The sequence below is a fragment of the Callionymus lyra genome, chromosome 2, assembly GCF_982586985.1.
Source record: "Callionymus lyra chromosome 2, fCalLyr1.hap1.1, whole genome shotgun sequence".
Taxonomy (NCBI): domain Eukaryota; kingdom Metazoa; phylum Chordata; class Actinopteri; order Syngnathiformes; family Callionymidae; genus Callionymus; species Callionymus lyra.
In genome coordinates this window covers 41,731,796-41,855,130 of record NC_141819.1, presented here as the reverse complement: position 1 = coordinate 41,855,130, position 123,335 = coordinate 41,731,796, and the positions used below count along the sequence as shown (strand labels likewise).

Sequence of the window (123,335 nt, the reverse complement as noted above, 5' to 3'; positions counted from 1 at the left end):
CATACACAAAGACACATACATGCACACAAACATGTGTACAAATAAACTAGCACACTAATACAAGCAAACACATACTTACACAAACACACAAGCTCACACACACACAGGAACACACAGACAAAAAACCTTCCCATACACAAGGACAAATACATGCACAAAAACATGTGTGCAAATAAACTAGCATATGCTCACAAGCAAACACAAACTTACACAAACATACAAGCTCACACACACACAGGAACACACTAGCACATGCAGACATAAACAAGCACACAAACACGTACACACAGACATGAACAAGCACACAAACACATACACACAGTCACACACACTAGCACACACAAAGGAACACAAACACACACACATACAAAGGAATACAAACACATAAGGACATCAGACATAAACACGCACACGGACACACACTAATAAGGAACACAAGCACACACTAACACACACAGACAAAAACAAGCACACTGACACACACACTAGCAAACACACACAAACTGGCACACACACAAAGGAACACAGTCTGTGCCTCCTGATAACGGACCACTGGTGTAAAGGACAATATGAGATTAAAACAATGATAAAATAACAAGACAAAAACATATTTTACAAATTGGGCCTAAAAATAATGATATCATGGTGTGGACGTGGCCCACAAGCCTGGAGTTGTACAGAGCTGTACCTTCGACTCCCTCCATGACTAGTGTTTCTGCACGAATCATGTGACTTGTTGTTTTATTTGTTTTCCTTCTGTCTTGTTTAAGTTCTTTTTTTAAACAGAATATATGAAATAAGTGAATAGAGTTACTAGACAACTATTAATATCACGTACTTCCTCCTCTCTTGTATCCTTCCTCCCAGATTCTAATCCAGCGTCTGCTAGAGTCGTTTATTTTGTGAAATCGGCTCCAGGTTAATGTGTTCAGCCATGTGAGGAAATCTAGCTGATGGATTTTCAGTTTAGCTAATCTTCACCCTCCACAGCTCAGCTGCTCCTAACACAACATCCTCTTTTTATCCATTTGCTTTTCCCTCTGCACCGGTTCACTGGATACACACAGAGATTCCTCAGCCAGAGGGCTGGTTTCACTCTGTGGACACACATTACACACATCGTTTTTGTTGTTGTTTGGGTAGATTTAAACTTGGACTTTAACTACTAACTGCGATCTGGCATTTAAGAAACACCATACTTGGGCTGAAAGATTAAAGGGCAACTAATGTGAAAACCTAACTCTCCTGACTTATTCACATGTTGTAAATGTTGTAAAATCTTGCCAAACGAGATCACGTTTTAAATTATACATTCTGACATCACTCAGTGGATATGTCCTCCCCTAGAAGCCCTAAATCAGTGAAGTACCTACATTTTAATCGTGAAACAAAATAAATATTTATGTAAACATGGTGAGAGTAACTTCTGCCTTTAAGTGTTTTTGTAATTTGTACACTAAGCTGCAAACCTTATTTTTATCATTGTTTTTAATGTACAAAACGGGAGTTTCAGGGCTGGGTTTTCAAATTAACGTGAGTCCTTGAATGCAACTCAAGTTTTTTTGTGACTAATCAGAGCAGAGTGGGCGTGGGTGCTTGGACTAGACTTCTTCTCCAGCCAAAACTGCTCATTTTAAGTGGGCGGGGCTTAGGCGTATTTTCTAATGTAAATATCTTTATTAAATGAGAGTTTTGTGCAAAAAGAAACATACTGATGAGTATAATAGAGGTCCTGGATCAATTTAAGAGACACTTAAATCAGCACATTAGATGCCCTTTAATGAAAATAATATAATTGCGATTATTTTCCTAAATATTGCCAATAAATATGCGATTCTTTTTTCTGTAATACAATTAATAATTCACTTTACAATAAAATGTTTTTCTTTGTGATTGTTAAGGTAAAGTTATAAAGCCATTTTTAAGATAAAGGCAAATTAAGCATACATTGAAATAAAGGGAGAAAGTTAATTTAGTTACTTTCACTATAGCTGTAAACAAACATATTCACTGCTAAAAAGTGTGATGTAAACAATAATATTTATTAGTCAATAATAAATCACACAAACCCATTCTGCCTTTTTCTTACTGCACATTTTTGCACAGTTTCTTTTGTTACTCCGTCATATTTTAGTGCATCTTATGTCATACACATGAATATATTGTAATTAACACAATGTGAATTGTGTAATTGAACAAGGATATACACTTTGGATAAGCGCACACACAAAAATAGGGCAGCAGCGCGCACACACATGGAACTCTGCGCTGTCAGCCTTTTATTCAACCATTATTAAACACACACTCTCTATTTGTTGGATTGAGGCAGATTCCAATGATGAAGTCAACATTAACACTGACAAGAACTTTTATTATTGTCGTTATAGTACGTTTCTCTCGTCTCTACAGAACAGCAAAGTTAACTGCTTCGCTTTCTTTTTTCTCCAATCTGTTCATATTTTTTGTCGTGATGCTTCTCTAGATGCTTAATAAAGTGAGTGCTGTTAAATCTCGTTCTCCAAACCTCCGCTCACGTCTCTGCAGCAGAGCCGCTGCTAACAGCTGCGTCACCAGCGCTGGTGTGTGACGTCAACGCGAATATAGTTATTAAACTGTTTGGATTGGATGCGTGGATTGCAATCGATGCCCCACTTTTAGTGTTTTTCTTTCATTCTGTAAAATTGCAGGTTGTTTAACTCTTCATTCGCAATCTTGGAAATCGCTCTGCATATTGCACACAGGTATTTCAAACACTGCGGAGGTAATTGATCAACCAGTTAATGGAGTGTTTAGTCTTTAGTCTTTCACGCTTGTTCTCTTGGCTGCACTTGGTGCACAAGTCCCGTGACTAGATGACGGCTCCAATATGAAATGAACATTAAATAAAATCGCAACCTTTGCAATATAATAATCGCATTCAATGTAATGACTGTTCAAAATGTACCCAATAACAACATCATGTGTTTAAAAACATATTTTCTTTTTTTTATTCATCTCAGTTTTGGGACATAGTTTTGTGGTTTTTTTTTCTATTTCAAGCAACAATTTTGTTGATAAATCCCTTTTTTCAACCAACGATGAGATGTGATGGAAAATCCCATTTACAAGTTTCTGCATGTTTTTTTACAGACAAACAAACGCGGGTGAAAACACAACCTCCTTGGCAGCGGTAGCTACTTGCTGTCCTCCTCAGCACCCTCTTGTGGGTCGACCCAGATTTCATCTTGACGGTTAGCGAAGCACTTTGTAATCATCATAATGACTCACTAGCATAGCAGCGCTGACAAAAGCCCGTGATCTTAATGTGTCATGGTGAGAGTGAGTTCTTTTTATTTACCAGTCTCTTTCTTGCGCGGCCTTGAATATTCTACATGATCAGGATAATAGAGTGAAACAATCTAATTACGTGTCGGCGTGTTTCGCCCACCAGAGCTTGAACTCCTCTATGAACTCAGCCGTCTTCACATGGTAAACAGGGTCGGAGGCGTCTCATGTGTCAACAGTCTCCAGAGGCGACACCGGCCACTTCCACAACACAACGTGAAATAAAAGGGATACAGTCGATGTGCCACTATTGAGGTATCAATATTAACTATCAACTGGTCAATAGTTAATGAAGCCTATTCTCCAACAAGGTCTGTTTTGGAATACTTTAGCTTTCAGGATCAAATCAATATTTAAGAAAAAAAAGGTTAATTTTTCATAAGTCTGGTGTTGAAAGCACAAGTGCATTATTAATATTAGTGACAAGACAGTGTCTAAAGTGACCATATGAGCGTCCTATAGCGACATTGAAAAAAAAAAAAGACTTTTAACATACGATCCGGACCACGACAACAATCCTTCCCCCACCGACTGTCTCTCTCTGGCCGCTATGGAAGTATATCAGTACCCTCAAAATATTGAATGAATCAATTTAAAAACTTTTTTTGGGGGGAATAATATAATTCAATTATTCCTGTTTCAAAAGTTTTAACTTGGACTTCTTTTTTAAACAATCAAATAAAAAAATCAAATAACAATTTCTTGTGCACACATAGAGTTTGATATTCTTATGCCAATAATTTAGAAATAAATATTATAAATAAAGTTTTTTTAATTGTTAGCCTGTTAAATTAAATATAAAAATGTTGGTAGAAAAGTGCCACCAGACAAACCAAACGAGTATTGAGCTACTTGATCAAACTTTCAGCCAATATAGTGACACACAGACGATCACATGACGACGTAAAAGCACTGCTGCCTCAATTCATGATGACACATCAACGAGTTCAGATAAATGCTACTAATTTTGCAGCTTGGAGGTTATTTAAAAAAGTTAAAACAACTGCCTCAGTACTCGATTGGATTATTCTGCTTATTCTGCTTTACCAACATTTTATCTTGCATTTAAAAGGCTACTAATTAAACAGTATTGAATTCAGAAAATGTATTTTTGAGTTGTTGAGAATATCAAATGTGTAAAAATGTATTCACTTTTAAAATATTTAAAAACAAACTTATTGAATTAGAACATTAAAAAAATCAATACTAAAAACAACATTTATTACATAAAAAAAAAAGTTTCATTATTGAATTAAATGGCCAATTCATTGACTATTCTGATGCCTCTGATATACTTCCATTTTTAACGTACAATCCCGAGCCCCGAGATCAACCTCCCCCCGACTGCGTCTCCCTCTGCTGTCCCCTCAGCGTCAACTAAAACACCCATCTGTGCAGTTCACTCTCTTCCACTCGGCTCCCTGTCTCCGTCTCCTCCGGTGAAGCCTCTTCAGTGTCGAGGGGTGGATCGGCCTCCTGCTGCTTCTCCGACTCCCGCTCCCTGATGATCTCCACCAGCCTCTGAAACTTCTGGTTCAACTCCTCCATGCCCCCCACCGCCTTCGCCGCCTCCTCCTCCTTCTCTCCGTCGCTCTCCAGCGAGCTCAGGGACTCGGCCCGGGAGTCTCGACCCTCGAACTCGTAGGTCTGCAGGGAGTCGTAGGGGGGCTGGGACTGGTCGAAGGTCACCCGGTCCAGGCGGAAGTTCAGTATGTCCTCCATTCTGAGAGGTTGAGGGTTGGCGGTTTGAGTTCTGCCGGGCTCCGGCACGTAACTAAAGCCTCTGTTGGCGCCGGACATGGTCCCGGGTAAAACCTGCGGAGTTAGATCCTTCAGAAGTTCTGAGCCCATAGAGGCCCCGCGGGTGCCGGCGCCGTTCATCCCGCTGCTCTTTGGGTTGAGGGAGCCCACGATGCTGTAGTTGTCTGCTTTGGCGTAAAGTTCCGGGTTGATGGAGTTGGTGTGGACCCCGTTAGAGTAGACCTGCTCCGACGTGGAGATGATGGAAGAATCCGTGTCGTCCACATCGTCCTCGGTGCTGCTGGTGGCTCCTGTGCTGGCCCGGGTCTGGGACGACTCCTGGAGGGACTCCTTCTGGTTGGACGAGCTGCTGGCGCGACTCGGGCAGGACAGGTCACGCGGGTCGATGTAAGTCAGGACGGTGGGCTGACGGGTGGTCTCTGGTGCCGTCATCTACGAAGTGATAGAAGTCACTGAATAACACCACAGCAAACATCGACTCAGAGACTTGAACCTGCAACTCAAGGAAACTGTCTTGGACCATAGTGTTGAAAAATAGATGAAATAATGGAAATCATCTTTTTTTAATACGTTCAAATTTCTTCAATATTGGACAATCTTCAATAATTTAAATGGGATTCTCTGCCTCCCTTGCTTCCCCTTTCCCTTGACAATATGGAGTTGACCTTTGACCTTCACCCTTAATCTTCAGGATCATTTTCGATGACATTGTCTATAACAAACACAAACAAACACACTAAACCAAACACTAAAACAAACATACAAACACCTACACACACAAACCAAAATGCACAAACACACCAACACACGCAAACAAAAACATACATTAAAACACTACAACAAACATACAAACACACACAGACATATACACTAATGAACACGCACTAGCAGAAACACAAACACATACACTTAGAAGCCAACACAAAAAGACACACGCAAACAAACCCACACACTTAAATTTGAACTTTAAAGTATTGAACATATTTAAAATAGCAGAGGTGGATATTGTCAACATACAGGGGCAACTACACAATCTATTGTGATACTTTAGTAACAAGGATATATGTGTAGTATTGTCGGTACTTGACTCTGGTGTTGCAAAATTTACAGACCACATGACTCTTGAAGTCGTCCAGTATTGAAACCAAACTATTTCCAAACATAAGCTTTAAAAGCTGCTGGAGACGACTGTATCCTCTCGTCCTCAGTCATCGCCAAAATCTGACGAAATTCTACTGTACATTTAGCTGTAGAGGACATGATGACTGCAAGTATAATTCCCACACAAAAATGCAGTAACAGCAGTAAATATTTAAACATTAAGAGTAAAATCAAATACACATTTTATTGAAATATAGACCTTAAATGAACTATGATAAATGTTATACATTTTTCATTTAAAAGCCCTACAAAAATTGAATGATCAATACAGTGATGTTGAATATCATTATGGCATTGTGAAAAAGTTTTTCGCGATAGTCAAGTGTATCAATGTTTTCTTGCACCTGAATAAAAATACAGATACAGTATCGTATTGATATCTTCTCACAGCCCTACAAACCACTGACTTGTGATGAAACTATCAGTGCGAGAGAAAGAAAGCAGGGAACGTTGACAAGTGTTTGTATGTAGACACTGACCTTTGTCTGAGCCAGCTCTCTCTCCACCTCCTCCTCCTTCCTCACAGCTCTGCCCTTCATCTGCATGTCCTGAGCCTCGTAGACGCCGGCGACCGTGTGACTCGCCTGCATCAGAGGCTCGAAGGTGCTCTGGTTCTGGAAGCCGGCAGCATAACCTCCGCCGAGAGTCAGCGGCGTCAGCTGCACGCCGGCCTCCAGGGGCCCCGCTCCGGGATAATCTCTGAGAACAGGCAAGGTTTGGAAGCTGTAGCCGAGGCGACCGTAGTGCGGCGCGGAACCTGGACGCCGCTGAGGCTCCAGGCTGGGACGAGGGTTACGACTCCAGCTGTAGGTTCTGGCCCTCGGCATGCTCTGCTGCGTGTACCATCTGTGCCCGGAGACAAATGTCAGGTCGGCGAGTGCGAGGTAACAAGACTCACAAGTATCAGTGCCATCCCATTATTGCAAGGATGCAACATTTAGATCAACTGTTTTTATTGAAATGTCGCTGTTTTTAAGCAATTAGTTTCTATGCCTGTGTTCACAATTGAATTAAAATGTGAGTTTGATATGCTTATTCCAAATATTTAAAAATAAATGTTCTAAATTTATATCTTTGTGTAAACGTTTATGTATTTTTTTTTTCAAATATTAGAACTTTTAAACTGAATTTTATAAAACCAAAAAAACAAATTCAACCTTTCTATTAAGAAATGATTGAATTCAGTTATTTATTTAGTTATTTGATTCTATGCTTTGAAAAAAAAAAAAGTTTTAACATTATAAAGATTCAATTTAATCATTCAATATTCTGACAACACTTGTATAATTCTATAGTCTCTCTCTGTGTCTTACATGTTCCGGTTCTGCATGTGTTGGATCCTGTGCATGTTCTTCAGCGCCGTGATGTCGAACGCCGCAGTGTCGGCCTCCCCTCCCCCCTCGTCGTCATAGGTGATGATGTTCTCTCGGACGTCGTCGTCCTCGAACGGCGAGTGGGAATCTCGCTTCTGACGCCGCAGAGACAGCGAGAGAGCGCAGACCACTGCAGGGAACAGGGAGAGACGGTGTCAGAGCCGACACCAGCATCACACTTCACACTGTTGAACACACTTTACACTTATCTAAACTGGACAGATCTGAATTTTCATGACCTTTTGGAGTTGACCTTTGACCTCCCCCTGAAACCTTCACTGAGAGGCTAGAAGTTTACACACACAAATACAAAATTGACACAGACTAAAACAAACACACACATGAACACACAACTGTACAAACACAAAATAACACAAACACTCACACCCACAGGAACATTCAAAAACGTACACATAAATGAACACAAAAGAACACACACATACACACAAGTTACCTTATTATGGAGATGTTTATATTGAGTTACTAAGTTTAAAATTCATATTCAAAAGTTGCTTCGATGGAATGTTAAGTTATGAAGTTGTTATTATGAAGTTGCTATTTAAGGGTAATTCATGTGTTTATTTAAGTGATTGCTGACCTCTACTGTATCATCAGTATGTGTCTGTTTTTACAAAAATCTCTTTTCTTTAAAATATTTACATTATAATATTTGCTTAAGCCCCGCCCACTGAGAATACTTTTTTAGTTTTTCTGGAGATTAGCTCTTAATTACCATAGCCACACCCACTCTGCTGTGATTGGTCAACCATCAAGGTTTGAAACCGCAAGTCATTCATCCTGGAAGTCTCCATCTCTTAGGTACTCATTATATAAACACAGCGTGCCGTTATTAAAGCTGGCTGGAGGAGGAGTAAAGACCATTATTACGTCATATACTCTCGTAACCTCTTGTTCGCCGATATTTCAGACGGGTGAGAACTTTATAAAGTAATTAGTTGAAATCATGGTGATGATGAGAGACTTACTGCATCTTGGAGAGGAAGACTTTAACATTTGAAACATGTGAGTGAGTCACGAGAGATGGGTTTTCACATAAGTCGCCCTTTATGAAGTTGTTATTATACAGTTGTTATTTTTTAAATTGTTTTTAAGCAGTAACTCACCCAGTAATGTGGTCACACAGGCCAGCATGGCCAGCAGAGTGACCATGCTAAAGACGAGGGACGGAGAGGTGGACTGTACGGGGAGACACACCATGTGTCTCTCCCACCGCTGGTCCTTCTGCCGCGTCCGGACCTCGGTCTTCATGCCCCCCCGCAGACACGGGCAAATGGTCACGGTGACGGTGCCGGTGTTGGTCAGACCCGAGGCGCCGTCACGCAGCACCACTGGCGTGTAGAGGGTCAGCAGGGCTGACGAGTAGCCTGGGCGGGGCTCCAAGGTGGACTGGAGCACCAGGCTGGCGGTCACACCTGAAGGCAGGCCAAGAACTGGACGTCAACAGGGGTCAGTGCACAGAGGCATCAAGCCCGTTGAGACACTTACCGCCGCCTTCCCTGATGGTGAGGTTGAGAGCTGAGCTGGAGTCGGGAGGGATGCTGAAGTGGACTGGAGTGTCCTGACCGATGTGGTCTTTGTCGATGGCTCGTAGAACCTGGATGACCTGAATCAGATGATGACATTGCTGATAAAACAGCGTGAAGAAAACGAGCTTCAGCCTTAAATAAATATTATATAATATTCTAATTATATAAAACATTCTTCTTAAGATGTTTCTCTCTTCATACTGAACATGTCCATGATTCCGTTTCTACATCACGCCTTAAAAATATCACAAAACACAGATTTTATACAGTATCAAGGTCAGATTTTGAATAAAGAAAAAACATCCAATTTCCCTCACTGATTCGCTGTCATTTTTTAACTTCACTTTATCATTGTTGTCTATTGTATTGAACTCATTCTATGAAAACAAAAGTGTGTGTTTGTAATGTGTGTCTTCATTTTTTTTATGTGTAATCATGTTTTCTTGTATATGTTCTTGTGTGTTTGTGTATTAAATGTATTTGTGTCTACACGATCATGTCCTGTTTTATTGTGAGTGACATTTTTATTTTATACACATTTGTGTTGAAAAAAAACACTGACTCACACATAAACACATACATCCAGACACACAAAAAAATGCTTATAAAACACACAAGCAGGCACCCACACAAGTCCACAAACATGCAGGTGCACACATCAATTTACACACATGAACATACACACATACAGATAAGGCACTTACTCAAAGACAGACATGAACACAAAGATACAAACTAGAAAGACAGAAAAATATACACAAAACACAGACACACATATTCAGACAGATCACACACTCACATACACAGACTCTCACTCACAAACAGACACACACAGATATTATTTTCTATTTATTTTGATTGTTGGACTTAAGTTGGTGTGCGATGTGATGAAGTAGTGAATGATAATTTTTTTTTTATTGAATCTCATCGAGATGTTTATTACGTTGAACACATGAATCTTAAAATAAAAAGTATTTTTTGAGTCAGACTTTGAATGTGGAGTGAGAGAGGCTGCATCATGTGACGTGTGTTTTGAAAAGTAGTTCATCTGAGCAGATCCAAACAGGAAGTGAGTCCATCTATCATGCAAGGCTGTGCAGGGACTGACCTGACCAGGGGCAGTGGAGTCACACACGGACGTCGTGTACTGCCGGTCCAACTCCGGTGCATTGTCATTCTGGTCCAGCGTCTCTATGGCAACCACAACCCTCGACACCAGATTAGGATTGTCTGAAGAGAAAATCGATTGTTAATGTCTGAAATTGTCACTTATTAGTTTTTACTGCTCGTTTTGTCTTTCAAACTCTGGAACGCCGGCTGATTTATGGGCCGGCGCCGTGGCTCGGGCCGGAGGCGCCGCCGTACCTCTTTGTGTGGCGATGACGGTGATATTGTGCCACTGCTCCTGCTCACGGTCCAGCTCCATCACCGTGCTGATGGAGCCGGTGTCGGAAGCGATGCGGAACAACGCCTCAGGGTCCGACTGAGGATCGATGGAGTACCTGCGGAGCGAGCGGGAAGATAGGCAGAGCGACTGAATAAGTGACCGATGGTGTCAACGGATGTTAGGGGTGTAAGAACATTGATCGATTAATATTAATTTCTTCTTCCCATGCTGAGGAAAATTGTTTGTTCAGGAGTTCACAAGATAAAGATTCAACTAACAACGATTATTAGAAAAAGCAACAAAAGTGCTGAAAAAATAAATAAATAAAAATAACATGTGTAATGAAATAAAAAAATACAAATATTAATAACCAACACAAATAAATAAATACAATTAAAATAAATATATCACCCAAAAAAAAAACACAACAAGAAAACATTTTTAATTATTTTTATAAACATAATTTATTTTATAAAATATAAATACACCAATATATTGCAATATTTGTTTTTTCACTACACCATATCCCTTTTGACAAATGTTATTACATTAAATTAAAATAAACAATATTGGCTTTCAAATCATATTTTACATTTATCAGAGTTAATCATTATATCATTATCATATCATAGTTTATATTTCAATAAACTGTGTATAGAATTAGAAAAATGTTGTATTTACAATGTACATGCTATTATTTAGAGTATTAAAAAATATAAAATAATTAATTAAAAACTTTCAGCCACTAGATGACAGCATTAATTACGTCCTGCAGAGCTATATAAACAATGAAATCTTGCAAGATGACTAAGGACGAGAGGATACAGTAGACTCCAGCAGCTTTTAAAGCTGATGTTTGGACATATTTTGGTTTTAAAACCATCAGAAGCAGTGAGTGGTCATGTGGTCTTTATACTGTGCAACACCAGAGTGAAGTACTCGTACAATACTAAAAATATATACTTGTTCCTAATGTATTGCAATATTTTGTATTGTTGCCACTGTATCGTCTTATCTTATCAACAGATACTGGACAATTCCCACACCTACCTGATGTTGCTGCTCTGGCCGGTGTCAGGGTCCACAGCTGAGACCAGGCCCACAGAGCAGACCGGCGGACAGTTTTCCGACACGTCCAGGTGATATCTGGCGTGAGAGAAGCGCGGCGGCTCGTCGGCGTTCAGAACCATCACCCGGACCGTCGCCTGGTCCTTGAACGGCCCATTCTTGATGAAGCGGGCGTCCACCACGGGGTTGGCTACTTCCACGGAAAAAGTGTAAGAACTGCGAGTCTCATAATCCAGCAGCTGTTGAGAGAAGAAGAAAAACCACCTCAGGCCGTCTTTTTGAACGCCATACATACGTGAACGAATTCTTCCATGGACTTCATTATTCATGAGACATTTTAACTGGAATATTCTCTTTCATCACAGCAGCATAAGTAGGTACGTTTTCCACGTCCTCGTCGCATCACTGACCTCTTCATTTAAGAGCACAATGCATTAATTAGCCTTGATTCCTCGCGACAAAGACGGATTCCAGCTGATTGTATTGAGCCAGAGCTGGAACAACACACACGCTAATCCTTCACCACTGCTCATTAATTTAAATGTTTCCAGCTCTGGGAAGCTCAAAGTGATGACCAAGAAAAAAAACCTCAAAAGCAGGTTTAACCTCAAAATGACTGTTATTACTAATATTCATTCATTTATATTTTAATAAAATGTATGTTGTTACATCTTACAGATAGAGACACACACACGTTAAACTGTAAACACTGCGTATTACATTGTGTGTCATGTAATCATTGTGTGTGTCATGTTATCATCATGTGCGTCATTTGATGATTGTGTGTTACTTGTAAACATTGTGTGTGTCACATGATCATTGTGTGCGTCATGTGATCATTGTATGTGTCATGTGAACATTGTTTGTGTCATGTTATCATTGTGTGTGTCCTGTGAACATTGTGTGTGTGCCATGTGATCATTGTGTGTGTCATGTGATCATTGTGTGTGTCATGTGAACATTATGTGTGTCCTGTGCTCATTGTGTGTGTCATGTAAACATTGTTTGTGTCATGTTATCATTGTGTGTGTCCTGTGAACATTGTGTGTGCCATGTGATCAGTATGTGCCATGTGATCATTGTGTGTGTCATGTGATCATTGTGTGTGTCATGTGATCATTGTGTGTGTCATGTGAACATTATGTGTATCCTGTGCTCATTGTGTGTGTCATGTAAACATTGTTTGTGTCATGTTATCATTGTGTGTGTCCTGCGAACATTGTGTGTGCCATGTGATCATTGTGTGTCATGTTATCATCATGTGCGTCATTTGATGATTGTGTGTTACTTGTAAACATTGTGTGTGTGTCACATGATCATTGTGTGCGTCATGTGATCATTGTATGTGTCATGTGAACATTGTTTGTGTCATGTTATCATTGTGTGTGTCCTGTGAACATTGTGTGTGTGCCATGTGATCATTGTGTGTGTCATGTGATCATTGTGTGTGTCATGTGAACATTATGTGTGTCCTGTGCTCATTGTGTGTGTCATGTAAACATTGTTTGTGTCATGTTATCATTGTGTTTGTCCCGCGAACATTGTGTGTGTCATGTGATCAATGTGTGTGTCATGTGAACATTATCTGCGTCCTGTGCTCATTGTGTGTGTCATGTGAACTCTTTGTGTCAATGTGAACATTGTTTATTATGTGATCATTTGGATACTTTTGATGTCATGTGATCTATATGGTGTTATTTAATTATTACTTTATCATTTGAAATGCTTCAGCTGCTCTTATCAGCAGTTCAATTAAACCAAGTTAATGTCTGGTTTATTTTCTAGAAAATAGTTTATCATTTTGTTTTGACCAGAACTGTTAACGACTCCTTCACTAATAAAGGTAATTTGTGTTTGACATCAAAACCTGCTCTCCTTGACTGCTCATTTGTTTTTATACAACATGTTCCACATTAAACCATCTCATAGTTTCACACTTGAAGTATCTTGTTCACATCATAAACTGACACTGACTTTGTTCAGCACAATCACGGCTTCTTGGTCTCTTCCACTGATGTTGAACGTGTCTGCCTCCTCCAGGTCCAGGATGGTGAACTCCAGCAGGGCATTCTCGCCCAGGTCTGGATCTGAGGCGGTGAGTCTGCCGACTTCCACTCCCGGAGCTGCCAGCTCGGATACGGAGAAGGACCAGGCACCTGCAGACGGCAACATGCGTCACATCAGTGGAGAGTAAAATGTTTGTTATCAAGACTTGAACCAAGTCTGACATAATAGTTTTTATTTAAACACAGTAGGAATCATATTTTTGTTAATAATCGATTCTGAAAGGTGAAAAAACCATCTGGCATAATACCAGCATCATCCATGACACAGTTGATCACAGACACTCACAGCTAGTTATTGACATTGTGTTTTAATGTCGCTAAACCTAGAATTACAAACAGAGAAACACGAGAAATCATTGTTTGTGCAACATCTTTCTAGAGAAAATAATGACAGATGCTCTCCACAACTTTAATGATTCTGTTAATGTGAATGTGACCAATAACATATGATATGCCGATGACATTGACATAATTAGAGGATCCAAGAAGAACTGATTTTACTGAACGCTTAGATAGCACTGCAAGAAGTTATGGCATGGAAATAAGTCATGGAAAGAGCAAAGTATTGGGCCCTAAATTGGTAATGACAGGACAACACAGCAAGTAGTTAAAATAGATGAAGTTTGGAGGAGGCGACCAACTTCCAGTACCTTGGATCTAATATCTGTGATGATGTCTCATCAGATAACGAAATGAAGAGACAAAAAGCAATGGCAACTGGACCGCTTGCAAAGCTTAATAATATTTGAAAAATAAAGAATATAGCTTTTCAGATTAAAATCAAATCGCTAAGATCCTTCATTACCTCAATTGCAGTAGATGGATGCGAAACATGGACACTCAGCGCCAAAATGACTAGACGTATAGCTGCGTGCCAGATGAGGTTCTACAGACGGCTACTTGGAATAACATGGAAAGATAAAATGACCAATGATGAATTTAAACGTCAAATTCAAGAGCTAGATGGATTATATGAACCGCTTGTAGAGATTGCACGCAGGAGGAAACTGCAGTGGTTTGGTCATGTAAGAAGATAGCCCGGGACTCACAACCATGCATGGTCAAGTGCGAGGAAAAAGACCTTGAGGAAGACCCAGTAAATCTTGGCTGGCGGATGTCACAGAATGGACAGGGAAAAGTATCACAACTTGTAGTGAGAAAAGCCCATGATCGAAAGACTTGGGGAATAACAGTAGAATCATCAAAGTGGGAGTGACGCGAAGTCATGTGAATATATTGTATTTCATGTGATCATTTTGTGTGTCATGTAAACATTTCATGAGATTATAGTCTTTAATGTGAAAATCGTGCCAGCCCTAGTGTATTTAATTGTTGTGTACATCATGTGATATTTTTGTATGTCATGTGATCTTTTGTGTGCCATGTGATCATTGTCTGTTGTCATGTGACCATTATTTCATGTGAATATTGCGTGTCATGGAAACATTGTGTCATATGACCATTGTGTACGTCATATTATCATTGCGTGTGTCATTTAAAAATAGTCTGTTTGTGTTATGTGATGATTGTGTGTGTCATGCAAATATTTTCTGTGTCATGACACTGGTCAGTTTTGTGCAGTGTTGAACTAGAGACATGTCTTTGTCCAATACAACACCCAGGTTTTTTCAGGCTCAGTTTGACAGACTGGCCTAAGTCACCCAAGGACTGACTCGACCCTGGAACCTTATCATCAGGAGCAATCACCAGAGTTTCAGTTTTGTCCACATTTAGCTGCAAATTGTTTTCACTCAGCCATTGTTTGATTTCTAGCAAACAATTGACTAAGCTGTTCAGCCTCTTGGGCTCAGTTGAATCAATGCATATTTAAATGCATTGGGAAAAAGCCCCGTGGAAAGGGAGAGGTTAACCATTTTGGTAACCCAGGGGCCAATTACATCAAACACTTTAATAAAGAGCCTACGAGGAAGGAAGTCGGACGAGCAACAAGAGGAGGGTTTCATCTTGTTCACCAGAGCCGAAATATCACACAGAGATACAGCACTGACGGAAGACCACAAGGAGGAGAGGAGCTCAGAGACAGCAGGGGTTCCACACAAAGGGGGAAAGATTTTCTCTTTGATCAATTTGATTTTGTCAATGAAAATCTCAACAAGGCATTGCTGTCAGCTTCACAGAAGACAGGTGTGATTTGAGGAGCAGGAGACACAAGAGAATTGATTGTGTCAAACAAAACTTTCGGTTTTTTATTATTTACTGCTACAAGTTTCCTGATGTAATCAGATCTGGCAGTTTCCACCATCTCATTGTATGAAGACATTGTATGAAGACATCAGATCCCTGAAGTCTGTGCACCTCAAGTCTAGTGGACTTCCAGAGACGCTCAGTCTTCGACAAAGTCTCTTCAGACTCAAGAGATTCAGTCATTTTTCCAAGGGCCCAGTTTTTTCTGAATTGTCAGGTTCAATTTAACTGGTGCCACTTGATCCAGTATTTCAACCCAATGAGTAGTGAAAAAGTGAATCAAATTGTCTACTTCAGTGGTCCCCAACCTTTTCCAACTCAGGGCCTACTTTTAAGTTATCAAAAAACTTTGCGGCCCACCTTCGACCCCATAAATACGAAGGCATTATAATGCGTTCTCAGAGCACTTCCTTTATTGAACATTTAATATATAGGACTGAAATCGGAAAAACATATTGGAAGCTCCAAAGTCAATACACCTTCAGTATTAGACGCACGCACACACAACAAAAGTTCCTATCTTTCAATTCCTTGTCACATGTAATATACTAGAAGGAAAAACAATATAATAAAAGTTTATATATTTAAATATTTAAAAATGTTTAATATCCTTTTAAACTTAACAGTTTTAACATTTAAAACATTATTATGTGTATTTTTATTTTTATATAATTAAATCCACCCTCCCACAAAAAATGGCCGCGGCCCACAGGTTGGGAATCACTGGTCTACGTTAAGGCAATCATTGAAGGAAAGATGGTCAAACATAGCAGAAAAACTGTCTGCAGTATCGTCTGAGATGACACGCCTCTGAGACATAACTTTCAAAGGCTTAGGTTCAGGGATAAAGTCCAGGTTAAACAAGACAAGAGAATGATCACTCAGATGGACATCATGTACAGATACATTAGAAATGTCCAGGCCAAGAGTAAAAACTAAGTCTAAAGTGTGGCCTTTTTGATGAGTGGGCTCAGAAACATATTGCTCAAAATTAAAGGCTTCAGTCAAAGTTAAAAGTTATTTAGCAGAGCGGAAGCGAGAGGAAATGAAAAGAGAGAGATCATTCACAGAGATATTCCAGAGTCTGTGTCGATCAGAAGTGGAGGAGGAAACAGACTCGCAGGACGTTGGTAACTGACGCGAGTGTCAAACTCTTCCATTGACTCTCTGATGTTGAAAAGAGCATCACAATCTTAGATTCGGGATGTTTGAGACATATCCTTAGAGATATGAGCATAATATCAGAATAAGTAGTTGTTAAAAACAACTGTTTTGGCAATAATAGCAGGAGCCCACTTTCAAAGCAGCCGCTCAAAGGCTCACCTCCGCTTGTAAGTGTATGAAATGTGTATGTTTTGTGAACATTGTGTAATGTAAACATTTTGATAGATAATGGTGTTGTAATTATTTAGTTACAGTTTGGTTTGTAAATTATGCAATTTCATCTAAACATTGTTCACAATTTAGAACATTGTGTGTGTCATGTGAATATTGTCTGTGTCATGTGATCATTGTGTGTGTCATGGAAACATTGTGTCATATGACCATTGTGTACGTGGTATTATCATTGTGTGAGTCATTTGGACATAGTCTGTGTTATGTGATGATTGTGTGAGTCATTTAAATATTATGTCATGAGATCATTGTGTATATCATGTGATCATTGTATGTGTGTGTCATGTGAACATCGTGTATGTTTTGTGAAGATTGTACGGTATCACATGATCATTGTGTGCGTCATGTGAACACTGTCTGTGTCATGTGAACATTATGAATGTTTTGTGAACATTTTGTATGTTTCGTGAACATTATGTGTGTCATGTGAACATTTTGATATATAATTATTTAGTTACAGTGTGGTTTGTAAAATATGCAATTTCATGTAAAACATTGTTCATTACAATTTAGCATGTTACAGAGTTAATTTATTTTAGAATCTTATGCAAGTCTTTTTGTCATATAAGTAGTTAATGCTGGTTATGTTTATGCTGAGATCAATCTTTAATAATTAAAAATAATTGTATTAAGACTATTATTTTATTTTGAAATGTCAATGTAAAGATTCTCTCTATTTTCCCTTCATGCTGCGACCTGGAGTCAAACGTTCATTATGGCAGAGTTTGGTGGAGATTCAAAGCACGAGTGATGTGGGTCATAAAGATGTCAGTCAGCCAATAAGAGTGAGGAACAGTGTTACCTCGCATGCTAATCATTTGACACACAGCCACCAGGCAAATAAAAACATCTTATTCATCACGAGCACATTTCTCTGATAATCATTTTGTACCAGTTCATGAGCCGTGAAATAACTTTTTCAATGTATTTACGAATGAACGGACGCCGCCAGATCCATGACCGCTCATCTGCCTGGCTTACACATCGTGATGCTGAACGCCATTTAATGCTGCTTTCAGTCGGCGAGAGAGACGCTACCTCTCTGATTGTTAATCATTCAAATCATCCAACATTCAGAACCTCCCCCACATTCAAAGAGCATACTAAATGAGCCGTTTGCTTAAACTGAAGCATTATTGTCAAACAGAAAATAATGAGCTACGGTGACTCAGATTAGTGGTAAATAAATAACACGGCGCTGGCATTTGGAAATATTAAACAGCTCCATGCAGCAGCACGATATATCCAGACCTACAGAGGTGCCTTCAAACATGGAGATGAATTGCAGAAAAGTGTCAGGAGGAAAGTAGAAAAGACTTAGAGACAGCAGGAGGGGAGTTGGTATATAAAGAAATGCCGTATACGTCTCCGAGTGTTAGATACACTCAGCAGTGATTTTACTGTCTATTGAAGCAGAAACCACTGAACTTAGGGATGAAATATTTATCGTGAGGAACAGGGAAAGCTGGGATAAGAGGAAACGGACATGATCTTTCACTCTTCGTCGACAAGACAGTCCATTTGAATCTCGGGGACAAAATGGGAGTTTGTATGAATGTTAATGACATTCTTTTTATAAAAGGTTATAGAAGTGTCGTTCATGTACAAATCAATGATGAAGTGGAGCATCAAAAAAGTACCCTGAACTGTTTAAGTTATTTCAATCGCAATTTATGCAAAACATAAATGTACTTTTAAGGAATAAAATATTATTCATTAAATATTTAAAGAAGCTTTTCTTATTGAAGACATAATCATAATCATTTATTTGTTTTCAATTAAAAAGTAGTTTTTTTTAAACAAACAAAACGATAAAATAACAGAACATTTCTGTAAAACAAATCAACATATTTTTTTAATGATTACAAACAAAACATTATGTATTTTAAGTTTAATAAATAATGAAAATATGCTATGTTGTTAAAACAAAACTTATAGAATCTAATTTTCTGTAAAAAATAGTATAATAATATATATATATTTTTTTATTTGCTTTTTATAAATGATGATTTATAATAAATTATAAAATGAGGTCAAACTTATCAGACAAATTCTGTAAGGTGCATATATACTGTATATATATATACATTACATATATATATTTTTATATTTTTTGAAGATGTATGGTGCATTGACATCAAGCTTGTATCTTATCTTTGAATACGACTTGCAGGCAAGAACGAAGAAAAAAAGTCATGTCATTACAGGAGGTTTCATCATGTGATCTTCACGGTGCACACGGTGAGGTCGGCAGTCAACCGTTTTGTGTGATAAGACTTACTTCTCCTGAAGTGAGGCGGGTTGTCGTTGACGTCGCTCAGCTTCACGGTGACGGTGGTCGTGCCTGATAGTCCGCCTAGATGACCCCCCATATCTTTGGCTTGAAGCACCACCTGGTATTCACCCTGAGTTTCTCTGTCCATGTTGGGGACGGCTGTCCTCAGAACACCTGCGGGACAGAACATCTGGACAGTGATCTGAAGAATCTTGTCCTCAAACATGGCCACAAGTTGAACACCTTTATCCATATTTAAAGTAACTTTCTGTTTCTTTCTTACTTATAACAAACTAAAAATAGAATAATAATTTCTGAATATTATACACAATATTTTCTTTTTCTTTTTAATGAATTAACAAGGTATTTAAAGGAGTTTACTGGGGATTTTTCCTTTTAACTACAAAAGTATTGAATCAAAGGACAATTATTCAACACATACAATATAGTACTATATCTTTTTTTTAATACTAATCAGAAAAAAGAGTTTTGTGTTACATAAATTGTTAAATATTATTATATTATATTATATATCATTATATTTATATGATATTATTTAATATCTTTCAATAATTTCAAACAAAGAAGAACAACATAAATCCTCTATAAATTCATAATTTATAACAATAAAAATAAGTATTTTGTTAACACAGAGATTGACTGCGATTCGTTCGAGCTACAGTTTAAAGAAAACATAAAACTACAACAAAGAATAGTAATGGTTTATAACTAAAAAAGTTGCTGTTTTTTAAAGAAAACTTTTCTTTATAATACTGTCTGTAATATAAAACAGCTACTATACATTTATTGATTTTTTTAAAGTCAGTAAGTTTTTTGGTTATAAAAAACAAACAGAACAATAGTATAACTTCTTTTTTATATTTTAACCCTTTTGTTGTCTTTGGGTCAAGGTGACCCGAGAACAAATGTGTATGTGTTATCCCTTGTCTTGTCTCTGGGTCAAGGTGAACGACCTCCACCACTGTATATGTATTTTTGGAAGCCAGGGAGGTTGTTCACCTTGACTCAGAGACAAGACAAGGGATACCACAAACACATTTGTTTCAGTTTGACCCAGAGATCAACAAGGATTAAAAAACTGGGAAAATATGTTTTATTATAACAATATTTAACCGTTTTCTTAAGTAATGTATTTAAATATTATCTGTGATTTAACATGCTGAACATTAAATAAAGATTATGTACTTCATACATTTTTTGACAAAGAGTTTATTATGACCCTTTGTTTACAGACAAATCAATAAAATCTATCAAAAACAACAAAAAACTATAAATAATCAATATTCATATTTTTTTAAACAAAAAATAGACTGACAAATTCCAACAAAGTAAGAAAATATTAATCACATTTTTCAAGTGACAAATGACTGTTTTATACTTGTCAAAATAACATATAAAGTTATTATCTGTGATTTAACATAAAAAAAGGTTTACGTACACAGTAATTATGAAGTTAATATTTTTAATGTTCTTTACAAAGTTATTGAAATAACACTTGTATTGAAATTACGAACTCAATTATTGAAATCTCGAACAGGTTTGATCCAGATGGAAGCTACAGAAGTCCATTTAACATCTTGCGTTTATATATTTGAGCTTGTGTAATCAACACTTGATGTGAACAGGCAGCACAGGGATTTGCACCACAGACTTATGGGAGGTTGGAGTGGCACATTATGGTAAACAGCTTGCGGGTGTAAAACATGCAGGATTACGATCTAACCTGTCTGAGGATCCACGGAGAAGTGACTCTGACCCTCCGTAATGGCGTAGACCAGCCGCGCGCTGTTGCCATATGTGGGATCATCTGCATCTCTGGCCGTGACCTGCACGATGGACGTGCCTGTGGAGCAGAGTGACCGAGGGTCAGGAGGCCTCATCAGAGTGCAGTAGTTAAAGCCGCGGGCTGCTTAGGAAATGATATCAAAACACAGCAGCGGCATATCAAATACTTCCATCTGACGGATTAAAAGGATAATCCCACTCAATTCCATCTCCGCAGCAATATGTCAAGAACATTCACATTTCAGGAGAAAATAGGAGTAAATACAGGGATTGACTGTTGCACGATAACCCAGGCAGGACCGGGAGCATCTTTACGCTCCTTCTGCGGCTTCGCTGTCTCCAGGAGACGGGAAGAATGAAGGAACAGCAGGAGATTTGATTTCAACATCTGCTTTAGTTTTTTTTCCCCTCCCAGATCACACTTTTGTCACACCAACACAGGTTGCCAATTCCTTTCTTTCTCGGTTTTGTCTAGAGTAAATTGATGTGTAATTGGAGGAACACCTGAAGTGTCTGTTCCAAACAAAGACCTTCATTTTTTAGTTCCACTCAAAAATGGGATTTCAAACCCATTCTCTCACCTTCTTCACTGTCACCATCACTATTTTCTTATCAGAAGTATATTGTGAGAAATCTATAATCTCTCTTTACACTTTTTCCAAAACATTTTTTTTAAACTGCAGTCAAAATTACATAAAACAACTAGTAAAATCCTGATCAGACTGGTTTAATTTACATTTAAAAATGTTCAAAGTTTTTTAAGCATTTAGTTATTATTTTTATTCCTTTTTATTTATTTATATATTGAAGGGTTGAATTCATTTTTTATGGAATAATATTATTCAAAAATGTAAATACTATATTTATTTAACACAGAGTTTGATTATCCAATAACATAATTAAAATAAACATTTTAAAAACAATGTTTCTTAATTCGTAGCTAAATTTGATACAACTTAAACATTTTAAATACTAAATTCAACCATTTAATATTCCAATGCCACTGATATACTTCCATACATCCAAACAGAAAAAACAATCCAGTTTAGCCGCGGGCCGAAAAAGGAAGAATATTTACCAAAAATGTTGACATCTTGGCTTGATCTAGAAAAATCATCCTAGAGTTCTTTCTCTAATCAAATGTATTTTCTTTGATGTCAGGTTCACTCTTAGTGTAGTTCTCCGTATAATTGTTGACCCAGAAAATATCTGTTCCTAAATACTTAAACATCCTCATTGGTCTCCATATTAACATGAACATTAATGTACTTTGACTTTGACACAACCAGCCACATAAAATGACTAGACTTGGCCCCCAGGACACAACTATGTCACATCTGGTGTATATCATTCAGTGTTAAAATTCATCTGTGATGTCACCTAAAAAAAACGTGTCTTTGTTATAGCCAGACAATGTCAGAGTTACAGGTTTATATGAAAAACTGTTAATTCAAAAAGTGAATAGTATAAGCATATAGATGGTGTAATTATAGTAATCAAACATTATACAAACAATCAAACAATTTCCCGAAGGAGACCTCCTGAGGGATCAATAAAGTTTTACCTTACCTTACCTTACATGTTTAGAAAATGAGAATATTGAATACTTCTCATCCGTCAAACTCAAGGCCCAGGGGAAAATTATGGCCCACCAGTAGGGGTGTGTATTGGCAAGAACTTGGCCATATGACAGAAACTACAACTAGATATATTGTGATACTGTATTAACAAGGATATATTTGCAGTATGTCAAGTACTTGACTCTGGTGTTGCAGAACTTACAGACCACATGACTCTTGACAAAGTCGTAACTGCTTTCATTTGTTTTCAAACCAAAATATGTCCAAACATCAGCTTTAAAAGCTGCTGGAGCTGACTGTATCCTCTCGTCTTCAGTCATCGCCGAGATCTTGCAGGATTTCACATTTTGAATAAAAAACATAACATTTTAAATATATTAATAGACCCTCCACATAATTGTTTGCAGTCAGGACGCCGTACAATGATCTATATTTCTATGGACGTCATTACCTATGTTTGCCATCTCTGGTACCGTGGCGATATAAGGCTCGTCGGGGAAGATGGGCGGGTTGTCGTTGATGTCCTGAACTCGTATGATGAACTCGGACGAAGGCTCGAGGGGCCGGCCCGTGGCTCTGTCGGTCGCCGTGGCGGTGAGACGATACTGATCCTTCTCCTCGCGATCCAGAGACTTGGTCACGTGGATGTTTCCGGTCTTGCCGTCGATGACGAACACCGAGCCGACCCCCTCGCCTTCCAGCTTGTATCTGGTCTGTCCATCTCCTCGGTCCATGTCTGTGTGCAACTAGGAAAGAACAGCAGAGCGGTCAGAGCTCCAGGCAACATCACAGAGCCATGACTCAGTTTAAGTTCATTAACAATGTTTTCAGAGATGCTAACACAAACGTGTGAAGTGAGCGATTTATGTTCCAGCAGGAGCTGCTCACTGAGTCTGAAATGAACGGCACCAGGTGTGCAAAATACATATGGGACCGGGATGAGTAATGATGCATACAGCTAATCAACGCGTTGGACCAAACATGCCATCAGGGCTTTGTTGAACGGGCCACAAACACATCATTGTGGACAGTGGCCATGTAAACTTTCTGCACGTATATCAGCGGATTCACTCTCCGTCTGTACATCCTTCTATTCATCCATCTGTCTCTTCCTTACACCCTCACAATGCATCTGTTTGACTTTCATGGACGTCCTTAACCATCGAAGTATATCAGTGCTAGCAGAATATTTAATATTTTACACTTCAAATGTTCAAACTTGAAATTGTTTAATTTAAAATATTTTGAATTTGATTTTAAAAAATGTACGTTGAATTACATTTGTTTGTCTTCTTAATTAAAAAAACCCTTAATATTTAAAAAATGAAAGACATTTTTTGACACATTGGGTTTGATATTTTAATGCCAATAATTCAAAAATATAATACAACTATGATATATAAATTGATTTTTTTAATTGTACCCTTTTCAATTCAATATAAAAATGATGGTATAACAGTGCCACCTGACAATACTAAAAAAAGGCAACACAAAGAGGATCATGTGAGGACGTAGAAGTACAAGTGTGTTAATTCCTCATTGATTGATTCCAAAGTCACAAGCTGAAGGCTAAAAAAACCCATTTATAATGTATTATTTATTGGTATCAAAGCATCAAACTAATTGTAAACTAAATAATATTTTTTAATCAACTATTAACCCTTGTGTTCCCTCTGGGTCAAGGTAAATTACTCTCCTTGCTTCCAGAAATACATCTGCAGTGGTGGAGGTCATTCACCTCGAAACAAAGATAACACAAGGGATAGCCAATAAATTAAATGCTTAGAAAATCATTTTAATAAAAACTAATTCAAAGTTTCAAGATTTTAAACGTTAAAGTCACCAATCTACTTCCGTACTAAACCACCATTTTCCTCCCGTCCATGTGACTTCTCTTTCACAGAACACCCATCTGCTCACGTCTGCTGCTGTCTTGCTCTGTGGGGCAGAGTGTTTGATGCTAGAGAGGATATCACAGGCAGCTAAGATAGGTACAAGGCAGAACGCACGGAAATAGAAAGCTGAAGAGATTACTCAGCTTTCATCGCAGTGAGGTTTCTGACCAGGAAACCTTCACATCTTCCAACCCCTAGGGTGCATTTGCACATGTTCATAATCCACGAGGCTTAGTCACAACTGCCGCTGTGGTCGACACATGTGTCGCCATGAAGGCGACGTATACGTCCAGGAAACTTCCACACAATTAGGGACGATGTTCTGTATGTGAAACAAAATATCCTCTCATTTTGCTTTGAACACACACACATAAGCACACACAAACACATATGTAAACATTAAACATTGAAACATATGGCAGTGCTAGTGTAACCTAAGCACACATTAGCATCACAGAGACCAGTAGAAAATATAAGATTAGCAAATGCTGTGTGTGTGTATTGGAGGATAAAGTTGCGGATTATAGAAACTCATGATAGCATTCCCGACAAATCACTGGAAAAAAGGACTGTTTTTCCCTTCATCCCTACACCCACATCCCTCCACTTCTTTTCTTCCTCATAGCGGAGTTTGATTTTGATCCCAAACCCAGCGTGAGGCATGTCTTTGTGGGAGTCGCAGCTATCTTTCTTCACTGCTGCTCTGCTGCTGACCCCCACACGACATCCGTCTTGCAATCCAGTCATCGTTTCCTCATTGACTAATTGCTGGTTCAATCCAGCTGTGATGAAGCCAACATGGAAAACCCACTCACACCGAGAGATAAATAAACCCCTTCCAAGGCAAACAGCTCTCTATAAACTTGCAACTCCCCCCCTCGACTGGAGCGCCTGCACGCTTCTCAGGGAAACCCGGATTCGTGTGTGACAAATGACTAAAGCCACTTAGTTTATTTCAATTTACTCACATCTTTTTCTAATGTTGCAGTTGAGTAGAAGTCATTATCATGTATTATTCAATAAATAAACACAAAAATAAATCACATGATATTATTAGGATCACATGACATATTTACATTTTCATGGGGGTCTTCTGTCCCAATCGTGGCCCTTTTATTATTGACCTGATTAAGTTAACCTTTGACCTCTCCCTTACAACCTTCAATGAGAGGTCAATAGACTACATCATCACTTTCAAGACATTTTTTCAAGCAGTTTGAGTGTATAAGACATTAAGATCAGGCAGAAATAAGTGTTTTCTTTGACTATACTACCTACTATGGACAGTTATGCGCCAACATGTAACTCTGGGCAAAAGCCGAACCAACATAAAAGAAAAATAAGCTTACTATAAAATGAAAACAAGTGTATCAATTTCTTCTTAAAATATATTCAATGTAAAGTATAGGACAGCTATATTAAAGGAATCAATATGTGAAAATGGACCCTAAAGTACATTGGTACCAATATTTTTTGTTGCCATCAAAAGCTAGCAATTAAAATCCTACTTTTAAACCGATAGATATCACACCAATGAAGTTTGGGCAGTCATATTTTAGATGGCTATCATGTCAAATCTTACATGAAGAAAACAAATTTGGCTTAAAGTTAGAAGTCCACGTTTGTACTTCAAGAAAAGTATACTTTGCGGCAGAGTAGGGGGTAAAGGACCATCTATTAGCTAAATTTAGCCTCATAGAATTATTAAAAGGCAGACTAATATCGCACTCAAGTTAAGGGAATGATTTTCTTCGGCCTCCGTCTCTGATTAAAGTTTGGTCCACTAGCGGGATTGAATTTGACAATCCCTGATTGAAAGCATAAGCAATCAATGCTCCACACACTTCCTGAGCGGAGGGAAGTGGACTTAGAATATAATTATGTATAAAATGTATTATTTCTGAGAAAGAAGGTCCAGTTTGATTTAAGCTTGAGGAAGATGTTGTGTTTGGGCTGATGACAAAGAAGCAACAAACGATCTCATTTGAGAACAGTAACAGAAGATGCTGAAGACCAAACACTTCAGCATCAATAGAGCATCTCGAGCAGCACAGACTGGAGAGGAGTGGCCTGAACGACAGATGGCAAAGTTGCTTGTTAATAAAAAACAGTTTCATCACTCTGTATGGTGGCGGGAGACTTTGAGGGGAGTAGAAACTCGCTTGAATATGGAATGAAACCGCAGGCACAAGTCTCTGGACTTTAGAATATGATTAACTTATTTTTGAAAGTTTTTGAAATTTTTACCATAGTTCTTTTATGGTTTATACTTGGGTATACAAAACTTTTTTTGTATTATTATTATTATTTACAACATACAATAACATGCAATAGCATTTGCTTATTTTTCTGTTGCAAATTAACTTTCTGTAGTCATTATTCCTGCAGCTAAAGGAAGACTGAAATCCTGCGAGATCCCAGCGATAACTGAGGACGAGAGGATACAGTCGACTCTAGCGGGTTTTAAGGCCAGTCAACAATCATGGGGTCTGTATATTCTACAACCCCAGAGTAGAGTACTCCAACAATACTACAAATATATTGCTGTTTTTACAGTACTCAAATATATTGTATTGTTGCCTCTATATCGTGATCCATAGCTTACATATCGGCAGATTGTTTTCCGCTAGTTTTCAGTTAGCCTAAATTTGCACAATAGGGGCCGTGGTTGGCTCCACTAGCCGCTGTGGCCTCAATCTAAAGGGCTGTGGTTTTAACAACCACATTATAGACCTCCTTACTGCGGCTCTTGACCAGACTCTTGTTAAAACTGGAAGACTGCAGTTCCACCACAGCTGTGGCCGCAAATTGGTTTCAAAACTGTGGTTCAGTATCAGACGTCAAGAGATAATATGTTTATATGATATACATATATATCTGTGGCCACGACACAACATTGAGAAACTAAACATGGAAATAAAATGACCACAGCAACTGATTGTAATGATACGAGGAAATAGTGTGTAGTGACTTCATAAGACATGTACTTTAGTTAACTCTGCACTTGAGATTCTGTGATTTGTTACTGACTGATAAATAAAAACACGTCCCTGTTTACACCACCCTTCTTTCATGTATTTGCAGTGAATGTATAAAGCTTTAACTTTTATATTATCTTTATATACAACTGTAATTAAAGTAAATAAACCTACAATTTCAACGTATGCTTAATTTGGCTTTATCACTTTATCTTAACAATCGCTCAAAAATACATTTTATTGTAATATGAAATGATGATCTGTTAGAATCACTTAGGGCACAAATACAACTTTTTGAAAAACTTTTCTTGGCCACTGTAGAAATAATAATGAACAGGTAAAGTGCTGTTTTACCAACAATATAAACATGTTATCTGCAAAGTTATGAAAAATAATCTACCATATTAATGATTTTACTTTTGAATTTTCACGCTGAAATCTGAACCATCTCTCGTCTATCGTTTAGCTTGTGCATCCATCACCTGGGTAGATGTCTCTATAATGGCTTCTCTGGCAGCCGGATTCCTTTATTTCGCGGCTGTCAATTGTTGATGGGTCACCTTAATCTCTCACCTGCCTCGAAATCGACATTATCTTTTTCCTCTATTTCCTGCAAAACAAACTGAGCAGCCGAAAGAGAGAGACCGTCATGTAGCCACACCGGCAACTGGTGAGACTACTGATTGCTTTAACAGCTTCTGATTGTATCAACTACGACTGGGAATTAAACATTTATGAGGCTGGCGAGAGCCCAATCGAGACTGTCAATGTAATATATACCGCCAGCTCCAGAGTGGATATGATCCTGCAGCGAGCATGTTAATGCTGCCAGCGCCTACATTAGAGTCTGGCTGTGACACCCTGTGAGATGCCTGCTGGGACATGAATGCTTCAGGTGTGCAGGAGATTCGATCACTTTAGAACCTCCGTATCTCAAAACAATCTGAGGTTGACTTTAAGTCTTCAACAACACGGCTGTGTATTAATCTAAAATGTTCAATACTGGTGACAGTACCGATAACTTTACTTTGATTTAATCTTTTTTTATAAGCTCATTTTTATATTTAAGGGTCAGAAAATTGCAAATCAGGGAAAAGTTGGTTAATGAAAGGTTATATAATGTCATTTGAAATGTTTTACTTTAAAATTCAAGGCAATTAAAAAACAAAATAAATGTCAATTAAAATAATCTCTACTAGAGCTAAGCTGCAAAGCGATTCAATTTAAATGTTTGCTCTCGCCACCTATCGTCTAAAACCGGAAAATTACAATCTACATCACTGAGCTTTTACGCCTATTTAGGGGTGTTAGAAAATATGAATACACTTTAAAATCGCATTACATTCTTTTCAGTTTTTTTTAGGTTTTGATTATTATAATTTTCATATACCTGTTTATCAAATTGTATTTTTTTAGTTATTTTATGACTAAATTGCGATAAAGTGTATATAAAATACAAATATTCACTGTGTTCATTCATTTTCTTGTTCCAAATAAACTTTCAGGTGCCAGATGGCAGCAGTCGTTACATCTTCCGCAGCTAAAAGAACAATGACGACTGAGTATGAGAGGATACAGTCGACTCCAGCAGCTTTTAAAGCTGACATCACCGCTACAGCATTCACGAAAGTGATACACATGAATATAGAAGAGTAGTTGCCTTAACACTGGCGTGCAGACAAACATCGCAGCAAACTTGTCAAATGAATAGCTCACAATGCTAACACCTCTGCCAAAGCAATATACATCTACTGTATATACAAGGAGCCCGCCTGTGGGCATGATCACAAAACTGTTCTGGTATTATGACTTAAATAGGCACAAATGTAAACATAACATTCAATCAGCAATATCAAGTCATGAGCATGTGATTACTTCTGGGTAACAAAAATTGGCCACAAAAGATAATATCTTTATACTCTGTACTACCCAAGCATTTTGGTCAGGGACTCAAAAAAACACATTTCAGTACCCTACCTCTATCACAACTAGGGCTATATATAAATATAGCAAATTTTTCATGATACTGTATCAGTATCGTACGAGTCAAGTCCTCAAACTTGTTCCAATAGTATTACGAAATAGGCCCAATATATTGTATTGTTGCCACTGTATCGTGATATCTATCATATTGCCAGATTCTTTCATTTCTGGACAGCCACGACCCAGAGGAACCGAGTTGATGACGCACCAACAGAAGACGACGACTGCTTACCCGTCCGATGAGCACCGGCTCGGGCCCTCTGTACTCCTCGATAACAAAAAACTGGTTCCAGAGCCAACTTCTCCTGTGGCGAGAGTGAGATCCTCCCTTCAGCAGGCGAAGCCCCGAAACCCTCTCGTCAGAATGGATGACCCATTTAGAGGTCTGGTTAGTCAGAATGTTGACACCTGTCTCGACGTGAAGCCCAGGAGCGTACACCTCATCAGATCCCAGCCCTCCACGCTGATTATTAATTGCACCATCAACCTCTCCATTAGTCAAATGGCTCATTTCCTGGCGGTTCACTGCCGGGTCAGGGTTGTGTTTGGACGTTAAGGGTTTGGCAGCAGGTTTTACCACAGCTGTTTGCTCCTCAGCGTTGTTCTTGAAGTAAAAATAACGAGATCCGCCGTCGTGGAGTTTAACGGCGTTTGGCCGAGTTCCAGCACCAGCCCGTGCATCCAGAGCGTGTCTTTGCAAATCTTTGATTCTCGCCGGGGAAATAGAGCTGTCTACGTCCTGCAAGTGTGCTAAAGTGTGTTTTTTGCTTTTCGATATGAAAGGCAAATCTTGATCTTTTTTTGGGAGGCCAGCAGCGACTGAAATGTCATTTCTTTCCCCGCCGCACAAGACAAGACAGAGTATTAAAATATGTTTCGCCATTGGTGCTTCGTGATCCCTTTGATTTATTTACTGAAAAACAGCTGATCAGGAGCTGCTGGGTATTCCGATCTTTGTTCCATCTTCGCTCTTCATTTTGTCTTTCATCGCTGCACCTGAGCAAAGAAAGAGAAGATTGAAAAGACAATATATATATATACTGAAAGTAAATATTAGTTTGAATCTTTGAGGTTAGTGCAGCAGACCAAATGAAAACCTCAAATTACAAAACAAAAGTATAATAATGAAAAGTCAACAGCTGCTCTACACAAAGACCACCACAATTCAATAAATAATTTATTATGAAAGAAATAAAATCCGAAAAATAAGAAGCGCTTCTGTATATATATATATTTCCCACTGTATCACGTGCAACAGAAATGTATGAATTTTTGTCATTTAAAAAAATCACCAAACATTTTGTGAAATTGAAATGAAAATATTTGTTAATTTTTGTATTGCAATTAAGGTTCCGGTCACTAGATGGCAGCAGTAATTTCGTCTTCTGCAGCTGAAGGGACAATGAAATCCAGAGAGTTACAGACGACGACTAAGGGTGAGGGAATACAGTCGACTTCACCAGCTTTTTAAGCTGATGTTTGGACATATTTTTGCTTTCCAGTTCTGTTAGTTCAAACAAAATAGAATGGTACAAACACAAGATTTCACTAAAAAGCAGTGTCCTGCTTCCACTTGGTTCCCGCTCACTGTAAAGATAGTGTCTGTCAACAGCAAATTGGATTGTTAGGGCAGGGAGCTAAACTTTATTTTAAAGTATCATACTTTGGCTCACATTTTACGCTGAAACAAAATATAACACACAGATAACACATTGTATTATTACTGTGAACAAGTATCAGTAAATATATAGAAACCTTTGGGTAACTCTTTATAAACTATTCATTGTCCAAATAGTTTCCACAACATACTATTAATAAGCTTGAAATTGTGCAGCTTTTAAGTCAGAATGCATTTGAGTGAAACGCATTTTACAGATCTTTCCTGCCTTTTTTGATTTTTCAAATTGTTTTATTCTTCATTGCAGGAACGACAAAATGTCAAATGCTAACTTCTAAATAAGTAATTTTATAACATGCCATTAAAAAAAACGACTGAACTTTGGCTTGACTGAGACTGAGAGTAGAGCATGCAAACATGCTGGTAGACTGCTATTTTTGTAAGGTTTGACTTGCAGTAGATAAATAAAAATAATAGATATCCAGTTCCACTGTTGCTACATTAATTTAGCAAACACAAAATGCTTATTATTCTAAGTTGAACACTGTAAAAAGCTGTTAAAACTACAGCTTTTTTTTTAATTGTTAAATTGTTTTTACTTTTTCTGGAAGCTTCAAATTCTCTACCTTGTCATGTAAATAAATTACTAAAACTAATGATAACTCTTAAAATAAAAATGAACGTTATGGTGAAGAAACATGATAAAGCAGGTGGAATGGGTGGAGAAAAGTGTCAGGGGTAATGTGTGATAAAAGAGTATCAGCAAGAATGAAAGGAAAGATATACAAGACAGTGGTGAGACCAGCAATGTTGTATAGTCTAGTGACAGTGGCACTGAGGAAAATGCAGGGAGGAGAGCTGGAGGTAGCAGAGATGAAGATGTTGAGTTTCTCTTTGGGAGTGACGAAGATGGATCAGGAATGAGTCAATCAGAGGAACATGTTAGATGTTTTGGAGAGAAGGTCAGAGAGGCTAGAATGAGATGGTTTGGTCATGTACTGATAGTGAGAATATTGGTAGAAGGATGCTGGGGTTGGAACTTCCAGGCAGGAGGTCTAGAGGAAGACCAAAGAGAAGGTTTATGGATGTAGTGAAAGACGACATGAAGTTGGTTGGTGTGAGAGAGGGGGATACAGAGAACAAGGTTAGATGGAGGAGGTTGATTCGCTGTGGCGGCCCCTGGAGGTAGCAGTCAAAAGGAAAAGAATAAGAAGAAGTTATTGTTGTCACAAATCTAAATTCAAAGTAAACTGAACATCCTAAGATGTATATATTCATCATAGTTAATTGCTTTCTATCGTTATAAATCATTGTAACTACAGTGGTAGTGAATGAGTTTTTTTTTTTTTTCATTTCTCCAAATATGTATTTTTAATGCTGTTTTTATTACTTAAAATGAGTTTTATTTTATGCTAATTGGTCAGCTCTACAAGAAAATGTACAGAAATATATTAGGATCTCAGGTTTAATTTTTGAAAATGATTCTGGTCACAAGTGGGACAAAACTAATGACAAAAGGACAATTTCCCTCCACAATTCCATTACAGCTAATGAATGTTTCATCATCCTCAAATAATTTCTCTTGTCTCCGGGATCTTTTGTAGCCGACTTGGACTTTTGTTCCTCAACTTGACTCCACAATAGCTGATCATTCAAGAGATGGATGTTACCTCAAAGAAATGGTCGGCCTGTGCCCCACGGAAAGAAACATGGCCCCAAACCCCAAAGATTAATTGGACTCATAAATTATTTATCGAATTACACGTCCTCCTTTCCCGAAAGTTAAATGATCTAGATTTTGTTAGCACTTGAGTCAGATCCAGGCCATTGATCAATGTGTTGTGCTCGGAAACATGTCAGCAGATTAACTGTGTAATTGTTGCTGCTTCCATCAAACGTTCACCTGAATCCGACTCTCTTCTCAGAGTGCCTCAGTTTGTCGACATCTGTTTTTTCATCTGCACGAACACAGGCAGGCTTTTACGGCGCACAAACACTCAAAAGGGATGCAGCGTGAAAACACATTTCTGCAAATTTGTCGGTAATGCGTTGGAAGGAGACGACGGTTGTAACACCTGGCAATCAGACCGAAGAGCGAAATGTAGATCCGTAGATTGATAAATAAATGTAGAAAGTCGGCTTTGAAAGTACATCATTGAATGGTTGAATTTGACATTTTAAATGTTAAAACTTGTAATTGTTTATATTAAAATAGTTCTTGGTCTTTTTGTGTTTATATTTTTCTTTATTAAATAATTAAATTCAATCGGCTGTATAGTGATAGGTTTCATTCGTATATTGAATTATTTTGTTTAATAACTTGTGTTTTTAATAGTTAAATTTAAAAATTATAAAGTTTTTTGAAGCAGAGTCACGTGACGAAAATTAAAAATGTTTTTTATTTTATTTAACACATTGATATTTAAATTCCAAAAATGTAAATATACATTTTCTAAATGAAATATAAAAAAATAAAGATAAAAAAATAAGGCATTTAACAGAAACGTAAAATATTAAAAAATAAAATCCGTTTTTATTTACTTTTGAAAACGAGTATTGTATTGATAAAACATTCCAGTATCAATACATTTTTGGATTTTCAATATTTTTGGTAGCCCTACCCCAGAAAACATTGTTGGCAATGATTTGCGTCAGTGCCTTATGATACACATAAAGTTTGATTAAATAGCTTGGTACTTTTTCGGTATTGTCTGGTGGCTCTATTATGCCAACATTTTTATATTAAATTTAAAAGAAAAACATTGAAAAAATACTTAGTTTAGAACATTTTTTTTTTAATTATTTGAATACGAAATTTCTACATATAAAATCATTAATTTAGAATTTTATTAATTATTAAAAAAAAAAAAAAATTACAACTATTGAAATATACACATTATTGAATGCACTTATTCAGTGAAAACCTTTCAATATATAAATTATTCAAAATACTCATTTCAACTTAAAATAATTCAATTCAACCATTAAATATTCTGATGGATAGTCTACCCACAAATCTGGACATACATAAAAAAAAAGTACTTGCATAAAAGCAATGATTCATTTCCTCAAAACACACTGACCTTGTTTCCAAAAACTAGATCCAAGAACTGAGTCACTTTGATCAACAGAACAGATAAATGATTTCTAGCTTCTGTATCTTATAGTTTCCTCTCCATATGGAGTTCTGGATCCCCCCCCCCCCCCACCGGTTCAGATTTCAATTATACACCATGTCTCCATATGTAACGCTTCATGTTGGTTGTTTTGTCATTTAAAAAAAGTATAAAATGTGATCCCAAGTACTTTTGTCTCTGCCTGCCGTCGTGCATTAGCATAGTCTGAGCTCCTCAGCTTACACTTCCTCCTGCCGGCTTTGCACCAGAAGCTTGTTGCAGGCTGTGTGTGTGTCACTCGCCGCGTGGTTTGAAGTCTTTAACGTACGAGTGCTTATATGATACGTGTGAAATGTAAGGCGGGGAGAGACGATGAAAGCGTGCGTCCCGTTCGATGTCCCTGCGATGAGTGGCGACATGGCCACAAATTGCAAATCGCTGTTTCAGTCTCACTTCCGTCTGCACGCACGAGTCGCTTCGCTGCAACAGGGCTGCTTGGTTTTTATTAAAAATAGCCTTGTGCATGTCAGGCTTTTACCATAGCTGTGGTAGATATGGAACCAGGCGGTGGGTGGGGGGGGGGGGGTGCTGGTGGTGATGCTGAAAGCTCTAGAGCTCCGGGTGCAACGTTGATGCCTTAAATGACCGAGGCGTCCACTGATCTCACATTTGAACTTCCCTAGATTCCTCACTGCCTCCACCATTTGGCTCGAGAAATCTTTATCCTCTCCGTGCTGCTCGCCGCACATGTGGAAATCTTTTAAGTCTCTTCCAGTCCGACTGGTGATGAGGAAAGGCGCTGCACTCAGCACATCAGTCCCCTCATTACGGTCACAGTTTGACAAGCTTAAATGAAACCGCCGCATTGTTGTGCTGAGCATGTGTTCTTATTTGTCAGAGGGGAACATCTAAGTGGTTAAAAGGTCTTCCTTTCACCTTCTTGTAAGACTGTAAACAACTGGGTTCACAGTCAGGAAAAGGAAATGCAGAAATAAATAATTCAAGGCTTTCTGAGACCTAATTAACGCTTTTTTATGGAACAAATATATAGCATACTGTATAATTCACAATATTGCATGAAAAATAGATCCAATACTCAATTGTAAAACGTTTTCTTTAAATGACGTATAAATAAGATAGCAGTTCCGTCCCTGGATCCAGGAAGCATTTGTTATGCTCACCACAGAAATGTTACATTTTTATTCATAATTTCTGTATTATTACTCATTAGTGTCTAAAATGTAATATTTATACACTTAGATATTTACTCTTTGTTTTCACCCTATCAATATTCAACAGTTCTGTATTGATTCTTTTGGTTGGAGGCTTACAGATCATCAATTGTATTGTAGTACTTTTATGGTTTACATTTCAAAAAGTATGGATAAAATAAAAGTAATTCTATTTTTTTTCCATTTACAATTAACATGCAAATATTCACTAACAAATATTTGTTCATTTTTGTGTTGCAATTGAACTTCCGGCTGCTAGATGGCAGCAGTCATTACCCCATTCACAGCGAAAGAAACAATAAGATCCCGAGAGATTCTGGCAATGACTGAGGATGAGAGGACGCAGTCGACTCCAGACGCACAACAAATGAAAGCAGTTACGACTTCGTCAAGAGTCATGAGGTCTGTAAATTCTGCAACACCAGAGTCAAGTACTCGGACAATACTACTAATAAGTATATCGTTGTTCCTATGGTATTACGATATATTTTATCGTTGACCGAGATATTTGACAAAACACATCCCTAATGAAAAGTGTTATATGTAGACTAAATGATCAGTTCTCTATAAACTTTATACGAGACCGTCTTGTTGCAGAGAAATCTTGGGGATTCAGCATAACAATTCACTAGCATCTATTTATGACCATAATGTTGTTACTAAACTGGTCCGTGGTGTAAAAATTGTTAGTGACCCCAGATGGAACTACTTTATTGATTTTTACTTCAAGTTTTACTTCCTTCTTCACCAAACAAGTTCCAGTTTTAGTCGTATTGTTCACATTAATAATCTCTATCTTTGATTTTGAGCCAACCGTCCGAGGGGCCCAATAGAACCACTTTCTTGGGGCGTGATTTGGCCCCCAAGCCATGAGTTTGACAAAGAGACAAAGTGGTTTTACCAGCCTCACGATAATCCACATAATTGTCGTGTCAACATAGTAATGAATAACTCTATGTTTTATTTAATTCTGTTTATTTAATCATTTTTAATTTTGTTTTTTAATTGCCAATTAAATCTGGCACTATTCTAGCCCCATGGCAAAGTTCAATAACTCAAGAGGAGAGCGAATCTATTCATTTGATTTTCTTCTCAACAAAAACATTAAATTGTTTCCAAATAAACAAATTATATATTCACTACTACAACCAAAAAAACGTACACTATGCATGTTAATAAATCATGTTATCTGTTTTTTAAAAGTAAAAGTGTTTTAGTTCGCACAAATTCTTGAATGTATCATTAACAAAATTGTGTGAAATACTTACACAAGAATCTCTTTGACACCTTCTACATCAACATACCTTCATATATCAGACACCAGCAGCACTCAGACCTGCTTGAATGTACAGCAAGAGCGCGTTCTAAAATAAGATTCTGACATTTATGCCTTCATTTTGTCAGAGAAAAAGACTTAAGAAGTGTAACGCTACATCATTGAAGCACAACGACGGTGAACAAAACATGACATAAACGATAACACTTGTTTTTTTAAATTTAAAATGAGCCGAGCAAACACTGGTCCCCTGCAGCTTTAATGACTCTGCACAGTTTCCACTGGTGTTCACTGAGAGATTAAGATTATTTCATCCGGCTCATGACAGCTGTGTTGTTTCACAGCTTCAAGAAAGGATTATACTCACTGATCCAAATAACAGAACTATTACAAGGAAATTGAATCAAGGCTGTTGAAGCAAAAATATCAACGTGAGTGTGTGTGTTGTAGAGAGGGGAGGGGGGGGGGTCAATTGTTGTTAAGCATCACTAAGAGGTCACACTGGAGGATGACCCTGGTCAAAGTAGCGTGTCGTCACGTGACTCTGCTTCATCCCTGATTCACGTCTTTGATGATGAAATATCATTTGTTCTCCATCATGAGAGTCGCCTCCGTGTCGACCTGTTTTCATCCCTCATTTCAAACCTCTTCACACACTTGTCTCAGCAGGGATGGAGACTCAACTACCGCCGCGGAGTTTAAACTTGTGTCGCGGACACGTCGCTCAGACGAGGCGGTCAAAGACGACATGACGACCAAAAGTAATGTTTTTCGAGAGAGAGGAAGACACTCACCCTGACGCGCTGACACCCGCCGAGCCGCCGTCCCGTGGAGCCGCGAGCAGAGGATGCACCGGCGGCGGACGCTGAGGTTCAACTGAGCTCAAGCACAGGTCTGTCTCCTCTCTAGCTGTGCGCGTGCTCTGGGGTTGCTCGCTCACGGGGGCGCGCGCACGTGCACACGCAACAGCTCGATCCTGCAATTTAAGGAAACATTAAAAACGATAATAATAATGTTATATTAAAGGTCATAACTATGGGTTTTTCTGGAGTAAACCGTTTAAAACCTCTGTTTGTTTGTGACTATTGTAACTATTGTAAGTGAGTAAGTAAGTAATTTATATTTATAGAGCGCTTTTCCAGACCAGGGTCACAAAGCGCTTAAACAATCAAAACAATACTAAATAAAATATTTACTAAAAAGGTCAAGATAACACCGAGAATAACACAGGAGTTCCAGAAAATCAAGGAAAAGCCTGCACGAATAAAAATGTCTTAAGATGTTTCTTGAAGGAGTCAGTAGATCCATTAAATACAGAGGGAGAGGAAGATCGTTCCAAAGCTTAGGAGCAACAGCCTGGAAGGATTTCTCTCCTCTGGTACTGAACCGTGTGCGTGGAACCATCAGTAGATTCTGATCCACAGACCTCAGAGCCCCAGCTGGGATGTAAGGCTGGATCAGATCACTGATGTAAGGAGGAGCCTGACCATGAATAGATCTGAAAGTAAGAAAAACACAACAGACACAAAACATTTAATACGAAACTCTGCAGCGAGAATTCTGCCCCACTCTAGTAGAAGAACTCACATTTCACCTTAAAACTCTTCACTGGCTGCCAATTTCCTTTAGGATCAATTTTAAAGTTCTGGTTCTTACTTTCAGAGCAATTCATGGTCAGGCTCCTCCTTACATCACTGATCTGATCCAGCCTTACACCCCAGCTCGGGCTCTGAGGTCTGTGGATCAGAATCTACTGATGGTTCCACGCACACGGTTCAGGACCAGAGGAGAGAAATCCTTTCAGGCTGTTGCTCTTAAGCTTTGGAACGATCTTCCTCTCTCTCTGCGCTTGATGGATCTACTGTATGCTTCAAGAAACATCTTAAGACATTTTTATTCGTGCAGGCATTTCCTTGATTTTCTTGAACTCCTGTGTTTTTCTTGGTGTTATCATGACCTTTAAAGTATATATTTTATTAAGTATTGTTTTGAATGTTTAAGCGATTTGTGACCCTGGTCTGGAAAAGCACTCTATAAATATAAATGACTTACTCCAAGAAACATCTCAAGACCTTTTTAGTCATGCAGGCTTTTTCTTAACTTTCTTGGGGCTGTTGTGTTTGTCTTATGTTGTCTTGAACTTTTAAAGCATGTATTTTAACTGTGTATTGTTTTGTTGATTAAGCGCCTTGTGACCCTGGTCTGAGAAAGCCGCTTTACAAATAATATTTACTTACCTTTCAGATCAGATTTTTTAAATTTATTTATTCCATTTATGGTTTATTATTCAATAAATTGTGTAAACATTTATTTACAATTAACATGCAATTATTGTTCATTTTGGAAAAGTATCCAGCAAGATCCTGGCAGTGACTGAGTATGAGAGGATACATTTAACTAAAAGCCATTTATGAAGCTGATGTTTGAAAAATATGTTTGTTTGAAAACAAATGAAAGCAGTAATGACTTCGTAATAGAGTCATGTGGTCTGTAAATTCTGCAACGTCAGATTCAAGTACTCAACAATTCTACAAATATATCCTTTCTTTCTACAGCATTAAATTATATCTTATCTTTGCCCCTTTATTGTGATACATATTGACTGATAATTACAGTTGGCTGGAGGATGAGTGAAGACCAATATTATGTAATAATGGATTCTTGTAACCTCTCCTTCGCCAAGATTTCAGACGGGGGAAAACATTATAAAGTAATAACTTCAAAACATCATCTTACTGCATTTGGTGAGGAAAACTTCAACATTTGAAACATGTCAGTAGGTTAGGAGAGTTGGGTTTTCACATTAGTTGTACTAATACTCAATATTTTGTTTGCACTTTTTTCTTCTGTTCACTGCTGTTTGGTAACTAGACCCCTAATTTACCAAAGGATTTATCCCAAGGGATTAATCAGGTTGTATCTATATATCTACCTAGGAGGGGAAAAACACTTCCCAGCGAATCACAATCAAGACAGTGGCGAGATAATCACTGTCCTTTTAACGGGCAGAAACCTTGAGCAGAGCCAGACTTGTTGTCAACAGCTTCCTGCCATATGTGTCACACTAAAATGTAAATATATGAAGGGCTTGTTGTGTATGTTGTACAAAATACATTCCAAGCATTTTTCTTTTTGTTTTTCATCCAACACTATCTTTGCTCTTATCCTGCCTTTCTCCCGGACTTCTATCATCCAAGGATCTCTCTCCCTCCCGCTCTCAATGCCATCCCTACTTCTCGCCATTTCTTCCCCTCCATTAGTCTTGAACTATCCATCTGCGAAAATAAGGCCACCCTAAAAGCTTGCTATTTTTGAGAATACGTATTGACCCTTAATGGCACACGCAGGCATTTTATTTATTTATTTTGCCCCAAATTCACGTCTCAGTAAAGTGACATCAAACCATTTATTATAGTTTTCAAGAGGATCTTTCAAGCCATGTAGTATTTTGTCATGTTCAGCAAGTCATCCAAAGTAAGAGCACAAAGTGTGTCTCCCGGAAAAAATAGGCCAAAGGAATTACTAACTCAAGGACGCATGAAAAGATCAAATTAGCGTTCAACCACTTGTCTAAAAACCATGATTGTAATTACCATGTGCCTGCATCTCTGACAGGACTCGGTTCCCCTTCAACTGAGTCATGATTTTCATAAAAGCTACTTTGCTGAAAATTATAGTAACATCACCAAAAAAGACGGGGGGGACTTTTCAGGACTGAGAACACGACCTTATCCTGTTAGGTTAATTTGCTTCCATGTTTTAATTATGCTGCCTATTCTTGCAATTTCAGTTTTAAAAGAAATCTCATAAAAAGAAAGACTCTTTACAGTGAGAAGCTAAGTGCACAAAGCACACAATAAAAATGAGTGTCTTGTCATACACATCTGTCTTTTCAAGGTATAGCAGCTAATAATGCACCTGTGATTACATAATGGTGCTGCTTTTATCACTGATACAACTTTGATTAGAAAATTGGATCAGGAGATTCTTGTCTTCTATGAATCCAGCACATGTCCTCAGAGAACCCATGTATTTGTCAGCAGCTGCTGGGATGAAAAGAATTGAAATCTTGAGCAAAATATTCCAGCAAAATAACCCATTAAGAATGAAAATCCACCACTTGACTATATCAAATAGCGACTAAGAAATCTTGACAAAACAGCGTTGGGGTCAACCACTTCCACGTTTGTACGTTATAGCCCAGATCAAGTGAAGAGATTAGAGACTGAACAGCAGGATAAAGGAATGTATTACCGCTCTGGCCCGGGTTCATCCTGGGATGTGTAGCCGTCAGAGCTGTCTGTTGTTGCAACCGTAAGGGATTTTGTTCGACCTTGTGACCTAGTAACAGATAAGAAGGGATTGTTCTCAATCTAGTAAATAAGAAAGTATAAAGTAGCAGACACAAGGAGTCCATGAGGGACTGATCTTGATAACGGAGCAAATTAAAAATGATCACATGCTCTACTGAGAGTCCTGGCAGCACACACTGCTCTTGGACCGTGTATACATATCGTTTCTATCTCAAAATCTGCTGTCAAATATAGTCTAAAATTAGAATTGAATCAGCTCTTTAAGGAAAGAAATGGTCAAGATTGTAATTAAGAAAGTCAATTTTCAATTGTTTGTGGAAGTAAGTGTAAATTACATGTGTCAAACTCAAGGCCCAGGGGCGAAAATACAGCCGTCCATATCATTTTATATGGCCCGCTCAATATCAAAGTTGATGTTCATGTTGATGTATTGACCTATAAAGATGCCGGTGTTAAGATTTATAAGAAACAGATTAAGGATTTCAACTAATATAGTTTTTGTTTGCTCATGACTTGAACAGCTAACAAAATGGCCCCTTGTGTGATTGAGTTTCGCTGATATAAACAATTGAGTTATTGATGAGATGAGGATATAATATTTACTTACATTACATTTTTTAGTGGAAAGAATATAACTTAACACTGTTTTTACATTTTACTTGAAATTCCTTTGACAAGGACACAGTACTTTTTGTAAACCATGGCATCGTTTATTATACGATGTCGATTTGAAGAAGACCAAAACTAATAAACTAATAAAAATTGCAAAAAAACTGCCAAATTAATGAAAATAGAATCAAGTTGGAATTATTCCTTAAAGAAACATGTTCAGCACAAGAGCTTTATTGACCTTTAGAACCGTGCTTTAGACCTTTTGAAAACAGTTACCTCTCCTATTGATTGAGGAATTGCACATGGTCGTGCCTTGTAATCAAAAATTAAGTCAATCGTTTGGACGGCAGTTGGAAGAGAAACTGAGAAATAGAATGACTTTAGGATTCCACAGAACATTTAGTAAAGGAGAAATGCCTCAATCAAATTCATAGTTTTTATTGTCATGTCATTGTCAGATGATACACAACGACACAAAGAACATAAGTGGCCATGACATGATATGAAATACAACTGAACCCCTGTTTTATATCCGCTGCAAAAACAATTTCCTACCCCAACAAAATGACACCTTATGAAATGTGTCTAAAACTATGATACTTTCTTCCGCCAGGCTTTTCTTCACAGATAAACGTCGCATTCTGTTGTCAGAAATAAAAATCAGTCATCCGCACGGCAGTGTCTCACTTTGTCATTCTTGAATTCTGCCTGATCCCATCTATGAAGAAAACAGATGGGCTTTAAAGAGCAGCGATGATACATGATGTTTAGTTTAGTATCCAAATGTGACAAATCTTTCCCTTACTTTAGAGACAAGATTTCTAGATGGAGGCAGTTTAGACCAAAACGGCAATCAAAACTATTTTTTAAGTCAAGAAGTTGACACATTTCAGGGTCAATTGAAAACTTTAAAACACAAAAATGATTAATAAATGGAAAATTTGTTTTTTCCTGAGCTTGTAATATCTCTGGATATTGAAGTTGAACTCTGAGGTTCAAACCAATACCTTTCTAATAAGAAAGCAAACTTTCAATAGACAATTTAGTTCTTTAAAAACAAACAAAAATAATTAAAAAAAAACTCACATTCCTTTTCTGCCAAGCCTGTAAAGAATGGATTTTGGTCAAGCTCCCACAAAAGGCAGTTGCAGTAGTCGAGAAATCATGAAAACAAATCAAATCCGAAGATTGAAACTATGATGGTCCAAATAATTCACAACACAAAATGAGATAAGTCCATATCCTACAAAACCACCTCAAAGTAGGGGTTTCACATGCCATGCCATTATTTTATGGGGCCCTCTATTTGGTGCCCAAGTTTTTAAGTATGGCCTAAGCAAGAGTGATGATTAATTAAGATCTAATGGTTTCAAATTAATTGTTATCATATAGATTATATAATTAAGATGGGACAGAAAAAACAAGATAACACTAAATTAGACAAAATTCACAGTGAAACACCAACATCTATAAAGCAAAACATGACCAAACAAAAGAAAAGTGGTCAAAACATATGTAATTCCCCACAAAAGACAAGTGCACACGTGGAGACAAATAGCAAAAATGTGAATCCGGAACTCAATTTAAGGATTCATCTGACATGGCCTTGAGCAAATAATATATTTGGCCACAGTTTATGACGACATGAACTGCATTCGCCTTTTTCTTCTTCATTTATGACCATTGGCAAATGATGCAAAGCTGAATTACCGCCACCTACTGATATGGAGTGTGGATCAATTTTTTTAATAGGAAAATAAATAAACCAATTTTATATTCTCCTTACTGATTCAGTTCTACCTTCAATCACAACATTTCTTAATGGAAATTATATTATAATTAAGTATATATACTGTATATATATATACATAATTAGTTAATTGTTGTTAAAAAAAACAATATAGTTATATTATTTAGTTAATAATGTTTTTTTCTCTTCTTCGTATTTTGAACATTCAGTTATTATGTGTTATTTGATTTGATATTTGTTTGATTGTTTATATATTTTTTTTACAATTAGAAGAATATCTTGATCTGTGCTTTTTTATTTTAAAAAGTACACTGTTAAGTCCTGTCTTGTTGCATTTGTCCAAATTTTTTTGTATTCTATATAAATAGTTTTTTTTATTTAATATAATTTTTTTTTGTATTCAATATAGCCATCTACCAGTTCTTCTTCCATTTTTCCCTAATATTTATTTCTGTTCTACTGAGTGGAAAGATGATGTCCTTTTCTTTGTTTCTTCTTTTGCAAATCTGTCAGCCGTTTAATTTCCCCTTGACCCTACATGAGCCGGTATCCAGAGAAAAGCTACTCTTAGGCCTGCCATCTGGATCTTAATAATGATTGTTAATTTATATAACAATATCTTTTCTACTATCTCAGTGTCCATTATTTAAAGTTATAAGTGATGAGTGATGAGTGCTGGAGTTTGAGAATATTATAGATTTTCTTGGTTTTACCTTCTACCACCCACTGGACTGCTAATAACAACGCCATCATCAGCTCCACAGGGGTTCCAGTATAATCAGGTGATTGCCCGCAGGATGCAGAAACATATCTGACAAGCGGCGAGTGAACATTAAGTGGTTGTACATAATAAAATACGGTCATCACATACAAGAGACTTCATGCACTAAACCTCTGCAGTCAAAGTAAAAGTGCATGAATGTATAAAGAGGCTTGCTTGAATAAAACAATCAGAATTAACATTTAATTATCAGTTTAATTTCCATTCTATACCTTCAGGGACACCCAAGATGTCAGCAAAACCTGCATGTTCTGTCCTCATCCACTCTCAGACGGATCGCAGTTTCCTCTTTGTTTTTGTTTTTCACTTGCTCAATAATTCTGTCATTAATGGAGATCAGAATTATTGATGAGTTGTGGGAGAAAGACAGGGCCTTCCCCACTTAGTCACAGCCACAGTAAATCATTTTTCTTATGTAAGGAGGCACTCAAATGTTTCTCTGTGGGAAAGTGCTGAACGTGGTCATGCATCTCTGCCTCTAATTCATTTTATACATTGAATGATGCGCTGACAGACATTCTCAGAGATCAGGCATGAAATTAAAAATGGAACTTAAAGCCAGTATAAGAGTATAGTCTTACACGGTAAGGACCTTAGATGAGATGTTTTAACTGCAGACCAATTGTGTCAAACTCAATCACACACAGAAGAAATATGAAACTCAATTATTATCTTTGTATTTTATTATACCAGTTGACATAGATAACATCTGTTCCCTATATGATCTTGAACACAGTCATCTTCATACGTCACAATTCTTGACATTAATATTAATCTGCTTAGAATTTATCTAAGCTTTAGAGCATTAGTCTACAAATAGGACTACTGCGTTGTCCATATACCTTAAAAAGTTGCCTTAAGCTGGCATTTGAGCTCTATATACAGACCAAGAATATGAATAATTAAAAGTCAAAATATATGTGTCCGTGGAATCCGAGAGTCGCCTCAAGCCTGGTACCCTGAAAGCATTAACGTTAAAAAAAAGAAAAAAGCATTGGAGGCAGAACTGAACCATTAGGGTCACCACTTGGCAGAGACACAGAGTCCTAAACAGACAATATCTAAGAGTTATTTTCTCTGCGTTGCACCATTATAAAGAGCTGTTTAGTGACCAAAAACACTACATGTAACAGAAAATGTGCACTTTGAAGTCAGACACAAGCCTGTAAAAAAATCCATAATAGGCTTGAATGGGTATTTCCAAAAAAGAGGATACACTTGCCCTTGAAGTTTAAATACGGAGATTAATATTGCAAGGAAGGATGAAGAGCTTTATACCTTTTGCCCTAATATCCTGAGTGGAGCTACAGTTGCATGGATGATGAAGAGCATTTTTAATTTACTACCATGCTGGTCAAACAGAAAGAACTGGCAAGTTCAGCAATTTTTTACTTCTTCATTAATGTATTGGAGTGTCAAAGGAGCTTCACAAGACTTCTGACAGCGAGCACAAATCAATTTCACTCATTATCATTTATTGCTACAGCTGAATTTGTTCCCTTACTCATGGAAGTACATCGAGATACTCACTTAAGAAACCACTGTGCTAAAATTAGTTCAACTTTCTCACTGTAATTCCCTCTCTCTCGCTTTAGATTCTCTTTGTGTTTATAGGAATCAAAGAAGTATGAAGTCGGTTGTAATTATACGTACTAGGCCATATGTACAACTTTTAAATGTCAGCGAACGGCGTGCTGTAGGAATCTACATTATGCACACAAACAAAATCTCACTTCTTTAGGAGGAAAAGAACATGCACGAATCATTTGAGAGGCAGTCAGAAGAATGGAACCGCCATCTCTGATCATTAATTTAGTATCCACTGCAAGAACTCCCAATAACTCCCTGAAATATGTCTTTCCTGTTGCATGTCATCTTATTTTTCAACATCGCAGAGAGACACTCTATATTTGACTCTGCTTTTCCTTTTCCCTGTAATATTCTGCCTTCAAATCTTCTCTTTCTCTCCGTGTCCATCCAGTGGAGGAGACGTGGAATACGTCAACACAGTTTCCAGAGTAAGCGTCTCTATGTGTTGCTCTGTAAACTGCCTCTCTGGCTAAGGAAATAGCCTCATCAATTTTCAGACCCCATCGAACTCCTTGGTCTAAAATTGAGTAGGCGTAAGGTGAACCAGAGCCCACTGAGAAAAGGTTTCCTTGCAGGCGAGTTCCATCACTGCAAACATAGTAAAGGCCCGGTCCAGAGATACCAGCACTTTTAAAGGGCTTCATTTCCATACTTTCATTGCTTTCTTCTTTGCGACTGGCAAGTTGGTGTCCATCGTCTCTGCCTCCATCCCACCCGCACAAGGTTGCAGCCACACATACCTCAGTACCCTTAAAAGGATGGAGCATATGGGAGAGGAGTTTGGCAGCCCCACCCGTGGATAGCCGTCGACCATTCCGGAGATGGTACAGTCGCAACTCTCGAGCTAGCAGTCGCTTCCAAAAGGCGCAGTCAGCAGAAGTCCCCGATGTGGTACCCACCAGGTGACTGTGTATGGGAAGAATCTTTTGAGAAGCTGGACACGCCACTAGACCTGAGCAACTGGAACGGGTGTCCGCGGCAGCCAAAACGCCCCCTTGAAACACGAATGCCAGGGTGGTGGTGCCGTGTGACATTGGAAAAGGCGGAGGCACAGACTCATCCGTCGAGTCTGAAAACCAAAGGTCTCCTGAAAAAACATCTGCACCATTTTTTGGGAAATTCTTGACTTGCCCAAAGTCAAGCGGACTTTCTTTCAAGTATTCAGCAAATGGTACGTAGAAATTAAACAGATTAGAGTTGTTGAAGAGGTTTGAAGTTACATCTGGACCCTGAGTTTTCCATCTGGAGTTGGTAAAATGATCCGGAAAAGTTCTCTCATTAAAGCTGCAAAAGTCCTGTAAAGCCATCAGACATTGTTGTTATTTGAAAGTTTGGGAGGAATAAAAGTCACAGTAGGTATCAGTAGCATCTTCCTTTCAACAAGAACTGCAGCATTTCTCCTTCATCTCTCTCTCCCTCTATCTATATATACACATCTATACACAAACGAGAGTCACGGTTTACTACTCCGTTGTCCTCCAACCCAACCCGTCAGGATCAGTTTCCAAGCTCTCCTTCTCTTCCCTGAGAAACACTTAGTTCGCTTATGGGTAATTAATTCTGGCTGTAGTATCGTTGCTTCTTCAGATCAGATTTCTTCAAAGTTCCATGTGAGCTCATGCCAAAGAGGACACAGGGTGATGGCACAGCCTTTGGCTTGAGCATATTAAATAAAGCAAGACTTTGATGATTCACTTCAGGAGTAAAACCTCTTAAACACCAAAAATAGAGCAAAAAATCTATTTCATTTTATATGTTCCTGCTGAGCCAAGTTAACCCGGCCTCATAGGTTTGTGGCTCTTTAAAGAAGAATTATGCAGACGACTGAAGTTGCGACACCAGAAGATCAAGTAATTCAAGATCACTGGGTGTGTTGGGCTGTCACTGTGTCTGACAACATATGCGGCTTGCTGGCGATCAGAGAGCGAAGAAATCTGTGAACGAGTCACAAACTATGAATTTATCTTTTTTATGTTCAACATAACTGGCTAAAATGTTGCACTTTGCAATTGAAAGCTTTATCACTACTGCTCTTTTAATGGTAAGTCAGTTATTTTTTAAGTCAAAAGTTATTGGTGGGTGTAGTTGCTATCTTATGTGTAAGACCAGCCTAAAAAGTGTCACGGTGTAGATGTTGGTGTTGGTGTTGAGGTTAGTGGTAGGGTTAGATGTTAGATGTTGTGGGTTATGGGTTAGGAGTTAGGGGTTAGAGGTTATGTGTTATGTGTTATGGGTTATGGGTTATGGGTTATGGGTTATGGGTTATGGGTTATGGGTTATGGGTTATGGGTTATGGGTTATGGGTTATGGGTTATGGGTTATGGGTTATGGGTTATGGGTTATGGGTTAGGAGTTAGGGGTTAGATGGTAGGGGTTATGTAATAGGGGTTAGGATTAGGTTCAAGGGTTAGGGGTTTGGATTTTGAATACATGTTAGCGGCTGGGGACAGCTTTCACGTTCTTATGTGGACCTTGTGTTTCAGGGTTTAAGTGCCAGTACGAACAGCGATTTTATCAAGTTTGACTCATTCCCGGACCAATGGGACTCCACTACAGAGGTCCATGTGTGGTCTCAGTGCTCAAGACCATGTAGTCTTGTGATGGAGATGATGGTACCGACCTGGAAGAAGAAACATTTGGTGGTCTTCAGAAAGAGATGCAGCAGCAGCCATCCACAACCCTTCAACAAGGTTGAGGTTAAACTACCTCAATTCATTTTATACCAGCAGAGTTTCTACAACAAGGACGTTTTGGAGGCTGAAAACCTAAGAGTTTGTGGCCGTTTAGACTATCATGGCGGCCACAATGAGACAGTCAATGTTGTGAGGTCTTGTGAAATGCTTCGGATAAGACCACTGGTTGAACGACCAGTTAAACCTGCCACAGAATGCCCTTCGTGGTCGGCCTTGATTTTGTGGCAGAAGGAGAGAAAGCGACTACGTCAGTGTCCGCAAGAGTCAGGTCAGACTTTTTTTTTCACATTGATTTAGGTAATGAAAATCACTGACTTTATCTCACTAGAACACAACTCTGGTCCACTCTCAAGGACAGCCTGAACATAATTTTAACAAAACTCTCACTGCCAGTCTGGCTGCCAACAGCTTGTGCTTGACTCAGGTTGTAATATTAACATATTTCATGCTGGAATCTCAACAGATATTCTAATACGAACACATAAAAATTGCAACGTTGCTAAAAACCCAAGATTTATTGGGAGAACTTCTGTGGACAAGTGTTGTGATTAATTCCAATAGAAAATGCAGCATATAAATAAAGCCAAACAATGTTTAACAATGACAGAATACATCTAAATAACAACGTTTTTTAACTGGACACAGGCACAAAAACTAAAACACCATCTCCAAACAATCTTGTTTTCTCACTAATACGACAGTATTTACTTGGACGGTGAAGGCCAGCGCTCATTCTGCCGGCACAGCACATTTTTCAAACTGTACGAACAGTGACGGTGATTAAAAGAGGACCAGAATTAACATTTAGGAGCCCCTCTAAGACTACAAATGACCATGCTGTGAACTGACAAGCCCTGTACTGCTGCGCCAAGAGGTTCAGAACTCAAGTTTCTTTTTAAAAATCAGTGTTAAATTATGCCCGGTAGCAAGTAAAAAAAAATCTAAATCTGAAACCAGAGCAACTTCTTCTTTCTTACCCTTTTTCTTTGGGGAGTCTTCAGTGGCGAGGGAAAACAAAATCTTGAAATTTCTGCTTTTGCGTGTGTAACGAATATAGAAACAACTACCATAACCAATCTTCTAAAATGGTGTATAATGATTCCAGATCTGCAAGCAAATTTTGGGATTTAATTGCAGTAGTTTCTTGTAATAAACAAAGCCTTGTTTTATTTGTTTGCCAATTAGTGCATAAGTGAGTGGTGGAACCATTGACTAATTTGACTATTATTACTTGTCATGAAAGGGATCAGTTATGAGTTAAATGAAATTATTCAGGAAACAAGTACAACTTTTTTAGACTTTAAGTGCTCCTAGAACTGGTCTCAAAACCGCCTGAGCTGACTAGAACAAAACAAAGTCAAGACTTTTCAATAACATTCTGTCTTCAACTACACCATGTGTGCCAATCTAAAGTAATACAGAGTCTAGGTCGAGTCATGATGGGTAATAACGAGTCTAGGTTAAGTATTAGCAGGGACTTACCAGTCTAAGTTAAGACCAGTCATTCAAAGAATGCAAAGACAATATCAAAATCAACCCTGATTTCACATTGTTGTTAAAAGTTGGTCTCTGAAATTACAAGTCTAAACATTGATAATACTTTACTGGATTCGAAGACACACATAAACACTTAAGTTATGTAATTTAATTCCCACATATCACTTATTTATTTTTTTAATTCTATATGCTCACTTAAACTATGAGTCACTCATTTATTTTTTGGTATTTTATTTGGTTGTATTTTTCGTTCATATTATTTAACTATTTGACCCTGTGGCCTGTAAACAAATGTGTTTAGGGTATTCCTTGTGTTGCCTCTGGATCAAGATGAACGACAAACACATTTGTTTTCGGGCCTGCGGGTCAGCTTGACCCAGTTATAACACAACTGTTGGGAAAAAATATGTGCTGTTTTGTCAGTGCTCGCAATAAACACTTTCTGATCCTGATGATTTCTGGCTTCACGTAGAAATAATCCATTTGTTGGAATTCCCTCTGGCAAGCACCGGAGAGAACTTTGGATTGGTGAAGAAGTTTCAACCCTTTCATAACAACGCACTGGAGAGAAAACGACGTCAAGCTGTGAAGCAGTCGAGGTTGGCGATAATGACTTTTATCCTGGTTCTCGCTTTGATTTTGGTTTATTTTACCACTTGTATGTCTCGATATTAGCGTGATGGGCTGCAGGTCACTGACTGTTTCCCTCTCAGTGCTTGTAAAACCACTTCCACTTCCCAGCTTTAATAAGCGCCTCTGCTCCGATAATGAGGCTTCTCTTCTCCACACCATCAACACTTTCGCTTTCATGCCGCTTCAGCACAGCATCCGTGTCAGCATTTTGAACGCACCTTCACGCTTCTCTAGCTAAATACATGTTTCCATTGTCTCTCAGAGCCACCCTCTCCGTGTGGATCTACCTCCTGAGATTCTGTGACAAGCATTGCGGGATCATCCATCATATTGACAGGAGGCGCGAGTTCGAGTCTGTTTTGATACAGCTAACAGACACAGGTGGGTCAGAGTCCTGTGCTCGCACAGGTAGCACCGAGGCGTCGGGGGGGCATCGTAAGCGATGATGTGTGTTCTCAGAGAGCCGGGAACAGACTGTGTTGTGTGTTAATAAAGGGCTTCAGATCTCCTGTGGTGAAATATATGACTGTCATATCTCCTGTGTAGGGGACGTCATAATTCAGGCACGCCTGACAACAGAAGAAGATGAAGCTTTACGAGCTGCCGTGGCGTTGCCTCTGCGGAAATGGATTAGGCTGGATGCTTACATACGAAACTCAAAGGTACAGATCGTCATTGTTCGCCTTTTGAGAGGGCGGATAAGGGATAGGAAAAATTATACAGCTCACGGCAACAACATAGAGCCATTCCTTCTCATCTGTTCTTGGAATCGTAGCGTCGGAGAGTTTTATGTCCTCATGGAACAGCAGTAGAATCCAGAGAGAAAAACTGCAGGCGATCGCACAGCGTTTTGTGATATGAAGTCGTTCACATCCCAGCGGGTTTGAAGCTCGTTTTGTTTGACTTTCAGGTCGTGCTGAAATCAACATGGGGAGGTCTGACCCGGAGATGCATTTTTCAGTAAGATGTTTATCCTCCCTATTCCTTCTGAAGATTCCTCCAATGACTTAAGTCAAGCCTTAAAATTTAACCATGTTATCGAAGACAAATAGGTTTTGTAGGTTATATAATATAATGTATTGACACATTTATAAACACTGGGCCTTGAAAATACATTTACCTGTAGAGAGTTTTAATCATTTATCAACTGTTCTGTGTACTTTTGAGAAAGGGATGGAAAGGACCAGAAATATAAAGAGAGTTTATTGGCAAAACAATAGAAAGTATGTGTGTGTGCACACTAAAATATACCATGTAAACCAGGGATCCCCAACCTTCTTTGCACCACAGAGTGTTTTAATGTGGGCATTATATTCACAGATCGACAAATAGATAAAAACATTTTTTCACCAGTTCAGATTTTCTTTTTGAGTAAACTTAACTAAAATGCGTCCTTACATGTCAGGAGTCACAGGCTAATGTTATTTCAGGGAAAACAAGATCTTTTTACCAAAATAAAACACCTTTAACACATAATAATCAATAGAAGGGAAATTATATAAATCTTTCACTCATTCTGTGTGGTGTTGACCGGTTTTTAGGTCAACTCCATCAGGTCAAGGGGAAGGGGGCGCCCAGGGGGCAGAAAACCCAGATGAGATTTAAAATACTTCCAATTGCAATAAAATGCAATTATATATTAAATATTACATGAGAAATATTTCCAGGATTTCAGCCCCTCGTGAAATATCAAATAGGTCCAATTTTAATGTAATTTAAACAATATATTTAAAATATAACATGATACATTTTTCTAGTATTTCACCGCAATTTGGCAATGGTAAGGGTGTACAAAGAGGGAAAAAAGACCCCCATGAAATATTAAATACGTCCAATTTCAATTAAATTTAATGACTATATATTTAAATGTTACAAAAATACTGCCTATTGTATCGGGGGGCAAAGGGTAAGAAGACCCCCATGGAAATTTAAAAATGTTCAATTTCAATGAAATCCAAACAATATATATGTTATGGACTTCCGCACAAGATGAAAATTGTATTAGGAGGCAAGAGGGGGATGAAGACCCCAATGAATAATCAAATACAGTTCTTACAATTTTTTCTATTTAATCTTTTTCGTAATATGTAATAATTTTCCATTAATTCATTTTAGTTTTTTTTTACCTTTGCCTCAAAAACATCTTACAGGTTTAAGGACAACTTGCGTTTTGACGACACAGATGGCTACTTTGTCATAGGTGGCAGCAAGTACATGCCGGGCATCATTGGATATTTCGGGCCTGCTAAATACTATCGACTTGGAACTTCTCAGGTGAAGATAATGTTTTAACATTTGTGATCTTCAATCTAAAGTACATTTCCCGCTCTTTATTACCAGGTTGAAAATCAACTTCCTGCAACTTTCTTAGAACTAGACAAGATCCATCAAGAATGTCAAGAAACAAACGCATTCACGGCTTCGTTTGTGAAGGGAGTCTGTGGGCGACATCTCTTATCACCGTTTAAGAAAGGTGAGATATTACTCCGACAACACCTTCATGAGGGCGTCGCAACTCCACCGGGACTACGAGTCTGATGTGCACACCTGAAGCTTCCACAACCACAGATGACAGATTGCTTTTTATCTTTATTTTCAGGTGTCTGTGCCGCACACACCAGACGACCATGGGGTCATGTTGGTGAAACAATGAGTAAACAAACATGGACTTGGGAGGCACAAGTTAAACACAGAATGCTTTTGAAGTTCCTGCAATCAAAGGAGGAGTCTTCGAGAGAAGGTGCTGTCGCCTCTTTAAACATCTTTCACATTCATTGTTGTGCAGAAATAATAAATATTTATCTTTAATTCTGAATCCAACACAAAATGTTACCATAACGAATGAGAAAAAAAACTGAAAAAGAAGGAAATCTGTCACATCTAGATTGCAAAAAAAAACATGTGACACTCGCTGAGGTATCAAAATAAAGTGTCTTATTTTGAAAAACCACAAGATGTCACTCTAAGTTTTAAGTGATGGGAGGTTTTCTTTAATTATTAAATCAGAGTCGAAGATTACAAAACTGAGAGTGACATCTAGTGGTCTTTGAAAATAAAAGACAATGTATCATGAAACCTCATCAACTGTTTCATGAGGCATCATCAACACATTACTAGTTGGACACATTCATATACTGTATAATTCCATTTTTAATTACGCCATAATTTCAGGCTCAAATATTTCAGTTTAATTGTTTTCAGTTTTGAATGTCAGTGTTTATTTTATTAAGATACTATGATATGCCTTTATTCTTTCCACATAGGGGAAATGTAGGTTGTCATAGCAGCTCACAAAAGAACCATTACTATCCAGACACATTTTAAGACATACAGTACACATATTACAAATAATATCAAAAACAATATAAAATACATTTAATAAAATGAATAATAAAATCGCAACAAAATAATAAGAATAAAAAAATATGCGTAATCAAAATTAAAGCAATGCTGAATAAAAGAACAACAATAAACATCTGTATACACAGTGAGGGGGAGGGAGTTACAACACTTATGGAAACAATTCTGCTTTGGAAGTTCTCTGCATGATCATTTGTTATATTTTATTCATCCATATTATTGACATTTATGAGCCAAGATGCTGATGTAGCCCTTTTGTATTTAGTTCAATTGAAATTGAATTTCTTATCTGTTGATTCATAGCTTTTTTTTTTTCTTAGAAGTAAATTCCAGTATTTATTTGATATAAGCAGGTATGCTTCACTGTATATTTTTTTCGCCCTTTCTTTGACCTCATGGTGAGTATTTTGTTTTCCTCTCTGAACTCTGGAATTGTTCTAGCTGGACATTTCTGTTCATCTGCATCAACAATCAGCAAAGAGAAAATTGGACAAGTTATTTTTAAAGAAGCAGTTGCAGCCATGTTCTCTGGACATCAATTCAACGTAACCTCTGAGGTGAAGTCTCTTCTTCAAGCGTCATCCTGCTTTGGACACCACAAAGCTTCCCTCTTGTTGGCCGTCGTCTATCTCTCCGGCCTCGGACACCCGGTCCAGCTGGAAAAGGTTAAACCAAAAACACTGGTTTATTTCTTGTCAAATATTTCACCCATGTAAATTTTGTTGTCGCCTTAGGGTCATGTCTACAGCTTGGTTGGTGCTGTGGCAGATAACCGCTTTGCCCTGATGCATGCTGGGTACAAGCATACGTTGGGACTAGATGGATTCCCTAAAGACCTGGACATGGCGTACAGCTACTATTCCAACATGGGGGAGCAGAGCTCTCACGACATTTCCAAAATGCATCAGAATGAGGTCTGTATACTCAGGGATCTAAGTCATACTTCTGTTCTTCTCAAATGAACATTCCAATAAGATTTATTTTATTTTTTAACATGATTTTATTTTTTATAATCATTTTATTGAAAGTAATTTTGGACCCCAGTTCCTACTCTCAAAATAAAATGCAAGATTTATCCTAGGAAAACCCGAACAAATATATACTTATAAATATATGCGCGTCTGTTTGTGTGTGTCATGAATTTCTTCCGGACTCCTCAAATATAGCCAAGCTTTCAACCCCTTCAAGGCACTTAAATGCCACTGTGGTTTCTTCCCGCAGTCCAAAAATAAACAAGATTGGTCACTCAAATTCTCTGTAGGTAAGAGAGCGTGTGATTGTATATACAGTTGCGAGCGAAATGTTATGCCTCCCTTTAGAACCATTGTAATTATATGTTTGATTTAACAATAACATTCATCTGTGTAGTCTCTTTGGAAATGGGATACAAAAAGACAATATGATCATAAAAGTTATTGTACAAATTGAACAAAATCTAAATAATAGAAAATGTAGTTTTTGCATGAGGGACTGCATCTTGGTGAGGAAGAATTCAACATTTGAAACATGTGAGTGAGTCAGAAGAGTTGGGTTTTCTCATTAGTTTTACTTTAAGCACCAGTAAATTCTGGGGGCAAATATCACACAATCAAAAAAAATGGTGGCTTCAACAACATGATAATGATCCGCCATGGACTATTTCAAGAAACACAAGTTGAATGTTGAGGAATAGCCCTCACTGTCTCCAGGCTTAAATATCGTTAAAAGTCTGTGGGTAGATCTGAAAAGAGTAGTGCTTTTAAGAAGACCCATGACTATTGCAGAACTGGAAGTATTTTACAAGAAAGAATGGGGAAAAACTTCCAAAAATGGATTTAAAATACTTTTTATTGGCTATAAAAAGCAGGTACAGGCTTAAGGGGGTCCAACTTAGTCCAGAGTGTATAGAGTGCACAGACCTTTGCACATGCCATGAAAACGTTTTTCTTTTTTGTGATTTATAAATGTCAAAATGTATTAATGTTTTTGCATAGTGTGTATATATATGAATACTGAAATAATTGTTTTTTTAATTTGCAAAATACAATGTTTTTTGAAAGGGTAAACACATCTTCTCTCACTACTGTATCTATATGTTTCTGCAATAAGGTGGAATGCTGCTCTGTTAAGGGAAAAATTTGAAAATAATGGATGACTAACACTACACAGCACATACACGCACACACATTCACACCTACTGCATATACATACACACACAATCACTTGGTTATCCTCACAGGGTACTACAGGGCTCTTTTTGGGCTAAAAACGACCACCATGAACTTATCTGTGTCTGGACTAAGCCACATTTTTCCTTTTTATTATTAGTCCGCATAGGCCAGAAAAGCTAAAACGGTTGTGTGCTAGCTATTTTAGCTTTCTTTGGCTCTTAGCGTCTTCCCTCAGAATGGGTTGTGATCGGCCAAAAAGAGGCTGTAGTACCCTTTTTTATGCAACCATGTTAGAAGGGACAATGAACTATTTAAAACGACATGGCCTTTGCATTTTCCATTTTAAATATTTTTTGCCGTTTTATATTTTATAAAAGTCCCCTGGCAATGTAGAGTGCTTCAGCTAGTTTAATATCAACAACAAGAATCCAATATATAAAATAATCAGAGTACAGCATCTCAAAAGTGCAATATCTCAAATAGACACTGAACCTGGGAATAAACAGAAAATAAACTAAAGAGTTTCGGCAGAGGGGCCTTAAAACTATGGACCGTTATTCAAGAGAGAATGAGGAGAATCTCTGTAAAGTCGCAGCGTGAACTCGCTCAGTCCTAATGAAGCAGGCGAGCCTGGTTCAGAAGTGAAACTCGGAAACAAATGAAGCCCACAGCCACCAAAATGTAGCTTTAATTGAGGAACACAAAGTCGTGCATCTTTATAGTTATCTGGAGACGTTTTAAGGCGACTAACAAACAGTGTGCCGCTGCAGTTTTTTAAATTAGACAACAGGAGGGAGGGGAGGCGACACTTAAGTAAATCGGTTTTAATTCATGGAAGAGCATTCTGGGTATTATTAAAGCTGTAGTGGGTGAAAATGAAGTCATGTCGTTCAACACAGTGAGACTTTCTGTCTTAATGAATAGGACCAGATTCATGATTAGTCCTGGGAGGTACGTCAAATATAAAAAAGTGGAACAGCGACACACATTAAAAGACAACGTTTTAACGAGTATTTTATTACACAAGTACACATACTGTACTTAGAGCTTTAGGGCTGACCTACTTGATATTGTTCATCTATTAACTATAATAATGTCCAGCAGTGTTCTTAAATTCTAATTCTCTAAATTAATTGTATTAATTATTCTACAATGCACTTGAAGTGGACTCTCCCAGCTAGACAGGGAAAGAGGGAGGTCATTCCAGACAGGTTGACATTGTATTTCTTTGCATGTATATAGAGAAATTGCTTGAATGCCTGATTTACCTGATGTAGGTTGGCTTTAGTAAGGTTCTGATGAAAATAAAAAATGGAAATAACTAAAATAAATAGGATGATATATTCATCATAACACCCCATAAATCCAAGAGGAGGGAGGAGGGGAGAACAACAACTGAAATTATGGAAATCCTCCTTAATATGTATTAAATATGGTTTGAATTAAAAAATTAAAATTAAAACCTTTATACATTTCTATGCAGGTCCCCTACGTTCAACAAACGTAACTGAAAGTCTGGATATTTCCTACATATGATGTATAATACGGAAGCTGCTAAGGATGGCCCAAAACATTGGAGAACGTTTGACTTTCTAGACTCTTATTTCACCAATATTTGACCTACAAAGCTCTATTTAGTTTAAAACCTCCCTTAGAACGAGACGAAGAAATTGAATATTTACATTAATAAGGGAGTAGTTAGAAGACAAATGAACAATGGTTTTGTCCAGACACAGAGCCGTTGATAGATGTCATTTTGAGCTCTATAGGACTCCTGTAACAGCCGTGAGAGTGTTACCAAGCACCTACATGAACACACACGTACACAAACACATACACACAAATGCATATACTCACATACATCTTTACACACACGCATGCACATACACACTATAGTATGTGACTAGAAAATTGATCATAAACTGCTTGCTGTTAAAATGTCCTCCATGTTTTACCTTCTTCAGCAATACGCAGTGGAGCATGTGTATCTGAGCGATGAAGAAGAGCTGAACAACCAGGAGACCATGACAGACGACGTGTACAACTTCCTCACTTATAAAGCGAATGCAGGAGACGTGGAAGCTCAGGTACATAACAATAACTCTTAACACCGAGAGCCTTTCTTTGTTAATTCCCTCTATGAGTGTAGAAGGAACTCGGGTCGATGCTGTACTGGGGACAGAATGGACTGCCGAAAGACGTCGGCTTGGCGGTGAAATGGTTCGAGCGGTGCGCCCTGCAAATGACGGACTCCTCCGCCCTCTACGAATACGCAATCTTTCTGATCAAGGTGCCGCAATATCATCAAGACGTTCACATGGTTTCGTGCGGCTGTTATCGACTCTCTGATTGATTCCTGTAGGGTCTGGCCGTGAAGAAAAACATCACCCGGGGTTTACAGCTGCTGAAGAAGGCTGCGGCGATGGTAAGTGTGCACTTTAATCAAGCGGAGGATTTACAACGTGTTCGTGGGCGTTGAATATGAGTCGTACCGCTTCAGGGCTCAATTAGCGCCTTGAATGGTCTGGGCTGGTACCATGGGAACATCCTGAAGGACCACGAAACCGCAGAGCGGTTCTTTGAACAGGCCGCGCTTAAAGGAAACCACGACGGAATGTTTAATCTGGGTCTTTATCACCTGAGGTCACCCGGGTTGAATCCAAAAGCCGCCCGCAGGAATGAGGTTTGACTGATCCACGACGCTCCATCTAGTGCGCTCACCAACACTCATGCTTTTGCAGTCGGCGGCGTTCCTGCAATTCCTCAACGCCTCCAGATTGGGCCACGTGGCGGCGGCCGTGGAGGCGGGCTGGTACCTGTCGACGGGAAGCCTGGAAGGGGTGACTCAGGATGTTGGGAAGGCTGTGATGTAAGACGCTTTCATTAGCGTAGAGAGAAACACTTTGTTCTAGGCTGTTGCCTGCAGCTCGCTGACAAATCAATGACAGTGGTTAATTCAAGGTCAGAACCTATTTGCATATCTTAAAATAATAGACGCTGTCACCGAGCATCCACACTTGCATCTAATGAATTTAAAGAAGCTCCTGATTTAGCAGATTTGTTTTTAGAATGAACCCGACAAATCAGGCTATTTTTAGAGGATGTATACAGCACCGGCTTTACCGAACCACCCTTGCACAGGATGCTAAAGAAGGCGAGCGAGCGGAACGGATACCTGGGGTTCATGGTCCGAGAGGCGCTGCACGAGTACCTGCACGGTTCCAAGTGGGTCCTGATCTTCCCTGGTTTGTTATTATCCTGTGATAACACCACGTGTTGTGCTGGCCAACAGACAGGTGGCATTAGTGACGTACGCCTTGGCAGCGGAAACTGGTCTGGGTTTGGCCCAGAGCAACATGGCTCACCTGTGTCAGGTAATAACACGCTTCCTGTGATCGATTGCTTTCGTACCCTAGATGATCAATTTAGTCACTGGACAAGCTAGTTTTTTTGCACATTTCTTTTTTTACACAGTTTGATATTCTATTTCCAGTAATTACATTTTTAAAAAAAATAAATTTAAGATTTTGTTCCATAGACATTTAAACAGTGCCATCTAACCAGACTTATCCAATGGAGCACTAAGTCTCTTGCTCTAAACTACCATAAATTACAGCTGAAATCTTACCGTTGCTTTGGAATCCACACCAATGAATAAACTCACCAGTACTTCTACGTCGTCTCGTCTTATGATTGGCTGAAAGTAGCTCGGTACTCTTTTAGTATTGCCTGGTCGAACTATCATACCAACATTTTTATATTGAATTTAAAAGGCTACAAATAAAATAAACCCTCATTTATTGTAATTTCAGTGTCAAAATATATGTGTAAAAATCATTCATTTTCATTTTTTTTCTTTATTCAATAATTTAAAATAAATAAATTCAACCTTTCAATATTCTAATGTTCCTGATATACTTCTATAGAAGAATCCTACAATACAGTGGCTTAATTTAGAAATACATTAGATGTCACTCTCAGTTTGAAAATGATGTCAGGTTTCATTGAATTAGTAGATCAGAGCCAAAGATTATAAAGCAGAGAGTGACATCTAGTGGTCTTTCAAGATAAGGACACTGTATCATGATACTTTATCCGCTGTTTCATGAAGCCTCATCAACCCGTAAACTATAACAGGCAACTCTATTCCTGAACTCTTGAAAAGTGTTGGGATAATAATTGGACCGTGAGTGTTGGGGAAATTCCAGACAAAGATAGCGTTAAATATTTAAGGTGAGGTCTTTCACACTTCTTTTAACTGTTCAGAAATAGCGTTAAAGTGTGTCACAAGCGCAGCAAAACTCTGACAGGCGACACTTCAGCGTCAGGGTGTAATGGGGCTTAAAATGTAGAGCTCACGATTTTAACGGTTGAGACGAAGGACTAGTAAGAGTATCATATGATTTTAGTTCAATAGTAAAAAAAACAAAACTATAGCTTATTTAATGTTACAAATGCTATATTGAAGATACAAGTAGAGAGAGAAATGAAAAAAAATCCCACGTTTCTTTACCATATCGATCGATATAGCTCCCATTATAGATACAGAATTTAATTTAACCCTTTTGTTGCCTCTCAGTTATTGTGACCGACCCTCATGGCTTCCAGAAATGAACCTTAATCCTCAGATAAAACCAGGGTTAAGTATGTCTTGCATCGCTCTGTTAACAGTGCATACCTCTGCCAAGGAGCTCATTACACACATCTATAAGAGAAATTGTTTGGGGGCTGGGAATAGAAGTTGGGGGTTCAATCCCAGCTCTGGATCGGATTATGTAGTCATGTGAAAATGGATACAAATTATTAAATGCATTAATGTACATGTAAAAAAACGGGAAACAATCAAATCAACACAAACTAATTCCATGAATGAGGATTTGAACTTGGGCCCATTATTTTTATATTTGTTTATTTCAGTCTCATCTTGTCTTTTATATCTGTCTCAGTTTATTAATGTTTTTTTTTAATACAATCAACCAATCAAAACAATGGTTAAAATCATCTGATTATTGAACAATTTTTTTTCTTCAATGATTGAAATGAGAATTCTCAAATGTTTTTTTACACATAGTTTTTTTTTTTTTTTTTTCTAATACCAATAATTCACAATTTAATTCAGTGTTTTATTTCATTATATATATATTTTAATTTAATTTATATTGTATGTAATATTATATAATATAAAACTATTATATAATATTCTATTTTGACACTATTATTCGAGCATTTTTAATTTAACTTTAAAGGCTAAAACTTAAAAAATATTTAATTTGGAACATTAACATATGGATAATTGAAATTTGAATATAATTAATGGTGGCACTATTATACAAACAATTTTATTTTGAACTTCTTTTTTAATTATTGTTTTTATAAGCAAACCTCATGTTGAAATATCCTTCATTTTAAACATATTTTAAATTAAAAGGAAATAGTAAAAAAATACAACATTTCAATAGAAAATAATATTTAATTACATTTATATATATATATACTGTATATATATATATATATATATATATATATAAAAGAAATGCTTCAATCAAACATGATATATTTATTTTGAATTAAAGGTTTGAAATGTAAAATTCCACCATTCAATATTCCTAAGGCACTGATATACTTGCACATAGAAGGACATTTTATTTTGGTTGTTATGACGTTTAATGCTGCAGATTATTTCCTGCTTCTACTTATGTTGTCTCTCACTCAGGAGCTGAATCTTGGTCACGCATGTGAGCAGAGGTATCTCAACTACTCTGTATTAAACACTGATCCTTCTCCTTCTGGTGAGCCCTCTTCAGGCCTGGTCTGCTGGACAAACACAATAATGTTTTTGTGTTCCAGCCCTCCTGAAGATGGGGGACTATTACTACTACTACGACTACTATGTGGACGAGGACGACCGGCGGCCCTCTGTCTCAGAGGAAGAGTCATTATCTTCACGCGCTCAGGCTCATCGGATGTACATCAGAGCTGCTCTCGCGGGCGACCCTCAGGTGACAGATTTATCTGGCCTGTAATATCATCACCAAGTGATAAACTTAATTAAACTTTCATGGACTCTGGCCCACTGCAATAAAAACAACAAACAGAATAAAACATTGTTATTATACACAGACTTGCTTAGTGAACCATCAGCCGCCTGTTTATGATTCCACTTGCACCACACAGGGGATGTTCAACTTGGCAGTGATGCTCGAACAAGGCCACGCTCTTCCAAAGAGAATCTACGATTTCCTAAACACCTCCCTTCATGCTCGGCCGGAGACTGTGGTGGAGAACATCCTTCTGAGGTGACCCCGCCGCCTCACGCTGAAGCCGACACTCTGACTCTATCATCTTCTCTATAGGTGTGTGGAGAGTGAAGATGTGGAAGCAGCTTGTGCTTTAGTGCTCCTGCGAGTCCAGATGGAAAAGGCCTGGAGGAGAATGAGTCAGAACTCTGCACAGCTCGCCCTGGTACAGACAATCCAGCGCCTCCCTTCACTTTAACCTCCTTATAAGATTCTTATCCCGCTTCAATTATTGAATACTTGGTCTGCAATCTGTGATGTCACCATTAATAAGTCATGACGGTTCTGTATGATTTGACGTGTTCACAGACCTACGCATCTCTGATGTCAGTCATCGTCAGTCTGACCATGACGCTGCTTCAGTCCTGCCTCGGTGAGTGCGTCTTATTGTGTCTATTGTTGTACAGCAGATGGTGCTGTTTCCTCAACCGTGAAGCAGGTCTAGCTCAGCGGTAGGCGATTGAACTTCCTCAGGGGCCACATTTTACACAGTGACATTTGCGAAGGGCCCTTAAGCAAAATAAAGACCAAAAAGCATAACTATACAGTTCATATGCTAAAATTTTCTTTATTTTAAACAGCTTTTAATTCGAAATATACATGTTTTCCCAAGTATTTTTAAAATTTTAATTTTAATTTTCCTGATGGCCAATAAGATACGTACAAAACAGCAGAGGAAAAATCCCAAAACAAAAACCCTATAATCATATTTAGATACTAGTAATAAATAATGGAAATACATTAAAAATAAATGGTTATTTTTCCACTTGATCGTTGACCTGATGATGGCCACACAAATGCCGTCAAAGGGCCCTATGGGCTGTAATTTAGGAGCAACATTATATGCAGTGACTGTTGTAAAAAAAAACAGTAACAAACCTAAATTCTATGATATATTATAACGTAGCTAAATAAGCTATACATTGTTATTTTAGGTTATTAATTTTAAAAATTAAATATAAAAATACAGTATTTTCTTTAATTATTTTCCATTTTTTTATTGTTCTATGTTAAAATTAAAAATACAAATAAAACAAAATAAAAATGTAATTTTGATCTCAGATGCATTCATACCTTGACTTCTTAAGGGTAGACCTTCTTAAGGACAAATTATTTGAAATAAAATCTCTTTATTGTGAGTCTATTTCATTATTTTAAACTCATCTTATTCCATACATGAGTCTCTGTTTATTTATTTATGATCTCACAATTTTTTGAGGACACAGAAAAAAACCAACAAACTAAGTTTAAACAAGTTTAAGACTGAAGATGAAAACCTATGTTTGTGAATACGACACATTTCCACCTTTTCAAATCAAGCCGAGGATGATGGGACATCAAACCTAGTGACTGTACATCATTGAAGTCAGGCTGTCAATCAAAAGTGTTGTGAGGAATCAAAATGTCGCCTTTTAAATCTTAAGGTCACACAATTATTTCTGATCCAGCTGTTAACTCGGTGACCTGGCAGCCCACAAGAGGCTAAAGATTTCTGTCCTGGCGAATCAAACTTTGAGTCAAAACATAAAGTCACATACGTTCCATGCTAATGCGTGATGTGGTTACTCACACAGGACTGATGGATTCCCAACATGACGCAGCTACGCGGAGGGCATCAACTGTCAGACGGGATCTCGTCAGAGACGGGATCTCAGGAGGAACAATCAGAGCGAGAGGGAATGTACGGACAGCTGTTGTCGGCGCTCACAGACGGCTTCAGCGAGTCACTGAGCTTGCTGTTACTCTCTCCGGTGTTTGCCTGTGTTCCTGTGGCACCACCGTCCTCTACCACCTTCTGTGATGTCCAGAACCTACTGAGGAACCTGTGGCCTCCAAGAAAACCCTCCTTCACTTGAAGGACCGAAGCTACCAAGTTGTGTCTGAAGTCTATTCACCAGAGAGAAGTAGCTGAGTTTGATTCTTTCAGCAAAATTTAAGGAACTTCTTTTATTACAATTCCTTGATTTTTTTCACAAACTAGCTAAAATACCCGGAGGTATACAATATTATAGTTTAAAACCAAAGCCAGAAACCACTGAAGACACAGAGGGAAGGGGGGGAGAAGGCATGTTCAGGTGGATTACGAATCTTGAGACATGAAAATAGCTGAAATAATTTAAATCTTTTTTATTTAGTATGTATTACACATGGTTTAATTTTAAATGAAATTGAACACATTTTAATTTCCCTGGTGGTCTTTTGACCTCCTTGAACTCCTCGCCCCAATAATATTTTACAATCAATTTAAAACATTTTCAGCTTTTAAATACAGAAATGATTGTGTCTTTGTGTGCCCTGGGACAGACTAGAGTCCCGTCCAGGGTGTCCCCCGCCTTTGCCCGATGAAACTGGGATAGGCGCCAGCCCCACGCAATCTCCCTATAGGGATAAGTGGGGGGAAATGAATCAATGAAAAAAACATCATTTTAATTAAAGAATGTTTTCAGGAGTTTGTTCATTTGTAAATTTGTTTCAAAGAGTGTTAATTTACGTCAATAGTTTGTACATTTGTTTTGCACCTCATTGCCATCGTACTTTCTGTGTTTGGTTTTGGTTACAGAAAACTGGAATTTTTCCACATGTTTCGCTTTAGACAGTTGTCAGATTGTATGTTTACACTGAAATATTTTGATTATAAATCATATCAGGATAATAAATTAAATTATTGTTTTAAGTTTTTGTGTGAGACAGCTTTTAATTATTATTGGTTCGATTGGAGAAAAATTCTGGTAAAAAGTGGAAAAGTGTCATGACAACAATGGTACATTTTAACGGGTCAGCTATTCAATCTCAAACAAACTGAAGTGTCTACCGGGAGACTGGACGTGCCGCTGCAATGTTGGGGACAATTAAACGTCTGATCCAAGGACGCCCAACAGACTCGTCACAAGTCATCGATCTAAACTCCACTTGGGCAGAAGCTCCTGTTCAAAACACCAGATAACAAATCAGTTTGAGTCGTTGCTATGGGACACAAGAGTGAGTCATGTGGATGAGTCACTTAACTCCACTTCTCCTTTGAGTCTGACACCAAAGTGACTTTATTTAGGAAACAACACGTCAATCGGGATTGTATAAGCGTTCCTTCTCATGGCTGCCAACAAGTGTGAAGAAAAGAAGTTATTTGTTGTGTGTCAGGTGTGACGGGTGTTGTCTGCGCTCATGAAGCTGTCATGAGTCAAATAATGTGTTTCACGCCGTCAACACAGCAGCGACTTCACTCTTCAAAAACCTCTGTGTATAATTTAGTCCTCTAATAATAACTTTCCCTCCGTTGCTTCACAGTCTCTGTTCTACGACACATAAAAACAACAGTGAAGTAATCCTGGAGTTAGACAGGTGAGCTCGGAAAATACTTTTTAACTATCTGTCAACTCTCTTTTGCAGGACAATCAAAACATAGAAAAGGAAAGAAATATTCACGCATGAGTTTGTGTTGTACAATAGTAGTAGAGATTCTGGTGTAAAACAATCAATGACTTACTTTAACAGAAACATTATCTAATATAATGAAATAACCAATAAAAGGACAACTACTTCTACTTCTACTACAATTCATCTTTTTGCGTCACAATTGGCTGAAATCTATTCAAGCTGCTTGGGGTGAGAGGTGTGGGGTCCCTGGACAGCGTGCCGATACATTAAAGCAGGAAAAGGTTATCATTCTAAGGTTGGACTGCTACAACTCTAGACAGCAGTGCTACATGAAGAGGCCATCAATGTATAGTTACTTCGATATCCTCAGTCAATGTCTGTGTAGGTTCTCGTTCATAAATAACATAGTTACCCAATGCGTTCCAAAGGCGAGGCAGTTCCAAGGAGTCTGTCTGAGGACCCTGGCTCCATGGAACTAAAGAAGCCTCTTGGATTAGAAGTAAAATGTCTTCAAAAAACTCTTCTCAGTCAAGGTAACCCACCATAAAACCCCATAGATATCCATAGTCAATGCTAACGCTGAAACAGCTAGTTAGCTTAATGTACCGTCTTCCACAAACGACTGCTTTCAATTAAAGATGTACAGTACATGAATGCTACAGGCATGGGGGAGCCAGTGCAATAGGTACCAAGCCTCAGAACTTAACGAAGAACCAAAGGACCTGGGAGATGAGATCATGGCTAACATGAGCTACCGTCAACCTGAACACAGATTTGTAAGGATAAGTGAAACATCACTGACACCAATGAGCTTCAGTACAGCAGCAATCATCCTGGAGATGTTGGACATTAAATGGGCCATCCAAAAAGAGAGATAGAAGTCAGGCGAATGAAGAGGCTGTTCTCCACTGAATCAAGCAAAGTGCACTCTCCGTGGCAGGGTAATAACACAAGAGCTCACTCAACAAGGCTTGGCAATACTAGAATGGCATACAGGGGAAAGAAGCATCACATAACAGCGATTGACACAGCGTATCACACCAAACTCCCTGAACAAGGTGCCAAGACCATCCCAGTAGAATACATCCAAGAAAAGGACGAGTAAAAGCGAGATAGCAGCTAGGCAGTACTCCACTACCAAGCGTAAGTGTCCTCTCAGTGCCAGGGTCACCAAAGCTCGAGAAAGCTCGAGACAGAAAAATACTGGAAAGGCGTATGGGAGATAGAAGCATATCATAACAAAAATGTACAGTGGATAATAGCTTAAAGAGCAGATCATACCAGTCTTGCTGAATAAAGTGATGTTTTTTTTAATTATTTTTTTTTAGAATCCCTTATTAGTCCCACGAGGGGAAATTCAACCATTCACACATACTGATGGGAGTAGGCTGCACACTTGCGCCAAGTTCACCATCAGGAGCAATCAGGGTGAAGTGTCTTGCTCAGGGACACAACGACACAAGCTTGTCTGGAGCTGGGATTGAACCTGCAACCTTTTGGACTGCAGGCAACCACTCTACCATCTGAGCTATGTCGCCCCTAATGTGACCATCACAATTGCAAACTTCTAAGAACAAGTCTCAGGTATGAAGAACTGGACAGTCCAAGGCCTGGACATTATCCACGTCTACTGGTTTAATCGCTCCTTGAGCAAGCAGCTGTACCAATGTACCAACTGCTGAGAGATGGGACCCACCCAGTTTTACCTTACCTTACCTTACCCAAGATGACTTGCTGTACAGCAGACCACACCATTCTCCCTAAACATGATGCTTTGACCATCCCAGTGGCAGATATACAAGAACACTACCTAGGTACAAATTAATCTGTTGAGAGATCGGACCCAACTGTAATGGCTGACCTAGGGCCGTACAGTACTGATGCAGACAAACCAAAGAAGGTAACACCCCCCTCCAACTATCGACCAATCACCTACCTCGCTACAGTATGGAAACTCCTGTCAGGCAACATTTCGGTCAAGATAAAGGAAATGGGTACAGTTTAGGGTCCGATAAATCAACCAACTTAAATAAAAAAAGTAAAAAGCCTAAAATATGTAAATGTATTTCTTGTCATAACAATTGAATCCATAGTTGAAGCTGCTGCCAGTGACCAAACAGAGCTGGATTAAAACTGGTGAAAGTGCACGGTCGGGGCATGTCATATTGAAATTTGATAAACTCCCCTTGACCTCTGCTGTAATGTTTGATTTGCATTCAGAAGTCGAACGCCCAATATTTGTTAAGCACATTATCAACAGGGAATGTGTGAGAATATTTCTCAATTATTTACACGTTAATAAATCATTAATCCGACTCTAAACTGTCTGTTTACTAATTAAACGGTAGCACAGCCGTCGAGTCCCATGACTCCATTGTTTGATCACATTATCCTGTGGAGAGCAAAAACTGTGGACTACAAGTCTGAGTTCGTTGTCACATGTCACCAGTGGTGGGCCGTCAGGGCCAGCAAGGCCTTCCCTGCTGGCCTAAACACTATCAGACAGAATCACTGACGTATGTTTTAATATATTTTTTCCATGAATATTATTATATATAATATTATATAATTATATAATATTATTAGTATTAAATTATTTCCAATAGTCTTTCTCTTCATTTCATAGCTTTTCTCTTGGTTGCGCTGCTTCCACTAGTGTATGTTTATGTTAGAGCTTTTATCCAATCATATTTTAGCCATCATTTGTTGCCAGGGTCAAAAATCTGCCTCGACGCCTTCAGAATTGATAGTGCTGGCGTCTGTAGTTTAAAGTCAGTGGCAATGACGCTGTTGCTTTAACCAATCAGAGTTCTAGTTGGCAACACCGAGGCCATCTAGCAGGCGTCCTGTGACGTCGGCATTTTCACGTCCTTTGATTGGATGTTCAGAGAAATACTCGTCAGAGCCAGCAAAGCATCTATAGCTAGCGACGCGACCTAAAATATTTTGCGAGTGGATTTCATAACTTTTTTAACAACCCACAATGGCTGACGGAGGAGAAGACATTGATTTGGTCGCACTTATGCTCACAAAACCATTTTCAAGACGGACTTTTCCAGAAAAACTGGACATTGTGAAGAACGGTCGGCAGACTCCAAAGCTTGCAAGTCTGTCCCAGAAGAGGGTTTGTCCGCCACTTTCAAGTCAGCAACTACGAGCGATGACCATCCCAGTGTCCACTGCTTCTGTCGAGCGGACATTCTCCGCCCTGAAGCGAATCAAAACTACTTACTCCAGAAACACGACTGGACAGACTAGACCTACAGCATCAGCCTCCATGGCGATAGAAAGGGACTTATTGTTGGAACTGAAACGCACAGATAAACTGTACAACAGAGTAATTGAACTCTTCTTGAGTAAAGAAAGGAGGTTGCTTACAAATAATCAGTAGTTTTCATGAGTAATGCATTTTATTTAAACGTTTTCAATATTTTTTTCATTTAATAAGGTTAATATTGATGTTTCTGCTAGAGATGATGTATGTATGGCAGCTGTGGCTACAGTGAAAAGAGACTTGTTGAATTGTCCTAATTGGGTTTCTTGCTTTAGTAAAGACATTCTTTCTGGCTACATGAGATACCGTTCTGTGATGCAACGCCTGTTATACTGCATTTCTGTGTTATATTGATGGTTTCTATAGCCGTGGAGTCATAATGATGGCATTAAGAGGTGGATTAGTTCATGTTGGACACCAGAGAAGGCCTAGGTGTGAAATGCACGGCCCGCCACTGCATGTCGCGTATGACACTCTGCTTCATACACAAATAAAAGAAAATATTTCCCTTTTTTCAATGTTTTCTTTCTAAATTAAAATACCTTCACCTGTGACAAACAGACAAAAAAAACCTCTTAATCAATCAATCAGTGAATTACGAGCATCTTATCAATCAAAATTGATAAGATGCTCGTAATTCCCTAGTAATGATAGATAGGATCACCTAAAGCAGAAATAGAGTGAAAAAAGACACTGTGCAAAAGGTTAGCTGTAATTAAACGACTGAGCTCTCGGCGCTAACCAACCTAAAAGTAACTAGGCAGAATAATTGCATAACCATGGTGTCTAAAAATAGAGTAAACCTGACCTTTTTTTGGACTTCTTGCTTATACCCTCTGTGAGATTTCTGAGTAAAAGTTTTAGCAGAAAGACAGTCAAAATAAAACGTTGCCTCGGCAAAACAAAAAGACAGGGTATTACGTGGAATAAGTGAGTGACGCCTCTGAAGTCGACCTGGCACTGGTACAAAGTGCCAACGACAGACGGAGCGGTAAGTTCAGGGATGACGGGGATGTAGGTGTCAGAAAATAAAAGATTATTGAGAATCAAACGAATCGAGATGTGCCTTCAGGCTTAAACCTTCCCTACCTGGGAGACGACAGCAGACTGTCTCCCTCGATTGGAAGATCTATGACTTTAAGAAAAGCATTCTGAACATCAGGTGGAAGCTGCATCGATGGAAAGATTAGCAGGAGAGACGAAACGTTTAGTATCAGCCCTGTCTGTCCAGCTTATCCACCCTGAGGCTTTGTGTTCTGTGTGGTATTTTAAAGAACAAATAAAAGAATGAAAGAAAAAAGCATTAAAATGGTGAGAATATAATAATAAATAAAAAATTGGGCCATTTAATTTAACATGCTGGCATGGACTTAAAAGGTTTTATGTTAGTTTTCGGTCGATCAAGACACATTCTGAAAAATGACTCAAAAGCTGCTAAGGGCTAAAAGAAGACCTTAGGACTTTGAACATTTAAACCTCTGTAACTCGCTTAATATTGGAGCTACAGAGCCATTTTAACTTATAATAAAAAGTAGTTATTGCAATGTTATCGACCGGATTAGACTTTGCGTATGAATAATGCCGAAAACGCAGGGTGTAACCAAACTGACTCAAGTGACCTTTGTAGAGATAACGCTATCATTTAAATGTAATAAAAACATTAGGTATATTTTTAAATTATAATAGTTTTTTTTATCAATAAAATAATGCAAACAAAAATAAAACAACAAACATATTTAAAAATGATTAATTAAATCATATTAATTATTATTAGGTTATTTATTATATTTCTAAATATGTAAAATGTATGTTTAATCTTCTTTTTCTTTTTTTTCAATTTTCTTTCTTATGTCAAGCTTCTCAGAATAATATAAAATTCCTTAACGTGGAATGAATAAAGGAATTTCTCATCTCCTCTTTTAACATCCAATGAAGTCTTTCCAGGAAAAATAACATCCTCAAACCAGGAGAGTTAAACAAATGGGGACATTATTTAAAATCTGCTGTGAACGTTTATATTAAGCCTACAAAATACTTAAAATAATAAATAATAAATAAACATGGAGACATGCTTGTAAGACAAGTTTAAACCTTATGACATCCTGATGTTGTCTGATTCGGGTAAATACACTGTTCTGGTTCTCTTGAATCTGTCCTCAGCCTCTGACACAGTTGATCACCAGATCCTGCTGAGAAGACTGAGGGATGAAGTGGGACTGTCTGGGTCTGTGTTACAGTGTATCTCGTCATACCTTTCTGGGCGCACTTTCACTGTATCTGCCAATCAAATGAGGGCTGAGTGGAGTCCGTCAAGGTTCTGTTCTGGGTCCTCTATTGTTTTCGCTGTACTTGATTCCCCTCGGTAAAATCATTCAGAGATTTCCTAATGTTTCTTACCACATTTTTGCAGATGACATCCAGCTCTAATGCTCTTTTGATCCTACTGAGCCCCAGAGGCTGAACAGCTTAATCAATTGTTTGCTAGAAATCAAACAATAGCTGATTAAAAACACTGGACACCCTGGACAGCTAGTCAATCCAGGGCAGCTACAGACAAACACACTTACAGTGAGAAGTGACGATTAAATGTGTTTGTTTTTGGCCTGTGAGAGGAAACCTGGGAGCAAAGGAGGACTCACAAAAGCACAGGACGGACACACAACCAGGTCTTCTTCAAGCTTCAAACAAAGTACAAGTGATTTATGTTGATAAAAGACCCAATTAGGGCGGAAACTCAGTGTTGTGTCGAGTATTTGTTTTCTTGCAGGGAATGACAGCAGGGAGAAGAAACTCTGGATGATAATCAGTGCTCGATAGAGGATTATTCTTTATCCAGGTTTATTGTAATCACCACGTTATTCATTAGCCAATACGCTGGTTGTTATCGCTGCCGTCCAGAAGCGGAGATAAGACTGACAAAGAAGGAGAGTAGAACAAGAATCTGCTTCAGATAAATGTTACAGGTAACAGAAAAAAGTGAGTCTCAAGTTCCAGTGAAATTTGCCTGAAGAAGAGAAGGTATAAGTTACAACTTTGATACATGATACTTTTGAAATGTTCATCCAGATCAATACAAATAAAATATGTTTGATAAAATGATAATAACATTCTCCTAAATTAAGTTGTGTTTGTATAAAAATGTTTAAAAAAATGGAAAGTTTTGATTTAATTTTATTTAATTCTCATTTTTATATTTTTACATGTACAAAACATCACTTTGTTTCAGTGACACAAATATTGCAGCAGTGACTGAGCAAATATTTAGTCTGAAGTGTGTCAGTAGATTCTGGTTTTCATATTTGTGTGTATTTATCAAGCCATAACGAGATGGCTATAAAACCAAACCAACCATTTTTCATTTCATAATGTCATCAGACGATCATCGATTTAGAACAAACAGAACATAAAGTACTTGTTTATCTGTATTTTAATAGTAAGTGTATACTCCTAAACTCACTATATTCTGTACGTATAATTACCATTTTTCTTTTGCATCAATATTTTCACAACAATAATCGACTCCCTTCAAGCGTAACCAGCAGGTGATAATCTCGGCAGAGATAATAACTCCACGTGGCAGATGAGTAGAGATCAAACAAGTTCACTCGTCTATCACAAACTGCTCACAATAAAATGTATTATTCCTACAATACACAACAATAAAACAATATTCCAATCGGTTGCTTCAGATAAACATGGTGATGTTATGCGAGTATAATACATACACGATCAAAACATTTGCCATCTGGACATGCCAGGTAGAGTTGTGTTTTTTTCAAGTGGACCGACTCAACCAAATTAATTTAAGCAACATAAACATCAACATTTGTAGTGTATTTGATTTTCAGATCTAATCTTAACTGTATTTTCGCCATTTTCAATTATTTTATCATCCTCTTCTAAATCTGCATTTAGATTATTAAGCATTAACACATACAACAATTTAATATTATATATAAAATACAAGATAAATTAATAAAAACATTTAAAAGACACATATTACTCTGATCCTACGACCCCACAATTGGCTGCTTTTTTTTAAGTACACGTATTGTCAGAGCACACATTGATATAAACACGTCCCCAAACTTTTTGCACCGTAGACTATTTTAAATGTCTGCATTATTTTCAACAATGTGACATATAGTTTCTTTTTTTTCTTTTATTATTTTTACTAGTTTACTGGTTTATTTTGTGAGTAAAGAAGACTGAAAAAGTGTCTTGACCTCTTGACGAGAAAACCCTGTTTTTCCTCCAAATAAAACACCTTACAGACAGCTATAATCAGTAGAACCTCATTTTACGTATTATTGTTTGTCAGTGCAGCCTGGAATCAAATGCCTTGGCGGACTTGTACCGGTCCCCAGTCTGGTGGTTGTGCACCACTAATTTATGTCACAGGTCAGTTTTTCAAGAGGAAAAAATAACATTTTAGGATACATTTCTTCAGCCAATAAACAAAACAAAATCATATTATATATAGTAGGATAGGATAATTCCATGAATTTAAAACAGGCGTGATTGGGACTACTTACTATCTATAATTCTATAATTCAAACAAAGAACTAGCTGCTCGTGTGTTTCAAAGCCTATCGAACATTCTTGATGTTGATACTGTGTCGGTATGTTTGTTAAACGCAGTGATATTTACACCTCATCAGTAATTGACTCAGGGAAAATACTTGCTCTATTAAGACTTAAACAACCAAAATAAATCATTACAGCAACAGATTGAGAGTCTGCAAAAAAGTGGGGCTTCGTTGGTTTTACGACTCGAGTCAGCATCCCATCAAAGTGTGTCAAATTATTGTGCAATTAATGCAGAAACAGGCAAGTTTAAAGGTCACCTCAGATTGTATGATATCACAGCTCACCCTCAACTGCCTGAGCCCGTTCTGGACTCTGACTTCTAGAATAAAACACACATTGTTGTAGTTTTTCCACTGAAACATATTTTACAGGCAATAATATTTGATTTGGTCAAAGTCTTTCCCACTCAGTGACATAAATGTGGCCCACGTACTATCCTGGTTCACCGAGTTCGGAGACCTCAGATGAGCCTGTTAACTAAGCCCCGCCCACCTTCTACCTGGACAGCTGTCTTATCTGCTATCATAAAACAACATCTAAGGTTTATCATTTATCATATGAATCTCCATATCACGTTTATTACTCATTAATCTACTGTAAGTGTTGGCGTGACCGTTAAGTAAGATATGAAGGTAGCATTAACTCTTGGAAATGATTACCCATGAAGCTGGTAGCGATGGACCACAAACAGTCTCCCACGCTTAAATCACAGTTACAAACGTTATCGCTAAAGCTTAATCTAAGGCTCATTCTAAACCAAAATCTAAAACTAAAGCTAGCTCTGAAGCAAAATCTTAAGCAAACGCCAAAGGCAAAAGCTAAATAACTCAATTATTTTAGTAGACCAATGTGTGAAGGGATACACATTTGGTTTGTATAACTTTTCTGACTGGGTGACAATTATCTCAAAAGATACTATTGAGCACTATTGACGAATTTTCTTAAAGCTGTTCTTACGAAAAAGTTGATAAGAAAACTTTTATTTGGAATTGCTGCAATATTTATTTTATCAGCACTCAAAACTGAACTAACCTAGATAAAGGTTTCTACATTATGTTTTAAAATAAATATAATTTTAGGTAATTAAGGTCTCAGGAAAGAAAATAAAGAACAAACATTCTTGTATCATTTCTCAAAGAACAGTTGAATATCGTGTTTCGCTCTTCTAGCAGAAGAAACCACTTCTTATGTCTTTGTCCGGGCCAGGCTGAGGTCTATCCATTTCTTGAATATGAGAATCTGTTTTCTCTGCACAGTCTTTATTCTCCCTAAAGTAATCTGGTTATGTTACATTTTAAAATTATATTTATCATATTTTTGTGAAGTATACCAAATGCATTTGTATTTTTTAGCTACTAGCATGATTTGTTTTTATGCATTTATTCAATAAAACTGATGCATTTAAACCTTTATGAAACTGAATTCAATAAAAGTGAGTTGATGATTATTGTTGGAGATGTCTTATAAAACTATAAACTGTAGCACACGTGTCTCTTCAACGATCCTCAGGATGACAGCGGGTGGTGTTGCAGAACAAGCTTCATTCTCAGTGGGTTTGTAAAGACAGATTTCCTCTTAAGAACCACTATTTTTTCCTTCTTCGCGACTGACCTGCGTGCTTAACCACAGCAGGGATCTGCAGACATGTTTATTCTTTGGCTCACCTTCGTGTAAAAACCTGCAAAGATTGCTCCACGAGATGAAATCTGAAGGCTTGAGAATAATCCTGCTCTAATTGCAGAGTGAAACTCCACGTCTGGCTCTCAAGTCTCTCCCGCTCACTGCCACAGTTCAAAGCTGCATCAGATATGAAAGGAAGAATCTATTTTCTTGAGGGAACCGACAAACCTTCTGATCTTTCCTGCATCAGTGGCAAATTAGGGTCGAATCAGAGCCGATCTGATCGTATCAATGGCGTGTTCTGTAATAAGCACTCAAAAGCAATGATCTTGGAAAATGTTTTTTTTTTATTATTTAGAAATATTCTCAGACTCTTAAATAATGAAGAAACAATGCTATTGAAACACTACATTACATACATCCTGGAGATTTTATGGTTGCAAAACATATTTACAAAAATATAAACATTATGAATCTCAAAAAGAAATTGCACTGAAAAGAAAAGTCAATCAGCACATGTAAGAATGTTGATATTACTCTCAACAAGCTCATATGTGACAGACATTGCAAAAGAGTGTGTTTTTGAAATAAATTATTGCATGGAGTGTTGCACTTAAGGCATAAAACATCCTATTACAGTACAAACATAATTATAAAACTGGTGTATGTGTATTAATGTCTACAGGGAACTACAGAATATCGCTCAGGTCTTTCAATGTCTTACAAAGTGCTGACATAGTTGAGAGGTTAGTTATTTGAGCAGATAACACAGGTTTTTGTTCAGTCACCTCTGCTTCTAACTGGTTGTTTGAGAGTGTTGCATAAGACATATGACAAAGAGAAGCTGGAAAATAGAGCTTCAGAGAGTAAAAGTCAAGGCTCTTTTGGGGTTTTACTTTTGCACGGGTTAGAAGTCACGGTGCCAAAGTCAATGATCAACGCCTGGTTAATCTATTCCTGAAGCAAAATCCTGGCAGGACTTCTGAATCTTTCCACCTCTGTGAAAAAAAGCTGCCAGCATAGAGTGACCATAGCTACTACAGAGCATTAAATTCAAAACCATCCGAGGCTTTGATCGTCTTACATAATTATTTTCCCTCAATCTTTGACAAATTGGGTTGGACCAGCAACGGTTGACCAATAGAAATATTAACACAAGGATCTGATTGAGTTGAAAATGCTAAAACCCAAACATACGATTTGAATGTATTTTCATATCTGATCACTCTAGCTAGCAGTACAGTTCCACGGAGACTGCTGGACACTAGAACCGTGTCCTGTGGATGACGTTGTCTGGCTCCTTTTCTTTCAACATGGCCGGATTATCGTACATCGCAAAACTTTTGTCGCTGTTGCCTTGAATCATTTCGTCCTCACCTTTGTTGCAGCAGTTGCAGCATTTGCAGCAACAACAGCAGCGACTAGAGCAACAGCCGAAGAGTGAGGATACGACTGAGTCCCAGGGTGCCAGGGAGTGCAGAGGTTTGGGCAAGAACTCCCAGGTGCGCAGGACTTTTGGCAAGTAGCGAGGCAAGCGTGACTGCATGACGTTTACAATGATGACGAAGACAACTATAACCACGATGGGTACGCCTACACCGACCAGAGCTTGCCATCCCGCAACTGAGAGTCCAAACACAGTGAGGGGCAGGATCAGGAAGCACAGAATGAGGTAGAAGGCAGCGAACCATCGGTATTTGGAAGTGGAGTTTCCTAAACCTCTGGCTAAGCGGATGGGCACCCGCATGAATGGGATGGGGTACCATAGGAGAATCCCCATGATGTTGAAGAAGAAGTGGCAGAGTGCAATCTAAGAAAGCAAACCAGCATTAGATTAAAAAGGGTAAAATAACTACTCATTAAAGTATGAAAGAAAATCCATCCAGACTCTGAAACACTGTTTCGTGCGACACTATAAATCTTACCTGCAGCGAATCTGCTAGAGTCTCTCCCGGACTGGCCATGGCGGCAAGTATAGCAGTGGTGGTGGTACCTATATTTGACCCCAGGGTCAATGGATAGGCTCGTTCCAGGCTGATTACACCAATACCTGGGAGGGTTATATCAAATTCACTTATTGAAGCTGGTACTGAGGGTTGCGCCGAATCTGAGTAGGGCTTACTGACCAACGAGCGGAGTGATGGCAGAGGTGAAGACAGAGCTGCTCTGAACAATGAAGGTCATCCCTGCACCCACCACAATGGCGATATAACCGGTGACCCAGCCGAAGGGAAATGGAAAGTCTGCAATAGAACACACAATTGTGAGAGGAAAGAAAACAGCCTTTAGGAAAATAAGAAAAAACTATTTCTGAATCAGATGGATTTGTGCCTGCTTCTTCCCAAAGAACACATCAGGACTATATGACCTGACCTTGACCTGTAGGCAGCAGAGAGACTCTACCTGCATTGCTCATCAAGCACCACCATGGAAATGTGCGATGCTGACTATCAAACAGGCCAGCGCACCGTTGAGTCGATTGTTGCCAGGGTCTTTACCTGTGTTGAGCACCTTTTTGATGATCAGAGCCACCTGACCCTTCAGCATGGAGTTGAGGAGCTTGACGATGAGGATCAGACAGGTGCAGAGGACCACCAAGGACAGTGCCAGCAGGATGAGACCCACTGCGAGGTCGGGTAAATTGGCGTTGACAAATATATGAGAACCTGCAATAGGCAAGAATTAGAAATTTTGATTTGCAAGTAAAGTTGTTGTCAAGCAGGGTTTCTGGAAAGTGTGGAATGCGGAATTCAATCCTGACCGCAACCAAATCACTTTAATATTAACCTTCCTTAAAAGACATTCTCCATCCTTTTTCAGGTAAACTTAGACCCCTACCACAGAAATGTTTAGTCTGACGACACAATGCTGGGGTAGTGTGTCTGGATGCTACTAAAACATAGGTTTACTTATTTTTCAGATAAGTTAAGGTAAGTCTGCTTCAGATTAATGGTAAAAAGTTAAAGCAAACGTTAGCATAGCTTCCATCTTTGCTATCTTTTTCAGATAATTTGAAGATCAGTTTAATTCAAGTCTGTTTCCTGCTTGAGTGGGACTGTGTAAGTAGATCTATTGAAGGGTCAGTAGTAAGTATCCGCTGTCTCACCTGAACAACTCACAGGTATGCTATGTCCAAACATTAAGAGTTTGAGGATAAAGGAAGCACTTGTAACAGAATTGCACTCTCATATTTCACTGTGTCCGTGCTCCATTTATTCCTAATTACTGGACTGAATTGGAATTTTCCCTTCCTGGTGTCTCTTGCAGGGAAAGAAGCTCACATTTCTGCTGGTAATCGATCAAAGTCCTGTTCTTCTCGGTCCAGAGCTGGTCCCCAACCTCCCAACAGACCGCACCCACAGGGCAACTCTCAACTGTCTCGTTCCAGAAAGTCTGAAAAGTTGAACATAACAAACTGATATTCTGGATTCTTGTGCTTCGTCTCTAAGAGTTACTCACGATGTTCTTCTCCGTTTTGCACCAAATTTTGATCAGACTTTTGTTTCTGGCCTCAGGGTCACCGGTAGCAATGTCAGTGATGACAGATTTATCCAGCTACAACAGAAAAAACACAACATGTTAAACAAAATTGCAAAAACACAGCAACCTCAAGTAATACATCAAAAAGAAGATGCTGCTGGTGAATGTTTCTCTCTCCAAACCAACAAGTGTGTTGATTTGAGTATAACTTCAAATCATCTTGGAACTCTACTGTACTAAATCCAAGTAGTCTTCAAAAATGTGGCGCGGACAGAAATCCGGAACTTTATTTAGTATAATTTTATTTATAACAACAAAACTAAAACAGTATTAACACTAAAACCAACTTGATTTTTAAAAGATCAGAAAATGGAGTTGCCTGGAAAGGCACGGGTTTAATAGAATGACCAATGACTAAGAACAAAACTAGCTTTGACGACTATTCATGTCATCATGGATCTCTACCTGGATGATGGACTTGGTCAGCGGGTCCGTGATGACTTTGAGCAGGTCGGGAGCGTTCTCTCCGCCCTCCAGGTTGAACGATTTGATGATGAGGCTGGTGAGTTTGACGAGGACACCGGTGGCCACCTCCAGAGGCAGGAGCACCAGCACGGACAGCCAGTTGAAGAAGTCATGCACCGTCGCACCGGCGAACGCTCTGGAAGCCGAAGCAACATCCATCAAGTCCAGACGAGGTCATAAAAAGTGGCTGCGATTTACCTTCTGAACTCATTCCGGTCTCCCGCCTGCATCATGGCCACGATGGTGTTGGTGACGGACGTTCCGATGTTGGCGCCCATGATGATCGGCACGGCTGACTCGACCTCAAGCACTTGATTGACAGGGAGTGTTAAAGCATGCTTTAGGCTGTGACGCTCAGAGTGCACCTACATCCCGAGGACACCATGCTGACCACGATGGAAGACGAGGTGCTGGAGCTCTGCACCAACACGGTGACTAAGACTCCGATCACAAGGCCGGCCACAGGGTTGGACAACACAACATTGTCTTGGAAGATGTCACCGGCAGCTTTGCCTGAACAAAAACAAGTGATTAGACGAGCGGGAACAACAAGAGCGTGTAGCCATTATGACTCAGAGACAACTCCATTCACCTCCCACCAGCTGGAATGCAGAGCTGAGAACGTCCAGGGAGCAGATAAACAAGTAGAGGAGTCCGAGCAGCAGAGCGAACTTCACAATAGCCGTCACCACTCTCATGATCTTCCCCTTTGTGTCCAGCTCTGAGAAGAGTTGCATCAGAGATTAGCTGAAGGCTCCTGAGTGTCTCAAACCTCCGAGTCTCACCTGACCACTTGACCCCCGTGTCTTTCAGCTCAGGGAGTTCCCAGGGATCATCTTCAGCCACCAGGTCCACGGTGGAGTACGCCGGCAGGACGGACAAATCTTTAACATCGTGCTCTGAAGTACAACAGATTTCATTTTATTAGGAGATAAGAGACCATTATATGTTAAATGTTGAACGGAAATGTTTTTTTTAAAGCATTGAATAAATATATGTTTATTCAGTGGATATAATGATTCTATATTGAAAGGTTTAATTTATTACAAATTGAATTTACTATTCTTATTCAAAATACCATTAAAATAAATCTAAATGCAAGATTTTAAATCATAGCTTTTTAAATTCAATATAAAAATGTTGCTATACTAGTGCCACTAGACTGAACTCAAATAATATAGAGCTACTAGATCAAACTTTCATAAATATTTAAAAACTATAGATGATTAAAAGTATAGCAATATTTAAATCCAAAATCTAAAGTTTCAACATTTGAAATATAAATTCAAACATTCAATAATCTGATAAACCTCCATAGGGTAACAAACCTAGATTGAGTGAGGAATCTGTCCCCACTTTATGCTGCGGCGCCATCACTGTCTGGAATGAAAAGGGATACTTTTAAAATGCTGAAGTCAGGTGATCAGAAGAAGTGCTAATATAACAGGATAAAACAACAGTAGGATTAGCATGAGAATATGAGTGAAAGCAAGATAGCTAAGGGCAAAACCAAATATCAAAAACGATAAAGTCTGTCCTGACAGAAGAGTGGCAGCTAGAGTGAAAGTTTTATTATGATGGAAGATTTAGCAACGCAGATCTGACAACAACTCACAGTGTTAGAAGAGTCAGAGTTGAAGATGATCAGGATTTCATCAGAAAGGTTGGAGAGTTTGGACAAAAAGTCGTGGAAAAAAGAGACAGTGCTGGAATCAGATGAAGAATAAAATAGTAAGAAATAAAACATGCATTCAGTCGGAGGGTACAAGGAGGAAAAAAACAATGACAGCGGAGAGGAAGAAGAAAATAAAGGAAGATACCCATCATTAAAGGAAGAAAGACGTAAACAATAGCTTTTAAAACAATACAAAGTAAAGAGAAAATAGGATAACGAAAAAATGTTGTGAAATTAACAAAAAAAAACGAAACTTTTTAAAGTATTGTCTACGACATTAGTTTAACTTTATGTAAGATTATTGAAAAGAAAAATCATTGAATAAAAACTGTTTAAATTCCAGATGAAAGTGTATCTAAAACCAGCTTTTTCAAACTGTAGTATTTATTACAGTTAGAGGTTAGAAGTTTTCTAAACTTCTTAACTAACTGCATCAATAGAGAAAACTTGAAGGTTACACAGCAAGAGAGGTGACGCACCTGCAGGAGTCGCTTGTTGTCCGGAGAGTTACCTGTGGCTTTCTGGGACTGAGTGCAGCTTTTATACCATCATTGCACACACACACACACACTCTCACACACACACACATATACACAGACTGCTCTCAGTTCAAAGGTTGTGCACACGTGTGTGTAGAGCAAGTGACTCCCGTGTGCACCTGAATGTGGGACACAGCAAATAATACAACATGGTCGCCTTCTTGAAATCCAGTTTTGGATCACAAACGGTTTCTTATTGCAGGAGAAAATAGATGAAAAGAAAAGTTTGTTCACACGTTGTAATTAATGAACATCCTACCCAAAGATGGACTCCATGTGGCTCCGCCCTGGTGGTGGAAGTCAGTAGCTCAGGCAAAACACATTCCTGAGAAATTACTTGATGACTTCACTACTGTACTAAAGTGCAGTGGTCAGTACCCGGTGATACCTGATTGGCTTGAACGGTTCTTTAGTTTATTTACTGGACCGGAATTCACCAATATTCCTTAATAGGTACTTACCCCTGCCAACCAAAGACTCACAAAACCATCTAGGAAATCATTTTCCGCTGGTCATTGTGATGTCATCAACTTCTCAATTTAGAAAAAAAAAGATGAAATGTTTGAATAGAAAAATACACGTTTCAATGTCCTTGTTATTATAGACATCTGCTATTTAGAATATTCAAAAATAAAAACTATTAACCTTTTTCTCAAGTTCAAAAAGTCCCCCAAAAAAAGGCATTCATTTTAACCTTTGAGTCAAGGTGACACAAAGTTCCGAAAACAAATGTGTTTGTATTATCCCCTGTGTTGTCTCTGGGTCAAGGTGAACAACCTCCACCACTGCATAATTTTTTATGGACGCCAGAAAGGTCGTTCACCTTGACCCAGCGATAAGGGTTAATTACCAATAACAATAACAAATAAATTGCTTTATTTTATTTCCAACTAAAACAATCATTAAACATTAAAATAACTAACTGTTGCAGTTTAACATTTTCTTGCAGGAGCCTAGATCTCAAGCTGGCAAGTTCTGATACAATTTAATATGATATATAAAAAGCACCCATTAATAACTGCTCTTTATTTTGAAGATCAGAATTGAAATACTGTAAAAATCCAAATAAATAATAAATTTTGGATTTATAACATACTTTTTTTCTTGAAGGGAAAATATTAAATATAGTGAACTGTATATATATTAAATAATAATAATATATATATTTATTTATTTTTTCTTTCTTCCTTTCATATATATTTTATATAAATGTATATATATTTAAATTTAAATTTTAATGATTATTTTATTACGATTTTTAAATAGGGTGTCATGGAGGGGGGTGGAGCAAGAACCTGAAGTACTGTACCAGGGTTACGCAGTCTCACCCAGAGGTCTGAGCTCCTCAACTAGGTAAAAGGTTATTTTGAAAAAACGGCACTTTCCAGATGAAGGTCAGTGGGCGTAGGTGCTCACCTGAACCTCAAATGAATTTTTAACAACACAGCGCAGTAGAAGAGTCTTATCAGGACTGTAACCTGTAAATCTCTAGATAAACTCACACGCAGGATAAGACTCGTGGACACCCAGCACATCGCCGAGATAAAGACTTGATGGAACTGAATTACATATTAAACTAGAATTATAGGCTTAATCACTCCCACTAAAACTCTAGATTAGATATTGTACTTGTTAAAATAGTTTAGCATCTGTGCTCAAAAACAACAACACTCTAATTATAACTTTAACTTTTACTCCTCATATTCAAAACTGAATTAAAATAAATTACTTAAATAGGAGCTGTTTTTTCTTCCATTCTTCCATTTCTATTACTATAAACTATATGTTTTATTATACTATTTTTTTTACTATACATTTATTAACTAAAGACGACCAGACCACATAAGCTCCTTCCTTCAAAGACTTCCTGGATCCAGATCGCCAAAACACCAAAATCACATGTTTTATCTTATTATATCAACATTTCTCAACGTTTCTTTTAAAATATGTTCATAAATATTCCAGTTATTTTATCAACCCGCAGATTCTGATGCAACCAATCCAATAACCTCCTTGGCAGAGGTGATAACAGTGCTCGGTTCTTGTAGTTCCTCATGAATCCAGGTCTCAAACAATAAAGGAAACAAATGCAACAATCCAGAAACATAGGGATGTTGATTTAATCGATTGTATGTGTTCATGTTTGTGTGTCTCTGTTTGCCCCGCAATGGACTGGCGACCTGTTCAGGGTGTCGCCTGCCTCTCACCCATAGTAGCTGGGATAGGCGACCCAAGCAAAGTTTTCAGAGGCAGTGAATTAATGAACTAATACTTTGTTTGTTGTTACATTGTCTCGCTGATTATTCGTTTACTGGGTCCCCCGTCTCTCCCCTATGTAGCTGGGACAAGCTCTTCCCACACACAACACCTTCCTACATGTTATTATGCAAATAATATTTCCCCAGATTTTCTAGTCAAATTAAAGTTTTCTCATTTTATGCCTTCGACTGCTCCTGTTTAGAATTCATATTGAACTAATAAGGTATAAAGGTATGTTTCTTAAAAAAGATAAAAAAATGAAACATGTACTTTTCTTAAATATTTAAACAGTTGATAAAAGATTTGACAGGTTCTAACCAAAATAGCCATAATATATAATAAAATAAATACCATAAACACATTTGTTTTCGGGCATTTGGGTCACCATGACCCTGAGATAACACAAGGGTTAAAGTTTGACGAAATGTCTTTTAGGCAATATTTAGCATTAGGAGGTATAAAAGCTTTTTTGGTTTTCTTTGTATTTCCATATACCCTGAAGATGTAATGTATATAAAAATCTGTTGCTCATAATCACTTGTAGCTGGACAAATTTACATTTTTAATTTTTTAATTTTTTAAAAGAATTACTGATATAATTGAGTTTGAGTTTGTTGAATAAAATGTGAAGTCAAATCAGTTGAGACTTTAAAATATTAAAATATCGTTTGCATTAATTAGGTAAGAAAACCTGAGGACATTTTCATTTGCATAACAATTTGGAATGTTCAAGGTAAGGTAGAAATTGAAATTTTCCTTGTAGCACGATGTCTTTATGTACGATCAAAAAGATACAAATGCTGACTCAGCATTCAGTTTTTCTTCACTCTGCTTGACTCACAGCCAGAAGATTTCTCTTCAATAGAGAAACATTTTAATAAATGCATGTCTCGACCTTTAAGGAGTCTCAGTGCAACTCAGATTCAGACAGTTACTGATTCACTAAGCTGTCAGGCCTGGTGCGGCGCTTTTATCTCCATGTGACTGTGAAGATTCACTTAAGATATTAAGATGAGATTTACCTTTTAAACTTTACCTTTAAACCTTATCTTTCCAGCCACATTCTCTTCAAACTGTCTGATTACTGCACCTATAATCTTATATATATACACATTTGTATATATTTATCTACTTAAATATAGAGGATCTTGTCCAGGGTCAATGATTTTCTACGGGAGCACCGAGTTGACGCTACATTTCTGCCATGCTGGCACAGTCCACCAGGGGTCAAACAGGTGGGCTGAGCGTGAAAACTGAACCGCAGGAGCGTGAGGTCAGTCAGCTGATGCTGCTGCTTTAAAAAGACACTTTAACTTTATTTACACACTCAAGGTTTACAGTCTAACAAAGGTGTTTATATTACTCAAACACACTTTGGATCATCTCGTGAAAAGATACATTATTTTACCACTGTGAAAATATTTTTTCAAATTATATAATTATTACTTAAAAGCATCATATTTAACATTTGTGTTCGTAGATTGTTCAAGGGAATGTACAACAACAAATACATGAAAACACTAAAATGTCTTTTAAATATAGTAATTTATAGTAATTTAAAAAAAATATATTTTAGCAGTGATGACGGTTTCTTCCGTAGCTTTAAGTATGATGTCAATAATATACAATTAGATTAAACATGAGACACATTTCTGATCGTGAAGCCTCAGAATTTTCAAGTTTTTAGTGTATTATTTCCCAGCAAATATCTAATAAGAAAAAACAAAAAGGAAAAAGACAAAACCATACTTCCGTTTCCGTCCACTGTGTGGCGCTCAAGTGAAGCAGTCAGGTTACAACTGAACTACTGTCTAAGCACCGAGTGAAGATGTTTGTCGAGTTTAGAATTAATTACCCAAGAAATTGCCTTTTATATTATTATTGTATCTTGTGTATTTTTATTGAAATAATGAATTTGAATAAAACAAAAACAATTGTTTACATGGTGAAACTTTTACTGTTGCTATTCAATCACAAGTTTCTGTTTTTGAAAATAAATAAATAAACGTATGCACCATATATTTCCGCACCGACATTAACCAAGTTTTCTATCTTAAATATTTTTGCCCTTTTATCTGTAATCTGGAATATTTTTGGTTTCGTTATCTAAAGATAGAGAACAAATGAGGGATTAGTGAGAGACTCGGAAGAGACGCAACTCAAGTAAAAATAAAATCTAAAATAAAAACATTATGTTGACTTTTGACGTCATCATACTTGGATTAACTGAATTTTTAGTTTATGTTGCTTTTTGGCATTTCATCTGCTTTGTTATTTATTATATTATTTTTTTGTCAGAGCTAGAAAAAAGTAATCAAAGACGAAGAAGAGTCTTTGCTGGAAGATTAAGAAGCTTCAACCTTGTCCACACTAAAGTATTGGTCATGTCTCATTTTTGTTATAGGATGGTCAGAGTGGGGGGTGTCAAGTAACAAAAGAGTTTTAAATATGGCAGAAAAACAACAACTCAAAAGTGTGTCTGTTTTTCACAAACATTAAAATAAAATGTTTAGCTGAAGATAAAATATTGTTCTGTGGGCAACTATATCGGGGAGAGTCGGGGTACCCTAAGAACGAATGCCAGTCCATTGAAAAACACATGAAGCTTGAGAACTGCTTAAATTCTCTCACACAGACCAACAAATTACATTTGTGGAGTCATCAATCAACATCTGACATATCCAGAAGAAAATAATGACACCAGGCGAAGAAGATCCAAATACACGGAGGACTCAGAGTCGCCTCGAGCTGGACTGCACTTCCATCATCTTTCACCTTTGACACAAAAGACTTCTCAAGTTCTCTACGGAACTTTCTAAACAACAAAGAACAATCAAATCAGACTCAGAGATGACACACCCATGATGATGGTTTATTCATTTATTTTGATGATGATAGACATTTTATGAGGCGCGTTTATTGTGTCAAACACTAGTGATGTGTAGATGAGGCTTCATGAAACAGATGATAGGGTTTAATGGCTAGATGCCGCTCTCTCTTTTATAATCTCTCTGCTAATGATTTACATTATGATACTGGAGTTTTTTTTATTATTTGTATAATTGTCAATATAAAGAGTAGAACTTTACTTTTCCATCACAACTCTGCCTGTTAGCACAGTGAAGTTTGGAAGAACAATGACGTGTCAGTCAGTAAATTCAGGCTGTTATCAGCAGCAGCGCTGAGGTCGTGCATCACAGTGAACGATCGCCGTCGCCGCTCAAACCGCCTTCAGCTCCACTCCCACATGGAAATGGTCTGTAACAGTTCAATATGTCCGACCCCTGGCTGACCTTGACCAAGACTGATACAGTACATGCTCGCGTTTCCTCCCCATCAGTTCAATCAATTCTTCATTTGTGTAATCACAGTGGAAATATGTTTCTATACACTTTCATGATTGATGATGAAGAGTAAAGCTTTTTTAAATGTATTATCCCGTCATTTACCATAAAATTGCTTTTTAACAAACATTCAATGAACATTTCCAGACAAACATTTGACAGCTTCATCTGGTCGTGGAAGAGAAATGCTTAGTAGTGAAGCATCACCTAAATAAACAGAATAAAAAGATATAAAAAAAAGATAAAATAAAGTAGAATTATGATTTGTGTAACTATTAAGTACAACGTTTATGATCTAAACCTAGTATAAATGTTTGGATTATATCTATAATGTATGTATTTATATAAATTAACATCATGCAACATATAACTTGCACCAACAACTGACAACAATTATAACCTCAAATAACAATAAAACAACAATAATAACAACAACTAACAAAACCAAATAAAAACAACTAACAACTTCAATTAACAACAACTAAAGACAACAATCAACAAAAGCTAACAACTCAAATTAACAACAGCCAACAACAACAACAATCAACACCAATTAACAACAACAATATACAACAACCAACAACTCCAATTAACAACAACTAAAAACAACAATCAACAACAACTAACAACTCTAATCAACAACAACTAAAAACAACTGAAAACAACAATCAACAACAACTATCAACCCTCACAACAACAACAACGAAAAACTACAATAAACAACAGCTAACAACTCTAATCAACAACAACTAAAAACAACAATCAACAACAACTAACAACTCCAATTAACAACAACTAAAAACAACAATCAACAACAACTAACAACTCTAATCAACAACAACTAAAAACAACAATCAACAACAACTAACAACTCCAATCAACAACAACTAAAAACAACAATCACAACAAGTAAAACAAAAATCAACAACAACTAAAACAAAAATCAACAACAACTAAAAAGAACAACAACAATAAACAACAACTAACAACTCTAATCAACAACACCAATTAACAGCAACTAAAAAAAACAATTAACAACAACTAACAACAACAATCCACAACAACAACTAAAAACAACAAGCAACAACAACTAACAACAACTATCGATCTAAACCTAGTATAAATGTTTGGATGATATCTATACTGTATGTATTTATATAAATTAACATCATGTAACATATAACTTGCACCAACAACTGACAACAATTATAACCTCAAATAACAATAAAACAACAATAATAACAACAACTAAAGACAACAATCAACAACAACTAACAACAACGATCAACAAAAGCTAACAACTCAAATTAACAACAGCCAACAACAACAACACCAATTAACAACAACAATATACAACAACCAACAACTCCAATTAACAACAACTAAAAACAACAATCAACAACAACTAACAACTCTAATCAACAACAACTAAAACAACTGAAAACAACAATCAACAACAAATAACAACTCCAATTAACAACAACTAAAAACAACAATCAACAAAAACTAACAACTCCAATTAACAACAACTAAAAACAACAATCAGCAACAACTATTAACCCTCACAACAACAACAACTTAAAACAACAATCAACAACAGCCAACAACAAAAAACAACAATCAACAAAAAAAACAACAATCAACAACAACTTACAACTCTAATTAACAACAACTAAAAACAACAATCAACAAAAGCTAACAACAGCCAACAACAACAATCAACACCATTTAACAACAACAATAGACACCAACCAACAACTCCAATTAACAACAACTAAAAACAACAATCAACAACAACTAACAACTCCAATTAACAACAACTAAAAACAACAATCAACAACAATTCAGAACTCTAATCAACAACAACTAAAAACAACAATGAACAACAACTCCAATTAACAACAACTAAAAACAACAATCAACAACAACTAACAACTCCAATTAACAACAACTAAAAACAACAATCAACAACAACTAACAACTCCAATTAACAACAACTAAAAACAACAATCAACAACAATTAACAACTCTAATCAACAACAACTAAAAACAACAATCAACAACAACTAACAACTCCAATTAACAACAACTAAAAACAACAATCAACAACAACTAAAAAGAAAAACAACAACTAACAACAACAATAAACAACAACTAACAACTCTAATCAACAACAACTAACAACAACACCAATTAACAGCAACTAAAAACAACAATCAACAACAACAACTAAAAACAACAAGCAAAACCAACTAAAAACAACAATCAACAACAACTAACAACAACACCAATTAAAAACAACTAAAACAACAATCAACAACAATCAACAGCCACTAACAACAATCAATAACAACTAACAACACCAAACAACAACTGTCCCACCACCAACAATATTATTATTATGATTAAAAAGATGATGCTACGTGAATAGCAACATGAACAGTGGGTAAGGGAAAATGAATCTAAGATGAAAATGTAAACATATTGAAATGAACTTCCAAAACTTGTAAAGAACTTACATCACTGAGCCAGTCGGTGAAGGCAGACGTGCGCGTGAACACGGTCGGTTTCTTCACTTCATTGCAGGAACGGTTGGACACAAAACTAGTGACCCCGTGAACGTACCACTTCCCGTCCAGGCCCTGACAGTTGAGGGGACCCCCGGAGTCACCCTGGAGAAACGGCCAAAGTGTCAGATGATCGGTTCCAGGTACTGCTAGAGTACCAAGACTTGACCTACGTTACAGCCGGCCTTCACGTCTCCTCCGGCACAGACCATACTGGGTTTGACGTTGATGCCCCACCAGTCGCTGCGGCTGCAGACGCTGTGTTCAACCACCGGCAGCAGGGCCTGCTGCAGACGGTCCGGCATCGGCCCGTTAGCTAAAGTTACACATCATCAATGAACACCACTTCTTATGGAGTCACAGACATGACATGGTAAAAATAAAAGGAGTCAGTGATTCTTTAATTTAACTTTGACTATTTGGTAACTAGCCTGGAATGCTTAATCAATAGAACCAGGAAGATTCTGGCACAGCATAGTCATTTTAGGTGGTTATATTAGAAATCTTAAAGTGTTGCAGCTGCAGTACCAGACTTGCGCCCTCCAGACTTCCGTTTTTATTAAATATATTTTTTGCGAATAATGTCTCTTTGTGGAATAATCATCCAAATTATTACAATTTTTTTTAAGATATAATTATTTACATTCTTCAACTTATTGACAACAGTTCTGAAACATGTACTACCTTATTATTTCAAAGATGTTTTATTGTATTTTATTAAAAATGCAAATATTTATACAGAATCATTACAGACCACATTGTTGATGAGGAGATAGCATTTTATACAAATTAAAGGATTTAAAGTAGGTCGTGGTCAAGACTAGCAATTTGGTACTAGAAAAAACCAATAACTTACAACAACAATAACAACTACAACTTACAAAGTAACAATGATATTTACTGGTCTGGAAAAGCGCTCTGTAAATATAAATTACGATTGTTGTTATTATTATTATTATTATTATTATTATTACCACATCAGTATTTCTTGATTTGTCCAGATTTGTTGGACTATAAGAAACATAACACATTACATATCATGTTGTTGTTTAGGAGTAAATTAATTAATTCAGTATGTATTGAAAGATTGAGTTTTTAGGATGTTTTTTTTCCACGTCATGTCTTTGTCTCTGTAACTTCATCTTGAAGAGCGAAAACATGTTTAGAAAGTTATCATTCCGAGCTAACATTCGCTGACTCACTGTAAAGGTTTCCCCAGCCTGAGATGAAACACGGAGATCCATGTGGGAGAATGGATCCCGGCTCTGGAAGACACGCCACACTGATGCTGTCACTCAAGATGGGACTTTTGTCCAGCTTCAGCAGGGCCAGGTCGTTTCTGAAACAACAATTATTCAGATGGATGCCAATGATTGACACTGAGAATAACTACCCGTCAGAAACGCGATCTATGTCCCAGTCCGGGTGGACGATGATACGAAGAATATCTCGGGTTTGTTCCGTTCCTTCTTGCTGGCTCATGTCGTGCTCCCCCAGCAGTACACGGTACACATCTCCAGGCCTGTCGAACAAACTTCTTATTTCCACGTTCTTGGTCTCCAGTAATGAAAAGGTGTTCCTGTCACCAGATGCAGTGTCCTGCTGTCAGCACCCAGCGAGGTCCAACAAGAGTTCCTCCACACGTGTGGTGGTAGCGACTGCCGTGTTTCACCTGCAGGGAGATCTGACGAGAACAAGAAGATCCTGTCTCTTGATGATCTCCTTCTGTGCATCAATGAATCCATCTCTATTTCAAATCATATGTATATTGAATTATGTAAAATTATTAAGCTACAGTATAAAATTGTTTACATTTTTTTTTATTATATACAACAGAGGTCTGATGATGTTACTTAAGGACTTTTTTTTTTAAATACGCCAAATGATAAATTAATTTGAGTCACAAAATGAAAACAAACATGGTTGTTGGATAAAATGTTTGTAAAATGATCATTATATCAATTGAATATATATTCATAGTTACTAAGAAGTGAGTGGTTAGGTTGAAGAGGTTTCATGAACCAGCTGATAACTAGATGTCACTCTCTCCTTTAAAATCTTTAATCTACTAATTTTTTATACTGAATTTGCAAAATACAAAAAGTATTATTTTCCAAATGATACTTTTTACAGATGATTATGTCTTGTTTCCATTGTAACTATTAAGACAGTTTGCCACACAAAGGCCTAAGTGCAGGATGAAAAGGTTCATTGATCCATTTAATGGCTTTTCATTGACGAAATATTGATAATAATTAATTTTGTATGATTTTGTTAAAAGTTTTGTGTATTTATTGTTTGAAAACTCTGAGTCCTAGCGTCTTATGTTCGCTTGTGCAAGCAAGTTCTGGAATGCTCCTGCTGTCCCATTAAATTTTCTTTTTTTCAAATGCTAAAGAGGGTATAAAACTACTTGGATAACATAACTTGGGGTGTCCCAGCATGCATTGGATCATGGTGGAAATACATTTTTAGTGTCTGAGGATCACGACCCTCCATTAGCAGGAATTCAAAAGTATTCTGTTAACAAAGTGAGTACAACAGGAGTTCACCTGCCAGGGCCAGCTATGTGGACGAGCATCTTCTCCGTTCACGACTCGGTTGACGTCGGGTTTCACGGCCGGAGCACCACAGCCGGCAGCTGAAAGAACGGATCATTGTGAGTCGAGGTTCCTGATCTTGAACCATGAGCAGCTGCTACACACCGTACACCACCTGCAGCAGCACCAGGGCAAGTCTCAGCATGTTTGCAGTTAAACACAATTTTTGAAAACTCACATGTGGTCTTTTTTATATGTCCGTCATTCAGCTGAACCCAAGGAACTCTATTATCAGAATACACGATTGGAGCTGGGAAGAACTTCCTGATCCACAGATGCATCCTCAGCTGGCGGCACGGCTCCGACCTGGGAAAAAAACAAATTTATCACATGTGTGATAAATTTAGCCCCTGCTAACTCACTGGTCGACACACGTGTGTGCGTACATGTGGATCATTCCGAACATCAGAGCAAGTTCTGCTGCATGTTGTCAATAAAACCCAAATCGGCCTCAGGTTACGAAACGCCAAACTTCATCGTCTCTAAAACACAAACCTGAGTTCAAAGCTGTTTAATGCTGGATGTGTATTAGTCACGACAATTTAACCAAGCGAAAACACAACGTGAACACTTTGATTGTTGAAATCATATCAGGGTTTGGTGCATGCAGGTGAAACTTTGATCACTTTCAGCCGGATTCCAAAGCAACGTTAAGTTTTCAGCTATTTGCAACTGGTGGCTCAATACTCGATTGGATTAATATAGCAACAGTTTTATTTGGAAGTTAAAAAGCTACAAATGGAAAAATATCAAAGTTTGAAAGATTATTTTAGAAAAGCTTTCAGAATATCAAACTCTATGCTTTGAAAAGAAACGTTGATTATTTTAAAATACATTAGAATTTAGAAAATATTTATTTAAAAAAAGAATGAAATGCTCTAAAATAACAACATGTCAATCAAAAATATAAATGTTAAATTGAAAAATTCAATATTCTGATGATACTGAGATACTTCCGTACAGGGATCACTAAATAATATAAATTCCAAAATAAAAAAAAGCATGATTCTGAAAAAAGGACAATAGAAAATCTTACCATTATGCTGAATCAGCAGGAGCTCTAGAGTGACTTTTCTGCAACAGGATGGTCCAAATAGAGTAGTTAGTATTTCACTTATTTTTAGTATTTTACAGGTTTATTTTTTGAGTAAACTTTACTGAAACAAGTGTCTTATTGTCTCAAGAGTTACATGCGAATGTTAATTCAGGGAAAATACAATTTATTTTTTCAAAATAAAACACCTTTCAGACAGTAATAATTAATAGAAGAAAAAATATACAAATATGTTCAATTTCTGTACGGCCGGTTAACAAATAATTCACATAAGGGCCCACTGTTGTACAGTGTATGAAACGCAACTGACAGGTTCAATATACTTGTTGAGGAGTGGAAAGCACATGGACAGACTCTCAGACAGATTGTGTGGGATGTGAAAAGGTGAATCAAACTGCTGAGGTTGCAACATTTGAGAAAGTGAGAGTCTCCGGGATTTTTCTCCGAGACCAGAGAACTTTGGTCAATAATAAAGACTGCAACAACTTTCTCTGCTTTAATAACATGTTGTGGATTTAAGAAGAGGTCCGGTTTCAGTCGGATCTGGACTTCATTTTGTCAACGCCCTCCTCACCGAGAGCTTCACAATCTTACGATCTGCACTTTCAATGTAATCCCGATTCACAAATCATTTAAACATTGGTCACTCTCCGTGGTGCAGAAAGAGCTGCCGTCCAAGCTACTCTTTGTACACATACCCAGTGTGTTGTGAATGTAACTTGGTGATAAACTGATGAACCTGGATTAAATTACTTTGTTGATGAAGTAGGTTGTAAATACACTGTAGTTTAGACTATACTTCACCTATAGGGGGCGTAGAGTCTGTGACGTCTGTCATGAACCTGCTGCCATGAAAAATGTGACTCATCTCATTCTTTAAAATGTTGTCTTTCAAAGGTCTGTATATGGAGAGAGGTTCACCCATAATTTTTGATTCATGTTGGCTAATATATTAGTTAGTATGTTAGTTTTATATTAGTTATTATGAGGTATTAATGCACATGAATTTGTTCTGCAGAAGATTAGCCACTTTAGCTTAGCCGAGCTAACAAAGAGCTTAACTTAGCATGTGTTAAAAGTTCACTGTTACGTGTGCAAGGAGAATATGTTTGTTTTTTTAATTGGAGAAGCTACATTGCTTTTGTTTCGATGTCATTGTGATGCTTTTGAAAAAATGCAACGAAGACCTGCTGCCACAAACAAGTTCTCAAAGTTCCTTTCATTTCACTGTTACTAGTTCATAAATGATTTTTAGTAACAGTTTTTAATCCAGCAAAGCATTTTTTCTTAAGTAATTCAGAACTCAGCAGAGGACGGCCGATATATAACGTGGCTTTAGAGAACCGTTTTTTTGTGACTATTAAGTGGACTTAAAATCCTGTATTGTTTGGTGAGATATGAGGCCCCATTGCCAGTAAAAATCAGGAGTAATACTACCAGGTCGCCCTTTGATAAAAAGTTCCTCATAATCCGAAGTGTTTTACAGTCCAAAAAATACAGTAGATAGTTTCCTTACCCGTGTAAGTGAAAAGAGCTAAGCCATGAACTCAACAAGAGCGCCGCATTCCCGTCACTGGTGGTTTTGAGCTTGAGAACTAGACGGTTGTCAGAAACAGACATGTTGTCTCTGTTCAGATGATACTTATTGTCAAATTTTGGCATTGATAGAAAAATAATTTCTGTTTATTCTGGCAGAAATGTCACGTTGAAACGGCTTCACAGTTCATCCCAGTGGATACAATCAAATCAGATTAACGACATCTGCAGATACAGTAGTTATTAGTGTCAAAAATGATTAATAGTGTTAGTTTAGCCAGTCTGTAAAGTCATTTGTGGCAATCGGGAGGATATTTGATCTGAATTATGTGTGTCAGTTTAAAAATATGTCCCAAGAGTGTCCCATAATTCACCGTCAAATGACTGCAGATATAGTTTAATAGCGTAATATGCTGGACGTTTATGACCGCAGTGATAAAAAATGTGGCTCGTGTAAAACTCAATCACTTCCTTTAAACAACCGACCGCTTTTCCACCAAAAATTTTCCGTCATGACAATGTTCTGCTGAACAATGTAATTCAATATTTCCAGAGAGGACCAGAGTCAGTCGCCGAAGCAGGTCTGCTCTTTATACAACAGTAGACAAGGATGAATTATCTGTGAGCTGCCAGCACAGTTTAAACCCAAGAATACATCTCCCCTGCTCTTCAAGTACGTCAACAGTGGTACGGGTAGAGTCTAGAGACAGGAAATGCTCCCAATTAGAACCTTAGAAGCATAAATCACACTTTACCGCTCGACATCGTGCGGCCAATATTACGTTTCCAGTCACCAAAGCGGAGAATATCATTAATCGCAGCCACGAAATAGGCTGGATAAATAAAAAGCACATGCGGCTTTGAGTCTGTTGATATCACTTTTCACTTGCAGAGACGAAAAACGTGATGAATTAATGATGGAGATGTTGAAAGTGCAGCATGTATATTTGAAATGTATCACAAAGGGACGGCCAGAGGCCCACAGACCTCTTTATATGTTTTGTTTATAAAAGTACGTAACATATTGTTTATCTGTTGACATGTATACTTTCATCCTCTGTTGTACTGGAATGACTGAGAAGCTCAAATGTTTTTAAAAAGTGGTGGTTCTGATATCCGAGGGGGGTTTGTAATGGTCGGCTTCTGTTGCAGCCAAATACCCAACAGTGATGGAGGAGGACGAACAATGTAGTGTGTAAACTGTTTAAAATGGTTGACTACGGATGGAATTAATTTTCACCTACAGAAAATGTTTTAGGCCGAAACACTTTTGTGATCTAAAGACCATGGCCGAAACAGGATGTTGTGGTGGCTCAAAATTGGTTAAGATATTCCTATTAAAGAAGGAGGATGTCCAGTTTAGGAGCTGATTTAGTCCTTCTTGCTTTTACAGACTTTAATAAGTCAACACTGTAAACAGCTCATGGAACGACTCGAATAAATATCTGTTATTTTTTGCTGCACCGCTTGTCCTACATGAATTATTTCATTTTCAATTCAATTTAAAGCGTCTTATCGTAAGAAAGATATCTCAAGACACTTTACTGTCTATGTAAGACTATATTGGAAAAATGAAAACTAGGTCCCAGGGAATCAACAATGACAGGGAATCAACGTGACAGTGGCGAGGAAAAACCTTTAGAAGGCAGAAACCTCAAGCAGAACCTGACGTGAATGGCAGCAGAGTCCAAGGATGTTCATGGAGAGAAATCTGATGTTGATGCATTCAATGACGTCATCAAACTTTTAAATGATTGTTTTTTTTTTTTAATTATTATTCAAAGCATTTGGATCATTTGAAATGCTTTGATTAGTGAGGTAGGCACAAAGTAATAGCCATAAATGGATTGCTACCAAGAATTAGCATGAGTTGGTTTGCTGTCTCGGTTTCAGGTTGTTTTTTTTTAGTTTCAGTTTTCAGTCCAAGACACAAGTTTCCATCTGTGTGCATCCCTAGTGTTAACAACCAATCCTTCCAGGCTTTGAAACCAATCTGAGCAGCACCAGAGGTATACATTATGAATGCAATCGAGGTAACTTGCCCTCCAAGGAATTGAGTGTTGCGCATTAGTTCCAGTTCACTGTGGATTCCAGACCGTTAGTTATTAAGAGCCATAGCTGAGAAAACCTAATTGGCTATCTCGCATCTCTCAGAAGAAGCAACAGGACCAAGACCTACCAAGACGTCCCGTCGACCATGAGTCTTCTCTGCGGTATTTGTGTCTGATCCAAGAAAGGTTGTCAGAGTTGGACGCTGATGAATTCTTCTCCAGCATGAGTTTTAAACAACCTCTCAGAGGATAAAGCTGTTCAATGGTATCGACCACTTCTCATTTATTTTAGTTTTGCACAGGGGCCGTAGGGGGGAGGTTTCCAAAAGGGACCCAAAAAATGCGAAAAAGAAAGTCTTTATGTCTGAATGTATCCGAAATATTTTCGAACAAGAGTAACCCTTCAGAGCTCGACGGCTCAGTACAACATCATCCACTTTCAACTTCCCTCAGGCTGAACTTGTATCACTTGATGTCTTCGCCAACTTCCATCTGCATGTCTGGACCTTAGAACATACAAAACATGTTGAAACCAAAACTTCCAAACCCAGTGAGACAGATTTTCATTTATTTCCAAGAACTTTCTCCAACACAAAGAAAACAAATTCCTATTATTATAAATAACACAAAAGCTCCATTTCCTGATCAATTGTTCCAAAAACATCCACTGTGTCCATGAACCTGCGGTCACGTTTATAGTACTGTTTATCTTGAAGAAGATATTGACCATAAAAAACATTCCTCAGGTCTGCGTTAGAGTGTCTGTTCACCAGTGATATCATGCTTAAAGAATAAGTGATATAATATGAATAACAATATATTGTGAATAAATATAGAAGTATATTAGTGTCACTAGAATATTGCATGGCTGAATTTAAAGAATTAAAACTAATGTGTTGATTTAAGTGTGTCTATAATCGTTGACTTCTATTGAACTCACCATGATGTGTCCGTTTGTACAAAACTATATTTACATTCAAAATTTTGAATTTGTTCACACTGTAGATGAGGCTGCCCCTCAACCAAAGAAGAGAGCTACCCCACTGCCCTCCCCACTCCCTCTCACCATGTTCCCTCCTGTGGTGTGACAATGATCACTTCGTTTACATAATGAAAGGAGCGTCCACAGGGGGTTTCCAGGAGGTTGGCTCTTGTTTGGGCATTCTAGGTATAACACCAAAATGCTTGGACTTCTAGTGTTAAGGACCACTAACTGAAAACACACAGTTTTTACCCAACTCCGATGTGATTTTTAAAGCATCATGATTTGTCAACATGCGTCGATCCTGAAACTGTCGACCTCAAAGGGACTCATTGTATAACAAAGCAGGCGTGATTACAGCTAGCTGGAGGAGTAAAGCCATTATTACACCACAATGGATTTCATTCTTTTAACCTCTTGTTCGCCAATATTTTAGACGGGGGAGATCTTTATAAAGTAATAACTTCAAAACATGGTCATGATGAGAGACTTACTGAATCTTGGAGAGAAAGACTTCAACATTTGAAACATGTGAGTGAGTCACGAAAGTTCTAACATTAGTTGTTCTTTAACATTCTAAATAGATGCTTATTTTCTAGTTTCTATATTAAGGACTGAATTTGTTTTATTGAAGAATTGTAAACAATATTTGTAAATTGATAAGTTGAAATGAAAAATTGTATTTAATTATTTGGATATTGAAATATGTTTCTTTAGCCAATAATTAAAAACAAATTATATATATATATAAAACTTTTTAATTCATAATCATTTAAATTTAATTTAAAAATGTTGGCACTGTAATACTTAACTCAACTGAACTCATCTTTATCTATATTGAACTACAGAAAATGTAATATTGTATTTAAAATATATATATATATTATTGGAATTTAAATCATAAAACTCTATGTTGGGAAAAAGACAGCTACAAAGACATAACATTTCATTAAAAAACAATGATGAATTCAACCATTCAAAGTTCTGATGGCACTGATACTTCCATAAATAAAGATGAAAAAAAAGCATGTTTCTGATGAATGTGTGTTATTAGAGTACCTGAAGAATCACATCCTGTCTCGGAGTGATTCTTTCCTCGAGCATGAGATTTACACACAGCTTGACAAATGAGATTTTGATTTGAGAACTTTAACATCCACCAGTGGTCCCTTCAATCCTATGTGTCTAAATATTGAAAACAGTTTGATTCATTAAAATGAGGTCTTTTATGTTGCCCCCTACGGCCATTCTCTGTCTGCTCACGCTCTGCTGGGGAAGGATCAGACTGAAACTTGCTCACAGGCTCTAGTCAGACACAATTATGTCTGCGAGGACGACAGCACAAATTAAAGCTTATGGCAGAGTCGCTGTTATTGGATCTTTCTACCGACACGATCTTCTCTGTAAATTGTCCTGTGATCCTCTCGGTCAAAAACTTTTGGTTTAATTTAAGTCTTGAAGCTCATGGTCCAGTTTTTAAGACGGTTCCTGAGCCATGAAAGCTTCAGTGTGTGTACGTTTTCCTTTTGTACTTTCTTATTTCACAGTGCACTGCGTCGCCGTACTTTGGGTGACGGTGCCTCACCGCAGGTTAAGTGCTTTGTTGAAACAGACTCTACAAAAGCAGACTTTCCTATTTCAAATGTGTTTCCTCCAGTGAAGTGTGTAACAGAAGAGAGGAGGTGTTCGGCTAAAGTTTTTTTTTCCACTATACATTTCGACAGCCCAGACGGACACATTACAGGACATTATCAATGACGTTTTCTCAAATCTTTCCCATATGCTGACTTCCATGATAAATTGAACAGGTCTCCAGCGATTATATACATTTATGTTTCTACATGAAGACTATTTTGCATCGTCTCAATTGAGCCTGACAAGAGAAGTTGTCATCATGATAACATTTTCCAAAAAAGAAAAGTACATGTTTCTTTTCCAACAAAAAAAAAATCTGAAAAATGAAAACTTCAAAAAACATATGACATATATAACATACTTATTTATGCCACTATAGTTTTTTATTACGTTCTTTTTTAATGTATCTTAATAATTTGATAGCTTATTAAAATATCACCAATAACAACAAATGACCAAATAATACATAATGTTCACATAACTAACATAAAGGACATTGATAAAGAGAGCTTTCTGTATCATCAATTACAAATAAACAAAAATAGCATAAATGCAGGTAAGAAGTAAACATTTTTTTCAGTGAATTAAAAAAGTATGAATAAGAGGCAGACATAATCTCTTTAATCTCTCTAAAGGAAATCAAAGAAACATCTCTGAAAATAGTTTGATTATAGTTGAAAATAGTTTGATTATAGTAGAAAATAGTTTGATTATAGTTGAAAATTGTTTGATTATAAGTTACATTTTTTTTATTAAAGTTGAAAATTGTTTGATTATAGTTAAACATTTATTTGATTATAGTTATTGAAAATTGTTGGATGTCCCCCGCCTTTCTCCCTCAGCAGCTGGGTTAGGCTTTGGCCTCTTAGATAAAGGAAGCAACCTAGCACCATTCTTAACTTAAAAGTTCATTTTTGAAGGTTTCTCGTGTATCTACATGTTTGCACATGGTAAGACTTACCAATTAACCAACAGGGTGTGTTGACCAACACATGGATGACAGGCTAAGACATGTGGCTTTGATAGTCAAGCTCAACAGCCTTGTTTGGCTCTGGACTAAACCCTAGCACAGATATCCTGCTTTTTCACAACACAATTCCAACCCTCGACTCTTCTCCGTTGTTTCCACTGGCCCTGCTACCTACTCACAGTGGAGAGGCTGTCCTAACATACCTATGCTAAACTTTGTGGCAATGGTGTACTTACTTGGGACGAAATGTTCTGGACCTTGTCCATGGACCAAAGATCAACTTTTCGTGCGACATACTGTAGTCCTTTGTCCGGGTTTGTTTCTTGTGTTGGTAGTGGCGCTGCTGACTTAGTGACGTCACTTTCTGACAGATCAGTGTCCGTTGTCATGCTGGCTCAGGTCGCTTGAAACCACAGTACACAAGGCACTAAAATAGAATCTGCTTTAAGGTACTATTCAAGTGGAAAAAACAAGGACACTGGGATTGGAGTCAAGTCTAGTAGAGAAGGGCTGGTGGAAAAGGCCCCCTTTGTCACTACATGTTGGCGCTCGATGGAAGTTTGGCGCCTCCCTTTTCATCTTTCATCTGCCAGTTTGGACTTCGCACAGTGCCTCGTTGTCTTAGAGCATCTAACAAAGCTGAGGACACTCATGACAAAGTGTTCCTAGGATTCTGTGAGGTTTGTTCCATTGCTAAGACGTGGATAATGAACTTTCCTGATGATATACAGGAATAAAAAAATCTCTGTGGGTGTTTGGAGACCCATAGACTGTATATAACAGAGACATAGTATCTGTGACGTCACCCTCTTGGTTTTGAACGGAATTGGTGGTCACAGCCATTTTGGAAATACAGCCCTACTGGTTTGGCAGACTACGGTCAAGAGTTCAGGGAGTCTGATTTATGTTTGGGCAATAGAACCGCTACAATTTAGTTGTGGCTACAGCGGTTAATACGCACTTACTTGTCATATAACTCAACAACGCCCAGCTGATAGTGAAATACGTGTTCAAACCCAAAACATTGTTTGAACAAGAAGTAAATATATTTGTGTTTAATGTGCAGAACTTTTTACACTTTCTCATTGGCTTCAACTTTGGATGTTGCCCCTCGATGCAACACCCCATAATAACACTATCAAAACATCTGTCCATAGAAAAACAAGGATGTCAGTCAAACATCTGAAGCATCCTCCTAAATACAGACAATAGTTATAATCCAGATCATCACGGCTTGATGTCACTGTCAGGTACGAATAGCAACAATTCAAAACAAGACTTCCTCACTCATCTGTGATACGTTACTTGTCGTGTTGCATTCACACACAAGCCATCAGGTGATAGGATAAGACACCTCAGCTGGTTTGAAACGGAGCCTGAATCAAAGGAGAGGGTGTTTTGTCCTTCATGGTGCTTGTTCTGGTTCTTAAGTCTCTGTCAGAATAAAGATCAAGAACAAAAAGACTGATTAACTTTTACGCTGCTGTCAATCTCAGGCAGGAAAAGAGCCTGAAACCAAACTCAGTATAAAATAATGGTTCAAGAGAAGTGTTAATGTGGGAAAGACCACAGAGCAGGACACAAATGGTTCAGATATGAATTGGAAGCATACTTCAGAAGAAGTTTGATGTAAAGCATTACTGTGTTGTTTTAAATTGAAATAGGTATTAACAAAAACATTAAAAAAGAAGAACATTAAAAGAGAAAGAAGAAGTAAAGTGACTCTTCATAGATGGTGACACACAGGCGAAGAGTTCTTATTGCAGTTGATTTGTAACTGATCTTTAAAGATTGCTGCAATTAAAACGTATACAGCGAGAAACTCCCGAACCACAGTTATTTTTTAACTGACATGAAGATAAAGTTAAAAAAAATAAGAGAAAAATAAAGAGAACATGCTAAAATAAAATAAAAATGATTGATAAAAATGTAATATAATTCAAGTTATTGTGGTTTATGTTTAGGATTAGAAATATGCACTTCATATTTGCACTTTGTTATCTCTTTGCACTTTGTTATTTTGTTATCATCCATCCATCCATCCGTCCGTCCGTCCGTCCGTCCATCCATCTATCTAGCCATCTATATACCTCAAGAATATTTGGAATAGCTGAGCCGATGAAATTGTTTCTCACTGGCAAGTAGTGACGAATTAAAGGAGGGTAGGTGTTCTTGCATAGCAGTTTTTGGTTCAAAAATGCTCGACTCTTTCATAGTTGTAGAGGATGTACTTTGAGATCAAAAGAATCAATATAAATAATAATAATAAAAAAGTATAAAAACAACTGAACATTTTAAATGTAAGAAATCAGGCCTTTAACTTTCATAAGTCAAAATAAAGTGTATTTGTTGCCAGTAGGCTCCTGTACATTGCATTGGCCTGAACTATTTAAAACATCATGTACATGAAAACATCTTGTTCACACTTTGTATGTTCAGGTTTCATTGGATTCATTTGAAGATGTAATGTCTTCAGACGTGTTTGGGTGGGTGACAACAGTTAAAAGTTGGGTATTTTATCATCACTGCCTTCACTTTTCATCCCTCCGTGTGCGCCTGGTTAACGTAGAACTAAATGAAAGTCAACAGATCTGCATTCGTGGCTCGGCAACATCAAAAGCATCATCATAATAAGGCTTAAACGCCGACTTGCTGACGGCTAACTGCCCCAAAATTGACTTGTCGGCTAAGATTAGACCGCTCGATGGCTAATGTTTACATTCCAGGGCTGAAATGAAATATGCTATTGAAGAAGGAATTCTCAGATGCCAGGATGGAGACGGAGAAAGACTAGACAGAGGAGTATGAGACGGCTTTCACACTTGCTTCTTACCTCCTCGGAACTAAAGTTGGTCTGTTTATTATTGCATTTCAGCTGAATAAATGATAAGAATGAATATAATTTTGTAGCTAATGATGGCACAAACCTTTGGATTTGCTGTGTGTTACAGATGAAAAATGCAACGGGTCGATGATTTATTCAATGTCTGCAGCTATTTCTTGCTCTTTGCACTCTTGGCTACTTATCTGTTAAGAGAACTTATCAAAAAAGAATGGGACAGAGGAGCCGGTTTAAGTGTTGAAACGTCAGAGGGATGATCCCCTCCAGGTTTTCTCTTCTAATGGTCATCAAGAACACGTCCTGAGAAGAGCTTTTCTTGTCTCCTCCTGAGAGAGTCAGCTGAGGAGGTGTGGGAAGCTTGTAGGAATTCTTCAGGAATCTGAGCTCCTTTTAAATTCTTACATTTGTAGAGTTAAAGCTTTTCTTAACATTCTCTATCCAACTACCAAAATATATCATACAACTGTGTAGGAACTTGTTTGCTCTACAACTTGGCATTTGCAAAGGCTTTAGTGATGTCATCTGTGGTCTGTGATGTCACGTAAATACTTTGTAGGTATTTTTGTGGCATGTCAAAACAGCCAGATATACTGTATAAAATAGTAATTGTAATTATTGACTTTTAATTAAAATCCAAACCATTTGTATTACATAACACGTAAGAAAAATTTGGAGAATTTAAGCTGTATATTTTCATGGTAGGCGAGGCAGAAGACCCCTGTGAAAACCCAAAAGTACAAATTCAAATAAATTTATATAACATCCTTACATATTAAATATGGATGATTTCAATAATTTTATCTCCGCTCCCTCCTCTCTCCAGACTTTTGGCTATTTAATTTTCTATTTTCTTCTATCCTGGCTATTTCTAAAATAAGTAATGAAACATTTAAATAACTCAAGCTAATTACAATTTTAAATTGAAAACATTTTAATAATTTAAAATGAATGTTTAAGTTGCTAATCCTTTGTGGAAGAAGTTTGCAATGTTCTTGACGAAAAATATCCATGTACACATATTTATTTGTTTATTTTAATTATTATTAAATATTACCCTTTTACATTTGGCTTTATATTGGCTAGTTTTGTCTGGACCCAAAAAACAGTCTTTCTATCAATTGATGAGCTCCTGTGTGAGTTCCTACTCAGACTCGTCCTTGAGGCGATTTCTATCACTCCTTTTGAAGACACTTATCTTCATAAAAAACAGCATTTTATTAAAAACCATGCAGCATCACTCTCCATAGTTTGAACCAGGCCGATCAGCTTTTGATTATTACGGCAGACGTCATTCTCTTTAACACCGCTGGGTGGTACTGTAACACCAGAACTCATTTATTCAGGAAAAGGGAATATAATGTTGACTTTTTAATTAATAATAAACACAAAACTTGTTTAAAATATAATTGTATTCAGCCAGAAAACATTTTTAAACATTTCTCTGTCTCATATATTTAGAAAAATATGTCATCAGTTATTTAAACTTCCTTGGTAATCTCATAAATGAATAAGTCAATCATAGGTGAGAAAAAAAACATGGTAACATTTTTTTTTATTGTTCCCTGTTTTAGTATAATAAACAACAAAACTCCGTTTTTTTTCTACGAATGTTGATAGATAGATAGATAGATAGATAGATAGATAGATAGATAGATAGATAGATAGATAGATAGATAGATAGATAGATAGATAGATAGATAGATAGATAGATAGATGGGTAAAGGAAGGATAGGTGATCACAGAAAACAGTTTTTCACGCCAGTTCCCAACTCATTGTAGGTGAGGAAAAAAAAGATTTGTTTGTTTCAGATTATGAGTCATGAGTCATTTTTACTTTTATTCAAATGGCCTTTTTAACATGATTGCGGCTCGTAAAATCTTCATTTCTTACAGTTACTGATGGATTAAAGGAGGGGTAGGTGATCCCAGTTGGGCTTATAAAGTGAGAAAAAAACGTGGTTAAGATTATTATTGTTCCAAATTGTGTATAAATAAGAAGTTGGACTTTTAAAATGTATTTTTGAGAAATATTTATATATATATACTGTATATATTTGCACTGGTTATCAGTTGATTTCTTCTAATTATTGATGGATTAAAGGAGGGGTAGGTGATCTTGGAAAACATATTGGGCTCAAAAGGTCCTTTGATTCAAACAAAGGTGTGAAAAAACCACGGCTGAATATAATTATTGTTCAGTATAATGAACAAGAAGTTGGACGTTTGTACATTTGACAAGATGTCATCAATTATTTTATTAACCACTTTCCTTTCGACTTCCTGTCACTCCAGTTCATAATGGCGCCATTGACCACTGACACCTGCAACACCCTGCAAATTGGCAGGCGGCCGCGGTTTAATATACTGAGCTGCTAAAGGTCCATAAATCCTCAGCGACCTGGATAACAGTGCAGCAGTCGGTCCGTCTGCCGAGGTGAGGCGTCCAGAGACAATTTCATACCGGGGCCGATTTATAGGCACTTACAAGGAGCGGCACACGGATGCAGTAAATAACAAGGCAGATAGCAAATGAGGGGCTGTGAAGATGAATCAACGTGACAAGATTGTGCTTTGTCACGTGTAGAATTAAAGCCTGCTGGTCGCCACGAAGTGAAACTCAATCACTGGCGCTGACCTTGTGGTCACATGGTCAGCAGCGGCGAGGTGCTAATGAAAGTGACACGTCCTCAGCTCAGGCTGAAACCTGACGCCTACACAAACACAAATCACTGCCCGGTCTCAGCTCGCGCCGCCAGGTACATACACCTGCATATTCAGAACCTGCAGCAAACAAACATTGTCTTGTGCGACTCCACGTGGAGCCGGAGTCCACGGGAGTCTGGATCCCAAACATAAAGAGCCGTCTGTGAAGCCGGTGAGTGTTCACAGATGCTCCGACAATTACACACACAAACATACATTGTGTTTCACTAACATTAGCTGTCACTTTCACAGTTTAGACTCACCAAAGCGGCTCGGAGCTGTTTGACTTTCAGACGCTCGTAAATATTTATAATCTCTCGGCGTGTCCCGGGTGTGTTTATTTTATTTTTATTTTATTTAAAGAGTGTTCTCGGGTGCATCGCAGGTCAAGAGAATGCCCCAGAACATGACATTTTCAGGCCCAGAGTGTGCGTTCGCCTCCATGTGTTTGTGATTTTGAACTCATTTTTGTGTACGCTGGGATAACAAGAGTTTGGCCTCCTGGTATTGGAACAACACAGGGTTTGGAAGAGACCGCGTGGAGGTTTGTCACCGCTCAGCTTCAGTGCCTTTTATTTGCAACACTCTGTGCCAACAAAACTCTTGTTTTCTTGCTGGCGATTATTAACCAATTAAAGGAGGGGTAGGTGATCTGGGACACAAAAGTTAATAACATAAGTGAAAAGAAAAACATGGTGTAAATTATATCAGAATAATATACAACAAGTTGGAACTCTTTGTTTTTTTGTTTTTTTTTTATCTTTAAAGTATTTGTGGCTCTTAAGCTGTTGATTTCTTATGGTTATTGAAGGATTAAATGAGGGCTAGGCACAAAAGATCATGACTCATCCAAAGGTGATGAAAAAAAGAAAATTATTATTGATCCTGATTACAAGTGCAATAAATAAGAGGTTGAACTTTTACTTGTTATAAAGTAAATTCAGTTCAAACCTTTGAAATTATTGATTTAGTAAAGGAGGGGTAGGTAATCTTGTAAATTCATGACTCATTCATAGATGAGAAAAACATGGTGAAAATGATTATTTTTCCAAATTATCAATATAATAAACACAAGGTTGGACCTCCCCTTGTTATTTTAATTGTTGTACATTGTATGTTAATTAAAGTAATTTTGGCTGGTAAACTATGTATTTCTAAACCAGTAATGATTAAAGTAGGGGTAGGTGATCTTAGAAAATAGTTTAGGCTCTAAAGTCCAGGACTCATTCATATATAAAAAATATTGTTGTTCCCAATTACCAGAATAATAAATAAGAAGTTGAACTTGTTATTTTGCTGCAGTTGAGAAAAAGGTTAAACTATGCATTACTTACAATTATTGACAGATACAAGGAGGTGCAGGTAATAAGACTCATTAGTGGGTGAGGAAAAAACTTCCACTTCCAAATGATCAGTATAATAAATAGAACATTGGACTTTGAATTGTTATGTAATTTTGGTTGGTAAACTGTTTATTTGTAACGATCACGGCCAAAGGAGGGGTAGGTGTTCTCAGAAAAATATTTAGCTTTAAATTACTCATTTATAAATGGTTGTTGATACTAATGACCAGTTTTATTGATAAGAAGTAGGAGTTTTACTTATTATTTAGATGCATGATTAACTTATCGATTGTTTGCAAGAACCGAAGATTGCAGTGAGAGAAAGAATCCAATCCGTTCTGATCGATGAGTCAGTTCAAATTATTGTTGATGTAAAGTCTGTTCCTCAGATTCACGTATTTTCCTTTTTGTGTGAATGTACTCGTGAAGGTGTGAAGATGATTTTAAGGAATCTTCCAAAGAAAAACTGCTCCCTGCTTTCAGTGGTCTTTAATATTTGGTACATGATGTAATGACTGGAGTGTTGCAGATGGATAACGGATGCCAGCGCTGTGAAACCGAGTCGCTCATTTTCCAGACGTGAAAGTGGACCCACAAACTCCAGACTGGTCTGACTCGGTGGTTTGATGGCAACAAAGTGCTTCTGCAGCTCCACAGAAGAAGGTGCTGAGATTAAACTGTCCAACAGGATGAGTTATGTTTGTCAGCGCCGTGATGGACCGCCGACCTGCTCAGGGTGAACCTGCCTCTGGTGCCCGACGCTAGTCGAAAACCGACTGTGGCCCCCTGTGACCCTGCTGGAGGTAAGTTCTGGATAATGAATTGATGGATTTAAGAGATTTAAAAGTCTAAACAAGTGATAATAAAGTCTACTTTTAATTTTCTCCAGTCAGATGGAGCTGCTCGAAACCCTGGTGAATCATCAGATTGTTCATGGAGGACACACGGAGGAATCCTTCACACCTTCGTGTCATTTTGACCCTGTTTTGGCCTCATTTGGTCTCCAGCAATGTGATCCATCAGCCGTCCAGATCCCCCCAGAGCAGGTGCAGACATCCTCCCGACTCTCTGGAGTCCGGGCCGTCTGCGTCTCTGGCATTCGTCGCGCCCCTCCAGACAGCAGTGACATAAAACCTGTTGTGATCATTGGTCTGGTTACTGATCCTCTCTGCAGGGAGATTCCAGCGCCGTTATGTTGGAGTCCGGGGTGTGAGGAGAGGAGCCTGGAAATTTCCCAGCGTCCCAGTGGACGTGATGGAGCGACCGGGGAATGCTGCATTGACAATCCCAGGAATGTTTTGATAGCATTCACATCCTCTGTTGTTCCCAGCAGATGTTTTAGATTACACTGGAATATTTATCTCCTCCACAAACAGCCTGGGAGAAGGTGCGAACAACTTCTACTAGAACTGTACATTCTCCTGGACACAGGTGACGAAAACAAGGAAATCCATCACACATGTTTTAGAATCAAGCAATGATGGTTATGGATTTAGAGCTAAACTTTACAAACACATTCTACTTTTAAATTCTGTTTTATTGTTAGTTAGTATTAACTTTGAGATATTTCACACATCATTATTAGGCTCATGTTGTTTTTGTGTTATTCCCCTAATGTCCAAAATGTGTTAACCCTTGTGTTATCTAAGGGTCATGGTGACCCGGTGGCCTTAAACAAATGTGTTTGAGGTATCCTTGTGTCATGGTCTAGGTTAACAACCTCCAGAAATACATATGCAATGGTGGAGGTCGTGTCAGAGACAACACAAGGGATACGACAAACACATTTGTTTCAGGCCACCGGGTCACCTTGACACTGAGATAACACAAGAGACAAATGTATCGGTTGCAATCGAGGTGGTTTTTTGTGTATTGCTCAAAATCCTTTAAAATCTATGAAATAAAGATACATGTCCAAAATTAGAATATTGGGTGTAAAAGAGAAAAGGACTTATAAAATGGATAACTTAACTCTAGTGTGTTTTGCAACACTTATTTTGTGTCTATTTGTGTTACAATCTCTTTACCAGTTTGCTTATTTTTTATTTAAAGATCTGTGAGAAGTCTGTAAGGGCTTTTGTAGATCTGATAAAAATACAAAAGTAAAAAACCCTCAGTGGAGACATTTCATTTGCCCAAAATATCCTAAATAAATGAAAAACTCTGCTGAAGTTCAAATATAGTTGAGTGTGTTTTTTTTTATTTAGTTTTTATTCAGATAATAGTCAATGTTTTATGGTGTTTGAGGCTATTTTAATTTCAAATGTGCTTTCAAGAGGTGGTACTAGGAACGTTTTCAAAAGACATTTTATTTTTATTTTGAGTAAAACTAAAGGTTTTCAGTTTGAAGCAATAGAATACAATTTAAACTTTAAAAAATGGGCTGACATTAACCTGAGCTTGACTTTATCTGTCACACGCATGCGTCACAAATGATTCTCGGTGCTATGATCACGTTCGTCCAGATAGGGACGCTGTCTCAAAAGGCAAAACATCTTGTTGAGATGAAGCGAGTGGATTCCAGTCAAGAGACACACATTCAAATACGTTTAAACATCGGAACGTGTTCTTGAATTCTACTTATTCTGTTATTACGCCGCCGTATAGCTGCTAGATATTGCTTTATATTGGTGTCATGACCTCAACGTTTGGAGGTTTTTATCACCTGAGAGGAAATTTGAGGCTTGAGGGAAGACGTTTTTTCTGACTTCTTCCATTTTTAACAGCACCTGGAGAAGGTCCAGCGAGGCCTGGCTGTGTGGCAAGTGTGCAGCTCCTGTGTTGTGTGGCTCACATTTATTGGCTCTTGGCTCGACTCTGTCCCACTTACACCAGCGCATTGAGGTCATACTTGGATGACAGATCAGCTCCAGCTCAGGGAGTTTTAGTTTCTGCATTTTAGCAGTTAGCATTTTCTTAGGTGGTTTTTTTCTCTTCCAAGTTCTAATCACTCGGTGGAGGAGAATCCGGAGTGAGAAACGTTTAATTTAAATGAAATCAATAACAAATACATAAATAAATAAAATGTATATAGAGTGTTTGACTCGGCGGACGCCTGCATGGCTACTTCATCTGCACAGCCTGATACATTCTGCACATGTGCAGTTTGGGTTATATTGAGAATTAGGAGTGTTTTTTTGGTGCCAAACATGATGCTCGACAGTCTACGTCCAGGAGCATCTACAACTACCTTAAAGATATGTCCTTTTCAATGTGATGTGAGATGTTGGGATTCTTTTGAAAATTCTTTTTAAGTTTATGTGATTTCATGCTGTCATAACTTCATCATTTAGATTCAGAATTGGGTTAATAATTGGTGATTGTTTCACATGAAGATCTAAAATTAATGTATTTCTCTCCGTGTTTTCAGGGGTCCTCCTCCACTCCTAAAGTCCCCCAATAGTCCAAAAACCGAGGTTGATAAAGAAAATTAATATAGCTATACTGTATATCTATTAATTTCCCATTTTTATGTTGCATCTGTATACATGAATTTTATATGGACTTATAGATCAACTAATGTTCTAAATTAATATTGGACCTTGATTCATCAGTATGTGTCAGTCTCCACCTCTAAGGGACTCGTTGTATAAACAAAGCAGGACGTGATTACAGTTGTCTGGAGGAGAAGTGAAGACCATTATTATGTCATAATGAACTTAACTCTTGTATTGCAGAGAGTACTTTATAAAGTAATAAGTTCAATACATGGTCTTATTGAGGGACTTACTGCATCTTGGAGAGGAAGACATTTGAAACATGTGAGTCAGTCAGGAGAGTTGTAGTTTAAAATAACGACCTATAAATAAATATTAATAAAAATAATAATAATTATGTATTTTTGATGTCAAATGAAGTGTTCTTGGCTGATGGAATCTCGACTCTCGTCTTTGTCCGAAACATAAAGTGCTTGAATCATCTTTAATCAGCATTTGTACATTTAGAGAACGTCTCGTTCTCTTCCTGAACCGGAACATTGTGACCACAGTGGAAATTAGTCCTTTCAGAATTGTTGAGTCCATACAGCGAGAGCTTCAAATCAGTCTAAATATTTGTGTTGTTTGTATCCATGGATACACGTTGTCTTCAGAGATGGACAGTCAACCTCACCAATATGTCAATATCTTCTGTTTTTAGAGTGGTAAACACTAGCTGTGTGTGGATGAGGCTTCATGAAACAGTTGATAACCTTTATTGACACAGTGTCTTCATCTCGAAGGGGAAGAAACCGCCACAAATCAACTCAGCCGGGCACACCTGCCTCCTGCTGACTGGGAAAAAAAAAAACATGCAACAAAACAGGAAACAGACCAACGAAAAAAAGACAACACACAGGATATATGACACAATCAGCTCTTTCTACAAGGCTACGATTACTCGTGAAAAAGGAAAATGTCCAGTTTAAAATTAAACTTCCTGGTCCACATCTCATAACTGGTTACATTCACTTTATAGTGACATATTTTAACCCCGTACATTTGTTTTTGATCCTGCCCTGCCTGTGGAAGAGTGATAGTTCACCCATATTTCACTAATTTTTTCACACACCCTTATGTCGAATGAGGGTTGGGTTTATTTTCATAGGAATCCATTCCATTTTGGAGTTAAAGGCAAAAAAAGCATGTTTCTTTGTTCAAGAAGACGCATTAAAAAACTGTCAAATACCTCCATACTGCTCGTCTGTAATGTCCTTCTACTTATGAAGCCCCAACAGGAGAAGTTGTTTCCAGAAACATATTTAAAGCTTGTTTGTAGTAGAAGATCCAAGGCTATCAGTGTAAATCTCCAGTATTATGGTGAACTCAGACACTGCGAGCTAGCGTGAGATTTACACTAAGACACTGAGATCTTCTGCTAAAAATGAGATTAAAGTAGAGATTTATCTCACTTTCTTTGGAACAATTTCTCATGTTGAGGCTTCAATACAAGAAGGACATCACAGACAAGCAGTATGGAGGTATTAGGATGTTTTAAGTGTCTTTTTGAAGGAAGAAAAGTGAGCGCTGTTTTGTTTACAACCGTGATAAGGACAATCGTAACCCCAATAATACAATGAAAATAATCCCAACCATTAGTCTACATGAGGGTGAGTAGAAAATGAGGGAAACTATCACTTTGAAGTTCCAATTTTGAGTTCAAACTTGATGAAAATAAAAACTGATCGAAAAAAGGAATCATTTTGTTAACAAAATTTAATTTTTTTTTATCAAAGATAGGGGAACATAGGTTAACACAAAGAGTAAGACAAGGACATATTGTATCTGAATTGCTTTGTTATAGAACCACACTGTAGAATAAAGCCAGCTGGGATGAGATCACAAGAGTCCAGACGACGTGGAGAAGATGCTGAACATCAGGTGTCCAGGTTATCTTTTCAAACAAACATGTTTGTGCAATAACTGTTAATCTTTATTTGAATCCACAACAAACCTCCGAGCGCAGACTTTTATAGCTGCGGCTGACTCGTGAACCTTCAAACATGGAACACACAAATCGTTTTCATGAGTAAATGGTTTCCTCCCAGAATCAAAACACGCAGACAGGAAAAGTGAATTTTTCATACTTGTTAGTGAGCTGGAGGTTTTCATAAGTGTAACCGGGTTCAGGCTCCACTTCTTCCAGCTTTTCTCCAGAGGCAGCAAATCCAATTGATGCTGTCGCTCCAGAAGATAAAAGTTGTTTTGGTGTGATGTCATCTCCAACTGTAATGAGATTGTGTCCGTGTGGCGGTTCTGCTCTAAGTCTGAACAGATGAACCGCGTAGAAGTCGTACGTGGACGTGTTATTACAGGACAGATGGTCAGGTATAACAACAATATTGATCTAACAGCTGAGCCAGTCAAGGTCAGGGAGACAAAGGTGAAGAAAGATGAAGGGCAGGGGTTTCAATATTTGGTTGAGATCCTTTACTCCGTCATAGATCCACGTTTGATGAAGTAAAAAGTGGGAAAAACGCAAAATATGAACCTCTGAACTACATAATGTTTTGTCATTCAGAAGTTCAAAATAATAGCATCTATAGCCTCATCCTGTTTGACACAGAGCTATTCATGAATTCATTGTTTTTCTTTTCTTTTTATTAATTTCCATTTTCTGGTAAGTAAATAGTTTTCCCTATCAGTGTTATTTGTTGATAAATTGAGACGGATCTATGTTATTTGACCTCAATAGAAAAATGAAAATTGTGGCTCTTCAGACGATATCAGTCGATGACCCTTGATCTGAAAGGTCAGGAAAAATTGCGCCTGAATTACTTGTTTTTATAAATTTTGTATTAGTGTAAAAGAAAAGTTTATTGATACTTACAACAATAATGACTTAATACAAGAAATCTAACTTTTTTTTTTATCATTATTTTGTCATTTATGTCCTTGATTATCTTAACATTGGACATTCTTCGGGACAGTTTTTAATCTAAATTTAACTTAACAAACACTCAATGGTGAAAGAAAGTCAATAAAAAGACTTTTATGTCTGAAGCAAATATGATATTTCACACGTGAAAGGCTGGTCTATCCGTCTGCACTGGCGTGTCATGTCTGCGACTTGTTGCCTAAATAGTTTCCAGGAGGTCGTAATGAAAGGCAGATCATTTCATCGCGCCGTAAACTAATAAAGCAGGACAAACAGCAGCTCGCGACGGCAATCAAACCTGACGACAAGTGACAGGCCAGCATTAGCTGCATTTCACCAAATTAACGTTTCATCCTGCGCCCCGGCGAAGAGTCACGTTTGAAGAGGACTAAGACTTGTTCATGGAAGAGATTAGAAGGCCCGGCCTGTGGCCTTGTCAGGAACCTGACAGGGACCGGGGTCAAAGTTCACGCAGGCCATTAGCAGCCTCATTATGTAGTTTTCCTCACATTTGCATCCTGCAGACAGAAGAGATCCCTAGCTGGAACAAGGACAGGATTAGAGCCGGCGAGGCCTCGGTCTGCGCGGCCATGTGCGCGTCTTTAAGAGCATTAGCCGCATGCCGTGCTTCCCTCCCTCTTCATTAAAGATCCATCTATGCCGAGCTTTGCGTGGCGGCTGAATCTTCCTGAGTCAGAAATTCAGTCATAATCCAGTTGATCTCCGCCATGTTTGCTCGGGCTTTAGCGAGCTCGATTTCACTGATAGCCCCGGTTTGTGGGAAGCTTAGTCGCCCAGGAGAATGTGTCGGGAGGTAATCTCAGTGAAATGCTCCGTTTAAGATCTTCAGGGTTGAGTTACTTTATCAGCTGGAAATAACTGGCACTCTGACCTTCCTGATATTTGAACCTAATTTTAGCTTTTTTTTATTGTCGCGGCTTTTGAGGTTTTGCAAGTTTCATGGGGGGGTTTGCGTGAGGAATTTGGCCGTCTCACTTCTTTGCAGCGGTTTGTGTATTGTCACACTTTTGAACAAGCACCACCGAACACACACACACACACACACACACACACGCACACACACATGGAAACGCACACAAAGCCTGTTGAATGGGTTGTGACTCTCCTCTGAGGCACTTTTAATTGTTTGGTCATCGTCTCCATGCTCAGAGTGTCACAGTCAATAAAGCCACATTAGAGGAGACAGGAGGTGAGGGGTGAGGGGGCCGAGGCGGGCGGGGCGGGTGAGGTTAAGACCTTGGCGTGGAGGGAATATAAAGCATCTGAACAAAAAAGAGAGAGTGGCCAATCTCCCGCTATCAGAGGTCTGCGGTGGGCAGGCCGTCACTGGGGCTTATTGTGGAGTCGGTGAGTCATTCAGACGGAGAAAGTCCGGAGAATGTAGAGCAGAGAAAACCTCACGTTTGTTCAGCAGCACTTGTCACGAACCGGTTGGAGCGGACGTGCAGATGAACATTCTCAAGCACAATATAGCCTTATACAATGTTCAATACTTTTAATGATACAGTCTATAAACACAAAAGTCCGATATCTCACAACTCAAAACTATCCAAAATCTCACTAAATATCGAAGACCAAAGTGTCCGCCCAATCAGGGTGAAAAAAGGGACATATACAGGTATTGAAGGTGGACATTTATCTCACTTAAAAGTTTCTCTTTAAGACAGGAACGTCCATAAACTGGACCTGGGAACATTTGTGACCCTAAAGTAGATTTCATGTCAACTTTAAAAACAGTAACATAATATAACTAGAAATCACACACGTCGTTAATATAAATATATGTTTCCTGTCCATTTAAAAAGTTCTGAATTTTGTTTTTAACTGGTTGAAGATATAAATACTTTCTAGTTTGAGTTGATTCAACTCATTGGTGATATTTCAGCCTCATCAGAATATTGAATGAAGTTGATGAATTATAAAATAGTGAAAAAAAAAGAAAAAGAAAAATGTAATTACTTGAATTAGAATATCAAACTCTGTTTGTAAATTCTATGAAAATTCATTTAGAAAATATTTGATTTTTCAATTTAAATTATCCAATAAAAACTAATACAAACTTTAAAATTATTTAATTTAATGCTTCAATTCGAAGTTTGAAAAAACAAAAACAGTTCAATAAAAAAGACCAAAAGTCTCAACATTTTAAATGTTAAATTTCATTATTCAATATTCTGATGGCACTGATGTTCTTCCATTTAAGTCCACCAAAGAAAAAGAAAATAACAAAATGACCCTCAGACAAACCTGCATTGACTCTCCGTCCTCTAAGCCTTCGTAAAATCAGCTGCTCATAATAAAATGACACAGTCTTAAAGATAATTTTTGATAAGTTGGGCAGAAACCAGAGCCTTCATTAACCCTAATGAGAACCAAACCTGCAATAACTTCTGATCAGATTTCATTTACCTCATGCAAACCATGTAATTATTGCTAACCGTCGCTAATGCGCCCCAAAAATAACATGAAGTCACCCGGACGGGAAATAAAGCGAGCAGGGATTTCATGTGGCTCATGTTTCCGGCGCTTACACGCTTGGCTGCGTCCGACCATTTGATGTGAGCTGCTTTCCAAACCTGCTGCCAGTGATAGCCAAAACATGTCCCGGGCCGAAGAAGTGTGTGATGGTCGGCGTGATAACCTCTCAGCCGGTGAGACCCTCAACTCTCACCCGTCACCTTTCAGCCTCGCAGGACCACCAAGCTAGCCCACGTGACCCCTCTGTGACCTGCTCCACCTCACTGCCCTGACCCCTGCTCCACACACACACACACACACACCTGGCCATCACACTTCAGGAGAACACACTTCTCAGTTGTACCTGCACTTTTGCTGTTATTTACAGCTGTCAGTCGTGACTTTCTTTCTTCTATAAAAACCTTTGAGTGTTGACACTAACTGGGTCCGGTCTGGACCCTCAACTAAATATGCGAGGGTAGATACATTTTGATAATATTAAAACAATATAGTCAACAAAGTAAATAAAATAAAATAAATCCCAAATTTAATCTTTGTTCGTTCATTTTAAGGTGTTGCAAGGGGTGCAGAAAACTGGAAATTCAAAATGAAAATAATAATAAATATGAAATGATGATGATTCAATTTTTTTAGTGGCAAACTTTTTCAACTGCACTACAGAAAGGAGAGATTCCATCGCTCCCCCCTGGCAATCTAGCTACTTAATTAAAAAAAGGAATGTTGACATAGTGTTTATAACTACCTCTAGCTAATTGTGGTACTTCTGTGTACATTTACTAATGTTTATAATTTTTGGTACATTTATAATTTTCTTTTTCTTATTTTTGTGTTAGTCCATGTGTTCATTTAATTTTATAAATATATTTTATTATCGTTATCATTCTTTAATTTATTGTATTATTTATTTATTTTATTTATGTAATTTATTTTAAATATTTGTGTACAGTTTGTCTTACTATAATGTGTATGTGTGTCTAATGTTAAATTTCCCCAATGTGGACGAGGTGTGTAAACTAATATTTAACATCGATAAAAAAAAGAAAATAATTTACATCCAAATATTCACAACTGCATTTTAAAAGTCCACAGATCTGTTAACTACATTTATTTCATTTGTTTATGCAAATGCTCTAATATAGATCCTTCATCAATTTATACGTCAACAATTATCCCACATTTTTATTCTCTTATAAATTCTCTCTAATATATTTTGTATCGCTATATTATTGCCAATACACACCTCTAGGAATTCAGATATATCCAATTCTGATTTAATTTAAACCATATTTAATACATATTATACAAACTTACTTTCTTCATTCCTCCGCCTCTCTCTTCACAATAGTGTTATTTGTTTCTTACATTTATTTTGTATATAATACGTTTGTCATTTGATCTTTTCTTTTCTTCAAACCCCTGCTAAAGAAAATCTATGTACCTAACTCACATAATCTGGTTATTATATTTTTTATTAATCCATATTGAGATGTGGAAGAGTCATGACTTCTTCCTCTGTTGGTTATGTTAAGTTAATTCAGGGGACGATCAATCCTACAGCGCCCCCTATGGCGAGCCACAAGTCGTGACCCTCGGGTCAGAGTTCAGGCGGACAACTGCAGGCTGTAACACGGCGCCGTAGCGCCGCTGAACCAGAGCTTTCACATCACGACCTGGACGTTCCCAAATAACCCAGCTGGTGGCCCGGGACGACTCCAGTGTCGGGACACTAAACTTCACCATCGAAGGTGAACTTTAAACGCTTCAATTCAATTCAATTCAATTTTATTTAAAGTGTCATATCATAACAAAGTTATCTCAAGACACTATACAGTTGAAATAAGACTACAGTTGATTAAGGAAAAATAGATCCCAGCAATTCAAAGTCGCGCGCGAAGAAGCTGCCAGCATCTCGTGTCGAAACACAACTGCGTTCAATTAGTCAGTTGGACGGAAGGTTTGAAGCTAAATGTCAACGCTTTGGAAGTTTGTGTAAATAATGAAACGCACATGCTTCTATAAAACAGCACGCACGCCGAGGAAATAGATACTGGAGTGGTTATAAACAGTTTTATGAACAGCACATGCCAACAGAACGGCTAATGAACTCATGTTAGAGCGGCTTAAAGATGGCGTCTGCCGCTCCAAGGTATCGTGTCACGTGACATTTTCCTCTCAGGGTAACAAGCAGAATTAATAACTTAGTGTCTCTAACGGTTCCCTGCTGCTGAGGAGCTCATTTATTTATAAGACAACCAGAACTTTGTACCTGAATGAACGACTCCCACCAGTGCCATGTTGTTGTCAACTCACACTGTCACAACTTCTTCCTCTCTTCTTCTGATCCCCCTTTTATTTCGAGGAATTGGAATCAGCCTTTGAGGATAATTTATATATTTATATATAATAAAGTTTTTCCTGGTGATGGTGTTTAAATGTTTTCATGACCACATGGACGTCCTATCAACTATTGTTTTTGTAGTTTCATACAGAGATACTGCATCTTTGTGTAGTTTATTTTAAATGTATTATTAATTTGTGTGATTTTAGCTGCAGCTGCTACTGTTCCAGACCCTGACAAACATAGTAGTAAACATAAGTGATGTGTTGATGAGGCTTCATGAAACAAATGATGAGGTATCATGATATAGTGTCTTTATTGTAAAAGACCACTAGATGTCACTCTCTGCTTACTACTATTTGGCTCTGATCTACTAGTTCAATGATACCTATGGAAGTAGATTTCTATTTTTATTATTCTTTCAAAAGTAGTTTCAATAAAACAAATAAAAAAATGTTAAAAAAAAAAGAATTGAGTTGATTTTTTTGATATATCTTTTTAAATAATTGAATAATTAGGACACATATTGCCTACCCATAAGAAAACAGTTTAAAAACACTAAAGCTGAATTGAACTTTCTTTTGTCGTAGCCACTTATTTTGTGTTGAAGCAACTTTTTTGATTGAATAATAATGAAACAAAACTAGCGCCATAGAAACCTGGTATTGTTTTTCAAACTGATGGTGCCATCTAGTGACCTTTTAAAATAAACAAGGTATCATGATACCTCATCAGCTGTTTCATGAAGCCTCATCAACACATCACTGGTAAACACTGACTTAACCAGCTTGAACAAAAGTAAAAAGCAAGTCTTTGTCGTTTCCTTACAGAGGCCGACACACAAGTCTGACACACACGCCGTGGTGGTGTCAGACTGAAGACTATGCTGTGTGGTATTCTGCTGCAACCACTGAATAATGTAAAGCACTCTGTCTATCATTTTATCATATAGCCTATGAAATATGCTCTGAAAATGATCCATTCAACAACCTCAAATAGCTGGAGCCTTGTCGAAGGAAAGAAACCCAAATGACCAAAACATTACGAGCGTCTGTGGAAAACTGAAAAGGTAATAAAACCCGAAAATCTTCCTCTTACAATGGAGCCATTGCAGCCACCATCGCTCCCTTCATGTCGGCTGAGAATTTAGGGCAAATTAGCACTAAATTAGCCTCAGGTTAAAAGTTGAATTCATACTTGAGGTTCTTGTCTTGTGTGGCCAGCGGTTAAGAGCCCACCTGCCAAACTAATTTACGGTCCTGTTAAGAGAAACACTGCCCAGGATCGTGAAGGCTGAATTTCTGGCCCCAGTGCAGCTACAATATTTCACTATTATCAAGCGAACCCTGGCGGCGTCATAAAACACCTCATATTACCAGGCTTTCCTGTCCCACTCTGCCTCTTCACACCCACAACGCGGTGGGTCACGATTTCAGGCATTTCAAGACAGCCTGTGCGGCTCGAGATTGTCGGATGTGCAGGTCATTAAAACAGGGAGTTGGCTTCCTTCTCTGGTCGTAGACCTTTTGAAACATTACATTCGGTGTCTCTTTGCAGATGTGTGCGTCGTTGTTGACACAATTGTTCATGCAGAGCGAGAAGTCCGAGGCGGTTGCCCCCAATTGTGTCTCTCGGAGGAGTTTTTTTTTTTTTTTTTTTACTGGCACCTCTTTCACTAAAGCGCATAATAGTTGTGTTGACTTTACGCCGGCTGCAGCTCGTCCAGTCAATGACACTGTTCAAGGCCGCTACATCACTCTGCGTAAGCGGACCCGAGACTGGCTCATAAACTGGCTCGTAAACTGACACCAACACAGCCGGCTCTGCCCAGATACATAAAACATCCAACGCCACGTATAAAGCCATTAATTGCCAGGTATTAGGAACACCTGAGAGCAATAGCAGACTTTTTTTTTTTAACTTTAAAAAGAGCACATGATTAACAACACCTTGAACTCTCAGCTTCAAACTCCAATTTTTTCCACACGTTCAATGTCAGTCCTTACAAGTGGAGCCGTGACTCACCACAGGGTTATCCGACCGATAGGAATCTTTCAAAGCCACCTTAATGTAGAAAAGTGCGGGACTGGATTAAGACGAGAAGTTTAAAAGCTTTTATGATAATTCACGAGCGGAAATTGCCTGTGTTGAGGAGGAGCTCGGCATTAGCTTGAATTAGCTGATACTGAAGATTGGCAGAACCGGTACGAGCCAGACGCGTTCGCTAAAAGAGGAAGTTGTGAAACGCTAACTTTGGCTGATGGTTTCGATTCCGAACTTTGTAAGAAAAGTTAAGAGCACAACACGAAAACTTAATGTAAAGCTCATTAAAGGAATCCATATTATTACAATCCATAAATGTACACACATATATACCTGGTAGAAGAAAAAATGGTGATCATTTTAGGAAAAACTTTTTTTTAACTTTACATTAGTATTTCTTCAAACATGGTTATGTTTAGAATAATTTAAAAAAAAGATATGTATAAGTATACTTTGGGGGCTGCTGTTGACAGTTCACGGGCAGTAAAAACCCATTTCTAAATAGATGATTAAAAAAAAAGTTATTTTTTTTATTTATAGTCGTTTTCAAGTGTGTTTATTCTGAAATTAACACAAACCTGAAGTGGTATGACTTGTGGATGTGCTGCAAACTTTCAGGTGTGTAAAAAAAATGTAAACATAACTTGTGTAATCACTAAAGTTAAGTTGATAGAGTTTAAATTCTAAATACTGAAGGCAGGCTTTGCCAAACCAGAAAAGTGCCAGAAATAAAAACAACAGCAATCTTCACTGAAATAGAACTAGAGAGAAGAAGCAAAAGTAACGTAGCGGTCAACACAGTGTCCTGCAGAAAACAATGAAAATGAAAATGAAGTGCTTTGTCGAACAATACCATACTTACAGATTATACTAGAAAATCTCAAAAGCACCCAGAGGTCGTATTTACCAGCATAGAAACAAGGATGATCTGACACAACGGACTGGAACCAGGAAATGTAAAGGGCAGCCCTGCTGCAGAATTTTAATAAAAACATCTACAAAAACTAATCAAATGCTTGATTGGGAACTGTCCGCATCTTAACCCAGCGTTGTGCTGTATAATACGAAACACACAATGTTTTAATTAAATCGGGAGGTCTCAACCATCTGCACCTGTTTTTAATTGCTATGTGCTATTTAGCGCCCACCACTGGGGACCTCAGTTAATCAGCTCCCGTGTTCTTCTCTTTGAATGATGAAGTTTGACACCTTTGACCTTCCAGATGTCCTCCTTTCAAATTAAGATTCTTTCTTAACCTCAAAACGAGGGAAATCTAAGTCGTGAAATCTTAAGATTATAAACTAATGTACAGTTTTGGCTACAAACTAAACATTCAACCGGCTATCTAAAGATAGAAATAGAAAAAGGTTTGTCTTCATGATAGATTGATGATAGAAACAATCCAACATTATTATCATTAAGTCTTTAGGCATTTAAAAAATACAAACAAACATGATTCAGCATGAACCAAAATTCTGCAGCTGGTAGAAACAGGGACAGCACACACTTACTTAAGATGATTTTTGAGGTGCGACTCTGGAGCTGAGAGATCTGGGTGGTCTCTGTGGAGAACCTGCTTTGGACATTTAGAAATTAGCATAACATGCTACAACTGAGGTATTTGTGCCACAAAAGAGTCTGAGGAGGAAGAAAATAAACAAAAATTGAAGTAAAAATGCGTGACTAAGGGACTTATGTCCAGGGGTCTTCAAACCTTTTTTCTAAAAGGGGCCACATTTCATAAGGTGAAAACAAACAAGGGTCATTCGTGAAAATTGACGGTATACCAAGAGTTTATCAGTATTATTTACTTTGTAACGTTTTCATTATTGCAGGATCTTGTAATAAAAAGCTGGTTTTATATTTAAAGGCGTTTTTTACATGCACATTCATAGGAAATAAAAATACACCTATGTGGGATTGTTTATTTATTAGGTCCTGAATAGATTCAAAAGATTAGATACAAAATACATTTCAATTAAAGAAAGGTATTTTTTCAAAATTAATAAATTACGTTAAGAATTACAGAAATAAAAACCATGTACACAGAAGAACAACATCAATTTAACTGAATTAACTGTTCCTATTGCTGGACCCCGACTATAAGAATCCACTGTTACTATTTAATCAAAATAACCAAACTTAATCAACATGTCTTTGTATTTTTGGTAAATAATTGATGCACAGATATTCCCGTACACATTTATAACCACAATCTTAAACCACAGCGCTGAATACATTTTGAAATCCAAAAGGACGAAACAGGATGTAAGGATGACCAGATTTTCCAACCGGTTGCAACTGGTTTATATAGTTTATATCTGGCCACGGCAAATCTGGGCCTCAAGCTGGACATGTCTGGATAAACCTGTTGCAGTGCAGTCTGAGATTATTCTTGTTGTGCTGTCCTTTTCA

The 123,335-nt window shown here is 37.8% G+C and overlaps 5 protein-coding genes across 5 annotated transcripts; 1 reads left to right on the top strand and 4 right to left on the bottom strand.

The window, feature by feature from the left end:
• Positions 1–2,956: 2,956 nt before the first annotated feature.
• Positions 2,957–37,927, bottom strand: LOC148087075 (cadherin-24-like). Its single transcript, XM_087785303.1, has 14 exons — positions 37,841–37,927; positions 30,037–30,800; positions 23,400–23,694; positions 21,307–21,426; positions 19,569–19,736; positions 13,596–13,777; positions 11,604–11,860; positions 10,532–10,668; positions 10,275–10,396; positions 9,126–9,243; positions 8,744–9,052; positions 7,560–7,749; positions 6,726–7,092; positions 2,957–5,517 (listed from the first exon to the last, which is right to left on the bottom strand). Exons 2-14 carry the CDS (start codon positions 30,685–30,687, stop codon positions 4,702–4,704), a joined length of 3,732 nt encoding a protein of 1,243 aa, XP_087641429.1. The 5' UTR covers positions 30,688–30,800; positions 37,841–37,927; the 3' UTR covers positions 2,957–4,701.
• Positions 37,928–46,406: 8,479 nt separating this feature from the next.
• psmb11b (proteasome 20S subunit beta 11b) lies at positions 46,407–47,334 on the bottom strand. Its single transcript, XM_087783032.1, has 2 exons — positions 47,313–47,334; positions 46,407–47,161 (listed from the first exon to the last, which is right to left on the bottom strand). Exons 1-2 carry the CDS (start codon positions 47,332–47,334, stop codon positions 46,407–46,409), a joined length of 777 nt encoding a protein of 258 aa, XP_087639158.1.
• A 661-nt stretch (positions 47,335–47,995) lies between these two features.
• Positions 47,996–65,395, top strand: LOC148087073 (protein sel-1 homolog 3). The gene is made up of 24 exons (XM_087785304.1): positions 47,996–48,133; positions 48,576–49,053; positions 50,755–50,881; positions 51,178–51,296; positions 51,462–51,577; positions 51,826–51,875; positions 53,066–53,189; positions 53,256–53,388; positions 53,515–53,655; positions 54,717–54,940; positions 55,010–55,189; positions 58,390–58,512; positions 58,575–58,715; positions 58,788–58,850; positions 58,926–59,108; positions 59,167–59,294; positions 59,567–59,650; positions 59,718–59,799; positions 62,139–62,214; positions 62,273–62,424; positions 62,600–62,721; positions 62,779–62,887; positions 63,031–63,094; positions 64,296–65,395. Exons 1-24 carry the CDS (start codon positions 48,086–48,088, stop codon positions 64,520–64,522), a joined length of 3,294 nt encoding a protein of 1,097 aa, XP_087641430.1. The 5' UTR covers positions 47,996–48,085; the 3' UTR covers positions 64,523–65,395.
• Positions 65,396–75,909: 10,514 nt separating this feature from the next.
• On the bottom strand, positions 75,910–81,099 carry LOC148087072 (sodium-dependent phosphate transport protein 2B-like). The gene is made up of 12 exons (XM_087783098.1): positions 80,914–81,099; positions 80,371–80,484; positions 80,178–80,306; positions 79,955–80,098; positions 79,784–79,895; positions 79,526–79,721; positions 79,040–79,135; positions 78,862–78,973; positions 78,079–78,246; positions 77,707–77,823; positions 77,506–77,630; positions 75,910–77,390 (listed from the first exon to the last, which is right to left on the bottom strand). Exons 1-12 carry the CDS (start codon positions 80,957–80,959, stop codon positions 76,845–76,847), a joined length of 1,905 nt encoding a protein of 634 aa, XP_087639224.1. The 5' UTR covers positions 80,960–81,099; the 3' UTR covers positions 75,910–76,844.
• A 5,824-nt stretch (positions 81,100–86,923) lies between these two features.
• LOC148087071 (chymotrypsin-like elastase family member 3B) lies at positions 86,924–92,714 on the bottom strand. The gene is made up of 8 exons (XM_087783097.1): positions 92,675–92,714; positions 92,522–92,610; positions 91,556–91,653; positions 91,363–91,491; positions 91,172–91,308; positions 90,143–90,285; positions 89,922–90,074; positions 86,924–87,609 (listed from the first exon to the last, which is right to left on the bottom strand). The coding sequence occupies exons 1-8, from the start codon at positions 92,712–92,714 to the stop codon at positions 87,592–87,594; spliced, it is 807 nt and encodes a 268-aa protein (XP_087639223.1). The 3' UTR covers positions 86,924–87,591.
• Between the last annotated feature and the right edge of the window lie 30,621 nt (positions 92,715–123,335).

What these genes read in the sequence shown, in the direction of transcription:
- LOC148087071 (XM_087783097.1), bottom strand. Translation starts at nt 92,714, where the DNA reads ATGCTGAGACTTGCCCTGGTGCTGCTGCAGGTGGTGTACG. An exon ending in ACAGCAGGACACTGCATCTG is followed by an intron (nt 91,492 to 91,555) that starts GTGACAGGAACA and finishes TTTGTTCGACAG; the next exon opens with GCCTGGAGATGTGTACCGTG. An exon ending in ACGTGAAGGCCGGCTGTAAC is followed by an intron (nt 90,075 to 90,142) that starts GTAGGTCAAGTC and finishes CCGTTTCTCCAG; the next exon opens with GGTGACTCCGGGGGTCCCCT.
- LOC148087075 (XM_087785303.1), bottom strand. Translation starts at nt 30,687, where the DNA reads ATGGCGAAACATATTTTAATACTCTGTCTTGTCTTGTGCGGCGGGGAA. An exon ending in ACCAGAGATGGCAAACATAG is followed by an intron (nt 21,427 to 23,399) that starts GTAATGACGTCC and finishes TCTGCTCCACAG; the next exon opens with GCACGTCCATCGTGCAGGTC. An exon ending in CGTCATCGCCACACAAAGAG is followed by an intron (nt 10,397 to 10,531) that starts GTACGGCGGCGC and finishes TTTTCTCTTCAG; the next exon opens with ACAATCCTAATCTGGTGTCG.
- LOC148087073 (XM_087785304.1), top strand. Translation starts at nt 48,086, where the DNA reads ATGTTGCACTTTGCAATTGAAAGCTTTATCACTACTGCTCTTTTAATG. An exon ending in ACCCGGTCCAGCTGGAAAAG is followed by an intron (nt 54,941 to 55,009) that starts GTTAAACCAAAA and finishes TTGTCGCCTTAG; the next exon opens with GGTCATGTCTACAGCTTGGT. An exon ending in ACGCAATCTTTCTGATCAAG is followed by an intron (nt 58,716 to 58,787) that starts GTGCCGCAATAT and finishes TGATTCCTGTAG; the next exon opens with GGTCTGGCCGTGAAGAAAAA.
- LOC148087072 (XM_087783098.1), bottom strand. Translation starts at nt 80,959, where the DNA reads ATGGCGCCGCAGCATAAAGTGGGGACAGATTCCTCACTCAATCTAG. An exon ending in CACGGGGGTCAAGTGGTCAG is followed by an intron (nt 80,307 to 80,370) that starts GTGAGACTCGGA and finishes AACTCTTCTCAG; the next exon opens with AGCTGGACACAAAGGGGAAG. An exon ending in TGACCAAGTCCATCATCCAG is followed by an intron (nt 79,136 to 79,525) that starts GTAGAGATCCAT and finishes TTTCTGTTGTAG; the next exon opens with CTGGATAAATCTGTCATCAC.
- psmb11b (XM_087783032.1), bottom strand. Translation starts at nt 47,334, where the DNA reads ATGGAAAACTCAGGGTCCAGAT. An exon ending in GGAAAACTCAGGGTCCAGAT is followed by an intron (nt 47,162 to 47,312) that starts GTAACTTCAAAC and finishes TTTGGTTTTCAG; the next exon opens with ACTCGACGGATGAGTCTGTG.